The sequence below is a fragment of the Myxine glutinosa genome, chromosome 1 (assembly GCF_964187855.1).
Source record: "Myxine glutinosa chromosome 1, kmMyxGlut1.1, whole genome shotgun sequence".
In the NCBI taxonomy this organism is placed as follows: domain Eukaryota; kingdom Metazoa; phylum Chordata; class Myxini; order Myxiniformes; family Myxinidae; genus Myxine; species Myxine glutinosa.
The window spans coordinates 76,669,660-76,786,981 of record NC_136261.1 but is presented as its reverse complement, the minus strand read 5'-3'; the positions used below and the strand labels follow the sequence as shown (position 1 = coordinate 76,786,981).

Here is a 117,322-nt window from a genome sequence, read left to right as displayed (position 1 = left end):
ACTTGCGAGCATAGATGGCTATGCCCTTTACAAGCGTCCCCCAAATGGACCCACCATAACCGTTCATGGAACCGATGTTGATTGCCAATTTGTGGTCCCATTCAATGCTTATTTACTGAAGAAGTACAGAGCACACATCAACATTGAGGTTTGCGCAAGCATAAAGAGTATAAAGTACTTATTTAAATATGTGTACAAGGGACATGACTGTGCCGGCATCGAAATTCGAGAGTGCAGGAGAGTGGAGGTGGACGAAATAAAGACCTATTTGGACTGCAGATATGTCAGTGCCCCAGAGGCAGCATGGAGATTGATGGAATTTGAAATGCACAAACAGTCCCATTCCATCACCAGACTTGCGGTACACTTCCCTGAATTGCAGACTGTTGTGTTCAGGGATGGTAACGAGGAAGAAGCCATTGTACGACATAGGGGTACAACACTTACAGCTTGGTTTCAGTTAAACCAGAGAGACCCTGAGGCACGAAGTTATCTGTACCATGACATTCCAAAATATTACGTATTTGAAGATGGACGAAAGACATGGAAACTTCGACGCCAGGGCGGCAACAAGTTTATCGGACGCATGGTTTCGGCAAGCCCTATGGACATTGAGCGCTTTCATCTTCGTGTACTCCTGCTGCACTGCCCTGGTAAAACATCATTTGAAGATCTCAGAACCGTAGATGGAGCAGTTTGTGAAACATACAAGGATGCAGCCAGAAATTACATTTAACAGAAGATGATACAGAATGGGACAGGTCCTTAGCTGATGGAGTTATCTTTGCCATGCCACAACAATTGAGATCTCTTTTTGCAACCCTATGCATATTTTGCACACCAACAGACACGTCGGCACTGTGGGAAAAATATAAAAACGACCTTTGCGAAGATTTTGTGCACAGCGGCCATATCTTGGAACAGAGTATTTTCATGGCATTGCGAGAAATACAGTCCTTCCTCCTGAGACATGGACAGACCTTGGAAGCATTTCAGTTACCAGTACCTCCAGACACTGTTGAAGATCTTTCGAGCGATGATTATCAGTATGTACCGGGAGATGAACATGAAAAAGGTGAAAACAACAGACAACTACTAAATGATGACCAAATCCAAATTGTAGATGAGGTCCTACAGGCCGTTCATTGTAGGGACCAGTACACAGGCAACCGGTTGTTTTTCGTTGATGGACCGAGCGGAAGTGGCAAGACCTTTCTCTATAATACGCTTCTGCACATCTTGCGAGGCCAGTGTCGTTTGGTTCTTCCAATGGCGTACTCGGGCATTGCAGCAACATTGCTAGCAGGGGGCCGTACATCGCACCATCGATTTAAATTGCCAGTGCCCATTTTGGAAAACTCCACATGCAACATATCACCTACGAGTAAAGATGCAGATGCTCGAAGGAAGGCCAACCTATTCATTTGGGATGAAGCACCTATGGCTCCAGCATATGCTAAAGCGGCTGTTGATCGATGTCTCCGGGATGTAACCAGCAACAACATTCCTTTTGGTGGAAAGGTCTTACTTCTTGGTGGGGACTTCAGGCAGGTTTTGCCCGTTGTACCTTGCGCTGCACCTGCAGCAATCATTGCCACATGCATCAAGCGTAGCAAGTTGTGGCCAAAGTTCAAACAGCTGAACTTAACATCAAACATGAGAGCTAATGATGATGAAGAATTCTCAAAATGGTTACTGTCGGTTGGAAATGGGACTGTGGAAACAATTCCTGACTCAGATTTAATACGACTGCCTGATCGTATCTGTGTAGAAGACAACATTTCTTTAGCAGAGGCTGTTTTCGGTAATTTGAACGAAATCCATTCAAACTATGATGCGCTGGCCCAACGAGCCGTGTTGTGTCCAAAGAATGAATCCACATTTGTGATCAACGATGAGATACTGGATGCATTTCCTGGGGAAGAAAAGACGTACTTCAGCGCTGATTCCATTGTCTGTGATGACCCTGAAGAGGCACTAAATTATCCTATGGAATTCCTAAATCAATTAACTCCTTCTGGAATGCCATTGCACAAACTTCGTCTCAAAGATGGTGCTGTCATCATGTTACTCCGTAACTTTGATCCGAAACAGGGACTGTGCAATGGTGCAAGATTGGTTGTTAAAAGAATGTTGTCAAACATAATAGACGGAGAAATAATTTCTGGCAGTCACAAAGGAACACACACATTTATACCCAGGATTAGTATTGCACCTTCCGATACAACACTACCATTCGTACTCACACGCCATCAATTTCCAGTTCGTGTGGCATTCTCTTTCTCAATAAACAAGAGTCAAGGTCAAACATTGCACAAAGTTGGGATTTACTTACCAGAACCCGTCTTCAGCCATGGCCAATTATATGTTGCATTGTCGCATGCTAAACGATTTGAGGATGTCAAGGTAAAGGTAGTCAGTAATGGCCAACAGGGAAAAATTGATGGCCACAGTGGAATCTTCACCTGTAATGTTGTTTACCCGGAGGTCCTGCAGTGACACCATTCAGGCAACAAAAGGAGGGCACGAAGGAAAATAGTTAATTACTCCGACACATTTAGTTGCGGTGATTGAAAAATCACCGGACCATTGTTGCTGTTTTGATGCTTTTTACTGCTGTTTTGATGCTTTTCCACTGCTGTTTTGATGCTTTTTCACTGCTAATTTTTCACTGCTGTTCTGATGCTTTTTCACTGCTGTTTTGATGCTTTTTCACTGCTGTTTTGATGCTTTTTCACTGCTGTTTTGATGCTTTTTCACTGCTGTTTTGATGCTTTTTCACTGCTGTTTTGATGCTTTTTCACTGCTGTTTTGACGCTTTCCACTGTTGTTTTGATAGTGTTTTGATGCTTTTTCACTGCTGTTTTGATGCTTTTTTGCCGTTTTTTTTAATATAAAAATCTCATTTCAAAAAAAAAAATTCCAAAAAAGTCTCACAATGATGACATATAATTCACCGAAAACGTTGAAGCAACCGCATAATATTACTGTGATGTTTAACTCTGAGTGAGAATAGTTCTAAATTTTAAAAACTTTCTTCTGATATTTGTGATTTATTTCAAACAAACTATTTCCCATCTACACGGGCATGTATTCCTATTAACGTTATGTAAAGTACATAAATTGTGTGGATTACATCATTTGTGGATGTGATCAATTGGCAGTAACCATTTTATATAACTGAATGTGCAGGTGCAGCATCTAACTCAATGTGTCGAAATGTCACACACATCCATGCCCGTGGGATTCCCACGGGTGACCCCGCTAGTTATTTAATATTTTCCTTAAATCCAATATGGCTGCCATACCATGTGACCAATGATATTTTCGTGATCATCTTTTAATCACCATGCCTAGTCAATAACACATGTAAAGTTTCGAGTCAATTGATTTGGTGGTTTGGGAGAAGATGTTTTTTTGAGGTTTTAGGTTAAATCCAATATGGCTGCCAAACCATGTGACCTATGATGCCATAAATTTAATATTTCATACAAATGGGTCATAGATCATGTACATGCAATTTCAGATTTTTAGGATAAGGAATTCGATTAAAACATTTTTGGCTGGTATACCGATTCACCTATGATGTCATCTTTATCATGCTTTTGTTCCCCATTGGGAGTACTTGACAATGTGCCAAGTTTCAAATTTTTCCATTCAGCGGTTTCCGAGAAATAATTTTTTAATTATTTGCGTTTAATCCGAGATGGCTGCGATACCACATGACCTATAACATCACAAGTATCATAAAAACATTCTGCATAGGAGCCACTCCTACCCTGAAAGTTTCATCTCAATCATCCATGTGATTGCTGAGAAAAACGAGGTTGCGCCCGTACGGACGGACAGACAACCCGAAAACATAATGCCTCCGGCCACCTTTGGGGGCGGAGGCATAAACATAACAGTTGTTACACACGTACATGCAATAAACAAGTTGTGAAAAATATTTTAAGGTTGCTTATTGACTGCACCTCATATAACTTGACTTGACTTGACTTGACTTGACTGCACCATATATAACATAAGTCAAAACCATCACCCTGCCATATAACATAACATAACAGGATATCTCAAAAAGTTGTGGACGGATTTGGACGAGATTTGGTGGTGAGGTTGGGCATGCGAGAAGGACGAATTATTTAGATTTTGGTGAAGATCCGGATTCGGCTCTGGATGTTAGAATTTTAAAAGTGGTTCTTCACCATTGATATGGCAAAAAACAACATATAGCACGACATCTCAAAAAGTTGTGGATGCATTCAGCCAAAACTTGGTGTAAAGGTTGTGTGTGCGACAAGGGCGAATCGATTCGATTTTGGTGAAGATCCAGATACAAACTTTTAAATATTTACAAGTGATTCTTCACCATTGAAAGACGGGGCCAAAAGCGATATATAGCATGACATTTCAAAAAGTTGTGGATGAGTTATGACAAAACGAGGTGGATGAGTTGCTTCGGCGACAATAACAAGCCGATTCGATTTTGGTTCAGGTCCGAATCCAGATCCGGTCTATCAGTGGGATACAAAACATAAACTGTTCAGCCTGGCAGAGGTTTGCCCTCCACCGAGTGCCGTTCTAGTTTTTGTCTGTCTCCATCTAACTTCTCCCTCCGCCCTATTTCCTTCCCCGGTCTCCTGCTGTTCCCTTTGTAATGTTGTGCCCAGATCTGTTCTGTGTCCACGAGCCTCGACCTTGTATTTATAAAATGTAAAAAGAAGCTCAGCCATTATGACCAAGAATGTCTTGCAGTGGAAGCATTCTCTAACTGAGAGGTCTGTCTCTTCTAACGACTCAATGTAGTCATATTGTTTTGCTTGCTTCTCAAAGCCCTCAATGCGCTCACGTTACGATACCAGAAATGCTTTCAGAGAAGACATGTGATAGTTTTCAGATCTACATCCGAAGTTCGCAGTGCCTTACTCATATTGTCGACACGGACTGGAATTGTATTCCACAGATGGCAAAGGAATGCTGTATCGAGATGATCCATTGTGGGAGCCAAGTCGTAGCTTCAAGTCTGGCACCGGGCCTCTGCTCTGCTCCTCTTGCATTATCTCTCAAAGTTGCTTGCATTATCTTGTAGCATCAGCTTGTGCAGCAGCTAGCCACCACCATGTTCTTTCAGGCATGAACGCAACACCTGCCATCAATGAGTTGAATCTGAGAAATACGTATAGAACTTTTCGTTGGTTCAAAAAAAAAAACAAAAACTTACAGCCTTGTTCTGGAAGAAGCAGCAGCAACGTCAACAACATTCAGCCAGGGGTGGTCTCCGTGATTCTGGGGCCGTGGGCAAAAATCAAGGATGGGGCCACCCACACTCCCCTTATTCCCACCAAAACCCACTCTGAACTAGAACGGCACTTGAGAGAGAGAGCATACCTCCGCCTGGTTGAACTGTGTACATTTTGTATCCCACGGGATTCGGACCTGAACCAAAATCGAATCGGCTTGTTTTTGTCACCAAACCAATTCGTCCAGTAAGTTTAGTCATAATTCGTCCATAACTTTTTTAAATACCATGTTATATATCGCGTTTTGCCCTATCTCTCAATGGTGAAGAATCACTTATTAATTAAATAGTTCTGGTTTCCAAGTCAATCTTCAGATCTTCACCAAAATCTAATCGATTCTTCCTTGTCACACACCCAACGTGTACAACAAGTTTCGTCCAAATCCATCCATAACTTTTTGAGATATCCTGCTATGTATCGGTTTTAGCCCCATCACTCAATGGTGAAGAATTACTTAAAAAGTAAATAATTCTGGTATCCGAATTCATATTCAGATCTTCACCAAAATCGAATCGATTAGTCCTTGTCACACACAGAACCCTTCCACCAAGTTTTGTCCAAATCCGTCCATAACCTTTTGAGATATCCTGCTATATGTCATTTTTGGCCCAATCACTCAAAGGTGAAGAATCATTTTAAAAATTCTACTAGCCGGATCCGGATCCGGATAATCACCAAAATCGAATCATTTCGTCCTTGTCACATACACTGTCTCTCTGCCAAATTTCGTCCGAATCCGTCCACAATTTTCTGAGATATCTTGTTCGCAGACAGACAAACAGACAGAAAGGGATGAAAACATAACCTCCGTCCACCTTCGGTGGCGGAGATAAAGATATGCAGGTAACAATGAGGGGAAGGGGAGAACGCAAGGGGTGGACTACGTCGATACATGAGCAAAATTTTGAGATAGGTGGGGGTGGTTTAACTGGTGTACAAAAGATCATGGCTTTGGATGGAGGATGACCTGAGATGGTGGTGAACAGCTGTCTTGAAGACCCAGAGGGAAGAATTGGATCGAAGAGTGTGGATGGCAGTTCCACAGATTGGAAAAGAGGAATAAATTAGTGGAGGTGAGCAGTGGTTCTGGATTGAGGCAGTTTCACTAGGTGGATCATGTGCCTCCAGCAGATACTTTTGGGGGACAGAGCATGGGGAGGCAGCCAGAGGACGCAAGACCAGAAATGAGGTGGAAGAAAACAGAGAGACCACCGACCTGTCGGCAATGGCGAGGTGATAACCCCATACACTCAGCTCCATAGCGAGAGATTCCACGGCGTCAAGCTGAGTAAGATTTGAGGCAGGGGATCCAGACCAGAGGAGAGAGCAGGATTCCATTAAGCTGTGGATGAAAGCCTTGTAGGTGGATCGAAGCTCAGGTGTGCCAAGGAAGGACTTTGAACGACAGAGGATTCTCATTGTCTGACATCACAGATCACAGGATCACAGAGGATGACAGAGATATCTGACAGATTTGGCAGCCAGATGTTATGCATATGAAACGGTCTGCAACAACTTCAAGACTATTGCAGATTCCTGTAACCTTAACCAGGAGGAGCTCAGACATGATGCTCGAACACTGGCACAAGAATACTTAGCAGATCTAAGGGTGGAAGTTTTCCCAGATGAGGTGGTGCACTTTGGGAGTTTTTCCAAGCAGAGAGACGGCACCTCTCCAACAAGCCAAGCTCAGCTGCTTCACAAGGAAGAACTTGCGGACATTTTCCAAAATGTATCGGTGGCCCTTCATATACATACCTATGAATGATGGTTACAAACTTCACTTCTCACTTCCACCCATCCATTCCTAATTTTTTTTCTGACCCGTGCAACCAACTTCCATAAAATCTCTTAAATCTCATTATTCCCTCCAAGTCTTCAAGACAGATGTGCACATCCGTCTCAGATCATACCCCAACCAAGGCCATGGCATTTCCTACCCCCATTAACCGTTCCCAAGCCCAAATCTTTCCAAATTTCCAATTTTTCCTTCCCAAGAATTTGCTTCTATATCCATCTTGTCCACTTTCTGTCCTCCTCTCCATCCATTATTTCTCCAAGTCCCTCGGCTTTGTTGTTGCTGTGTCCGCCTCCCTTCTATTTCTACTGTCCCTTTTGTACCGTTACGTCCTGATCCGTTCTCCGTTCTGTAGCTCCTCCACGAGCCTCGACTTTGTGAACAAAAACAACACGCTTCAATGCAACACGACCGGCTGACTGCATTGTGTCTCATTTAAAGCGAAATACTGCGACAGCTGCACTTTGAAGATGTAATGCATGAATTTGCAGCTACAAACTCTCGCAAATGCCTCTTGTGAAAAAGTCCTCCTTCGCAAGCGGCATCGTGTTTCCCATGTAGGTAAAACACATTTTAACGTTCATTTAATGGACTTGATTCTTGGAGAGAGTACATACATCAATACATCATGCACCATCTAAACTGCTTATTCAAAGCTTGATCCGGGAACACCATATATATATATACGTATAATTATATAGACATATGTGGCAAAAATTACACGCCCAAACCAGGAATCGAACCCAGGTCCTCTCGTGAACATATGTAGATTAATTATTTATAATGCTGTTCATATATATATAAATATATTTGCATATGTATATATATATAGATATATAAAGACACACACACACACAACACACAGACACACACACACACAGACAAACACACAGACACACACACACACACACACACACACACACACACACACACGACACGCACACAGACAGACACACACACACACACACACACACACACACACACACAGAGACAGACACACACAGAGACAGACACACACAGAGACAGACACACACAGAGACAGACACACACAGAGACAGACACACACAGACAGACACACAGAGATAGACACACACAGAGATAGACACACACAGAGATAGAGACACACACACACACACACAAACACACAAACAGACAGACAGACACACACACACAGACAGACACAGACACAGACAGACCGACACAGACAGACCGACACAGACAGACACGCACACAGACACACACACACACAGACAGACACACACAGAGACAGACACACACAGAGACAGACACACACAGAGACAGACACACACAGAGATAGACACACACACATACACACACACACACAGACACAGACACAGACACAGACACAGACACAGACACACCTGCCTTTCCAATAAAAAACTTCCGATGTAATCGTATGTATGAAGAGAGCAATGGTGGATCGGAAGGTCGCATTTGACATCACAATGTTACGCGTGGCGTGTTTGAAGGTACCAGGCAGCAGAAAAGCGAGTCCGGTGCAAAGACCAAGCCAATCCGCCCCATGTCTGTCCCACCAGCTGCTGCTCCGAATGCGCGCGCGGACAAGGCTGGACAGCTCAGACATCGCCTCCTCCGGCCCGCCCGGAGGACCTTTTCCCGCAGTGCGTTCTTTCTCCATCACCGATACCTGGATGCCGCCGCCGGCGTGTCCGCGTCACTTGGTCTTAAAGCGGCGATCGTGCACCTCCCGCCCCACTCCGATCATCTCCGCCCGGTGCGGTGATGCCAATGTCAGCTTACCCTGTGGGGTTGGGGGGCGTGTTTGTGCACCATTTTCACGTCATTTCCACTCCTCTTGTCCTATGGAGCAGCCATTGGACACAATCGTCTCGAGGTGCGTGCAGGTGTCGAACATCCTGAGAGTTTTGCACGAAAAGCTCGATTTGTGTTTATTCCGAGAGGGCAGTGATTTTGCTTCCTTTATCCGTCCGTCTACGTCATCGTGATCAGCAGGAAATCCTGTGTTTTTGTATCGAACCGATTGTTTAATAATATTATGGTGATCAGAATCATGGAATTCCTCAATGTTTTCACGGAACCGAGTAGTTGAGCTGCGTGTTTGTCTGTCGAGAGTTACATGAATATTCGCATCTGAAGACACAGGGTTTGCGAGGGATCGCCGAGCGGTCACAATGATCCGCACTAAACAAATTACGTAACTGGCCCAAGAGGATCACGTGGCCCGTCACGCGAGTGTCTTTCCTTCTTCTTCTCCCTCCAAGAGGGGTCACGTGCGCAGTTCGTCAGCCTGACCTTTGTTTTCCTCGAGATGAACAAGTGGCCCGTTCTGTGTGTTTGGGCAAACTTTTCAAATTTCAAATCTTCCCTTTTCTGAAACCCGTTTCTCAATTGCATTTCTCGGGTCCGAGATGGTGACGAATCATTAATTCATGAATAAATTCATCCTCCGTGACATATAAATAACAACTGTTGAGGCAGCACAAGTGCGGGTATTAACAACAGCTGGGAAGAGTTCAAACGGAATAAATTGTCCAAAACAAATGACGTACTTCCAGAAGAGCACCTGTCAGACAGGATGCTGCAGACGTGGCGAACCAAACGCGTGGTGTCAAAGGTCATTCGCCTTCACGTGGTGTCAAAGGTCACACCTTCACGTGGTGTCAAAGTTCACTCACCTTCATGTGGTGTCAAAGGTCAATCACCTTCACGTGATCAAAGGTCAATCACTATCATGTGGTGTCAAAGGTCACTCACCTTCACGTGGTCAAAGGTCGATCACCTTCACGTGGTCAAAGGTCATTCACCTTCACGTGGTGTCAAAGGTCATTCGCCTTCACGTGGTGTCAAAGGTCATTCACCTTCACGTGGTGTCAAAGGGCATTCACCTTCACGTGGTGTCAAAGGTCATTCGCCTTCACGTGGTGTCAAAGGGCATTCACCTTCACGTGGTGTCAAAGGTCTTTCGCCTTCACGTGGTGTCAAAGGTCATTCGCCTTCACGTGGTGTCAAAGGTCATTCACCTTCACGTGGTGTCAAAGGTCATTCACCTTGACATGGTGTCAAAGGTCATTCACCTTGACATGGTGTCAAAGGTCACACCTTCATGTGGTGTCAAAGGTCATTTGCCTTCACATGGTGTCAAAGGTCATTCACCTTCACGTGGTGTCAAAGGTCATTCACCTTCACCTGGTGTCAAAGGTCATTCTTTTTCTCCAACGTCGGGTATAAAAACCGAAACGTCCTTGTAATCGTTCAAACGGCCGAGAACTATAAACTGTAACGATTTTATTATCATGTTTTTTTCCTCGTGTAAGTTGTACCACCGACGCAGCCCGCTGGTTAACCTGGCAGACCGCTGGTTACCCTGGCAGACCACTGATTACCTTGGCAGACCGCCGGTCACCCTGGCAGACCGCCGGTCACCCTGGCAGGCCGCTGACTACTCTGAGAGCTGGTTACTCTGGCAGACTGATGGTTACCCTGGCAGACCGCTGGCTACTCAGAGCTGGTTACCTTGGCAGACCGCTGGTTACTCTGGCACACCGCTGGTTACCCTGGCAGGCCACTGACTACTCTGAGAGCTGGTTACTCTGGCAGACCGCCGGTCACCCTGGCAGGCCACTGACTACTCTGAGAGCTGGTTACTCTGGCAGACCGCTGGTTACCCTGGCAGACCGCTGGTTATCCTGGCACATCGCTGGTTACCCTGGCAGACCGCTGGTTACCCTGGCCACACTGGCAGACCGCTGGTTATCCTGGCACACCGCTAGTTACCCTGGCAGACCGCTGGTTACCCTGGCAGACCACTGGTTACTCTGGCAGACTGCTGGTCACCCTGGCACACCGCTGGTTACCCTGGCAGGCCGCTGACTATTCCAAGAGCTGGTTACTCTGGCAGACCGCTGGTTACCCTAGCAGACCGCTGGTTACCCTGGCAGACCACTGGCTACTCAGAGCTGGTTACTCTGGCAGACCGCTGGTCACCCTGGCAGACCGCTGGTTACTCTGGCAGACCGCTGGTTACCCTGGCAGACCGCTGGTTACCCTGGCACACCGCTGGTCACCATGGCAGACCGCTGGTCACCATGGCAGACCGCTGGTTACCCTGGCAGACCGCTGGTTACCCTGGCAGACTGCTAGTTACCCTGGCAGACCGCTGGCTACCCTGGGGGAGGAGGTTTTGGGGAGGGTTTTTTGTTATTTTTTTTAAACTCTGAAAGTTTGATGAAGATACGTTCAGGCATCTCTGAATAAAACGCGGACACACACAGACAACTCGCGTTTATATATATAGATATGATGTACAGTACTCTTAGAAAGCGAGTACGTCTATGAAGTATTTACTATTAGAAAGGGATATGTCTATAAAGTATTTACTATTAGAAAGGGATATGTCTATAAAGTATGTACTATTAGAAAGGGATATGTCTATAAAGTATGTACTATTAGAAAGGGATATGTCTATAAAGTATTTACTATTAGAAAGGGATATGTCTATAAAGTATGTACTATTAGAAAGGGATACGTCTATAAAGTATATACTATTAGAAAGGGATACGTCTACAAAGTATATACTATTAGAAAGGGATACGTTTATAAAGTATGTACTATCAGAAAGGGATACGTCTACAAAGTATATACTATTAGAAGGATACGTCTATAAAGTATGTACTATCAGAAAGGGATACGTTTATAAAGTATGTACTCTTAGAAAGGGATACTTCTATAAAGTATGTACTATTAGAAAGGGATACGTCTATAAAGTATGTACTATTAGAAAGGGATACATCGATAAAGTATGTACTATTAGAAAGGGATACGTCTATAGAGTTTTTTGTTTTTTTTGTATACAGAGTCGAGGCTCGTGAAAGAGCTAACATTTATCGAACAAACAAATCAAAAACAAGCAAACAAAGTATATAAAAAGGGGAGCGGTCGACAAGATGGGGAGAGAAGGAGAGGAAGCACACAAACACAACATTTGAGAGCAGGGACATCGGGAGATGTGTGGGAGGGAGAGGGCCTAGGGGGAGGCAGGATAGGTGTAAAACGCAAGGACACCAAGGACTTCCAGGAAAGAAGACAAAGGTCACCTCAAAAAAGTGGATTTGGGGTGAAATTAGCGGGGGTAGAAAAGATCAAGGTTTTGGATTGGGGAAGATAAGAGATGGTGGTGAACAGCCGTTTTGAAGACCTGGAGGGAGGAGTGGGATTGAAGAGAGTGAGGGAAAGGGATACGTCTATAAAGTATGTACTATTAGAAAGGGATATGTCTATAAAGTATGTACTATTAGAAAGGGATACGTCTATAAAGTATGTACTATTAGAAAGGGATACGTCTTTAAAGTATGTACTATTAGAAAGGGATACGTCTATAAAGTATGTCCTATTAGAAAGGGATACGTCTATAAAGTATGTACTATTAGAAAGGGATGCGTCGATAAAGTATGTACTATTAGAAAGGGATACGTCTATAAAGTATGTACTATCAGAAAGGGATACGTCTATAAAGTATGTACTATTAGAAAGGGATACGTCGATAAAGTATGTACTGTAAACCCACACAAGTACTGGTGAGGGTCTGCGTGGGTGCACCATCTCTTTAATGGATGTTAAGCAGGATAACCCACGTGCTAGCACTATTTGGTACATGCTATAGATACCACTGTCAGGACTCTAACCAAAGTAAAAAAATATATATATAACTACGACACTCCTCAACGTCAGGACGTCGGCGATATGCCTACGCCCACATTATTACATCACGATACATACTTGTACCAAGTTTGATTTAATCCCTTCAACTGTTCTCAAGTATCACATTTTCACCTGCCATGACCTCTGAACTTTGACGCCAAAATCTCATCAGTTCATCTTTGCATCAAAATGTATACTTGTAACAAGTTGTCAAAATACCATCACTTGTTGTTTACAAGTTAACGCAGTGACAGTTTTGACCTAACAGAATCTTTGACCTCTTGACCCCATAATCGAATCACTTCATATTTGCATTATACATACTTGGACCAAGTTTGACTTGTATCCCTTCAGCCATTCTTAAGTTGTCGCGGAAAGGAAAACCTATCACAGACGGACGGACAGCCAGACAACCCAAAACGTAATGCTTCGTGCAAATTCGTCAGCGACGGCCTTAAAAAAAACCCTGCCCAAATCGGCTCCAGTCAAATGCCAAGCCTAACTCGCCTGTTCATGAGGTTTGTGGACGTTAAAGCAGTTGTAATCGATTTTGAACTAGTAGAGTAGAACATGTGCTATGACCATGTATTCAGTATCCTTTTAAGCTTGTTCTCTGCAGCCTCAGGAAATGACTTCTCAAAATTATTTTTGCAACTTTCAAATCTACCTTGCAGGAAGGTCAAAATAGATTGGATTTTTATGGCGTAGCCAGTTGTACGTAGCCAGCCTGGTGTTGGCTTAGCGGTTATGGTGCCGGCTTGGGATCATAGGATCCGGGGTTCGAATCCCGGTCGATCGCTGAATTAACACCAGGGGGGTTGACTCAGCCTGCATCCTTCTGAGGTCGAGAAAATAGAGTACCAGCTTGCTGGGATGAATGATCCCGGTTTAGAATAAGTGCATCGTAAGAGGCGACTAAGGGTTGGCGTCAGGAAGGGCATCCGGCCATAAAAACATTGCCTCAAACAGGGAACCATGATTGTCATGGGGCCCGCAAGGCTAACCCCTGCTCTAGCGGGGGAAATGTCCTTAAAACGATCATTCATTCATTCATTCAGCCAGTTGAGCAATGCCGCCTGGAACAGTGTTTGTCTGTCCGTATGTACAGTCACATGAAAAAGTAAGTACACCCCATGTAAAGTTTTGACTTTTTCAACATATAGCTATTTGATCTTCATTTCAACAATATTGATAGATAAAGGTGATATAATATAACAAATATCATGAAACATTTACATTTTGTAGTCCATTGTATAATTTAAAGAAACAAAAATGCAAATTTCGCATGTGGAAAAAGTAAGTACACCCCTACATTTATCACTACTTCAAATACCTAAAATTAGAATCAGGTGCACCAGCTCAGGTGCAAATGATTACAATATCGTTAGAGAGGATCTTGGAGGAACCTGTCTTATTTAAACCTCAGACATTTAGTTTGGTTTGCTCTTTGTTGTTGAAGTGTGCGGCATCACCATGCCAAGATCAAAAGAGCTATCTGAGGCCTTCAGAAAGAAGATTATAGATGCCTACGAGTCTGGGAAGGGATTTAAAAAGATCACCAAACAATTTGAAATCAATCATTCGACTGTCCGGAAGATCATCTACAAGTGGAGAAGATTCCAAACAACTGCCAACTTGTTCAGGCCAGGCCGCCCCAGCAAGTTCACCCCGAGAGCAGACCACAAGATGCTGAAAGAAGTCTCTAAGAATCCCAGAATGTCATCACGGGACCTACAGGTAGCTCTTGCCACTGTTGATGTCGAGGTGCACGAGTCTACCATTAGAAAGAGGCTGCACAAATTTGATCTACATGGGAGGTGTGCCAGGAGGAAACCTTTGCTGTCCAGAAAGAACATCAGGGCAAGACTAAAGTTTGCCAATGAACACCTAGGCAAAGACCAGCATGTTACAGCATTTGACCACAAGAACCTGATACCAACTGTAAAGCATGGTGGTGGGAATATTATGGTTTGGGGCAGCTTTGCTGCATCAGGGCCTGGGCAGCTCACCATCATAGAATCCACTATGAATTCTTGATTGTACCAGAGGGTGCTTGAGGATAATGTGAGGCCATCTGTCGGGAAGTTGAAGCTCAACTGAAGGTGGACCTTGCAACATGACAATGACCCTAAACATACCAGTAAATCCACCAAGGAATGGCTGAAAAGAAAGAAAGGGAGGGTTCTGGAATGGCCATGTCAAAGCCCGGATCTAAATCCCATTGAGATGTTGTGGGGGGATTTGAAACGAGCTGTGCATGCAAGAAACCCCTCAAACATCGCACAGCTGAAAGAATTCTGCATGGAGGAGTGGGCAACCATTTCTCCCAGTCGATGTCAGAGACTGGTAGACAGTTATAAGAAACGCCTACTTGAGGTTGTTTCTGCCAAAGGGGGCAATACCACCTATTAGAGTAAAGGGTGTACTTACTTTTTCCACATGCGAAATTTGCATTTATGTTTATTTAAATTATACAATGGACTACAAAATGTAAATGTTTCATGATATTTGTTATATTATATCACCTTTATCTATCAATATTGTTGAAATGAAGATCAAATAGCTGTATGTTGAAATATGTTGAAAAAGTCAAAACTTTACATGGGGTGTACTTACTTTTTCACGTGACTGTATGTATCTCACATAAATCCACCAATCAGAGCTGAGGATCTGATCACATGAAAGGGGAACAGCGTTTAGTAACCATTGCAGTTGCATATTTTACTAAAAGGAAATACAATAACCTTCTGTGGAATGTTTGTGGTCCCAGCGGGTGTCATAAGGTAGGTAGGAGGTTTCAGAAATTGCTCAATACAATTATGATTTTGAAATACGATCTCCATGGACCTTGCTCCGGAATCCGGAATTCAACAGATGATGATGGTTCGCTGGTTTGACAATATCTCAATACAATCGTGATTAAACATTATAGTTTGATATATGAATACTCCAGTATTAATTTGTGATTGGAATGTTGAATGATGCTGTTGGGAATGAAAATATAGATATCGAGATTAAAGCAGAATGAGGAAATGACGTGAGGGTTTCCATCCGTGACATTCACCGATTCACCTTTGCAGTTTTGCCATTGATTGAATTTAGCGACATTCAGACTGGGTACGTTTTTTGTCCAAATCCTTCTCAAACCTGCTGTCAATGCCTGACGTTCAACTGAAGGTGGCACAGGAATGTGGAATTTATTGGTTCATAGTTTGCGATTCGCGTTTTTTTTTTTTTTACCCAAGTCATTCATGAAACTGAAGTCCATGCCTGAAGTCAAAAAAATTTCATACTCACATTATTTGCTAACTAGTACCACCACCCAGGTCATATTATCCTCTTCAACTAAAGTATCAAACAAGTAAGGCTATGCCGCTGTTAGACTTTCGGTCTTGTTTTTGTATACATCATTGAGGCTTGTAGAAGAGCTTGATTAATCATGAGCTTGTATTGTGGCAAACAGTTGTGTTGAAGAATGAGATTGAAGATAATGTGGAAGTTGGTTCTGCAAACAAGGAACGAATGAGTGTAGGCGAGCAGTGATCTCATCAGAAGGGGATTGATGTTAGACCGTGTGTGCTGTGCAGAAACATGGGGGAAGCGGACAAAGCACGGAAAGAGCAGAGGATAGAAGAACAGAAAGGAGGAGGTTGAAGACAGAGACCACCGACCTGTCTGCGATGGTGAAGTGATAGACTCAGACTCTGCTTCATCACGGGAGATTCCAATAATCTTGAAGGCCTTGGTTTCCATGGCGTCAAGCTGAGCAAGATGTGAGGCAGGGGAGCCAGCCCGGAGGGGAGAGCAGTATTCCATCAAGTTGCGGATGAAAGCCTTGTATGTGCTGAAGAGCTCAGGTGTGCCAAGGAAGGACTTCGCACGACGGAGGATGCTCAGACGGCGACTGGCTTTGGAGGCCAGATTGGAAATGTGGTTTTCCCAGGAAAGATAATGGCAGATTGTGAGACCCAAAAGCTTGAGTGACAGAACTTCTTGGAGAGGATTATTCAGAAAGTAGTTGGGAGGGTTTTCCAGACGGTCTTTTCGGAGAGCCATCGTGAGAGTGTGAGATTTGTCAGGATTGAAAGACATGTTCCACTTGTTTGACCAGTCTGTGATTTTGTCCAGGTCTGCAGAGAGTGAGGAGGCTGCAGACTGCCGATCTGAGGGATGAGGAATGGAGCGGCAGAGAGTGGTGTCATCAGCAAAGAGATAGAGAGGATTTTCCAGAGAGTCGGAGAGATCATTGATGAAGCCCAAAAATAGCACAGGGCCCAGAATACTGCCTTGAGGAACTTCAGCCTGAACAGGAAGAGGAGATGAGAGAATTCCATTCAGGGTCACACTTTGACTGTGATCGGAGAGAAAGTCCACAAGACATGCGTGGAGAGTTCCATGGATACCATAAGAGGACAGTTTGGAGAGCAGGGTGGGGTGCCTGACCGTATCGAAGGCACGAGATATGTCAAGGTAGACGGCTCCGATTTCCTGTTTCGCATTGAGGACCTCCATCCATTGTTGAGACCGTAGAAGCAGCATGTCCAGAGTAGAGTGACCTGGTCTGAATCCAAATTGATGATCAGAGATCAAGATTGCATTCTTCCATTTTTGGCCAGTGCAATCAATTATCACAGCTAATCAATTATCCACAGCTGTGACTTGGATTGTATAATCGTAAAGAAAAATTGACCATTTAGTCTTTAAGCAATGCAGACAAACAAAAGTTGTTACTCAGCATACACAAAGCGAAAAGTGGGGTTAAGCAATTGGTTTGCTTTATCTATCTGTCCATCCACAAACGTCAGTTTATGATCGAGGAACAACTTCATTTCAATTGCTATTATATTTTGAACACTAATCGGAAAACAGATCTGTCGTGTAGCAGTACTTTGGCTCTGAATTTGGCCAGACCACACCTGCATAGAAGGGAGGGAGCTATTGGTTTAGTCTGTCTGCCTATCTAGTATCAAACAAAATTGAAAAATCTTTCAAACGGGAAACTTATTGTTTTTAGCGACGTCATAAAGGACACAAACAACAGGCGCAAATAACTAATGTAACGCATTAAATAAGGTGGTGTTAAAGACGCTGCAACAACGGTGGTAAAATTCCCCCAAGGAAAAAACAAACAAAAAACAAAAAAACTTACAACCTTTCTTTTATTTTAATTATATTCTTGAACATTGCAGAACACAAATCACCTTTTTGGGAATGTCAAAACCCTTTCGTTTCGCAGTACTTGGACAAAAATTATGGCATTTTACATCATCTTGACGAATCAATATTTCCGCTTGCAAATTTGCAAAAATTTCCGCTTTGACCACGTGAATTTCCGCTTGGACCGCTTGTAGTCCAAGTCCTTTTTTTTCTCAAGATTGCACGAAGTAAAGTATTCAATGAACTATAGCTTTAAAAAAAAAAGTAATTGGTTAACACCAATTGCTGACAATTTGTCATGTATCATTGAAATGGGTACGGCGGTTAACAGTTGCATAGCTTTACCGTTTCTTGTATTTGCGCCAGGTGCGAATACTTTGCCTTTGAGCCAATTAGGCCGAGTGAGAAAAGGTGTACACGTTTAATTATTTTTGGCTCACCTGGAACGAAGTTCAGGGGAGCTTATGTGATGGCACGGCATCCGTCCGTGCGTCCGTCCATAAACACTTGCAACTTCTTCTCCGAAACCGCTGAAGGGATTGTGTGACCAAACTTGGTACAAATGATATTTGTTGTGTTCTGACTAAAGTTTGTCTGCATAAAAAAAAAAAATCGGGGTCGAAGGGGGTTTACTGGGGTCAAAGTGGATCCAGGTTTGACTCCTTCCCCCCCCCCCCCACACCCACCCCACTCCCCCCAAAAAATAGGAATTCGCTTTTTCCTCTGAAACTACACACACACACAATTTCGATGAAACTTCACCACAACCTCCATGCCCCATGATGTACTGAAGTTTGTTCACAGCACTAAGAAAATCTAAGTCTGAGGAGCTCGAAGGGGGTGTCAAAGTGGGTCCAGGTTTGACCCCCCAAAATAGATACTTGCTTTCTTCTCAGAAACTACACACGCAATTTCAATTTTGCTTCACAATGAACAATATAAAATATGGTCTCATTTCGCACGACATATAGATTTGTAAGTTTCATAGTTTTTCTTTCCAATTTCACACAGCACAAATACAAACAACCCACTTGCAGATAAAAAAAATAAAAGCAATCAACATTTTGCATTTGATATGTTTAATCAAATGTGTGACAGGAAGAGGAAGCGCTGTACAATCAGTGCTAAATGGAAAGAAAGATCACTAAACACTGAAGGGGTGAGATGACCAGCAAACCACACCCCTACACCCTGATGTTCTGTATTAATTACATAAATAAACGAAAAGTGGAAAACATTTTAGCATAGAGTAAACCTTTAATGTGTGCTAAATATCCCTTTGGTCGTTAATCGACTGCTAGGTCACCGTCCACCCTGTTCCTTTACTATCCCACTCAACCCCAACCTTTCCCCTTAACCAAAAACCTAACGACAGCAGAAGAATGCCACGTGTCGAGGTTGTAGAGGAGCAGCAAACGTGCCCACGTATTTTACAGCAGCTCTCTTGATTGACATTGCAAGCAACAGTAAATACATTTGTACCTTGGCTCATCTGCTGTGCCCAGTAAACAGAAGCTCGAGTGACTTCATCGATCCAAAGTGCAGATGCCACTGTGGCAAGGCAGGGAACCTAACGGAGAAAGGTGACCCAGTGGGCGATGGAAATACGATTGAATAATTAATGAGCAATTCCTTGCATCTATGCCAATCCCTTTTCCCTTTTTTATTTTGCTTCTCCAACCCCCTAATGGTTAAAAAAAAAAAAAAAATTCCATGGACCGTTGCATGCAGAGCCCGATAGCAACTTGGTATCAAGCCTTATTAAATCCCTGGCATTGTAAGGTCTTTCATAGGGACAGATATTCACTGATCCTTGGAGATAAAGCCAGCTTGACCTTTAGAACCCTCATAGCTCCCGTCTATGAACTGTTTACTACATACATCAAGCAAAATAGCTGCATTGTCCTTGATGCCCTCATTAAAAATAAAATACAGCATCTAAAAGTGAAAGCATCATGCATTTATACATATATATATATACATATATAATATATATAAAATAATGTACAAATGATTGGAAATATAAAACAAAACAGAGCCTGCCTGACGATTGGTTATCAATACATTTTACACGTCCAAACCCACAATAATCGTCAGGAATCCAGGTATATTGCCTGCCTCTTTGCAATACAGATTTGCAGGACAAACCGTGCTCTTAACCTCCTCAAGTATTAAAGCTTATTTATTTATCTCCTTTACCTCGCTCCGCACGTTCAGTTTTGTGAGTGCTCGTATGGAGAAATCTCCTCTAACGTGCCTCCAGTACATCCTGCGAGTCAGGATCTATGCTCGATACAACATATGTGGAACCTCCTCGAGAACATTGGTGTTTTCAATGGGATTGGAATTCAGCAGCCTGATTTGCCAAGCATTGAGCTAGTGGGAAAATAAAATGCAATTTTGTGCCAACAATGGGAGAATGTGGAGGGGGGGAGGAGGAGGAGACACAAATATGTCATTTCAATTGTGCCAATACCAAACGTGTATTACGATTACAAATAGCAAAAGATATGATGAAATAAAGAGGCATCATTGTTGATAAACGTGCAGCTGTAGAATGTTTGCCAGTAGCCACATCTTGCAAGGAATGTCATCAGAGGGGTGCGCCAAGACAAAGGCGAGTGGCAACCAAGAGGCCAACGAGGGCGAAGAGAAGAGCGAGGAGAAAGAGGATGTATGAAGGCCCAACCTGCAGGCTCGTTGGCAGGCGGTAGGCCGCTCCACCAACTTGATCTGTGGAGAAGCCGGCAGGAAAGACGAGGGCTGCCAGGCAGAGCAGAGTGACTGCAACCAGGTGAATGATGCACGACATGGGTTACCCCTTCTCAAAGTATTACTGCAAATCCATCACTGCCTCTCACCAGCGTACCATTAGGTATATTCATCGACTGTTTGCCATGTATGAAAAAAAGTATCTCGAGTTACACAAAGTTACAATAAGGAATGAACAATAAATAAAATTTTAAAAAGAATATTTACCAGTAGGCTGTAAAACTGAAAGGAAACTAGATGGTATTCATAGAATACTTACCCTGCACAGTCAACTTGCTGAGAGCCTATTCTTTTGTTTTTGAAGGGTTTCTTTTCTTTTGACGTTTTGATTGTTTTTGAAGGGTTTTGCTCATATAAACGGACAAGAAAGGCACCGATGACATCATCATTAACATATCTTATTCCCCATGGGGAGTACTTGACAATGAGCCATGTTTCATTTTTTTTTTTTTTTCCATGGAGTGGGGTCGGAGATCTAGAGGGGCAAAGTTTTTCGTTTTTTGCAAGATGGCGCCTTCACCACTGAAAACAACAACAACATGCATTTTAAAGGCCATTTTCCCTACTAGAGCGGGGGTTAGCCTTGCGGTCCCCATGACAATCTTCTCCATTTTGCCCTATTTTCTGCATCTCTCCTTGTTAACCCCCTTGCCCACATTTCTTCTTCCACCATCTTTAGCCAAGTCTTTCTCGGTATTCCCCGTCCTCTACTTCCTTCTACATTCATTTCCATCACTCTTCTCAACCAGTCACTTTCATCCTTCCTCAACACATGACCAAACCATCTCAACCTGTTCCTCTTCACAGCATCAATCACAGGCTCTATTCCCATCATCTTTCGCAATTCATCATTTGTCTTCCTCTCTCTCAACGATACTCCGCACATCCGTCGAACCATTCGCATTTCCACCCTTTCCAACCTTCGTTGCTGCTCTACGTTCATTACCCATGTCTCACTCCCATAAATCATAACACTTCTCACACATGCAGCATACACCTTTCCCTTCAGCTTCAACGACACTCCCCTCATCATCAGCACGCCACTCAATTCCCGAAACTTCTTCCATGCACATCTCACTCGAGCAACCGTTGCCGAGTCTGATCCACCTTCTTCATTCAGTGCATGTCTCTGAGGTAGCAAAATGTTTTCACACCTTCCAGCTTCACGCCGTCTCCAAGATCCAACTCAACATTTCCTCCATCTGCAGCTCCCTCTTAGCACACCTTACATTTGAATGTAGCTGCCACACTGGTTAATGGCCCTCTCAGACCACTACATTTTTGATGAACCCACTCAGCGCATATTGTACATTGAATGGAGTTCACTCCGACACCCTTCCGACAAACAGCACAGGGCCACTTCCCAGTTCTTTCCACCTCACCACATGCTTTACCACTTGCCATCACCTTCGTCTTTCCGATATTCACCTTCAGACCTTTTGTCTCCATACATTCCTTCCACTTGTTCATATTTTCCTTCAGTCCATCCATACTTTCCGTAATCAACACCAGATCATCTGCATACAACAACTCCCACGGTAAACCCTCCTTTACGTTCTGAGCCAGCACCTCCATCACAGCTACAAATAGTAGTGGACTTAGTACCGACCCCTGATGCACTCCCACCTTCACCTCAAACTCACCACTGTTCCCGTCCTTCATCCTTACAGCTGTGCACGCTCTTTTGTACATTGCCATCACTACTCTGATCAACCATTCCTCCACTCCTAACTTCCTCAATGCCCATGTCAATACTTTGTGTGGAACCCTATCGAATGCTTTCTCCAGATCAACAAACCCAAGAAACAACTTCTTCCTCTTCTCCATGTACTTCTCCTGCTACTGCCTCACAATGAAAAGCGCGTCAGTCGTTCCTCTTCCTGGCATAAATCCAAACTGCATTTCGTCGATCTTCACTTTCTTCCTTATCCTCCTCTCCAACACCCTTTCCAATACCTTCATTCCATGCTCCAATAACTTTATCGCTCGTTACGAGCCACACTCCAGAGGGTCACCTTTCCCCTTGTATAGAGGGACGAGGGTACTCAGTTCCCAATCCACTGGAATGCGGCCTTCTTTCACCACCAGATTACAGATCTCTGTCATTCTATTCACACCCCAACTTCCTGCTGCCTTCAACATATCTCCCACAACTCCCGTCGGCCCTCCCGCTTTTCTACCCTTCATTGCTTTTATCGCTTCCTCAACTTCCTTCTCAGTTATTTTCTCTGCCGGTCCTAAAACTGGGTTACTCTCGATGTTGCCATCCCATTCATTCTCTGTATTCAACAGCATTTCCATATATCTTTTCCATCTTCCTTTAATTCCATCTGGGTCGACAACGATTTGTCCCACTTCATCCTTCAAGCAACTCACCCCCATCACATCACACCTCTCTTTCGCTATCTGCTTTGCAATCCTGAATACTGCTTTCTGACCCTCTTCCGAATCCAAGCGTTCTCCGAACATTTTCCTACATGCCTCCTGCGCCTTTGCTACCTCTTTCTTTGCAGCCTTCCTGGCTGCCTTATAACTTTCATGCTCTGCTGTTTCTGCTCCCGTACCCTTCTCCTTCTGCCACTCCTTGAACTTCTTCCTCTTCTCGTCAAGCCTCTTTCCAACTTCATCATCCCACCACCATGTTTCCGAGTGCCTCGGTGGTCCTTTTGTCCATCCACATATCTCACCAACGGCTCCCAACAGACTAGCTTTCATTGACATCAAACCACTTTCAAGCTCAACCACATCATCCTCGACCCTACTCAGCCTCTCTTTTAATGCCTCCCTTACTGTCACCTCTTTCAACCTCCACACCTTCATTCTCGGTTGGTACTTCACTCGCCGAGCTCTCCTCGTACCTTTCACCCTTACGTCGCAGACAACCAAGTGGTGCTGTGAAACAGCCTCCTCCCCCGGGATCACCTTTGTGTCCCGGAGGTGCCCCCTATCTCGCCTACGCACCATCAGGTAGTCAACGGTTGTCGTCGACCCACCTGACGTGTATGTAACAAGCTTATTATCCTCTTTCTGGAACTGAGTATTACAAATCAACAAATCAGCTCCATCAGCAAACTCCAAAATCCTTTCACCTTCTCCATTTCTCACACCATATCCATAACCCCCATGAACTCCCTCAAAACCATCCATACTCCTTCCCACATGTCCATTTAGGTCTCCTCCTACCACAACAACTTCCTCATCTTTCACGTTTTCCATCAGCTTCTCTATCGCACACCAGAACTTGTCATTCTCTTCATCGCTTCGACCAACCTGCGGAGCATATCCCGAGATGACGTTCACCAAGAGCTTTCCAATCATCATTTTCACCATCATCAACCTATCACTCACTCTAGTCACACTCACCACACTGTCTACAATCTCCTCAGAAAACAGGACACCAACACCATTCACGCCCTCCAGGCACCCTTGCCACATAAACTTGTATTTCTGTCCCTGCTTACCCTTCACCATTCTCACACCACTTCCCTTCCATCTCGTCTCTTGCACACAACATATGTCCACTCTTCTTCTGACCAATACTTCCACCACTTCTCCTGATCTCCCTGTCATTGTCCCTACATTCCATGTCCCAAACCTCAGAAACCGATCTCCACTTTGGGCTGTACCCTGCCCATTTGTAGTTGTAATTGTCATGGTTCTCTTTTTGAGGCAATGTTTTTATGGCCTGATGCCCTTCCTGACGCCAACCCTCTTAGCCGTCTCTTACGGTGTACCTATTCTAATCCAGGGTATACACTAGGAAACGTTTAAAACATGGAAATTCTGGGGGGGGGGGGGGGGAGGGCGGCGTCAGCATCACGGCTGCGGTTTAAACATATTTAAATAATATTTAAACAAAACCATGAAAAACAATCTGGGAAAAGTCTCTAAGTGAGAACGTGGATTTGAGAAAGCAGAGCAGAGGACAGAGGTGGAAGAAAAACGAGATATAGGGGGCGGGGCACAAGTCGAGACGAGGAGGAGAGCGAACAAGCACGTGTCCGGGAGGAGAGAAAGAATGAATATAGAATTATTATTATTTTTTTTTTTTTTGTTCTGTTTTCAAAACGCTGGACAAAGGGTAAGATGTTCGTGAGAGGTAGGGGGGAGAAAAGAAAATCAAAGAAACAAGCAAATACTATGAAATACTACTATGATTGAAGAACAATACAAATCCTATGCCTTCACCACTGAACTATGACGTCATAATTATCATTAAAATATTCTGCAGGAGGAGGTGCTCTTAGATGAAAATTTCGTGTCAATCGGTCCAAGAATTGCAGAGAAAAAAAATTCATACTGATCGAATCAAGCATTGTACTTGCCGAATTATGATGTCATTATTACGGTACTGATGACAATCATTAACATATCTTATTCCCCAAGGGGAATGCTTGACATTGAGCCATATTTCAATTTTTTTCCATGGAGTGGTTTCGGAGATATAGAGGTGCAACTTTTTTCAATTTTTCCAAGATGGCGCCTGTACCACGTGACCAATGACGTCATAATTATCATGAGAACAATTCTACAGGAGGAGCCACTCATATTCTGAAAAATGTGTTCATCGGACTAACAGTTGCTGAATAATATTTCTTTTTTCATACTGATCAGATCAAGCGTTGTTCTTGTCGAATTATGACAAATGTCGAGCTTTTTGAGTATCTTTTTGCTTTTCTTTATTTTCCACTGACGGAAAGCATAATTGTTTCCTCTTTGCACACGTATCTGAAAGAGGATAGTAGCATTGTTTATACAAAGCTGCATAATATACAAAAGGAGAGGCCATGTTCATCTATCTATAATTCCAGCAATCTCTGTGTGTCTGTCTGTGTGTCTGTGTGTCTGTGTGTCTGTGTGTCTGTGACCGCTGTTTCTCGACAACCACGGGTCCGATATACTTGAAACTTGCCAGGTATATTGCTGGGGACCCGAGGATGTGCCTTTTCAAGGTTTCATATTAATCGGACAATTACTTACCGAGCTATGTCCAAAAAACGCTTCAACCAATCAGAGAGCAGCGAGCTATCACGTGTGCCGAACGTGGCGATCAGACTCTGCCTCGGACGGCACATTTGACAGCGTATTCATTTATTTCACGTTGGAAAACTATGTTGCCGTTAAACTATGTTTTAAAACGAATTCAAACTGCGATTAAATTAAAACGATTCATCCTAACTGCGATTTGCGAACTTCCGGACAGTGACGACTGTCCGGCAGCACGCTTTCCGGCATCCAATCACAGAACGCTTTGTTGCGTAGGCGTGGCCGATGTGAGACGAGCGGAGCTGAGCGCGTTACGAGCTGACCGCCATTACGGTACGTAATTCGATTTCTTATGCGCATTATTTCTCCCAATTCATTCATCTCCCAATTTCTCCCAATTCAATTCGTATCACTAATAAAAACGAATTTGCGATTCATTCGCTTTCCTGCGCGTTTGTGCACGCGATGGCGATTGCTTTACCAAACTCCGGAAGCCGTTCGCTTTGGACCAAACCATTGCATGAGGGGGGGGTTCTGTGGTCGTTGCGAATGGACCAAACCATTCATGTAAATAGAGGGGGGGGATTGTCACTGTACTCGCAAGCCGTTCGCCGTTCGCTTTGGCGTTGCGAATGAACCAAACCATTTCATGTAAATAGAGGGGGGGGGGGATATAATTTTAGATAGATATATAGTACGGGCATATATATAGTACGGGCATGCCCTAGTCTATCTATAATTCCAGTAATCTCTGTCTGTACGTTTGTACGTTTGTACGTTTGTCTGTTTGTCTGTGACCGCTGTTTCTCGACAACTACCGGTCCGATATACTTGAAACTTGCCAGGTATATTGCTGGGGACCCGAGGATGTGCCTTTTCAAGGTTTGAAATTAATCGGACAAGTACTTACCGAGCTATGGCGATTTAGCCGTTCGCCGTTCGCTTTGCCGTTGCGAATGGACCAAACCATTCATGTAAATAGAGGGGGGGGGGGGTTCTGTGGTCGTTCGCTTTGGCTTTGCGAATGGACCAAACCATTCATGTAAATAGAGGGGGGGGGGGGGTTCTGTGGTCGTTCGCTTTGGCTTTGCGAATGGACCAAACCATTCATGTAAATAGAGGGGGGGGTTCTGTGGTCGTTGCGAATGGACCAAACCATTCACATCGAATCATCGAATCACATCGAATGGACCAAACCGTTCGCTTTGGACCAAACCATTGCATGTAAATAGAGGGGGGGGTTCTGTGGTCGTTGCGAATGGACCAAACCATTCATGTTTTTTTTTTTTTGTTTTTTTGGCAAGGAACGGGCACCCACGTACGGGCACGTCCTAGCTTATATATAGTACGGGCATGCCCTAGTCTATCTATAATTCCAGTAATCTCTGTACGTTTGTACGTTTGTACGTCTGTTTGTCTGTGACCGCTGTTTCTCGACAACCACGGGTCCGATATACTTTTAACTTGCCAGGTATATTGCTGGGGACCCGAGGATGTGCCTTTTCAAGGTTTCATATTAATCGGACAATTACTTACCGAGCTATGTCCAAAAAACGATTCAACCAATCAGAGAGCAGCGAACGATCGCGTGTGCCAAACGTGGAGGACACACTCTGCCTCGGATGGCACATTTGAGAGCGTATTCATTTATTTCACGTTTGCAAACTATGTTGGCGTTAAACTATGTTTTAAAACTAATAAAACCGAATTTGCGATTCATTCGCTTTCCTGCGCGTTTGTGCACGCGATGGCGATTTCTTTACCAAACTCCGGAAGCCGTTCGCTTTGGACCAAACCATTGCATGTAAATAGAGGGGGGGGATTGTCACCGTACTCGCAAGCCGTTCGCTTTGGACCAAACCATTTCATGTAAATAGAGGGGGGGGATATAATTTTAGATATAGATATAGTACGGGCAATGCCCTAGTTATTATCTAATGTCGAATGGAGGCACCTATGACATCATCATTAACATATCTTATTCCCCATGGGGTGTACTTGACAATGAGCCATGTTTCAATTTTTTCCATTGAGCGGTTTGGGAGATATAGAGGTGTAATGTTTTTCCAATATGGCGTCCGTACCACATGACCTATGACATCATAATTATCAGCAAAAACATCTACAGGCAGAGGCGCTCCTACGGTAAAATTTCATGTCAATCGGACCAACGGTTGCCGAGAAAATGAATTTTTTCAATGCAGACACGGCACACACACGGCACACGTACGCACCCGATTGCTCAAACCCGCTTTTCGCTTCGCGAGCACAGGGTAATAAAGGAAGACGCACAAGGCATCAGCATACACAAAGTGACCCTACATCAACTGCCATACCCGTTCAGCTTTGTTGGAGTATTGTCAGGGCGAGCGCAGTCGAAATCCAGACCTATCAACACCCATTTAAGTGGAGTAAAAGCTGGTTTTACGTTTGTTTGGTTTACGTGGTTTTGGCTTCACATATACAACTTTGTGTACACCGTTCTGTTTTTATGCAGGTCCAGTCTCGCTTTGATGGTCTTTTCCCTTGTTGCGGGTAAGTATTCTTCTTCCTCCGCTGTGGTGTCATGTGCACTCAGCGGCAGTACGGGTGGTAACTGAGACATGCATTGCATGCATACAGCACTGTACTGTACCAATCTCTCTCCGCATCAAAACTGCAATCTGTGGAATCGTAATCATCACGTGAAAAAGTAAGTATACCCCATGTAAAGTTTTGACTTTTTCAACATATTTCAACATGCAGCTATTTGATCTTCATTTCAACAATATTGATAGATAAAGGTGCGATAACAAATATCATGAAACATTTACATTTTGTAGTCCATTGTATAATTTAAATAAACATAAATGCAAATTTCGCATGTGGAAAAAGTAAGTACATCCTTGGCTCTAATAGGTGGTATTACCCCCTTTGGCAGAAACAACCGCAAGTAGGCGTTTCTTATAACTGTCTACCAGTCTCTGACATCGACTGGGAGAAATTTTTGCCCACTCCTCCATGCAGAATTATTTCAGCTGTGCGATGTTTGAGAGGTTTCTTGTATGCACAGCTCGTTTCAAATCCCCCCACAACATCTCGATGGGATTTAGATAGATCCGGGCTTTGACTTGGCCATTCCAGAACCCTCCATTTCTTTCTTTTCAGCCATTCCTTGGTGGATTTACTGGTATGTTTAGGGTCACTGTCATGTTGCAAGACCCGCCTTCGGTTGAGCTTCAACTTTCCGACAGATGGCCTCACATTATCCTCAAGCCCCCTCTGGTACAATGAAGAATTCATAGTGGATTCTATGATGGTGAGCTGCCCAGGCTCTGATGCAGCAAAGCTGCCCCAAACCATAATATTTCCACCACCATGCTTTACAGTTGGTATCAGGTTCTTGTGGTCAAATGCTGTCTTTGGTTTTTGCCAAACATGTCTTCTGGTACTGTGGCCAAATAGCTCTACCTTTGACTCATCTGTCCAAAGCACATCGTTCCAGAAGTGCTGGTCTTTGCAAACTTTAGTCTTGCCCTGATGTTCTTTCTGGACAGCAAAGGTTTTCTCCTGGCACACCTCCCATGTAGATCAAACTTGTGCAGCCTCTTTCTAATGGTAGACTCGTGCACTTTGACATCAACCGTGGCAAGAGCTACCTGTAGGTCCCGTGTTGACATTCTGGGGTTCTTGGAGACTTCTTTCAGCATCTTGCGGTCTGCTCTCGGGCTGAACTTGCTGGGGCGGCCTGGCCTGAACAAGTTGGCAGTTGTTTGGAATATTCTCCACTTGTAGATGATCTTCCGGACAGTCGAATGATTGATTTCAAATTGTTTGGATATCTTTTTTAATCCCTTCCCAGACTCGTAGGTATCTATAACCTTCTTTCTGAAGGCCTCAGAGAGCTCTTTTGATCTAGGCATGGTGACGCCGACAACAAAGAGCAAACCAAACTAAATGTCTGAGGTTTAAATAAGACAGGTTCCTCCAAGATCCTCTCTAACGATGTTCTAATCATTTGCACCTGAGCTGGTGCACCTGATTCTAATTTTAGGTATTTGAAGTAGTGATAAATGTAGGGGTGTACTTACTTTTTCCACATGCGAAATTTGCATTTATGTTTATTTAAATTATACAATGGACGACAAAATGTAAATGATTCATGATATTTGTTATATTATATCACCTTTATCTATCAATATTGTTGAAATGAAGATCAAATAGCTGTATGTTGAAATATGTTGAAAAAGTCAAAACTTTACATGGGGTGTACTTACTTTTTCACGTGACTGTACGTAGTGTGTTCAAAAAGTATCCGACCTTTATTTTTCGTGCGTAAAAAAAAAGAAGCTAGGGAGGCGTTGATTGGTGCACGTATGTAGGCAATCCTAATGCACACGCGTGAATTTTTTCACACCTGCAGAAGCTGTCATTAGACGGCAGACCGCCGATGAGTGAGGAAATGTAAGTGAGCGCCGTCGGATTTTCGTTTTTGACAAAATGACGGAAAAACTTGAACAACGCTACTGCATCAAATTTTGTGTTTCATCAAACTTGCATCAAAACTGCAACTTGGTTTCTGGGTCGTACCCATAAACCCAGGACTCATCGCCAGTGATCACTGTGTTGAGGAAGCTGGGATCGCTGTTCACAGTCTCCAGCATGCCCTGTGCGATCTCCAAACGGAGTTGCTTCAGCTCAATCGTTAGCAGCTTTGGTACGAACTTCGCTGAGATTCTCCTGAAGCCCAAATCCTCCTTCATAATGGAATGAACGGTGTTGAATCTTGCGGATCGTTTCCACTTGGGAATCGCCAAGCTTTACACAAAATTTGATGCAGTAGCGTTGTTCAAGTTTTTCCGTCATTTTGTCAAAAACGAAAATCCGACAGCGCTCACTTACATTTCCTCACTCATCGGCGGTCTGCCGTCTAATGACAGCTTCTGCAGGTGTGAAAAAATTCACGCGTGTGCATTAGGATCGCCTACATACGTGCACCAATCAACGCCTCCCTCGCTTCTTTTTTTTTTAACGCACAAAAAATAAAGGTCGGATACTTTTTGAACACAGTAGTATATAGTGTTGAAAGTTCCCAAAAGCACAGGGAGCTCCATAAATAGGATATAGAAAGAATATGGAACTACTGGGACTGTTCCTAGAGCTGGCCAGCTGACCAAACTGAGCAACCGGCAAGAAGGACCTTTGTCAGGGAGGTGACCAGGAATCCAATGACCACTCTGACAGAACTATAGAGTTTGTGTCTCTGCACCACTTCACCAATCTAGGCTTTATTGGAGAGTGATCAGACGGAATCCACTCCTGAGAAAAAGGCACATGACAGCACGCCTGGAGTTTGCAAAAAGGCATGTGAAAGACTGAGAGCAAGAGTCAAAATATTATGTTGTTTGACGAGATGAAAATTGAACTCTTTGGCCTGAATGCAAAGCGCTATGTCTGGCGGAAACCGAGCAAATCTCATCACCCATCTAACACTATCCCTACCGTGATGCATAGTGACGGCAGTATCATGATATGGGGATGCTTTTTAGTGGCAGGGATTGGGAGACTTGTATGGCGAGAGGGAGCAATGAATGGATCCAAATATAGGCAAATCCTTGAGGAGAACCTGCTTCACAGTGCAAAAGACCTTAGACTGCAGTGAAGATTTACTTTCCATCAGAACAATGACCCCAAGCATACAGCCAAAGCAACACTGGAATGGCTTCAGAACAAGAACGTGAAAGTTGAGTGGCCCGGCCAAAGCCCAGACTTGAATCCCATTGAGAATCTGTGGAAAGACTTAAAGATTGCTGTTCACCGATGCTCCCCATCCAACTTGACAAAGCTTGCGCAAATCTGCACAGAAGAATGGGAGAAACTCCCCAAATCTAGATATGCAAAGGTCATACAGACACACCCAAGAAGAATCAAAGCTGTAATCACTGCCAACGGCGCTTTGACGAAGTTTTGACTGAGGGGGTTGAATACTTACATAAATTGTATATTTCTGCATTTCAGTTTAATTATTTTGTCAAAATTTCTTCAAACAAAATTCCACTTTGACATTATGGGTTATTATGTGTAGATCAGTGACAAAAACATCTCATCTTCGAGCGGACTTCCTCGATATTGGTCGCGAATGAATTGAGGCTTCCCGTGAAAGGGATTGCACGCGACATCATCCCATATTGCGATTGCAATTAAACCTGCGTCTCAGGTTTTGGTACCGAGCGTGAACTATTGTTGGCGGGAAAGCAAGCGCCTCCATTACAGGCCGATCCGCCATTTTTCCTCGAGGAGGCCATCCGCCTGGTGCTTCATGTTTTGTCGTTGGGATTCCCAAATATCGACCTCTTCGTGTTGATCGCCGTTGGTTTCCATATCGGCTTAATCGTTGGTGGACGTAGGGCGTGGATTGCACTCACGTTTTGGGGGAATGTTATCTCACGCCGCCATCTGCCCGACCTCTCACCTCGTGACTCTTAGTCTGCAGCCGCGCAGATTCCTGCCTGTTGTTCTTGCCATTCTGCATGACTTCGACCTTCGCCCAGCGTGGGGATTCATGCACGGACTTTGGGATTGTTACATTCCACTCACGTTTGGCTTATCATGAGTTTATTGCTTTGAGAGCATTGGGGAATGATGGTACCATCATCTGTATTGTTCATGAGATGCAAGTGATATTTTCATGGTACTTTCTTTAAGAGTGTTATTATTGTGTACGTGAGAGTTATTAATACAATTACTTATTTTGTTCTACACAATTGCATTGGTGTGGTTTTACCATGGTTTATTAGAAGACTCAAAATAACAAATCTTTCTGCCGCGTTCCCTCTTGAGACTGAGGGGCACCGTAACCAGAATTTTGGGAGGTAACACGTAAAAATAGCACGTTTGTTCCAAGTTTTCATCGGAGCGTATGTCCGAAGCGAGCGAGCGGACTGGGAGGTAGAGTCATAATGCATAACAAGTGTAGAAATTAAACAAGCGTGTTGAGGTATTACTGTAGTATGTCACTGAGCTTCCTAAAATTAAAAAATAAAAAAATCCCCACATCTGAAACATGACCTACAGTGAGACAGTCTTGAAGGATTTAAAGTATGAATATGGAATTTATTTAACCCTCAACATGCCCTCTGAAGAACAGCATACTCCACAGTGAAGCACTCTGTTGGAAATTCTTAAGTAGAGTTGGGGGAGAGAGCATCTAGTTATTATGTACGTAAATAAATATTGCATTTAGGAAAGCATTAAATCAAGAAAAGGAAAATAAAGCAGGATGATAGGAGAGAAAAGGACACGTGAGGGGAGTATGTGACGTGTAAAGAGGAGATCGGGAAGGCAGTGGAGGGAGGTGATAAGAACAAATGGACACATATGGAACATTTGAGGAAATTCCATATTTGCTTCTTAACCTTTTAAACCCTGAACTATTTGGACTTTAGCCTCCACCATCCTGGGATCCCTGGAGAAAAATCACTGAAACGTTGAAATTTTATTTCGATTTTCCACCTGTATAAATGTTTTACTAGCCCTGTATATACAAATAAATGATATTTTGAATCATAGACTGTCTTCCTTTCTTCCATTTTGGTTTTATCAGCAATACTCTATATTGTGGTGCCAATCAAACCAGCAGTTATCGCCCGGATTTCCGATACACAATAACTCTCCACAGTACGTGCACCAGCGCATCGTCTTGCAATGCTTTGGCCTCCAATGAGACTCGCACGGCACACACGCCAGGACAGGAAGCAGCAGGAGAACCGCTAAATTGTGTGCACAGCAAAAAACCTCCCTCACACTTCCTGAGCAATTAGCGGCGAGGCAGACCGATTAGGTCCAATTAGATTAGTTGCAATATAACGCAGCCACTAATTGCTCAGGAAGTTGCTCGTGATATGTTTGTAAACAAGAGCATGTGGCAGTCGCTCATGGTATAAGGAGGTTTGAATGGTGGCGGGTAAAACGGCCGCTCGCGTTCAAAGGGTTAAAATAAAGAATAAATCAGATAATGAATAGATGGCTCAAAGTATAACCAACCACGACCTAAACTCGCCGAACAAACTTCATGAAATCAAGCGTTACGCCGAGGTCCCCCATCGGTGAAGTGATGTGAGTTGACAAAGTGGAAGACGCAAGGGCGCCATCTTGGATTTTGACGTGGCGACCCAATTTTCAATAGCGTTCTTCCTTATGCGTAGATACACCCACACACCAGATTAGAAGTTAGTAGTTCGTTAATTTTTCCAAGATATTTCGCTCACAACGTTCAGGCATATATATGGTGGCGGCCATCTTGGATTTTGACGTGGCGACCCAATTTTCAATAGCGTTCTTCCTTATGCCGAGATACACCCACACACCAGATTAGATGTGAGTAGTTACCTTCGCAAAAGCGGAAGGTTATGTTTTGATCGCTGTGTATTTATTTGTATGTCTGTGTGTGTGTATGTTAATCGCATAACTCAAAAAGTATTCAACCGAATTGCATGAAATTTGGTGGGATGATTGGTTATTATACGGGACACATTTGATTAGATTTTGGGAAACAGATTTGCTCAAATTCTGACTATTTTTAACTCGATCGTATTTCACTCAAAGTTATGAGCGACTGAAGAAGAGGATGTCCATCCAAGACGTCATCACTATAACGCGATCTCCCGCAATCATTTCAACCTCAAATGAAATTCAAATTCCAGATTTGTCAATCGGGGAGGCATATTAACAGACGAATGAAACAGATTTGCTCAAATTCTGATTTTTAAAAATCGATCGCATTTCACATAAAGTTTCACATCGCATACACTCCCATGCCAAGTACAGAACAGTAGCTGCGGCGAAGGTATGCGCTCTACCGAGTGCCCGGATTCTAGTTCGTTTATATTTCACGATATTTCGCTCACAAGGTTCAGACATACATGGTGGCGGCCATCTTGGATTTTGACGTGGCGACCCAATTTTCAAAAGAGTTCTTCCTTATGCCTAGATACACCCACACACCAGATTAGAAGTTGGTACTTCGCTTATTTTTCAAAATATTCCGCTCACAAGGTTCAGACAAACATGGCGTCAGACATACATGGCGGCGGCCATCTTGGATTTTGACGTGGGTTGCACCCACACATCAAATTCGAATGTGGTCCTTCGCTTACGCATGCACGCATGCCCGCACGCACGCACGGACAGACACACGGACAGAGGGGAAAACCATAGTCCCCCTTTCGCTCCGCGGTGCGACGGGGACAAATATTTTGGGACCGCAATCATCTCAGGCCAAGTAAGCAATGCCATTAGTGCGTTTCACATACCAGCACCAAAAGCGACCCAACGGGCATAGAGCGCAGCTCGCTGCCGCCAAAACGCGAACGCAGTCAGGCCACATGCGGCTGTCAGCCCCGCAACAGCGGCACCGATCATGCCGAGTGATATAGCCCAGGTAGCTGGGAGATCTGGGGTACCGCAGATGGGCAGCCGACCACGAATTGCTACACAGCGCTGAAGGAGGCCCAAGGAGATTCCACCTGGGGGAGGGAATGTCAGAGTTGCAAGATATAAAAACCACAACAAATTATTACAAACAAGAATAATAAGGCATCGATTTTAAACTATCAATGAACTAGAACGACACTCTTCGACGTCGACTGATATGCCTCCGCACACATTATTACATCACTAGCAGAAGTACCCGGCATTGCCGGGCGGGGGAGGGGAGGGGGAGGGGGAAGGGGAGGGGGAAGGAACGTGGGGGAGGGGAGGGGAACGGGGGGGAGGGGAGGGGAACGGGGGGGAGGGGAGGGGAGGAGAGGGGGGAGGGGAGAAGAGGGGGGAGGGGAGGGGAGTAGAGGGGGGAGGGTGAGGGGGAGGTGCGAGGGGGAAGGGGAGGGGGAGGAGGAGTGGTAGGGGGAGGGGGAGGGGGAGAGGGAGGGAGAGAGGGAGGGAGAAGGGGAAGAGGGAGGGGGGAAACAGAGGGGGAGGGGAGGGGGAGGGGTAAGGGGAGAGGGTAGGGTAGAGGGGGAAGGGAGGGGGAAGGGAGGGGGAAGGGAGGGGGAAGAGAGGGGGAAGAGAGGGGGAAGAGAGGGGGAAGAGAGGGGGAAGAGAGGGGGAAGGGAGGGGGAAGGGAGGGGGAAGGGAGGGGGAAGAGAGGGGGAAGAGAGGGGGAAGGGAGGGGGAAGGGAGGGGGAAGGGTAGGGGGAGGGGGAGGGGAGGGGGGAGCGGGACGGGGGGAGCGGGAGGGGGAGGGGGTAGGGGAGAGGGTAGGGTGGAGGGGGAAGGGAGGGGGAATGGAGGGGGAAGGGAGGGGGAAGGGAGGGGGAAGGGAGGGGGAAGGAGAGGGGCGAGGGTAGGGGGAGGGGGATGGTAGGGGGAGCGGGAGGGGGGAGGGGGTTCCCTTCAGGAAGTGTCTGGATTGAGTCGTAGTTGATTTTTTTTTTCTTGACTTGGGTTTACTTTCTAAACTCAGTATATCAATCTGGTGAGTTTCTTTTATGCTTCTGTGATGTCTTTGTTGAAAGAACCATGTCACTGATTGTCTTTCGCAGCAAGAAGTCAATAACAGGATTATATCACAGGTGGCGTGACAAAATGTAAGGACAGGTACATTTGACGATTGGCTTCACGATCGGGTATATAAGGGTTGTTGCGTTCTGTATTAGTGGAAAACAACTGCTGCACGTCTACAAAAGTTATTGCCGCTTCCTCTGGAGATGATCCGTCAACTTGACAATGCTGTTTGTCATGGAGTGGTGGCTTTACGAAAATCTGGCATGAAACAGCGTGCTATTGCTTGGCAGTATGGCATCACTCAAGGTCAGGTGTCAAAGATCCTGAAACGAAATGCTCAGAGGGGTGACCCTACTCCAATACCGAGGCCAGGACGTCCACGCAGAACCACAAGGAGAGATGATCGCCAGCTGCACCGGTTAGTCTGCAATGGCCGTACCAAGTCAGCTAATCGGCTTAGGGCTGAGTGGCAGCAACTGACAAATGTGCCTGTATCCAGAAGGCTAGTCAACCAACGACTGGTTCAAGCAGGCTATCGTGCCAGGCGTCCCCTGAGAAAGCCATGCCTGACCAGACAACACAGCCAGCGCCGATTGCAGTGGGCCAGAGAGCACCGTCAATGGCAGCCAGGAAACTGGAATCACGTGACCTTCAGTGACTAGTCTAGATTTCTGGTCTATCGTCAAGATGGCCGCGTCCGAGTGCGCAGACAAGTGCATGAAGCCCACAACGAAGATTGTATAGTGCCAAGAGTCCAAGCTGGAGGTGGTGGGGTGACCGTTTGGGCTGCTTTTCATGCAGGGGGCAAAACTCACATGGTTGTTCTGAATGGAAACCTGAACCAGTTCAAGTACAGGGTCATTCTGGAAGAAACATTGCTTCCATTTGCTCGTGCAGCCTTTCGAGGAAACTTTGTCTTCCAAGATGACAATGCACGGTTGCATCGTGCTCGCATGATCCAACACTTTCTTGCTGACCGTGGTGTAGAGCATATGGAGTGGCCTGCCATGTCCCCGGATATGAATCCGATAGAGAACTTGTGGGCAGAATTAACGCGTCAAATCGACAACTTGGACCAGCAGCCTACCTCTGTGCGTGAATTGCAGCAGATTATTGTCACTGCATGGCAAGCGATTCCTGTGCAAACCTTGGCAAATCTCGTGAATAGCATGCCTCGACGTGTACGTGCTCTCCTGAATGCTTGTGGGGGTTACACGAAGTACTGAACTGTAATTTTACTGTCCGTAATCCCAGTCATAATTTAGCTTTTGTTTTTGTTGAAAATTTTTTTGGCTAATGTGCAAACTAAAGAGATACTTCTGGAAAACATACAGAAGTTTAACACAGTACTGTCTGTGAATTGAGTTCGATATCAGTTTACATCACTTTCAAGGATCAATTTATTTGCTTCGAAATGTCAAATGTGCTTTTGTTTCTTTTAAAGGTCAAATTAACAAAATCTAGAATAATTTCAACATAATTCCAATGAACTTTTGGTTCTAAGTCATCTTGAAAAGTAAGTTCACCCCCACAAAAAAAATATTCCATATTAAATGCCAAGTCTGTATATAGATTATAATACTGGTACCAAGTTTGATTTAAATCCATTCAGCTGTTCTCAAGTTGTCACATTTTTACCTGACATGACCTAAGACCTTTGACCTCTTGACCCCCAAATTTAAACAGTTCATGTTTACATCGTTATACATACCTGTACCAAGTTTTAATTAGATCACTTCAGCTGTTCTCAAGTTATCGCGGTAACGAAAACCTATCACGGACAGACGGATGGATGAGGACAGACAACCTGAAAACACAATGCCTCCGTCGACTTCGTTGACAGATGCATAAAAACGATTGTTATCGATGACAAAAACTATAACAGCACTTGGTACAGCGCGTAGCTTCATCAGGCTGAACGGTTTATGTTTGAACGGCCGGGTCTGCATCCAGACCTTAACCAAAATCTAATCGGCTTTTTATTGTCATGTCCATAACCTTTCATCTGAATCCAGGCCAACTCGAGGATCAATAAATGTAAACACCAGACCCGGACTAACTCGAGGCTCGATAAATGTAAACACCAGACCCGGGCTAACTTGAGGCTCGATAAATGCAAACACCAGACCCGGGCTAACTCGAGGCTCAACAATCGTAAACACCAGACCCGGGCCAACTCGAGGCTCGATAAACGTAAACACCAGACCCGGGCTAACTAGAGGCTCAACAAATGTAAACACCAGACCCGGGCTAACTCGAGGCTCAACAAATGGAAACACCAGACCCGGGCCAACTAGAGGCTCAACAAACGTAAACTCCAGACCCGGGCTAACTCGAGGCTCGATAAACGTAACCACCCGACCCGGGCCAACTCGAGGATCAATAAATGTAAACACGAGACCAGGACCAACTCGATGATCAATAAATGTCCACCAGACCCCGGCCAACTCGAGGCTCGATAAATGTAAACACCAGACCCGGGCCAACTCGAGGCTCGATAAATGTAAACACCAGACCCCGGCCAACTCATCAACAACAACAGGCATTTTAAGGCCATTTTCCCTGCAAGAGCGGGGGTTAACCTTGCGGGCACCATGACAATCTTCTCCATTTTGCACTATTTTCTGCATCTCTCCTTGCCCGCATTTCTTCTTCCACCACCTTTAGCCAAGTCTTTCTCGGTCTTCCCCGTCCTCTACTTCCTTCTACATTCATTTCCATCACTCTTCTCAACCAGTCACTTTCATCCTTCCTCAACACATGACCAAACCATCTCAACCTGTTTCTCTTCACAGCATCCATCACAGGCTCTATTCCCATCATCTTTCGCAATTCATCATTTCTCTTCCTCTCTCTCAACGATACTCCGCACATCCATCGAACCATTCGCATTTCCACCCTTTCCAACCTTCGTTGCTGCTCTACGTTCATTACCCATGTCTCGCTCCCATAAATCATAACACTTCTCACACATGCAGCATACACCTTTCCCTTCAGCTTCAACGACACTCCCCTCCTCGTCAGCACGCCACTCAGTTCCCGAAACTTCTTCCATGCACATCTCACTCTAGCAACTGTTGCCGAGTCTGATCCACCTTCTCCATTCAGCATGTCTCCGAGGTAGCAAAATGTTTTCACACCTTCCAGCTTCACGCCGTCTCCAAGATCCAACTAAACATTTCCTCCATCTGCAGCTCCCTCTGTGCACACCTTACACTTGAATGTACTGTAGCTGCCACACTGGTTAATGACCCTCTCAGACCACTACATTTTTGATGATTGGTGCTGACCCCTGATGCACTCCCACCTTCACCTCAAACTCACCACTGTTCCCGTCCTTCATCCTTACAGATGTGCACGCTCTCTCGTACATTGCCATCACTACTCTGATCAACCATTCCTCCACTCCTAACTTCCTCAATGCACATGTCACTACTTCGCGTGGAACCCTATCGAATGCTTTCTCCAGATCAACAAACCCAAGAAACAACTTCTTCCTCTTCTCAATGTACTTCTCCTGCAACTGCCTCACAATAAAAAGCGCGTCTGTCAATCCTCTTCCTGGCATAAATCCAAACTGCATTTCGTCGATCTTCACTTTCTTCCTTATCCTCCTCTCCAACACCATTTCCAATAGGTGGGGGCGGAGTGACATCACTTCCGCTTAGTAACGGCGTCACTGACCCTAGAGCGATGAAAACAATCACGCCGCGCGCTTGCAGTGTGTGTGCTTTGTGTTTGCAGACTTGCGCAGGAAAGTGCTAGATTTTGTGTTGTTGCAACGGTTTAACTTACGACTTTCGTCACATACTACTGGCCACTTATATCAGCATGTCTTACAACTATTTTGACAATCTTCCAAGCGAAGCTATGAGAGATACGAGACCAAATTATCGGCAATTGGCCTTGCAATTTGTCCGTACCGGTTACCGGCAAGTGCGTGGATCAACGACCCGACGGCCTGGCCGGATGGTTCAGTTCACGGATGTGTACATGTACCTCACGAGCACACCAGGTATGGAATGAGTTATATGCTAATAATATTTCAATTTATTGCAACAAAGACCTTTACATTCTTTGCAAAGAGTTTAAATAGTTCAGCTCATACTTGGCAAAAGAAAATCATGATCTAAAAATGAAATTAATTTGTTAATTTTGTGTAACTTTCTGTCATGTTATGTGTGCAGTTTGTTCCTGTGACATGTATCGGCCGTGGGCAGTCCCTATGAAAAGGCCCTAAAAACACTTTTTGTTCCGAGGAAGGGGTGCGAGGTGAACTTTGGGCTGCTGGTAGACACGTATATGGTGGACATTAGGACAAAAGCTCTCCACGAGATCTTGGCCCAATTAGGCACAGCGAGCTGTCGAAGTTGGTCGCCAGGGTGCGAAGAGTGGCATTTTCGCATTTTTCCCATTTTGGTAATCGTATATCTCCGCAAATATACATCTCCCAAGCCTCAACTCTAGGGCCGTCAGATACTAGAACATATATCACGAATCAGAAGTATCGACCATGTAAACATTTTATTGTCAAGATAATGAAAACTCCAACAAGGTGCATCAATCAGAAAAATAGCGATTTTTAAGGATTTCCTTCATTTTTACGAGTCTGTATCTACCTCCAAATACCGACTGAGATGTCTGAAATGACCGAAGACAACAGGACGTACTACTATCTTCCACTTTTGGAAACATCGTGGTCCTGGGGTGGCCAATGTGGAAATTATGAAGGAGGCAAATCGGTACTTTAGCCCAAGCGCGATCAAATCTTTTTGATTAGCACTAATTATCTCGACATTGACAAGGCTTCATCTTCCACATCGACTGACCTAGAGATTTGAAACTGCGCATACGGATACCACCACCTGCTTACTTAACATTAATGGAATACCGCCATCGTACTCCGACAGTAATTAGGCACTTCGTCATTAAAAATCGGATAACATTCTCATCTTATACATGTGACACTTTCTGTGCAGACAGAAATGGAAATTAGAACAGTGAAGCTCTTAACTAACCTACACCAGATTCCACTAAGGGAAGACTACACAGAATCATCTTCACAAAATTACTAATTAAGCCTTAATTATCTTCCTGTGACTGATTAAGCCATGTATCACATGGGGCAGGGTCTTGTATCGTCCACAAAATTGACAATTCGTCCCCTGTCAGTCGCCAGCCGTGGCCAACTGGAGTAGGAGCATTGATCACGGGTGATAGCGCCCGTCTGTGTATGGCGGCTTGATAGTTAGCATGCAGAATATGTTGGTGTAGGGCGTCGTTTGTCGGTGGCACAGACTGTTCTCCTGGTGACGAAGCCAAACAAAATACTCGGTATCTTGCGTCATTCACATCCGCTGCCGACTCTTGACCGTAAATAGCACAAACGAACCTCTCCATTGAAGTAACGGTTTCTGCTGCTATATCGAAATCGGACCCCAGCCTCACGCAGCCTCGCACGAAATTGTCATGGTTCCCTTTTTACTCCCGCCAGGGAGTAATGCATTCGATCGTGTCCATCCGTGTGTGTGTGTGTGTGTGTGTGTTCATGTGTTTGTGAACAAGATATCTGGAAAAGTTCTGAACGGATTTGGATGAAAGTTGGTGGGATGATTGCCCTTGGGATAAGGAAGAATTGATTAGTTTTTGTTGAAGCTCAGGATATTATTCCGGATCCAGGAATTTTTTGAAGGATTTTTTACCATTGGAAGATAGGGCTCAGCAGCGGCCACCCACGGCGGGAGCATGCGCTCTACTGAGTGGCGTTCTCGTTGAGGCAATGCTTTTATGACCGGATGCCCTTCCTGACGCCAACCTGTTTAGTTGCCTCTTATGACACGCAGGGATACGGTGTACCTATTACGCGGGCCAACTCCAGGCTCGATAAATGTAAACACGACCCGGGCCAACTAGAGGCTCGATAAATGTAAACACTAGACCCGGGCCAACTAGAGGCTCGATAAATGTAAACACCAGACCCGGGCCAACTCGACGCTCGATAAATGTAAACACCAGATCAGGGCCAACTAGAGGCTTGATAAATGTAAACTCCAGACCCGGGCTAAATAGAGGCTCGATAAATGTAAACACTAGACCCGGGCCAACTAGAGGCTCGATAAATGTAAACACCAGACCCAGGCTAACTCGAGGCTCGATAAATGTAAACACCAGACCCAGGCCAACTCGACGCTCGATAAATGTAAACACCAGACCCGGGCTAACTCTAGGCTCGATAAATGTAAACACCAGACCCGGGCCAACTCGAGGCTCAACAAATGAAAACACCAGACCCGGGCTAACTCGAGGCTCGATAAATGTAAACACCAGACCCAGGCTAACTCGAGGCTCGATAAATGCAAACACCAGACCCAGGCCAACTCGAGGCTCAATAAATGTAAACACCAGACCCGGGACAACTCGAGGCTCAACAAATGTAAACACCAGACCCGGGCTAACTTGAGGCTCGATAAATGTAATACACCAGACCCGGGACAACTCGAGGCTCAACAAATGTAAACACCAGACCCGGGCTAACTCGAGGCTCGATAAATGTAAACACCAGACCCGGGCTAACTCTAGGCTCGATAAATGTAAACACCAGACCCGGGCCAACTCGAGGCTCAACAAATGTAAACACCAGACCCGGGAAAACTCGAGGCTCAACAAATGTAAACACCAGACCCGGGCTAAGTTGAGGCTCGATAAATGTAATACACCAGACCCGGGACAACTCGAGGCTCAACAAATGTAAACACCAGACCCGGGCTAACTCGAGGCTCGATAAATGTAAACACCAGACCCGGGCTAACTCTAGGCTCGATAAATGTAAACACCAGACCCGGGCCAACTCGAGGCTCAACAAATGTAAACACCAGACCCGGGCTAACTTGAGGCTCGATAAATGTAAACACCAGACCCAGGCTAAGTCGAGGCTCGATCAATGTAAACACCAGACCCGGGCTAACTCGAGGCTCGATAAATGTAAACACCAGACCCGGGCTAACTAGAGGCTCGATAAATGTAAACACAAGACCCAGGCTAACTCGGGGCTCGATAAATGTAAACACCAGACCCGGGCTAACTCGAGGCTCGATAAATGTAAACACCAGACCCAGGCTAACTCGAGGCTCGATAAATGCAAACACCAGACCCAGGCCAACTCGACGCTCGATAAATGTAAACACCAGACCCGGGCCAACTCGAGGCTCAACAAATGTAAACACCAGACCCGGGCTAACTTGAGGCTCGATAAATGTAAACACCAGACCCAGGCTAAGTCGAGGCTCGATCAATGTAAACACCAGACCCGGGCTAACTCGAGGCTCGATAAATGTAAACACCAGACCCGGGCTAACTCTAGGCTCGATCAATGTAAACACCAGACCCGGGCCAACTCGAGGCTCAACAAATGTAAACACCAGACCCGGGCTGACTTGAGGATCGATAAATGTAAACACCAGACCCGGGCTAAGTCGAGGCTTGATAAATGTAAACACCAGCCCCGGGCCGAATCGAGGCTCGATAAATGTAAACACCAGACCCGGGCCAACTCGAGGCTCAATACATGTAAAACACCAGACCCGGGCTAACTTGAGACTCGGTAAATGTAAACACCAGACCCGGGCTAAGTCGAGGCTCGATAAATGTAAACACCAGACCCGGGCTAATTCGAGGCTCGATAAATGTAAACACCAGAGCCGGGCCAACTCGAGGCTCAATAAATGTAAACACCAGACCCGGGCTAACTTGAGGCTCAACAAACGTAAACACCAGACCCGGGCCAACTCGAGGCTCGATAAATGTAAACACCAGACCCGGGCCAACTAGAGGCTCGATAAATGTAAACACAAGACCCGGGCTAACTCGGGGCTCGATAAATGTAAACACCAGACCTGGGCTAACTCGAGGCTCGATAAATGTAAACACCAGACCCAGGCTAACTCAAGGCTCGATAAATGCAAACACCAGACCCAGGCCAACTCGAGGCTCAATAAATGTAAACACCAGACCCGGGACAACTCGAGGCTCAACAAATGTAAACACCAGACCCGGGCTAACTCGAGGCTCGATAAATGTAAACACCAGACCCAGGCTAACTCGAGGCTCGATAAATGCAAACACCAGACCCAGGCCAACTCGAGGCTCAATAAATGTAAACACCAGACCCGGGACAACTCGAGGCTCAACAAATGTAAACACCAGACCCGGGCTAACTTGAGGCTCGATAAATGTAATACACCAGACCCGGGACAACTCGAGGCTCAACAAATGTAAACACCAGACCCGGGCTAACTCGAGGCTCGATAAATGTAAACACCAGACCCGGGCTAACTCTAGGCTCGATAAATGTAAACACCAGACCCGGGCCAACTCGAGGCTCAACAAATGTAAACACCAGACCCGGGCTAACTTGAGGCTCGATAAATGTAATACACCAGACCCGGGACAACTCGAGGCTCAACAAATGTAAACACCAGACCCGGGCTAACTCGAGGCTCGATAAATGTAAACACCAGACCCGGGCTAACTCTAGGCTCGATAAATGTAAACACCAGACCCGGGCCAACTCGAGGCTCAACAAATGTAAACACCAGACCCGGGCTAACTTGAGGCTCGATAAATGTAAACACCAGACCCAGGCTAAGTCGAGGCTCGATCAATGTAAACACCAGACCCGGGCTAACTCGAGGCTCGATAAATGTAAACACCAGACCCGGGCTAACTCTAGGCTCGATCAATGTAAACACCAGACCCGGGCCAACTCGAGGCTCAACAAATGTAAACACCAGACCCGGGCGAACTTGAGGCTCGATAAATATAAACACCAGACCCGGGCTAAGTCGAGGCTTGATAAATGTAAACACCAGCCCCGGGCCGAATCGAGGCTCGATAAATGTAAACACCAGACCCGGGCCAACTCGAGGCTCAATACATGTAAAACACCAGACCCGGGCTAACTTGACTCGGTAAATGTAAACACCAGACCCGGGCTAAGTCGAGGCTCGATAAATGTAAACACCAGACCCGGGCCAACTCGACGCTCGATAAATGTAAACACCAGATCCGGGCCAACTGGAGGCTTGATAAATGCAAACTCCAGACCCGGGCTAAATAGAGGCTTGATAAATGTAAACACCAGACCCGGGCCAACTAGAGGCTCGATAAATGTAAACACCAGACCCGGGCTAACTCGAGGCTCGATAAATGTAAACACCAGACCCGGGCTAACTAGAGGCTCGATAAATGTAAACACAAGACCCGGGCTAACTCGGGGCTCGATAAATGTAAACACCAGACCCGGGCTAACTAGAGGCTCGATAAATGTAAACACAAGACCCGGGCTAACTCGGGGCTCGATAAATGTAAACACCAGACCTGGGCTAACTCGAGGCTCGATAAATGTAAACACCAGACCCAGGCTAACTCGAGGCTCGATAAATGCAAACACCAGACCCAGGCCAACTCGAGGCTCAATAAATGTAAACACCAGACCCGGGACAACTCGAGGCTCAACAAATGTAAACACCAGACCCGGGCTAACTCGAGGCTCGATAAATGTAAACACCAGACCCAGGCTAACTCGAGGCTCGATAAATGCAAACACCAGACCCAGGCCAACTCGAGGCTTAATAAATGTAAACACCAGACCCGGGACAACTCGAGGCTCAACAAATGTAAACACCAGACCCGGGCTAACTCGAGGCTCGATAAATGTAAACACCAAACCCAGGCTAACTCAAGGTTCGATAAATGTAAACACCAGACCCAGGCCAACTCGACGCTCGATAAATGTAAACACCAGACCCGGGCTAACTCCAGGCTCGATAAATGTAAACACCAGACCCAGGCCAACTCGACGCTCGATAAATGTAAACACCAGACCCGGGCTAACTCCAGGCTCGATAAATGAAAACACCAGACCCGGGCTAAGTCGAGGCTCGATAAATGTAAACACCAGACCCGGGCTAACTTGAGGCTCGATAAATGTAAACACCAGACCCGGGCTAAGTCGAGGCTCGATAAATGTAAACACCAGACCCGGGCTAATTCGAGGCTCGATAAATTTAAACACCAGAGCCGGGCCAACTCGAGGCTCAATAAATGTAAACACCAGACCCGGGCTAACTTGAGGCTCAACAAACGTAAACACCAGACCCGGGCACGCATTTGACCGGCTGACCACATTTAAAACATCCCCCGTGCAGTTTGTATTAGTATTACTGTATTATTAGTTTGTAAAATATCATCATCGCCTCGGTCATAAAGATGAACAATCCTGTCCAACACCCGGGAAAAAGCTCACTCGGTACGTCGATAGAACGAAGCCATTCTGGATGGGCCAGACTCGCCAAGGCAAGGGCGTCCGCCACAAGGAAAAGAAGCCCAGAGACCGCAGTCAGCTTGTCCATGGCACAGGGCCGAACGCCTATGGCCCGCACAGCACTCCAGCCGAGACCGTAGGTCGCCGCAGTTGCCATGACACACCGACGGCCGCCATGCCGACCACAATGCAGCTCATGTGCGTTTTGCGTTTATGTTAAACTTTCTCCTTTTGCTTTACTAATTATAAACGATGCCATACTCTGCGAGGCGAGGACTTATCCGGATGGGAATGAATTAATTTTCAATGCTAAAGAAGGAATAACGAACTACCAATTCCTTCTTTATCAAGCCACGCTTCATTCTTACCTTCCTTCGGTCAATTCCCTTAAATAAAATTCCCTTTCGTGAGGATGTCTGGGTGGAGGATATCGCAAGTTACAAAACCCCTTCGGGAAGGAGATGTTTTTAACATTAATATGATGCTATTATCGTAAGTGTTAATAATTACTTTTGCTATTACAAACGGCGTTGGAAAAACACCACGAAAAACTCACAGTTAGCGGCAAGAAGGGTCATGTTATTAATCCTTGTATTGTGGGGTACGTAAAATACAATAGATCTTCGATAATTTCCGAAAGTGAAATTTGCCTCACTGATGTCGGGATTCCTCCAAATTTGTATCAGTTTAGTGTCAAACAGCAGCCTCGATACCCCTGGTGCTCACCTGGTCGAATGAACATTATACTGCACTGACTAAAGGTATTTTAAACCCATTTCAATGGTTGCTAGAAGACAGGGCAGCATATAGAATCATAGCCTACTAACATAATCATAAGACTTTAAAGTTTAAACAAACAAAAAAAATACCTATTTTGCCCCCCCACCCCGGATGGTGTATCCCATCCTGTATACCTCCTCAGACCCCAATTTTTCTAATTCCATGAACAAACATTGTTACATCACAGATGATGAAGGTTGTGCTGAAGTTTCAATGAAATTGGGTATGTAGTTTCAGAGAAAAGAGCAAATACCTATTTTGGGGGGGCAACCCCCAGTAGACCGCTTACGGCCCAATTTTTTTTTTATCCTGTGAAAAAACTTTGGTACAACAAGTGTGATGAATGTTGTGGTCAAGTTTCATTGAAATCGTGTGTGTAGTTTCAGACAAGAAAGCAAATATCTATTTTGAGGGGTCAAACCTGGACCCACATTGACCCCCCTCATAGACCCTTTTAAACTGCTGTTTTCTTCGTGCCGTGAACAATCTTCGATACATCACGGGTGATGAAGGTTGTGGTCAAGTTTCATCGAAATATTGTGTGTGGTTTCAGAGAAAAAGCAAATTCCTATTTTGGGGGGTCAGACCTGGATCCACGTTGACCCCGGTAAATCCCCTTAGACCCTGACTTTTTTTTTAATGCTGTGAACAAACTTTAGTCGCAACACAAGAAATATTAGTTGTGCCAAATTTGGTCGCAATCCCATCAGCGGTTTCGGAGAAAAGATGTTTCAAGTGTTTACGGATGGACGGACGGACTGATGGACGGACGGCCTGACGACGCGCCATCGCATAAGCTCCCCTGCACTTCGTTCCAGGTGAGCTAAAAAGGATTTTGGAATTCAGACCCAGCTACCCATTATGAATATTAAACACCTGCCCCCCTAAATGGAGAAGTCAAATTATGCCGATGAGTGTGCAATACAGATACATCACAAGAAAAAGAGAAATCAGAGATTGCAAACCCTCACCAGGATGTATTTTCAGTGGTTTTTAAGGCTTTTGTGTTAAAACAAATATGGCGGCCGAACCACGTGACCGATGACGTCATCATCATTTTTTTCTAAACTAATTTATTCCTAGATTATGCTCAAGAAATTTCATCTTGATCGGATGAAGTTATGTACTTGTCGAATTAATCGAATTATGACGTCATTATGGAGGGCCGAGAGAGTTCAAAATTGGGCACAGTATTCCAGGGCAAGACAAATACGTGTGTAAAGTTTGGCGATTCTATGTACAACGGTGTAGACGGAGTACTGCGTACAAACAGACAGACAGACAAACAGACAGACAGACAAAACAGACAGACAAAGCAAGCAACCGACATACTTGCCGGAATCTTTTCCGGCAAGTAACAAACAGACAAACGGATTCAAATGCAATACCTTCTCCTCTGGCGAGGGTAACTAGAACGGCACTCGGTAGAGAGCATACCCCTGCCAGGCTGAACAGTTTACCTTGTGTAACCCACGGATACGCTGGATCTGGTGCCAGTCCTGAACCAAAATCGAATTGGCTTGTTCTTGTCGCATAACCAACTCATCCACGTCGTTTTTGTCTTTTTAAGATGCTATGTATCGGTTTCAGCCCCATCACTCAATGGTGAAAAATCACTTTAAAATCCTCGGATCCAGATTCGGATCTGGATCTTCACCAAAATCTAATCATTTCGTCCTTGTCACAAACACAACCAAAACTCTTCACCAAATTTCGTCCGAATCCAACGACCGGAAACACGACCCGTAAACATTTATCCCTGTATTCAGCATCGAGAAGGCTTAAATTCAATCACCTGACCTGATTCTGCGCATGAACAAAATTTCGATCTTTTATGACGACATTGACTTCAGGACCCGTGGTCGTATTTTTATTCGAAAACTGGTGATGTCTTCGAGCCTGCCACACTTTTCTCATCTCCATTCCTCCTTCCGCCCACCCCCACCCTCACCCCACCCCCACCCTCACCCCACTCCACACCCCCACCCCACCCCCGCCTCATCCCCACCCCCATCCCCCCCCCATCCCCACCCCAACCCTCACCCCACCCCCACCCTCACCCCACCCCCCACCTCCACCCCCACTCCACACCCCCACCCCACCCACACCCCCGCCTCATCCCCACCCCCATCCCCCCTCATCCCCACCCCAACCCCACCCCCACCCCCACCCCACCCCCACCCTCCCCTCATCCCCACCCCCATTCCCGAACCACCCCTCATCCCCACCCCAATCCCCCCCTCACCCCCACCACAACCCCACCCCCCTCAGTGAAGTTACAAATGGTTAGCTTTGATTGACGGATTTAACTTGGTGTTGGTGCATGCGCAGGTATTTCAGTATCTGGGTGCTTATATTGTCTGAGCAGTAAATCTGGAGGAGTGAAGGTCGAGAGGCTGGAGAGACATCTCTACCGTGGTTGGAAGGAAGTTCACATGATGTTAGATTTTTCAGTAAGAAGTTGTAGGATGCAGTGGTGTAGTGTAGTTTTTTGTAGTGAGTATACTGTGATTTTTCCCTTCCAGCCTCATAGTCATCCGTCCCAGAGCGACGCGCCCCGGAGCGACACCCGTCCTGAAGCGACACTCATACAGTGCATTTTATGAATGAAAGTTATTTATATAGTGCATTTTATGAATGAAAGTGTGAAAGGTCTGTCACGAAACTATGTTGTTACGTATCCTCGCGCATTTTTAAGTGGGTATACGGAAAACCTGGACCTTTCCTGGTGGGTATACGGCGTATACCTGCGTATCACGTAGACTACACCACTGGTAGGATGGGTACAAAATTCGGTAACTTCGTCTGTTAGCTCTGCAGACGTTCCTACGTCCTGAGCGGTGTAAAAGATTTGCAATTTAAAATAGCCTCCCCGATGTCTGTTTTGATCTTTGTAGTCTTGTGACGTTTTTTTGAAACCCTCAAAAAAGTTGGAAGTAAGGAAAATAAATAAAGTCTATTAATATGAACTGGCGTCACTCGTGATACTACGTCACCCAATCCGATCGGATTACGTCACGCTCCTTCATGAACAGTCAACAATCAAACCACGGAATATCCGTGAATCAAACTGCAATGTAATAATGCCAGTACCTAAAATGCGTTTGATCTTGTCTAAATTATTTTATTACTAGTTTATTATATCTCCCTCAGTTTGAGACTTATATATACAAGCACCATAAATTATTGTGGATTAAAGATGTCAAGATTTATTTTGGGGGTGGGCTACCAGCCTTGCTGAATTGATACAGTGACTATACACCACAAGCTGCAAAACTGCTCGCTACACTTCATGCAAGGTGAGCTTTTATTTATCTTTTTCAATCTCTTCGGGTTAATGTAGAAGAACACTGAAAATTCCTTGAAAATTAGATTATCAACAGCAAATGTTTCACTTCCAAATCGGCACTGCATATTATTAAATTTTAATTTAAAAGAGGTATAAACGATGAATAAAAATAGTTAATATTGCACTGGTGGTATAAATAAAATGAAAAAAAATATTTCAGCTCCTAATCAACATTATATTTGTGCCGCTCGCGTGTTGGCAAGGGAACTGTTGCTCTGGTAACAAACAGATCGCCGCGCCAACGACTTATTCAAAGCTGCCTTTTTGAAATACTAAATAACAGCCTAAAATCGAAAATCTATATGGCGGGAGAAGGAGGAGAAGGCGAAACGAAGCAATTGAAGCTTGAAGGCGCCATTGGGTTCAACGGTAAACATGACTTGTCCATCAACGATATTTTTATAGCGCATCCATTTATTACGTACGAAAATATGGTGAAATTTTGTCCTCCCTCTACCTGAATCACTCTATGTCGAATACTATTTCACTTCTCCCTCCACTACTCCTAACCTTAGTATTTAGTAATATCATGCTTCCTTTTTCTTAATTGTTCATTTCTCATTTCATGAAAAATTAATTTCCCACCCCAACCACAACCTACATACAGGACGGAATAAACTAGAACGGCACTCAGTAGAGAGCCATGGGCGGACTGGCCATAGGGCATTTGGGCAATGCCCGGTGGGCTGGGAGTGGGACCGCTGAGTAAAAAATGGGCCGCTGGGCTGGATAAAAAAACTGCTGAAAAAAAATTTGTCACGGAAAACTTCCGCCTCCATCCCCGGGGATTCCCCGCTAAATATCAAAAGTTCAAAAGGTCGCCCCAGACGCCTCATTATAATTAGTAGCAACGGTACTCGCCCAGTAACACGTACCAGAGAAAACAAATCCTTTGCGCAATGGGCTCTCCAATATTCGATGTGTTCACGGTTTGAATTACGTAACGTAACGTTTGTGACGATGTTTGTGACTTTTGTGTTCACGTAGTGTTTGATGAGACGGTGTGAACGTAATTTCGAAATGTTTTTCGTTTTTATTTTCTTAATCGTTTAATGAACGTTTAATGAACGTTTAATGAGCGGAGGAATAATGTTTAATGATCATTAGATGAATGAATGAATGAATGAATGTTATGAATAATGCCATGGCGTCGCGTTGGCAGCAGTGACAATATAAAAATGTTTGCCAAGAACTTCAAAGAGAGAAAAGGAACTTTAATCAGCAATGTCGTGTATCCTGAAGTTCTAAGCTGAAGAAGAGGTACCGTACAAAATAATTCATTTTTTTCCTAAAGAAAAGCGTACAGTTGATATCACTAATTATACAAGTAAAAATTTGAGAATTTGTGCTTATATAAAATGTTGGAAGCATTTCGTGTTAAAAGTGGTTAAACAAGTTTTTTTGGATAATTCGAGGGTGCTGAATTCAAAAATGCTGTTTAACCGGTTCAATTTTGGAGTCTTAACCTTCAAATTGTAAAAAACAAAATGGCCGCCATTTTCAGCATATTTTTTGCCATAACTTGAATTTTAAGCAACATAGAAGGCTCAAAATAGTGGCAATACCCATGTTTGTGATACTGAGGATTCCAAATTTACTGTTACCTACGTTGTAACTAGTTTGGTTCCGCCGCCATGTTGAATTCCAAGATGGCCGCCATATTGATCATCAAGATGGCCACAATGTTGGATTTAAATACAAAGAAACAAATTGAAATATAGTACACCTGGAGTCTTTTGCAAAGTGTGCTTTGGACTATTTTTAAAAGCGAGTAAAATGAGACAATGAAGGAATTGTGGTCTTGTGGTTGAGTTACATACACCTTCGCCTTCATGTGACCCCAGAGGAAAAGGTCACATGGGGTCAGGTCCGGTAACCGTGGAGGCCATTCGATCGCGTGATTCATAGCCACCCTTTCATGGAAGAGCTCTCCGCCAGTATGTTATCTGGGTTATTGACATGTATATTGATTATACATGTATTGTATACCTGTGATTGTAAACACTATTAACGCCCTCTTGCGGGCATTACTGATATGTGACTCGGTCACGGGAATAAACTACATGTTAACACCGCATTAACGAAGCGAAGCACCACTGAGGCACCTTTGCGTAGGTGCCCAGTCTTGCAAAAATCCTTTGACGCCCATACTTCACCCCCTTACTTTGATGCCACCCATGGATGTCAAATTGTGAAGTTTGAGGTGAGAAGTGGTTCAGAAATGAACATGATAAGTGAGTCGATGGCTGAGGTGTTGGTTTTGGATATCGTGGTAGACGAATATGGATATGATGATTATTTTTTGAAAATAAGAAATGAGTAATTTAAAACGTTAATTGTAATTTGTTTTCTTTTTCATTACAGGTAGTGCGATAACTCCCTCACCATGGATGCATTACTTAGCCTTAAAAGACCAGTCCCAGTTTCGCTCAACCTGTGCATAATATGCCAAGATATAAAGACAAACGATAAACTGTTTGCTGCCACAGAAAAAGGCCTCAACACATTATCAAATGTTACCCACGAGCAACAAAAGTTACGACATGTCAAGTACAAGGATGCAGTTGACAGACTCTCAGAAGCCCTGAAACACGACTCTAAAAAACAACTAGTTTGGCATAAATCATGCTATGCTATGTATACAAACAAAACGAAACTAGATAAACTCAAGGCGGACTCATTGGCAGAGAGTAGCCCGTCCTCTAGTTCATCAGCATCAAGAACAGAAACCCAACCTTCCTCATATCGTCGTAGTAGCTCACCGCCCATTAATTGGGAATTCTGCATGTTCTGCCAAGAGGACAAGGCCAAGCAGAAGTTGACTTCAGTCACCACCTTCAAGAAGAGCACTGAAATATTGGAAGCTTCTGAGTGTGAAAAAAAAATGCGAGTGCGTGTTGCTGGTGTTAGTGACCTAATTGCCGCAGAATGAAAGTACCATCTCTCCTGCTATGTGCAGTTCACCAGAAAGACAACCCAAACTAAACAGGATTCTCAACATGCTGATATTGCAATGCTGTGGCTTTGCGATGAGCTCAAGTATTCTGCTGAGCACGGTCATGTATTAGAGCTAAAAGAAGTGTGGAACCGGTATTGTACAATTGCTGAAGAATCCAACGTAGATATTCCAGTGTCATTTACCAACAGAATGAGCACCTTCACGGATAAATTGGCAGATAAGATTGGTGAATTCTATGAGATACTTGTACTTCGTGATAACGAAGCAAGTGAGCGACGCAGTGTCTTTGTTCCACTGAAGTTTGCCCACATACCCATTTCAAAGATAACACGCGAAGAGGATGACGACACCATAGTCACAATCCCCACCTATAAACCACAGGAAGAAGATGAATTGCTCTCTATGGTACATGTTGCTCTGAAACTAAGAGGTGATATTCTTTCACAACCAGCACATGAAGGAGTGGACGTCAGTGAGCAGGCAGCAATAGAATGCGTACCCGATAGCTTGTATATGTTCCTTAACATGATGCTGGGCGGCCAGCGTCTACTAGAGCAAGATATTGATGAGGATTATGATGAAAGCAAAGAGGAGTCAGTAAGACGATGCCGCATCCTCAGTATTGCACAAGATTTGATTTACACAGCTAGTGGTGACAAGCACTTGACTCCAAAACGCATCGGATTAGGCAGTGCCCTGCACCAAGCAACTCGCTCAAAGGAACTAGTGCAGATGTTTCACAATGCTGGACATGTTATAAGCTACACAGACGTACGTCGATTAGACACAGCCTTAGCAGAGAGTACGCTGCAAGGAATGGATGAAAGTGGGGCTGTCTTACCACCCAATTTAGTGAAAGAACGTTTCGTTTTTTTCTCTGTTGACAATATTGATATTAACGAAAACACGCTTGATGGGAAAAACTCCTTCCATGCCACACAATTTGCTGCTTGGCAGAGAGGACCACCTGCTGGCAGTCTCCTAGATGGTATCAAACTCTCAAAAAATACTACATTGAGTATTCCTGATGCCATGAATGATATCTTACCTGTACATGCCAACTCTAAGAGTATTACTCAACCTCCTTTCAGAGCTGCTAAAAGCGCATTTGACCAGTGAAAGTGATGTACATAAAAAAATACACCCCAGAAATTACCAAAAATATGGCGGCCATCTTGGAATTCAACATGGCGGCGAAACCAAACTAGTTACAACTTAGGTAACAGTAAATTTGGAATCCTCAGTATCACAAACATGGGTATTGCCACTATTTAGAGCCTTCTATGTTGCTTAAAATTCAAGTTATGGCAAAAAATATGCTGAAAATGGCGGCCATTTTGTTTTTTTACAATTTGAAGGTTAAGACTCCAAAATTGAACCGGTTAAACAGCATTTTTGAATTCAGCACCCTCGAATTATCCTAAAAAACTTGTTTAATCACTTTTAACACAAAATGCCCACACTATTCGAAAATTCTCAAATTTTTACTTGTATAAATCACGATTTGAAACACGATGGAATAATATTTACCGATATGAACAGTGATGTGGTTTTGTTATTGAAATTCTAAAAATACTGTTTAGATTTTGATGATTTGCGTGTGATATTTAACGGATGTTAAAATTAATCGCGCCTCCTAATTGAAGCCCCGCCCTCAGGGCGGGTACCGTTGCTCGTCATATATAATGGCGACACAACAATTTTTACCGCTTTGCTTTGAAGAACGGGAATGAAGGGGGAGGAGCGTGTTAATATGTCTGGTTGAAGGCTGTGGGCTGTGAGGTGAGGGGGTTTTAAGCCAGATTTTAGTCTTACAGCCGCCATGTTGGTGCTCATTGTCACTGCGATGCGAAGTGAAAGACGCCTCAGAGCTGTTACATTCACAATCGCTATGTCGTATGTACTCCCGATACGTGTTTCCTTCATTGTAAAAACTACCAAATCAACAGTAAAAAGGATTTTGAGCTGACAGGCCAAGTTAGTTTCGATAGGTCTACTGACTACTGATCTAGTATTGATAACAATGTCGCAAACTGACTTACGATGCTAATTATTTTTATTTTTTTTCAGCATCTGCATCTGTAACCAACAATGGATAAAGCAAACCAGAAGAGAAGAAACGGAGGTGCTGAGAAAGAACGTGATCGAAAGAAAAAGAAACTGTCAGATAGTGTTTCAAAGTGCAGAAACCTTTTGGATCTGTTCAAGAGTACTAATACTGGGCCTGGTGAAGTCAGTGAACACGGGGATAAGGATACTGAATCGGTAGCTGGACCATCAGCAGCTGAATTGGTAGGTGATCAAGTGGCAGCTGAATCAGTAGATGACCAATTGGCAGCTGAAGGGGCAGAATTGGTGCAAATTGGTGAACACGAACAGCTGCGGTCAGCTGAGGGAGATGTACCTGCTGCAGCTGCTACACTTGCAGAGGAGGAATACCCCTCGATTAACTACTTTAAGAAACCATGTAGAGATGAAGCTTGTTTGCTGTTTTGGAATTACCACCCTAATCAAAAAACTGACAACCGAGTGGTCAAGAGGTGTTTCATGCGAAAAGATGGTACAAACAGATGGTGGTTGTCATACAACAAGGACAATCATTCTCTTCACTGTTCAGTGTACTTGGCGTTTTCCAGCACCTCAGACTGGTCCACGTTCATCGAGGGAATGACTGACTGCCGACATGTACATACACGTGTTGAAGAACATGAACGCTCTTCTTTTCATTTGAGATGCTCTACAGCATACCTGGTAGATCGACAACAGTCCAGCGTTTCTCACCTGCTCGCACGTAGCCATCATGATGAGGTTAGAAAGAGACGACAAGTGATGGAAAGAGTTGTGGATGTGGTCAAACTCATTGGTAAGAGGGGACTGAGCTACAGAGGAAGTAATGAAGAAGCAGCATACACACTTGACAATGAGGAGATCGACCATGGTACCTTTCTGGAAGTTGTAAAACTACTTCGGAAGTATGATTCCTGCAGATTCCTGCAGAATGTCCAGAACAGCAAGAAGCAACATGAGAAGGCAAAGAGTTCACGAGGTCGAGGCTCCTTGGTAACTTTGCTGTCTAAAACTACAGTAAGTTATGTTATCATAGTTATCCAGGATAAGATATGTCAGTGGATTTCTGAAGAAGTAACAGACATATTTGCTGTGGAAATTGATACCACTCAAGACATCTCAACTCAAGCAAGACCAGTGCTCTGTTGTTCTTAGATATGTTGATAGCACTGGCACTATCCAAGAAAGATTAGTGAGTGTGGTGAAATGTGAGGAATGTACTGGCGAAGCTTTTGTGCAACTTGTTTCTGAAGTCTTGTTAGGACTGAATCTTGACCTCAAGAACTGTGTTGGAAACTCAACTGATGGTGCAGCAAACATGCAGGGGTGCTACAAAAGCTTCAGTACTCTGCTATCAAAGGAAGCTCCAATGCAGATCCATGTTTGGTGCCACGCACATGTGTTAAATGTCGTTGTGACCGAAGCTACAAGTGTTGTGGTGACTAGCGCATCACTGTTCTCACTACTGAATAACATTGCAGTATTCTTTCGGGAATCTTATTAGCGAATGAACATCTGGAGTCGACACTCCACTACTGTGAAACGAATGGGAACTATCGGAGAAACGAGATGGTGGTCAAAGGATGCCGCCTTGAAGAAGGTTTTTGGTTCATTCAACAACCCAACTGTAGCGCTTTTCATGGAAGTTATCACCACTCTTAATGCCATACTAGTTGCTGATCAGATCCAAGCAGCTGTTAAGGCCAAGGTGAAGGGATACATTGCAAGTCTCCTGCAGTTTGAAACAATTCTGACTGCACAAGTATATCTGCAAGTATTCTCCTGCACTACAGCGCTCTCCAAGTATCTACAAACTGTGCAATTGGATCTGCTGACTGTGCACCGGATGGTGGATGAATTGCTAGAGAATATGCAGATGCTACGGGATGACTTCCAAGCTTGTCATGATGCAGCTGCAAAGTTTGTTTTGTTCAATGGGCTAATGACCAGCTGGATGAAATGGATTTAAATCTTGTTATGGAAGAGTCCCTTCCTATAAAACGGAAAAGACAGCACAAACGTATTGATGGCGAACTGTCCATAGATGGGGCTACATCAGCTTCTGACCCAGTAAAGAAGTATCGCATTGAAGTGTCCAACCGAATAGTGGACACTATTGTGAGCAGCATTGAGCAGCGGTTTGACAGATCAGCAAGATCAACATTGTATGCTGATCTCTCACTTCTTCACCCAAGGAACTTTGATCAAGTGCCATCGGGAGCTATGGAAGAGCTGCATAAACATTTGCTGAGATTTGATGATGGTGTCACTGCGGAACAACTACGAAAAGAACTGCGAAGCCTTGGAGAACAATGGTCAACACTGAAACAATCAGCAGCAGATGCTTATACAGTGCAGGAGGACAGCGAGTCTGAACAGGACAGGAAGACTCTGCCAAGTACATGTAAGTCATGTAAAGCCTGTCCTCTCTGCTGCTACAAGGTGCTCCTCAAGTTGAACCTCTTCACTGATGTCTACAAGAGCATTGGGCTTGCCTACAAGCTGCTGCTAACGCTGCCTGTGTCACAAGTGGCATGTGAGAACGGTCTTTCTCTGTTTGAAGAGAATCAAAAGCCGTCTGCGAAGTACAATGACACAAGAACATTTTGAGGCGTTCATGTTGATGTCTGTGGAAAAAGGGATCCTGGCCAAACTTGACACTAAGGATATCATTGATGGTGTGGCTGCCAGAAGCAGCGAACTGCGCAGGCACCTACTCTCTTAGACATGACATGTGCTTGTGTTACTGAAAATAAATTTAATTTTTAGTGGATTTTATTTAGTTTTTTTTTTTCTCAAGCATTTCGTCTATTTTCTCAGATAAGCAACATATAAATGAATAATGGGCCGACCTAGGTGAAGGATGCCCGGGCCGGTTTTAAGACCCAGTCCGCTACTGTAAGAGAGCATAATACCTCCGCCAGGTGAACAACTTACCTTTTGTATCCTCGAGTAGACCAGAAAATCACAATACAGAATCACATTTAATCAAAATCATCCATCCACAACTTTTTGAGATATCCTGCTATGTATCGTTTTTGGCCCTATCTTCCAATGGTGAAGACAACAACAACAACAACAACAACAACAACATGCATTTTAAGGCCATTTTCCCTGCGAGAGCGGGGGTTAGCCTTGCGGTCCCCATGACAATCTTCTCCATTTTGCCCTATTTTCTGCATCTCTCCTTGTTAACCCCCTTGCCCGCATTTCTTCTTCCACCAACTTTAGCCAAGTCTTTCTCGGTCTTCCCCATCCTCTACTTCCTTCAACATTAATTTCCATCACTCTTCTCAACCAGTCACTTTCATCCTTCCTCAACACATGACCAAACCATCTCAACCTGTTCCTCTTCACAGCATCAATCACAGGCTCTATTCCCATCATCTTTCGCAATTCATCATTTGTCTACCTCTCTCTCAAGGATACTCCACACATCCGTCGAACCATTCGCATTTCCACCCTTTCCAACCTTCGTTGCTGCTCTACGTTCATTACCCATGTCTCGCTCCCATAAATCATAACACTTCTCACACATGCAGCATACACCTTTCCCTTCAGCTTCAACGACACTCCCCTCATCATCAGCACGCCACTCAGTTCCCGAAATTTCTTCCATGCACATCTCACTCCAGCAACCGTTGCCGAGTCGGATCCACCTTCTCCATTCAGCATGTCTCCGAGGTAGCAAAATGTTTTCACACCTTCCAGCTTCACGCCGTCTCCAAGATCCAACTCAACATTTCCTCCATCTGCAACTCCCTCTGTGCACACCTTACATTTGAATGTAGCTGCCACACTGGTTAATGACCCTCTCAGACCACGACATTTTTGATGAACCCACTCAGCGCACATTGTACATTGAATGGAGTTCACTCCGACACCTTTCCAACACACAGCACAGGGCCACTTCCCAGTTATTTCCACCTCACCACATGCTTTACCACTTGCCATCACCTTCGTCTTTCCAATATTCACCTTCAGACCTTTTGTCTCCATACATTCCTTCCACTTGTTCATCTTTTCCTTCAGTCCATCCATACTTTCCGCAATCAACACCAGATCATCTGCAGACAACAACTCCCACGGTAAACCCTCCTTTACGTTCTGAGCCAGCACCTCCATCACAGCTACAAATAGTAGTGGACTTAGTACCGACCCCTGATGCACTCCCACCTTCACCTCAAACTCACCACTGTTCCCGTCCTTCGTCCTTACAGCTGTGCGCGCTCTTTTGTACATTGCCATCACTACTCTGATCAACCATTCCTCCACTCCTAACTTCCTCAATGCCCATGTCAATACTTCGCGTGAAACCCTATCGAATGCTTCCTCCAGATCAACAAACCCAAGAAACAACTTCTTCCTCTTCTCCATGTACTTCTCCGGCAACTGCCTCACAATAAAGAGCGTGTCTGTCGTTCCTCTTCCTGGCATAAATCCAAACTGCATTTCGTCGATCTTCACCTTCTTCCTTATCCTCCTCTCCAACACCCTTTCCAATACCTTCATTCCATGCTCCAATAACTTTATCGCTCGGTACGAGCCACAATCCAGAGGGTCACCTTTCCCCTTGTATAGAGGGACGAGGGTACTCAGTTCCCAATTCACTGGAATGTGGCCTTCTTTCACCACCAGATTACAGATCTCTGCCATTCTCTTCACACCCCAACTTCCTGCTGCCTTCAACATATTTCCCACAACTCCCGTCTGCCCTCCCGCTTTTCTACTCTTCATTGCTTTTATCGCTTCCTCAACTTCCTTCTCAGTTATCTTCTCTGCCGGTCCTAAAACTGGGTTACTCTCTATGTTGCCATCCCATTCATTCTCTGTATTCAACAGCATTTCCATATATCTTTTCCATCTTCCTTTAATTCCACCTGGGTCCACAACGATTTGTCCCACTTCATCCTTCAAGCAACTCACCCCCATCACATCACACCTCTCTTTCGCTATCTGCTTTGCAATCCTGAATACCGCTCTCTGGCCCTCTTCCGAATCCAAGCGTTCTCCGAACATTTTCCTACATGCCTCCTGCGCCTTTGCTACCTCTTTCTTTGCAGCCTTCCTGGCTGCCTTATAACTTTCATGCTCTGCTTTTTCTGCTCCCGTACCCTTCACCTTCTGCCACCCCTTGAACTTCTTTCTCTTCTCGTCAATCCTCTTTCCAACTTCATCATCCCACCACCATGCTTCCGAGTGCCTCGGTGGTCTTTTTGTCCATCCACATGATGGATCCGTTGATTTAGGACTCAAGACTCATGATTGAGAGAAAGAACAACTGAAATATTTATTTGATTCGTCAACACACAAGCTTGGTGGAAAGCAAAATGCTTAAAACGGAGGCCCACAAGGACCAGGATTTCAACAAGATGCTCTTAAACAAACGGCTTTAACAACACCTGTTACAGTGAATATATTTCCCTGCTCCCTTCCCTTACTCAGGAGCCATCATTTTGATAAAATCATTTGAGAACACGTCCCAATGGCAATCCATCCTGCTCAGCCTTGCGTGCTCCTAACATAACACTGGATTCCAACCTCCTTCTGTGAAACTGCAACCCCCAACCACACGGGGTGCCAGCCACCCAGATCCCCAGCAACGCGTCCCAACCCCAACACAAGACCTCCACCACGAACAACACCGTCAGGTTGTGATCGACATCCCACATTACTGCAATCGACATCCCACTCATGTCCCCGACAACCTCGGTCTTGGGGGGAGACGGTCGCAGTGCGTGGCATTCCCCTCACATCACCTACGCCGCCCTCGTTCCCCAGTCCACACGACAGCAGCCCTGTCACGCGACAACATCTACACAGAAAGACCCATCAAAAGTGCCCGCTCCATCAAAATCCATCAAACCCATCCATCCAAAAATCCATCAGACCCATCAAAATTTTCTCAGGGCACACACCTGTCTCTTTGAAATCCATGTTTCAGAAATATAACTCCATGGTCTGCTAGACAACCAGACAGACACAGGGACACACATCGGTGAGTTATCGCCGGCATTCTCAACCAACTCCCTATTCCTGCCCTAATTTTGGTGGTATGTGTTGACAATCTGTGCATCCTATCCTTTTGACAATCTGTGCATCCTATCCTTGGGTTGGCGGCCCTTCCTGTCCGCCCTTGCGTTGCCCCGAGCAACGTCAGTGTCCGCCCTTTGGTGGCCTCCAAATTCTTTATCTCTTTATCTATTTATCTCTCCAAATTCTTCCAAATTCTTTATCACCGAACCTGCGAATGTGAGGACACCTCGCATTTTCCAAATTCCCTACAAGAATTCCCTACACACATACCTCACCAACGGCTCCCAACAGACTATCTTTCATTGACATCCAACCACGTTCAAGCTCAACCACATCATCCTCTACCCAACTCAGCCTCTCTTTTAATGCCTCCCTTACTGTCACCTCTTTCAACCTCCACACCTTCATTCTCGGTTGGTACTTTACCCGCCGAGCTCTCCTCGCACCTTTCACCCTTATGTCGCAGACAACCAAGTGGTGCTGTGAAACTGCCTCCTCCCCCGGGATCACCTTTGTGTCCCGGAGGTGCCCCCTATCTCGCCTACGCACCATCAGGTAGTCAACGGTTGTCGTCGACCCACCTGACGTGTATGTAACAAGCTTATTATCCTCTTTCTGGAACTGAGTATTACAAATCAACAAATCAGCTCCATCAGCAAACTCCAAAATCCTTTCACCTTCTGCATTTCTCACACCATATCCGTAACCCCCATGAACTCCCTCAAAACCGTCCATACTCCTTCCCACATGTCCATTTAGGTCTCCTCCTACCACAACGACTTCCTCATCTTTCACGTTTTCCATCAGCTTCTCTATCGCGCACCAGAACTTGTCCTTCTCTTCATCGCTCCGACCAACCTGCGGGGCATATCCCGAGATGACGTTCACCAAGAGCTTTCCAATCATCATTTTCACCATCATCAACCTATCACTCACTCTAGTCACACTCACCACACTGTCTACAAACTCCTCAGAAAACAGGACACCAACACCATTCACGCCCTCCGGGCACACTTGCCACACAAACTTGTATTTCTGTCCCTGCCTACCCTTCACCATTCTCACACCACTTCCCTTCCATCTCGTCTCTTGCACACAACATATGTCCACTCTTCTTCTGATCAATACTTCCACCACTTCTCCTGATCTCCCTGTCATTGTCCCTACATTCCATGTCCCAAACCTCAGAAACCGATCTCCACTTCGGGCTCTACCCTGCCCATATGTAGTTGTAATTGTCATGGTTCTCTTTTTGAGGCAATGTTTTTATGGCCGGATGCCCTTCCTGACGCCAATATCTCCCAATGGTGAAGAATCACTTAAAAATTCTACAATCCGGATCCGAATCCGGATCTTCACCAAAATTGAATCGATTCTTCCTTGTCACACACACAACCTGTCCACCAAGTTTCGTCGAAATCCATCCATAACGTTTTGAGATATCCTGCTATATATCGGTTTTAGCCCTATCTCTCGATGGTGAAGAATCGCTTCGAAAATTAAATAATTCTCATATCCGAATCCATATTCAGATCTTCACCAAAATCTAATCATTTCGTCCTTGTCACATACACTATCTCTCTGCCAAATTTCGTCTGAATCCGTCCACAACATTTTGAGATATCCTTTTCAGAAGCAGACAAACAGACAGACAGACAGACAGGGGTGAAACCATAACCTCCATTCACCTTTGGTGGTGGAGGTAATAAATAGCCTCGAACACTGGCTTATGCACTATGTCACTTTAATAAACTAGCAATTTAAATTAAACAAGTCAGGAGACGACGATTGTTCACGAGCGAGCGGTATTCAATGACAAAGGACGGACTATAACCGAAACAGGCCCAGACAGGCCAGGCCTGGAAATGTCAAAACGAAGGTTACTGACCTTGGAATGAGATAGAAAATAATGTATAATCAGTTATGAGGTTAGTTAGCTACACAATACCGAAAATTCGGTGAAAAATGAAATGAAAAAATAAAAATAAAAATAAATAAATGAAAAAAAATCGAGCTCCTTGGGGCTAGACACATGACATTGGCCTAACCAAATAGCGAAACCCCTGTCAGATGCCACCAAACCTCTCGGAGAAGATGTAGCTTGAACTCGATTACCCTGTAGAGTGGTGCTGGGCACACACGTTAAATAAATGTAGGCCACAACGCTTTGGGTTAGGTCGAGCTCTTTATTGCTTGCTCACTCGTCAGCACTGCCGTGCTCCGGGCTGCGAGCCCGCGTGTATATCCGGAGGCCACGCCTCACCTGGGGCATGGCCGAGACCCACTGGTGCGCGGAATTACGTCACTGCGCCAGCGAGCCATCGTGTCCGCCACACGCGCCCCCCCCAGAATTCCCGCGCACCTGAAGGGTCAGTTTGCGGGGCAACCGGATGACTCGGCCGAAGCGCCCTCTGGCGGCTGGCGGCGCCGGGGATGGGTGCATGGCAGGGGGGTGGCGTGACGGCGGGGTTGGGCGGTGCCGGGGGTCCGCCCGCCGGGGGGCGGCCCCGATGCGGGGGCAGAGCCACTGGCGGGGGGTGGTCCAAGTCGAGGTGGGCCGGCTTGAGGCGGGCCATGGAGACGCGGTCAGGAGTACCGCCGATGTCCAGGGTGAAATGCTTCGCCCCGGTCTCCAGCACGCGGAAGGGCCCGTCGTACGGGGGCCGCAGCAGTGTCCGGTGGGCGTCGTGGTGGACGAACACGTACTCCGCCGTGCGAAGCTCCGGGGCGACGTGCGTTGGCGGGCAACCATGGTGCGCCGTCGGCACCGGGGCGAACCTCCGGGCGGTCTCCTGCAGGGCGGAGCGCTGCTGCGCCACGGACCATGGTGCCGTGGAGTCGGGGAGGAACATGCCCGGCATCTGCAGCGGTTGTCCAAAGACCAACTCCGCCGCGGATGCGCGCAGGTCGTCCTTGGGTGCCGTCCTGAGGCCCAGCAGGACCCATGGGAGCCTGTCGACCCAGCCGCCGTCGCGGAGGCTGGCCCGGAGCGCGGCCTTCATGGCGCGATGGAAGCGCTCGCACAGGCCGTTGGCCTGGGGGTGGTAGGCCGTGGTGCAGTGCAGCTGGACGCCGAGCCCCCGCGCTACCGCCCCCCAGAGCTCTGAGGTGAACTGGGGGCCGCGGTCGGACGAGATGTCCGAGGGGGTGCCGAACCGGGCAACCCAAGTGGCGATGAACGCCTGCGCGACGTCCGCTGCCGTCGTTGCTGCCAAAGGCACGGCCTCCGGCCACCGGGTGGTGCGGTCCACCATGGTGAGGACGTGGGTGAAACCCCGCGAGGGCGGCAGAGGTCCCACCAAGTCCACGTGAACGTGGTCGAACCGACGTTCAGGCACAGGAAACGGGGCCAGCGGGGCCTGGGTGTGGCGGTGAACCTTCGCGCGCTGGCACACGAGGCACGTCCTGGCCCAATAGCGGACGGCCTTCCGGAGGCCATGCCAGACGAACTTGTCGGCGACCAGCTTCTGGGAGGTCTTCGTGCCCGGGTGGGACAGGCCGTGGATGGCGTCAAAAACCCAGCGCTGCCAGCCAGCGGGCACGATGGGGCGAGGCCGGCCGAGGGAGACGTCGCACAAGAGGGCCATGCCCGCGCCGTCGAACGGTACCTCGGTGACGCGGAGGCCCGTGACGGTGGTCCAAAAAGCCTGGACGGCGGGGTCGGCAGACTGGTCCGCCGCCATCCGGGCATAGTCGATCCCAAGGTGGACCGCGTGGGCGACGGACCGGGAAAGGCAATCTGCCACTGGGTTGTCCTTCCCCGCGACGTGCCGGATGTCCGCCGTGTACTCGGACATGGCCGAGAGGTGACGCTGCTGCCGGGCCGACCACGGCTCGGCGACCTTGGCCATCGCGAAGACCAGGGGCTTGTGGTCGACGAAGGCTGCGAACGGGCGGCCCTCGAGCAGATGGCGGAAGTGCCGGACCGCCAGGTGGAGCCCGAGCAGCTCGCGGTCGAAGGTACTGTACCGCCGTTCGTGCGGGCGGAGCTGCCGGCTAAAAAACGCCAGCGGCTGCCAAGCTCCCTTCACCCATTGCTCGTGCACCGCGCCCACCGCGTAGTCTGACGCGTCGGTGGTGAGGGCGATCGGTGCATCGGGCGCCGGGTGCGTGAGCATGGTGGCGTTTGCCAAGGCGAGCTTCGCGCCCGTGAACGCCGCGTCCATCTGCTCGGTCCAGGCAACGTCGCCTTTGCCCGGCTTCCCCCGGAGGGCCTCGTGCAGGGGGCGCAGGAGCTGGGCGATGCGGGGCAGGAAACGGTGATAAAAGTTCACCATGGCCAGGAACTCCTGGAGCCCCTTGATCGTGCGGGGGCGCGGAAAACCCCTGACCGCCTCCACCTTGGCCAGTAAGGGGATGGCCCCGTGCCTGGTGATGCGGTGCCCCAAAAGGTCGATTTCGGTGATGCCGAACCGGTACTTGGCGGGGTTGATGATCAGGCCATGCCGGCCCAGGCGTTCGAAGAGCGTGCGGAGATGGCGGAGGTGCTCCTCACGGGACGCGCTTGCGACGAGGATGTCGTCCAGGTAGACGTACACGAAGTCCAAGTCGCGCAAGAGGCTGTCCATCAGCCGCTGGAACGCCTGGGCCGCATTCTTCAACCCGAAGGGCATCCGCAGAAACTCAAAGAGGCCGAATGGTGTGATGACGGCCGTCTTCGGTATGTCCTCCGGCCTGACGGGGACCTGGTGGTATCCGCGGACGAGGTCCACCTTGGAGAAGAGGGACATTTTCGCCAACCGGGCGGAAAAGTCCTGGATGTGAGGGACCGGGTAGCGGTCGGGGGTGGTAGCATCGTTGAGGCGGCGGTAGTCTCCGCATGGCTGCCACCCGCCGCCAGGCTTGGGCACAATGTGCAGCGGCGATGCCCATGCGCTGTTGGAGCGCCGGACGATGCCCAGCCGCTCCAGCGTGGCGAACTCCTCCTGCGCCATGGCGAGCTTCGCCGGGTCGAGGCGGCGCGCCCGGGCATAGACCGGTGGCCCGACGGTGGGGATGTGATGATCCACCCCGTGCTTGATGGCCACCGCCGAGAAGGTGGGCCGCGTGAGGGCCGGGAAACTGGCGAGGAGGCGGGTGAACTCGTCCGCTGCCGGAAGCGTGCAGACCAACCTTGCCGGGACCGAACCGCTCAGCAAGCCGCTTGGTGAGCCGCTCGGTGAGCCGCCCAGGGAGCTGCTCAACGAACTGCTCAGCGCGCAAGCGAGCGAGCTGAAGGTTTCGGCTTGAACAAGGCGTCTGTGCCTCACGTCCACCAGCAGCCCATGCGCACAGAGGAAGTCCGCTCCGAGTAGGCCCATGGGGACACTAGCGGTAACGAACATCCACTGAAAGCGCTGCCTCCCGAACCGCAGCGAGAGACGACGCTTCCGGAACGTGCGGATGGGCGTGCCGTTGGCGGCAAGCAAAGCGGGGCCCCGGCCCGCAGCTTGCCTGTCGGACGCAGAGGCGGGGAGGACGCTCAACCTGCGCTCCCGTGTCGCACAGGAAGCGACCACCCGAGGAGGTGTCTGTTATGAACAGAAGGCTGCCAGTTTGGCCGACGCTCATGGCAGCAAGCGAGTGCCGGCCTGGCCGTTTCCCGACCTGCCAAAAGTACAAGGCGGGCGGCAGGACCTGGCCTTGTGGCCGAACCTGGTATGGAACTGGCACCAGGTCTGGCCCGGTGGTGGTTGACGCGCCGGTCGTGACGACGGTGGTGGGCGGGGCGTGGTGGCGGCCACGCGCGGATCCGCCAAACCTACGCCGTGTTCGGGAGGATCCGAACGCCATGCCACGTGGCGATCCGCCAAACCTACGCCGTATTCGGGAGGATCCGAACGCCATGCGATGTGGCGATCCGAACCACTCGCGCCGTGCGTGGCGCCGGGATCCACGACGGCCGTGCTGTATGCCGGCCGTGCGTCGTGGGCCGCGAAAAACTTGTCCGCCTCCCTGGCCAGGGCGCGCGGTTCCGTAATGGTCGAACCGGCGAGCGCGAGTCGCACCTGTACAGGTAGCTGGCGGAGGAAGAGAGCACGGAAGAGGAAATCCGCGTGGCCGTCGCCGAGCAGGGACAGCATGTAATCCATGCGGGCGGACGGTCGTGTGTCGCCGAGTACGGGAAGGTCCACCAGTGTAGTGTGGAGCTGGGCACACACGTTAAATAAAGGTAGGCCACAACGCTTTGGGTTAGGTCGAGCTCTTTATTGCTTGCTCACTCGTCAGCACTGCCGTGCTCCGGGCTGCGAGCCTGTGTGTATATCCGGAGGCCACGCCTCACCTGGGGCGTGGCCGAGACCCACTGGTGCGCGGAATTACGTCACTGCGCCAGCGAGCCATCGTGTCCGCCACAACCCCCTGAAAAGACATCTTTTTCGGGCGTGGCTCCGCCCACAATAGGCGCAATAGGCGCACTCTAGGCAGGACACACCTAGATCATGATAGCATGATTATATCACACTTATGCTATTAAATGCAATATGGGAGACAACTACCCGAAACTATGCAAAGTTACCCCCTATAAAGTATTCCCACAAAACTACCCCACCTTCCTTCTTCAGATTATCCCGAGTCTGCGTCCAGAAGGGGGATCAGCATGAGCTCTGTCTCTACTTAACGTACATTAAGTACAACTCCCCACCCTAGTCTAAACCCACATGCAATAATTAAACAAAAAGTTAATCCTTCATCTAATGTATTGTTCCACCAACCCTATTCATTCTCTCATTAATACATAAACCAGGATGTATTTTTAAAATAAAAACCTGTGGTTGGGCTGGGGGTGGTTGTACTGGGGGGGGGGGGGGGGTTCTCTTTATTCTTGCTCAAATTGAGTCTTCAAAGTTCATTATTTGGTTCCCCTACATAGTAGCGCCTCCCTACCTGTCTATGAGGGTCCTAGGTCCCGGCACTACGAGTGTCCCCGGTGACTGCAGGGCCTGTCATCACCCGGTGAAAAGCAATGGCCCATTTGGCCTTTCAATAATGGCCCATGTGGCGTCTCCAGACCGTGAGTCTTGCGACCAGTAGGACCCACATAGATTGCCCAAAAACGTCTTCATGGCCTTTATGGCCCAACAAAAATTGCACCGCAAGTAGCAAAACATTGTTGGCGGCATGACTGGACATGACTTTCCAATAATATATTAAAGAGGTGTAAAGTGTGTGTTTGTGTGTGTGTGTTTGTGTGTGTGTGTGTGTGTGTGTGCATGTGTGTGTGTATATATATATATATAAATTTTTAAAGCAAAAACTATGGCACTTACGTGGAATTTGGTTTGAAAGTCATTAATTAGACGTATTGGCAGTTGTATATTCCAAATTTCAGCTAGTTTAAATGTATAGCCTTTGAGATAATATGGGTGGACCTGCCGACACATTTTGGACGGACGGACAGACAGACACCAATGTGGATTTGAGGGTTTTCTCAATAAAACTCAAGAATTCAGAAATGTAAATGGAAATTGCTGAAAATTTGAACGTATTACGTCGACGTACAAAGCATTTACTTCTGAAACTTGCAGCCGATTTCATTTGTGCGCCGCTTCTTATGTTGAAGTTGCATACAGAGAAACGATTTCATACAAAGGGAGGGGCACTTTGCTCCTTCCTTGATTTCCAGCCTGAAATTAAAGTGCTTTCAAAAACCGAGGATTACTATATCTGATCAACATGAAAATATCTACGTTACATCTTTTAATGCAAAAATTGACCATTAAGTCCATGCAACCATGCAACATTGTGAATTTCCCACCAATTATTGTGGAGACAATCATGTATTGCCTTTGTGATCCATATACCGGTATGTCTTGTGCATTTGTGTTTGTTTGTTTTTTAAGCCGAATAATTTATCTTCATGTATTCATTGCAAAAACAGCAGTGCTTCATCTTCATGAGAAAAATCCTCCATTCCTTCACCTGACAACTCCCCAGCTCCCAGTGAAATGAAGCAGATGGACTGAGATTGAATTTGTGTGATGTTGATACAGTGCAGGCATAATGTGCACAAAAGTTCCTTCAACATCCTTGTATATCTTGACACTCTCCCAATCTCCAGGTAATGTTCCCAGTGGGTTGATTGCACACCCTGGTGGTGAACACATAGTGTTCCCATTAGGTTGCAGCATCGTCATACAAGAGTTGGGCAGTGGGAAGCAGAATTTCCTACATGGCCATTCCAACTCTGTTTCGTGCCTTTGTTGTTCTCGGTCGGGGCATCTTTTGGCATCTGGACAACTCACACGCATGGGTTTCAAGGTGATGGACGAGTTCATCGGTTTCATTAATGTTATGTTTTTCGATCTTTGCTCCACCTACATGCCTTACTTCGTGCCTGGTTATCATCTTTCAGGCAGACATTATCTTGTGGAAATTTGCAGAACGGAAGCTGCATTTTCGAGTGTCTCTCCATACGGTGAAGGTTCAATGCATTGCCATCTCACCCAATGACCTCTATTTGGCATCCATTGGTGGACAAGATGACGACAGGTTTGTCAGAACAAGGATTTTGCACAGGACTATAATCACATTTTGTGTAGTTATCAAAAATTTAAGGCAAAATAATTTTTTATGCTTCATGCACATACATACATATATATCATACATAGAGGGGGGGGGACATACATATATATCTATCTATAATTCCACTAATCTCTGTGTGTGTGTATGTTTGTTTGTGACCGCTGTTTCTCGACAACCACGGGTCCGATATACTTTAAACTTGCCAGGTATATTGCTGGGGACCCGAGGATGTGCCTTTTCAAGGTTTCATATTAATCGGACAAGTAGTTACCGAGCTATGGCGATTTAGCCGTTCGCCGTTCGCTTTGGCGTTGCGAATGGACCAAACCATTTCATGTAAATAGAGGGGGGGGTTCTGTGGTCGTTGCGAATGGACCAAACCATTTCATGTAAATAGAGGGGGGGGGGATTGTCACTGTACTCGCAAGCCGTTCGCCGTTCGCTTTGGCGTTGCGAATGGACCAAACCATTTCATGTAAATAGAGGGGGGGGGGATATAATTTTAGATATATATATAGTACGGGCATATATATAGTACGGGCATGCCCTAGTATATATATATATACACACATACAGATTGAACCCCCTCACTTGACTAAGAGGCAAGGCACAGATTGAGTCTCACCCCAGCAATTTCTGCACAACCTGTTAACAACAAGTGTCACCTGCCACGCTGACACATTGTCTCTGCCCTGCTCATCAACAATAAGGTTTGCGGTCAGGATTGTGACGATAGAACCTGCTGGAAGGACAACGGTCTCTGCAGCCCTTTGCTAATCTATGTTTTAAGGGAGAGTGGCTTGAAGGAAACCACTCCTGAAAAAAGGCACATGACAGCACACCTGGAGTTTGCAAAAATGCACGTGAAAGACTGTGAGAGCATGAGGCAAAATATTCTGTTGTCTGATGGGATTAAAATTGAACTCTTTGGCCTGAATGCAAAGTGATATGTCTGGCGGAAACTGCATCTCCTATCTAACTCCATCCTTACCGTGAAGCATGGTGGTGGCAGCATCATGATATGGGGATGCTTTTCAGCGCAAGGGACTGGAAGACTTTTAAGGACAGAGGGAACATCGAGGAAGGGAACAAAATAATATGAAATAAACAAAATAATATATGCAATATGGTGGACGATATATCATGTTATCACCTCCAAAGTGACATCATAACCAACATCTATTTGTTCACCGTGTTAATGTGTTACTCATCTGTCCCTTCAGGGTGGTGGTGTGGGACGTGGAGCAAGGCGAGGCACTTTGTGGGAGTGAGGCTTCGACTGGTATTGCTGGTTATGCCCTCACGCTTTGCTACAGCAACCATAATGACAACAGCTTCATTGTGGGTGGCATGAGGTACAATATTTTGTGTGCCATAAATAGAGGCAGCATGCAGAAACAATAAAAGTATAATGGAAATAAAATGCAATAGGTTTTTGTACACTGCTCCTTTCCTATGCATCTCCAGGCGCTGCATGACGTCATTGCCGGGCACCGAAGGGGGTCCGGCAATGACGCGCGCTGAAAGGGAGTACTCGGTTTTCACTCCGGTTCCTTGTTTGTTTGTCTGTCCGGGCGATATCTCAGCCATCCTTTGAGCTAAGAAGCTGAAATTTAGCACAATGGTGTGCACGTGCTTTGGCAAAAACTGGATTTTTTGTTTTTTGATTCATCAATTAATTTTAAATGACAATGATCAAGTGATTTGGCTGTAAATTGTATTTTTGAGTTATTGATTAATCAATTAATTATTTGATTAATGACTTCATCAATTCTTTTTTTCGAGTTACAGATTGGGATGAAACGGTGGTGCTTTAGGTATTATATTAGCCAATTGATTAATAATTTAATTATCTTACAATTATTATTTATTTATTTTCGTTATTAATCACTTATTTATTTTCTTTCTCATCTGGGCAATATCTCAGGCACCCTTTGAGCTAGGAAGCTAATATTCGGACACAATAGTGACCAAGTGATGTGGCTATAAAGGATATGTTGGATTTATGGATTAATCAATTAATCGATTAATTATTTAATTTTTGATTAATTAATTATTTAATTAGTTTTCAAAAAGTTACAGATTCGGATGAAACACTGGTTGTTTAGGTATGCTATTAGCCAATTGATTAAGAAATTATTTATTTTACGATTATTATATATTTATTTTAATTTCACAATTAATCAATCAATTCATTATACACCTCTCCCTCCCAATACCGTCTCTATGCGCTGCATGGCGTTATTGCCGGGCGCCCAAGGTGCCCCAACAATGCCGCACTAGAGAATGTTATTTATTTATTTGGCAATGGGGGCGGTGTACTTTGAATGTATCTGTACTTGTTCTTATTTGTTTTGAGGAATTTGTTTGCATTACCGCATTTTAGTGTCTCCGTATTCTGTTCTGTCCGAGTACTGGCCCCCTTTCTTGGCAAGGGTTATGCTGGGTGGTTTGCTGTTGCTTTCCCAGCATTGCAGGAATTTGTATTTTATTGAGGGTGCAGGCGATAGTTTGCCTAATCTTTGCGAAGGACACCGTGGGATATTTAACGTCCATCAGCTAATGTCGGCAGACCGGATGCCAGTTTAGCATCCATCCAAGAGATGGCACACACATTGATGAATCATTCACCCTGCCTGTGAAACACCGGGATGACAGTGTATAGCTAGGTCGGCATTTAAACCCAGGCTAGAGAGCTTAGAGGTGAGGGTGCGTACCTCATCATGTCAGCCCCATTTTATTGCCAACCCCATATTATCCTGAGAGCATGAAGAGTAAACTAAAGTGAGTGGAATGGCTGGTACCACACATAGACCAAATATGGGCACTTTGGGCGGATTATTTTCTCCCCTAAGGTCTCATTGATGAACTATCTGGTTTTTGATGGACAATGTCATCGTGACATGGTCATTCTCCTGAGACCAGTTGGATTTTCCAGATGCGTAAAATCAAATGGTTAGTACCGCTGTTTTTCACTAGATTTGACTGTGTATCCTCAAGGATGCCAGGCCATTATCCACTACATGACCACCAGGCCCATAATTGAGGAAATACCGTATTTTTCTATGATACAGTCAATGAGAAGAAGCTCCAAAATAGTGGCCCTTTATTCAGTGAAAATTTTATTTCAATTTTACCCTCCCTCTTGTAATTTCCCTCATTTTTCGAACAAGTGGAAACCTTTGTGTATGGGAGTTGGACCGCAACAATCGAAAGATCCATCCAACAAACTGCCAAGTGGGACAACTCAAGAGAAGCGTCTGTTGTCTGGAGGTACGTTTGCACAGCTGCAGAGGATTTAATTGCATGTATAATATAAAGACATAGCTGAAAAGACGAAGATACAGAGACAGGAATCCAGAGATGCCACTGGACTCAAATGCAATGCACAATCATTTTTCAGTTTCGATCTTGTGTCCTTCCTCGATGGTCAGGTGGAGAAGTCGGACGAGTTTTTCTTTTGTGGAACAAGCAGTGGAGATGTGCTTTGTGTGAACCTGAAAACGCATCGCCTCATCAGTTGCAACCCATCAACCAACAAATTCAGCCAGGTCTGATGCACACCATGCTCATACTCTTAACGCCCACCATCCATTTCTTTGGCAGACATTCTCACTCTCCGGTCTCAAATCGCACTTGATTCTGCAGTGGTCCCTCTTGATCTGTTTGGCTTTGATGGCAAAGCCTCACAACCCAGACACGTGGGGTAATGGTTAATCTCGGTCTAGGAGGTCTGAGTCGTGGAGGTTGGTGGTTCAAACCCAATCCCCGGCCGAGTCATACCAAAGGTCTTTAAAATGCCGCTTCTTGCTCTACGCTCAACGTTTGAAAAGGATAGAGTACCGATAAACTAACCATAGGTTGGCAACAATTGGGCAGGTTTGATAAGCCTAATAACTTCCTGCATTAAAGTTTTTTGGAAGGGAACTCAGTATTATTCCGTACTCAGTACTCAGTACCCAGTATTACTCAGTATCACCCTCTTTTAAACTTATCCATCATCTCAATATGGGTTTTGCTCAAACTATGCGGTCAACTTACTGTTTATTCTCTGCAGCTGTTCATGAACTCCATTACTCATCCTCAATAACATTTTCTCCAACTACTTTTTTTTTTTTTTTTTTTTTTTTTTTTTGTATACAAGATCGAGGCTCGTGAAAGAGCGAACATTAATCACACAGAAAGACAAACAGACACACAAAACAAATAACATCGGGAGCGGTAGACAAGATGGGGAGAGAGGGGGAAGGACACAAACACAACATTTGAGAGCAGGGACCGAGAGACATGGAGACATCGAGAGAACTGTGGGAGGGAGAGGGCTTTGGGGGGGAGGCATGGGAAGGGGGGGGGGGGGGGGTGGGAGAGGTATAAAACATATGGACACTGCCAAGACTTCCAGGAAAGAAGTTGGAATTTCAAACAAGGTGGATCTGGGGTGAATTAGTGGGGGTAGAAAAGATCAAGGTTTTGGATGGGGGAAGATAAGAGATGGTGGTGAACAGCTGTTTTGAAGACCTGGAGGGAGGAGTGTGATTGAAGTGAGTGTGGGAGTTTGTTCCACAGGCGGGAGAAAAGAGGAATGAAAGAGTGAAGGTGAGCAGAGAGCCGAGATTTCGGCAGTTTAACCATCAGAGGGTGGCTGGCAGATCTTGTGCGACCTGTAGGAATATTTGGGGGACAGAGCACAGAGAGAGCTGGGGGAGCAAGGCCGGAGAGGAGTCGGTAGAAGACAGAAAGACCACCTACCTGCCTGCGGTGAGTGAGTGAAAGGCCCTCAGAGATAGCTTCATCGCGGGAGATTCCAATGATTCTGAAAGCTTTGGATTCAACAGCGTGAAGCCGAGCCAGGTGTGAGGCAGGAGCACCAGCCCATAGGGGAGAACAGTATTCCATTGAGCTGCGGATGAAAGCCTTGTATGTGGTGAGGAGCTCAGGTGTGCCTAGGAAGGACTTCGCACGACGGAGGATGCCCAGTCGGCGACTGGCTTTGGAGGCCAGCTTGGAAATGTGGTTTTCCCAAGAAAGATCATGGCAGATGGTGAGACCCAAAAGCTTGAGCGACAGAACTTCTTGGAGAGGATTGTTGAGAAAGTAGATGGGAGGGTTGTCCAGTCGATCTTTTCGGAGAGACATAGTAAGAGTGTGAGATTTGTCAGGATTGAAAGACATGTTCCACATGTTTGACCAGTCTGTGATTTTGTCCAGGTCTTCAGAGAGTGAGGAGGCTGCAGACTGCCGATCTGAGGGAAGAGGAATGGAGCGGCAGAGAGTGGAGTCATCAGCAAAGAGATACAGAGGATTTTCCCGAGAGTCGGAGAGATCATTGATAAAGACCAGAAAAAGCACAGGGCCCAGCACACTGCCTTGGGGAACTCCAGCCTGAACGGGAAGGGGAGATGAGAGAAATCCATTCAGGGCCACACGTTGACTACGACCAGAGAGGAAGTCCGCAAGCCATGCATGGAGATTTCCATGGATACCATAGGAGGAGAGTTTGGTGAGCAGAGCTGGGTGCCAGACCGTATCGAAGGCACGTGATATGTCAAGGGAGACAGCTCTGATTTCCTGTTTGGCATTGAGGACCTCCATCCATTGTTGAGACAGCAGAAGCAGCATGTCCAGAGTAGAGTGACCTGGTCTGAAACCAAATTGATGATCAGAGATCAAGCCATTGGAGAAGAGGAAAGATTTCATATCCGAAGCAATGATGGATTCCATGACTTTGCTGATAATTGGGAGCAGGCTGATTGGTCTGTAGTTGCAAGGATCTGTTTTTGCACCTTTTTTGTGTAAAGCGGTAATGTTTGCTGATTTCCAGGATGCTGGCAGATGACCTTGAGCAAAAGATAGGGTGAAAAGAACAGAGAGAGGGTGAGGTAGAGCGGCAGAGCAGGATTTTAGGACCCGTGGGCTGATGCCATCTGGTCCAGTTGCAGAATCAGAGTCGAGGTTTGACAAAAACTCCTCCACCTTGTCAGGAGAGAAGGTCACAGAGTCCAGGAGCAGTTTGGTTCGACTGGGAAAGGTGGGAACAGAGAGAGATGGGTTTGGGACTAAGGATTTTGAGGCAAACACAGAGTTGAGGCATTCGGCTTTGTCACGTGCGATGTCAACTGTGTGGCCATTTGAGGTAAGGGAGGGGATGGAGGGGGAACAAACACCAGAAACGGATTTGACCAGACGCCACCATGATTTGGAGGAAGGAGACAGGTTTGAGAGTTCATTCTTGAGTGAGGAGAGATAGTGCTTCCTGGCACTCCTGAGGGTAGACACACACTTGTTCCAAGCTTGGTGAAAGGAACTGAGATTTCCTTCAGTTGGATTAGCCTTCCAAGAGGCAAAGGCAAGTTGTTTCAGGGCAACTGCCTCACCACAAGATTCAGTGTACCATGGACGGGAGGAAGGGTAAGACAACTGAAGGCGAGATGGGATAAATCTGTGCATGAGAGAGATCAGTTTGCTTTGGAAGAATTCCCAGGAAGAATTGATGTCAGAGGCAGTGGAGATGGGAGACCAATCCAGACGATTGATGGCTGCTTGAAGACCGTCCCAGTCGGCCTGAGTGAAATGCCTGACTCGTCGACGCTGAGGAGGCTCTCTGAGAATGGCCAGAGAGATGTCCACTTTGACAAGCACATGATCAGAAGAACCGATTGGAGCAGAAGAAGAGCAGCAGACATTAGCAGGGAAGTTAGTCATAACCAAGTCTAGAAGAGAAGATACTCCATTGGCTGAGATCCGGGTCGGGAAATTGACAGATTGTGTCAATCCCAGTGAGTCACAGAAGTCCTTTGCTGAGGTGCCATGACTGGTGAGAGAGGAACCCACACCCAACCAGGTGGCATGATGACAATTGAAGTCACCACATATGAGGAAGAGAGAGTTTGGATGAGTGGATAGAAGTTGGTCCATGTTGTCAGACAGTGAAATGTAGATGGAGTCATCACTGTTTGGGGGACGGTACAGAACACATATGAACAAAAGGTGGGAGCGGAGAGGAAGCCGTAGCCAGAGGTACTCCTGGGGGTGAGGAGGAGAGAGGGCAGTGCAAGGAGAGTGAGGAAGAGAGTTTTTGATAAAGATAGCCACCCCACCACCAGGCCGAGGCTCAGGTCTATCATACCATGAGGAGGGAGTAACCAGGAAGAGATATTAAGGAATCAGAGACATCTTGAAGGAGGAAAGTCTCTGTTAAGCAGATCAAGTCTGGATTGTCAGAAGCAACCTGTATGGAGAGATCAGTCAGGTTTGAGCGAAGGCCCCGGATGTTTGAGGTCCATACCGTTAATGAAGAGAGAGGGGGAGCATCGGGTACAGGACAGGGGAGGGGAGGAGTAGGGTAAGATGAAGGATGAGAGGGGGAGGTAGGGAGAGCAGTTGTTAGTGTGTCAGCGATTGCAGAAGAGTTCCAAGAAAGGGAAGGATGAGGAGGATGAAAGGTTTGAAGGTGAAGGGATGAGGCACAGAGAGGGGTTGTTTGAGGGGGGGCAGAGGAAAGAAGAAGGTTGGTGGGGGTGGAGGTATGAGATAGAAGGGAGACGAAGTGGGGAGGAGGCAGCTTTGAGGAGGAGGGGGGAGGAGGGAGAATTGGAGGGGAATGGTATGGGGGGAGATTTGAATGGGAGGGGTTGGGGGGGAGTTTTGAAGGGGAGGAGTGAGGGGGGAGTTTAGGAGGGGAAGGGCAAGGGGGGAGTTCAGGAGTGGAAGGGCAAGGGGGGAGTTCAGGAGTGGAGGAGTAGGGGGGGAGTTTAAGAGTGGTGGGGCAAGGGGGGAGTTTAGGAGTGTAGGTGCAAGGGGAGGGATTTGGATGGGAGGGGCAAGAGGGGAGTTTAGAAAGTGGATGATTAATGAAAGACGAACATTGAAAACAAATTGGGTTTGTTGTGATTTTCAAGTTAGCAATCCGGTTCAGAATGATGGAGGAGGGATGGAATGAATGTGAATTTAGACCATGTAGTGAGGGAGACGTATAAGATATTGAATTTCTTTTTTTTGAGGTGGAATGAGTTGGAGAGGAAATTGAGAAAAGCCTTTTAAATAGGAAGAAAAACAGCGTGTTGTAAAATACCACTGAGTAAAACACTGAAGGGGAAAGGTTATACATATTTAAATAATATTTAAACAGAACCGTGAACAATCTTATGTGCACAAAAATACCAACGGGGGGAGAGCCGAGAGGGACCACCACGAGTCACGTGAAGGGCAAACGGTGGATGGCAAGGAGTTAATGGGGGCGGGGCGAACAGCACACCTGGACAGAAAATACAGGATGAGTCAACAGTACACGTGGAGAAAGGAAAATAAATGTTTTTTTTTTGTTTGTTTGTTTTTTTTGGGGGGGGTGGGGGGGGGGAGGTGGGGATTTAGAACGTTAGACAGAGTATTATGTTCGGGGTAGAAGGGAAAAAAACTAAGAGCCAAGCAAAACACGATTAAGATAACAAACACCGACGGGGGTACAACTACAAGGCCGCACACGAGGAGCAGAACACGATTAAATAATTACAAGTTACAGGAAATTCAAACCAAAAGTAACTATAATCAAAACAATAACGCATGGACGATAAAATAACGAGTTGAAATTTGACAATCTATCTGGGGAAATGGGGGAGAAACACGTGGTCGAAGAACGAACGACCGAACGAATAAGAATGAATAAACGAATGAGAACAGAGAAGGAAATGTTTTTTTTTTGGATTTTTTTGAGTTGTGATTTACACAAGGAAGAGGGCTATGGGGTGAAAAGATTGGGAAAACAGAGAACGAAAGTTATTGGATCACAAAAACACGGACCGCTGAGAGAAAAACAAAGCCTCAAGGTTGTACAGTGTTCACTGTACAACTACAAGGACTCAAAACACGACCCGAATTAACACGATTTTCAATACAGGTATGAAAGATTTGCACCGAAAATCTTCGTCGGGAGACAATATATACACCATAAAATAAATAGTTATAACGAAAATACAAATGGGAACAATTACTTAACTTCGATTTCGATGGAGAGCATGGAGAGCTGAGAATAAACGAACCCTCGCCAAACGATACTTATTTTGGTTTTGCACAAAGCCTTCTGTTTCCTGCTGTTATAATTCTTTACAACAGTCCCTTGACCACCTTGGCCTCTCTGGAAACCCCCTTACTAATGTGCCTTTCCACTATCACTCTGGTTGTCATACATGGCAGGGTGTGACGGCTTTGCATTTGCTTCCTGATGGACAGCTCTGCATTGGAGCTGGTGATGGAACGTTGGCAGTGTGCCACCCAGTCAAGATGAAACATCAGCAGTGAGTGAGACCATGATCATTCTGACTGTCTATGTTCGTGAACCTATTTTGACATCATCACACTTGTGTATTTTTATTATAACTATTAAGTATTGCGATGAGATTTGTAAATCTTTTTACCTCTTGCATATTGGGTTTTAACACATTGCTTTTGGAATTTTATTGAGTCTTCTGAATTAATGTCTGCAGGAGAATAATGATGGAAGGTTCTGTGCAGTCAGTGGTCATGTGTAACGAAGGTAAGAGGTTGATGGTGGGGACAGCAGCTGGTTATGTGTACCAGGTTGAGCTGCCAAATCTGGAGTTCAAGCTGTTTTCCAGCTGCCATGGACAACCAGTCAATGACATCGCCTTCCCACGGTAAGGCTTGTCATTTTGCACATGTGATATATAGATTATTTTTAGTGTATGCTGATGGAGATGCCATGCATAGTTGTGGGCTAAATATGAGACTTTAAAAATGACGTAATCCACCAACCAGAATGCTCAGGGTGCATGCACAAAAGTTCGTAGAAATAGCGATCTTCAGGGTATGTGAACTTCTATCATATGTGTGTGATAAGGACTGTTACCTAAAATGTCTCACAAAGCTTATAAAAGAAGCCGAAACTACTTGGAAAAGTAGCTGAGAGAAAGTTAGGGTGTGCCTCTGCAAAACAAAAGAGTTGGAGGGAGACAACGTATCTGGTTTGGGTGCTTCTGAATATCGATGGGCAGGTCATATCTGGGGCATGTAAATACACAGGGTAAGTTTTGAAATAAACTTTTAAAATCATATTTACTATTAATCATGTTAGGGAGGGGGGGTGGAGGGGAAGGGAGGGAGTGTGAGCTGTGAGAACTGTTATAAATATATTGTTTGTTTGGTTTGAGGCCACAAGGGAGATTATATTATGTGTTTGCATCTATTGCTAAAAGGAGAAGTGTTTGTGATAGAGATAATGGCGGATATTAGGTGGCACATGCACTTCAGAAACGAGTAAACCCATTCCCTACGGGAGCGGCAGGAAGGGTTATTCCTTTCTGGGGTATATAGATTACAGTAGATCTATGATCGGCCCTCAAGAACATCGGGGGTCTGTTCATTTACCAAGTTTCGTGGGGAGCGCTCCCCAAGTGGCTTAAGTATTCGAGTAAGCACTCCATTCAAAACCGTTGATAAGGAACGGCAGGATTGGCAAGCGCTAGCTAGCTACTTGGCAACGAAACACACCCCGGGTTTCCTCCCTTTCAGTTTAGTGTTACTGTTAAACAACAGTAGCTGCTGTTTCAAAAGGTAATCAAATGTGTTTGTGGTTTATAATCTCTATCTTTTCAATGGATCTAAGCAACTTTTAGCTGAGCCTAAGTAAACCTTGGTAACGTTTATTAGGTCAAGACCCAGGACAAAATCAGTCGATGTGAAATCAAGTCAATTCCCAAATTCAGTCGTTTTACCTTTTAATATCTCCTGCTCTACCTTGGGCAGGTTTTTTTTTTTTTATGCATTCGCCGACGAAGTCGCCGGAGATTCGCGGCACTGTATATCATACACCGCCCAAATAACACAGCCGGGAAATTGCCGAGAGATGTTTATTCGTTCTTATTACCCTCGCCTGAGGAGTAATTAGTTGAAACCTCCTCTAGTTTGCTGCCCTTAATGCTGACGTCATTTATCAATTTAAAGTGCGAGCCACAGTTCCCATGATCATTGTGTCGCACACATGTACACAGTGCCTCTGGAGAGCTGTTTGGGACGTGTTCGCTTGGAAGTGTGCGTGTGTGGTACTTACCGAGTGGCCGAGAGCTTCTGCGCATCACCATACCCAACCTGACGTGCCATGCACTCGTCTTCTCACCAGACGGTCACTTCATTGCAACAGGTTCGTACCCTTGTCATTGACAAATAATCGTCATTCCATAAAACATGAAGACGAAAGAAGCCAGGACTGATAATTTGGGGGGAATTTTGGCTTTGAGAAGAAAACAATGTCAAGGTAATACAGGGCGTTTCAAAAGTCTAAAATCAAAGGGGATATCTTTTTTGAGACGACGTCTTTGAGGTCGATAGGACATTGTGGACCGAAGGAATGACCCCCACATTGTCTAGATTTAACAACACGACTTTTTTCTTTGGGGACATTTGAAATCAGTGGTTTATATCACGAGACCACGTACTATTGACCATCTAAAGAATGAATTCAGAAACGAATGTGCTAAAATTGATGTATCGATGTTAAAAAATGTTCAAACAAACCTACATACAATAATTGATATGTGTATGTATAGTCAGGTTCACCATGTTTTTTCATTCAAAATTTTGGTAGATTAGCAAAACTATACATTTTTGGAATATTCAGAGCATGAGGAATCCAAAAATTAATGTTGCCATTTGCGTAGAAACCTTTGCGAAAATGACACTCAGGACAGTGATGAAGATCTGTAAAAGCATATTCCTGAACGGGATAGACCTCGTAGATCCTGTGTATAGGACTTATAGTTCAATCTGATACTAACAGGGCTGCTTTCTTGCTTTATAAACCCATACCTATAACTTCAAAGGACTTGCAATATCATGTATTATGTAATACAGTTATATCACAAATATAAAGACAATGGTTTTCAATTACCTTTGTTGCTTTTCTATAATCCTGAGCACTATTTTGAGGCCTTTATTGGATTCATTGACCCAGAAAACATAGGATTAGCATATTTAATTAAGTTTCTAGGTTGTCTAGAAGCCGAGATCGCGCAAAATATGTATTTTATGGCGGCCATTTTGAAAATCCAAAATGGCGGCCATGCAGGTGTCTGTGGAAATGCCAACATTGATTTTCGGATTCTCCATGCTCTGATGATTCCAAAAATGTACAGGTTTGCTAATCTCCCAAAATTTTGAACGAAATTATATTTGTTAACATAGTGAACCTGACTAGTATGTCAGTGGCTCGGAATTCGAGAGGCTGAAGCCATTTATTCCTGCTACGTGAAACACCCTGCATTCCATGCCCACAGAAAACAGACTTTTTGGAACACCAGCCACATTTTCCATTCAATCATCATGTAACTTTGTTAAAAAAAATTTAAAAACTCCATAGGAAGGTGCTGCTATGTTGAAAGTTTTGTGTCAATCTCTCAAGCGGTTGTGGAGAAAGCCAATTAAAAAAGCGAATAAAGGCGAAAAGTGAGGGCGATTACAAAATAATGACTCAAAGAGGAACTGAATCGATTATGGGGTAAAGAGGTCAAATGTCAGAGGTCCTGGTTGATAAAAAAAATTATGTTACCGAGCTAACTTGTGAACCAGTGTTGGGATTTTGACCAAACTTCGTATTAGTACGGTATATATTATGATGTAAATATGAACTGATGAGATTTCTGCATCAAAGGTCAGAGATCATGTCAGGTAAAAAATGTGATACTTGAGGACAGATGAAGGAATTTAAACCAAACTTGGTACAAGTATGCATAATGATGTAATAATGTGGGCGGAGGCATGTGGGTCGACGTCACGTCGAAGAGTGACGTTCTAGTCCTGTCATCAACTGCAAAAAAAATTTTCCTTGGCCGACCTGGCCGTTGTCTATTGCTAAGTACACTAGAGGTGTCTTTCTTTTTCATGATATTCCAAATTGTTGTATTTGCTGTGCCCAGTTGTTGTGCTTTGGTTTGAATTAAATTATTTCGTTCTTTCAGCTTCCAAATTGCCTGCTTTTCTTTCATCGACAGTTATCTGGTCTTCATATTGGTTTATGCCTACTGACTCCAACGGCAGACTCCCAAGGCAAAAGCCAAGATTTAAACCCATCAGTCATTTGTTCCAATACTTATGCTTACCTAAAAAAAGGGCGGGGACTGAATATACGAAGTGCTATTGTTCTGCAATGGTAAACCATACAGTGCCTTCAGAAAGTATTCACACTCCTTGACTTTTTTCACATTTTGTTGTGTACAGCCTGAATTTAAAATGGATTAAATATAAATATTTGTGACTGGCTCTGGCAGAAGCAGACACTTGGGGGCATTTCTCTTAGCACGAAAAAGCCGAAGAGTCGAAATATGACCACAGGGACCAAATTGAGATTTTTATATGGATAGAAAGAGTAACTTCTCTAGATTATTATGCACCAAAACATTTTTCAAAGAAACAACAGAAAAGTTGTGAAATTCGACGAAGAATCTAAAATGTCGTTCTCAAAATGTGCTCAAAAAGACACGGAGATCGCGAAATTTCGAAGTTTTACTACGAGCCATACATCGTAATTCGAAGGAGATCCCTAACATACATGTTTGGCATACCTGATATACATGTTTGGTATGAATGAAAAGCTCTACGTGTGCACATTATTTGTGCATGTAAACTGCATTGTGAACTTTTAACCTAATTATCTCTATTTTTAAGCGAAAATATAATTGTCATTAAAATACCATAACTTAGTTAATTTTCAATCAATTAACACAATGTATATATCAAATGAAAGAGAAAAGCATGGGGAATCAGACGATATCAAAATCTCAAATTTGATTTTTACCCCAAAGTGTCTGCTTTTGCCAGAGCCAGTCACATTTTGCCTCTGATCGACACAAAATACCCCATAATGACAAAGTGAATACATGTTTTTTAAAATTTGTACAAATTTATTGAAAATGAAATACAGAAATGTCTAATTTACATAAATATTGTTTCGTTTGTGGGGGTAAACAATGAAATACCTTAGTCGAGATAGAATTGTATCGATTATCATGCTCCGAGTGGCGCGAAGAAGCCATCTTGATGTACGTAAGTAGGCCGTCGGTCTGGGTAAGAGCGTTCGCATGTCACCATAAGGGGCGTGGCTTTGTGCTAGTTAATTATAGGGCTCAAAGATTAATTCCCCAGTGTGTAATTTGCCTCCTTTGGTCTTCCCTTCGGTTTTATTACATTCGGCTAGGCAGGAAATCGAGGGTTCAGTAAAACAACAATAGCGCTGTCATGGAACTCATGAGCTCACACGCCGCCAGGTCCGACAGAAACAGCATTTTCCAATCGGCAAGGGAACGACGCCATCAAAACATTCCCGAACAGAGATTAGACTCCACCCGCCGACAACTCGTAACGAGGAGGCCACACCCCGGCCTTCGTGATTGGTGGGGCACGGAGATTGGTTAGAGCATGACGTCAGCGAGAAGAGGGGAGGGTGCATTTCCCCCTCTCTCGCCCACTTGTGGTCCTGGTTTCGTGGTGGATGGTCGCTCCTCTCGTGCGCGCTCGTGCAGAGAACTTTTGGAGGATTGTGGAGTTTTTGCAACGTCGGAGGAGGGGTTGTTGTTGACTGTGGTGCTTTTCGGGGGAGGAGAGAGCCGTGTCTCGCTTGGCGGTGGAAGCGAGGAAGGGCCGGTTGGCTGCTTGTTCATGCCTGAGCGTTTTCGGCACCATTTGTTAGTGCGCTTCCCAGGCAGTGGTTTGGAGGCGACGAACGCCAACCTCCCTCGTTGAGACCAGAGTTAAGCGCCGGCCGGCAGGAACATCATTTATATTTATTTAATCTTTCCCCCTTGTTTGTATACGAGTTTGAGTGGAGACGTCTCAAATTAGGAAATAGTTTTTTTTAATCTCACATTCATTTCAATTGCTTCACGATTATTTTCATTAAATCCTCTATTTTTGCATTTCATTCTTGTATTGTGGATTTTGCTAGTCCTGTATTTGTATTTGTGGGTCGAGTAATAAGAGCCCCATGTCGCCGTCCGATCAGGTAAAGCGAAAAGATAATCCCACATAGGTTCGAAATATGCCTCGGAGTTAAAGCTCGTTTCAGTCATTCGTCACCTAGGGGTCTTAACCCTGGGGACATGACAATATTCAATCCCCAGAGTCAATACTTTGTAGAAGCGCCTTTGGAAGCGATTGCAGCTTTGAGTCTTCTTGGGTTTGTCTGTATCAGCTTTACACATCTGGATTTGGGGAGTTTCTCCTATTATTCCTTGCAGATTTGCTCAAGCTCTCAATTATATGGGGAACGTCAGCGAAGAGCAATCTTCAAGTCTTTGCACAGATTCTCAATGGGATTCAAGTCTGGGATTTGGCTGGGCTAAACTCAACAACTTTCACATTCTTGGCTTGAAGCCATTCCAGTATTGCTTTGGCTGTATGGTTGGGGCATTGTCCTGTTACACCGTAAATCTTCACTTGCACTCTGAAGCAGGTTCTCCTCAAGGATTCACCTGTATTTGGCTCCATTCATTGTTCCCTCTATCATTACAAGTCTCCCAATCTCTGCCGCTGAAAAACATCTCCAGAGCATTATGCTGCCACCACCTTCCATCCATTCCTCCCTTACTCCCCCTTCCTGTATTTGGCTTCTCAGACCAGGATAGCAAGGCCAACCTTTATTTTCACCTATGTAATCCATACTTGACCCCACCCCTTATCCCTTACATGCATATGGATCAAATTCGAAATTTCACTTGTCCAGGGTTGACCACATTTCCTTTACTGTTATATTCAAATGATTGCTGACCCATCCTATGGAGGAGGCGTTCAGACTGTAATGTTTCCACAGCTGGTGAAACAAAAATTGAAAAGTAATCTTGTGGATAAAGTGCAAAAATGCAAATATAGATAATGAAAAGGGACCAAATAATGGGCAGGTAGAATAGAAGGGCAAAGCATGTTGGGTTCCCAATAATCGCAGCTTCTTTATCCCAATCCTAACAGCTTGGGATGATGGGAAGATTCGGCTTTTCCTGCCAGAGTCTGGACGACTGTCATTGGTTGTGCACGATGCTCACAGCATGGGTGTCACAGCAATTGCTATAACTGCTGATTGTCGACGCATCGTGAGTGGTGGCGGGGAAGGCCAGGTACTTCTTTGGACAGTATGTGCATCTAACCATCACCATGGTTCACCATGACTAGACAGTAGGTGCATCTAATCACTTTGCATTTTGCGGAGCACAAGCAACACCACACTCTTATGTGGTAAGGCTTCATAACATCACACAGCGATTGATCTAGTGGCAATACCACACAACTCATAAACAGACATGCACCACACAACATACGACTATCAAACAAGGCTTCCTGTGGCGTGCAGGTGCGCGTGTGGACATTACTGCACAATCAAGCGAATCTGGCTCATGCTATGAAGCAACACAAATCGACCGTGTCGAGTATCCGCCTAGCAGCTTGCAAGAACGAGTGTGTCAGTGCCAGTACGGATGGCTCATGCATCATCTGGGACCTAGAGTGAGTCGATAATTGCTTCCACCAGCAGGCACAATCGTTGATGCCCATCTGTATTGCTTGTGCCATTTAAAGATTCGATTGTTTTGTCACAGGCTTCCCTGTTGCAACTCTCTCTGCATGCAAATAATTCCAAACTATAGGACAAATCGTCGCATCTTTGTAGGATCTTGAGTATCTGTGAAATTGTCTTGCAGCAGTTTTCTTGTAGTATTTCCTTCCACCACCCACCATCTGGGATCTGGAGTGAGTCGATAATGGCTTCCACCCTTCTCGGCCCACCTATGATGGGCAATGTGCTGCAACATTAATGAAAATGCACTTTATAATTTTTTTATAATTTGATTGATTACCACATATGATTTGTAATACCTACCAGCTACCACCAAAGGTGCCCCTATTTCCCTAAAAACACAAATCTACCATATAAAACAGTCTTTTGTGTGTTTGTACTGATGTCTGTTCCCCTTCATGAGGACGATTTTAAAGGCCAATCTTTTAACACGAATGTGTGTTCACTACGGTGTATTTTTGAGGATAAAACAAACTCGAAAAACATTTTCATAAACGAGAATGGCACTCGGTAGAGAGTATACCTCCGCCAGCTGTTTACGTTTTGTATCCCAGAGTAGACCAGAAAATCACAATCCAGAATCACATTTAATCAAAATCATCTGCCAAATCGCAGCAAGGAAGAGTCGCAGCGTCGCAGCAAGGAAGCTTTTGACAAAATAATCAAATCGAAGTTTACAGCAAATGCCTGAAGGGTAAATCTGGGGCTGTGATGTGATGGGAAAAGTTGTTCATTTGGACTCAGCAAATGAACAATGACAGTTGAAAATTGTCCTCGTTGAATTTTAAATTTTGCACAGTTATAGAGATGGTTACGAACCAGGGAACAAAATGTCTTTTTTGTGCGACCGAGAAATATAATAATCATAAATAATTGCCTCCAAGCTATCTAATCTGTGTTTGAATCTTGGCCCAGCTATTAACTATCACCCCAGTGTTTCCCAGGCAGGGTGATTCAATGTGTGTGCCATCCGTTGGATGGAGGTTAAACTGGGTTAAACTGGGCGTCTGTCAACACTAGTTGGAGGTTAAACACATTAATTACCAGTTCCTGCCCTAACTACTGCTGGGAAGGCAATGACAAACCACCTAGTATAACCATTGCTAAGGAACTGCTTTGGCAGCGCCGATACTCTGTACTAGAGAATGGTACATCAGAATCAGAGGAATATGAACTTGAGACTTGCCTTTCTTTTGAAATCATATACAACTTTGGGGGCGACTTCCTTCTGATTAATCTTGCATTGCAAGTGTAACCTGACCTATTTCTATTAGATACCTTAAATAAGGCTGAAGTATTTTTCCTTGAAAATGCAAACAACTTAGTTATAATATTCATTTCTGTGTTTACTCTTGATAATTTGATGCTACTGAAAAAAGATAACCATCCAAAGCTTTGTTTGTTTCAGACGTTACGTACGCAAGCAGATCGTAATGAGCAATACCATGTTCAAATGCGTCTGCTACAACCACGAGGAATTTCACATAGTCACCAGTGGTGCTGACCGCAAGGTTCGTTGGTACGAACATACCTATGGGATTAATGAAAGGTGCACCCTACCTGCCCACGCAAGATCTTTCATTCGTTATTTCCAACATAATCTCTCTCCCGTCATCACAAACATCCATGATAATCCCCCATTCGCATAGCAACTTCAATTTTAAACTGTCGTGTTGACCTCTGTGTTCACCAATTCCTCAAATATTTTGTTGTTGTTGATCATTTATCCTCACGACCCAGATTGGCTTCTGGCAGGTGCACGATGGTTCACTCATCCGGGAACTCAAGGCATCAGATGATGGAATAATCAATGGAATGGACATAAATCCCAGCGGCAGCCATTTTGTGACAGGTTTTAATTGCCATCTCGGTCATACACTCATAAGTAGGGGGGGGGGGGGGGGGGGATGGGAACACAACAAATGCTGTAATCAGATAACACCCTCAATTTTCCAAAGTTGGTGGTAGTCAAGTTTCTCATCACATTATGTCTGCCGTTTTTTTATAGATCAGCCATCTGCACCATCAGGTGTTGATAAATGACGACAAACTGCTCAAATTTAAAAAAAATTTTTTACAGTAATATTACCATACTAGCCGAAACCCGTGGAACATCCACGGAAGGGAGGATGTGGTGTATGGATAGATGATAGAGTGTACCATTATGGATGGCATAGGGGATTTGCTTGTCCGAGTAAGAGTTAGGAAGAAAGATGAGAATGAAGTGCGTATATGAACAACGATCGCCGACACCGGCACAAATGCATACTCTGGATTGTCCACTCAGTGGACGGCTTGCTTTCGCCTTCGCCTGTCCAATCAGCGGACGGCTTGCTTCGCCTTCGCCCAGCAGACGCCAATACGATGGCGTCGTAAGATGGCGTCGTATCGGCAGTTAATCGAATGCTTTTGGGCCCCAACGTCGGCTAATTCAGATTTTTCGAGTATGGCTGTACGTGATAAACAAAGAGCGCGGTTTGTAGATCGTAAATCCATTAGTGCCGTGGGCATCGGGTCACTGGGTGCGGTGTAAAAGGGATAACAAAGTCGAGTCCTTACGCTATTATTATATAGATAGTTCAAGATTGCAAATGAGATCTGCCTCTTCCCTTTTTTGCTCCAATCAAGAGTTAATGCCCAAATTTCAGCTTTTCCTTGCTTTCCACAGTGGTTAGCATACCTCAATTACACATCCTGTCAATTTCATCTATCTACTTTTCTGCCACCGTAGATAGACAATCACAATCACCAGCAAGACGAGTTCTTCATTCTTACTCCACTAGTATGTTGTCAGTATGTCTACCAGCTGTCTTTTGTTATCCAGTTTTACCATGATCCTCAATGTCTGCATTTAGGAAGTTAATTAATTAATTAACGATGAGGAGGCGAGTGATGGAGGACAATGAGGGAGATACATGCTCATACAACTGTAATTATTATGATCAAAACTTAAATGAGCTGCAGTCGGGTATAGAATGCCGCCTCTCTCCCCCTTACTCACTCTGATCTGGGGCATGGGGTCACTTGCAGGTGGAGAGGACCATATTGTTCGTGTCTGGGCTTACGACGAGGGAAAAATGACGCACATCGGCGAGGGTCATGGTGGTGCTGTGGCGCAGGTTTGCATCTCCCCGGATGGCAAGCACCTCATCAGTGTTAGCGCAGATGGTGCCATCTTCCACTGGCGCTTTCCATTTCCAGGCACGGGCTGAACTCGTTATTTTATTCGCTCCACACCGCCTTGACCTGGCTTTATCATCGCCATACCATCCCTTCAATTTGCCTTTATTTGAACAATTATAAATTTACACAGTAACTATTACAAATAAAAGTGTTTCACAACAGACTTTGCCTGCACATTTTAATAGTTGAAAAAACGTTTCACGTAGTTAAATTCAAACGCCGTGGGGTCCTTGCCATAATGTCACAAATATACAAAACCATCAACAGCATAGTCCTTAGAGCTGTAAATGTTGGACTGGAAGAATGGCAGAGAACTGCTGCCAATTTTGAAGACTTGCAAGTTTGCATTTGTGATGGGGCTCAAGATTGCATGCAAAGAGCAAAAAAGGAGCGGCACGATGGAGATGCTCTCGGCACTTGGGGAGGGGGAGGGGGGGGGGGGGAAGACTGCACCCATTGGACCTTCCCCAAATTGCCCTTCTCCATCCTGTTTCACTTTCGCAGAGTGCTGGAACTTCGCATGAAAAGGAAGTGAAATGCATCAATCACACAACCTTACAATGTCGAGCAACAAGACCTTCATCCCCATGCCAGTGACTTGCAATAGTGTAGCACGAGCTTTCCATCGCTGCCAAAGCACTGCAGGGAAAAAAAAATTACAATGAATTACACTGTTGATGGTTCACAACTTGTACTCACCAGCAAACAAAGTAAAACAAATCAGATGCCAGTAATCATCTTCTGGTGGAAACTCCCAAAATCTAGAATCGCTGTTCATCTCCACCTTTTTCGTTTACCCACCTCTCCCCCCACCTGTGGAACCAACTTCCTCAGTCTCTTCAACCTCGTTCCTCCCTCCATGGCTTCAAGACAGCGGTTCACCACCATCTCAGGTCATCCCACATTCACAAGCATAACCTTTTATGTGCCCATTAACCCTCAAAAAGTCCCCCTATTTCCAAAATTTATTTTCAGTGTTTATGTCTGCATCCATCTTGTTCACCCTGTGTCCTCCCCCCCCAGTCCTCATTCTTTCCCACATCCCTCATTTCTCCAAGTCTCCCTCTATTTTGTGGCTCAACCCTGTTATTGTGTTGCCCTCCTCCTCTCTTCCTGATCCATCCTGTGTTCTAGCTCCTCTATGAACCTAGACATTGTATAAAAAAAGAAGAAGCTACCTCAAATCACAAATTGGTTGGAGAACCTAAAATCCCCAATATTGACGGAATCACAGAACGGAGAACGTAAAAATAAAACCAACTCGAGATTTTGTCAAAGAGACAAGATTCATAGCCAAAGTTCAGCCACAGCAGAATGACCTTCCATAGGAACCAACACGGGCCATACATGCTCGGATGTGGAAAGCCCTTCTAGACGGGTAGAGGGTTAAAGTGTCCGCTCTGAGTATGGGAGGTCGGCGGTTCGAACCCTGGCCGAGTCGTACCAGACAAAAATGGTATGTGCAGCTTCCTTGCTTGAATTTAAGAGCACCGCCAAACCATAGGCAGGAAATCATTTCCCAGGCTTGATGGGCCTTATGGCCTCCTCCTACGTTAACGTTTCTTGTAAGGTAACTCGTTATAAGATCTTAAAACAGACCATGAGAACCAGGCAACATTCAAACACCATCCAGTCTAAACTACTTGAACAAAGGCAATGTCAAGAATGGTTGGCCGAGTCATGTGGTCTATATATTGCACACACGTGTTGCTCAGCACCTTCAGAAGGACATTTAAGATTGTGAGCGCACACAGCCATTTTTTTTTTTTATCTCTGATGAAGGCCAGTCTACTTTAGAGGTTGACATGTTTGACGATATAGGCCTCCATTTATTAATTTTTTTAACTGGGTTGGTTGTGCTTTTGAATAATCTACTCTGTTTTCAAAATTTTGATGATTTCAATAACATGCTACCTCCAATTCTTCATCCCAAACATACATTCAAAAAAAAAGTTTTGTGTTATTTGTATTTAAGGTCACGCACCTCGTAGAGGCTACCGATGACTTGGTCTGGAGATGGTGCGAAGGACTGGTTAACATAAAGGAACTTTGGGATGAGGAAAGCAGGGGTAAGGGAACAGTGGAGAGATTTTACTCGCTCGCAGATGACAAGATAAAATAAAAACAATAGCGAGTTAAAAATGACAATGATGAGCAACCTCTCAAACTTGCCATTCACAATTGAAACAGAGTAAAATCCGTACACGAAGTAACACGATGTCACGTACACCATTGCACAAAGGGTGTTCATCAAAACTCACGAGCGAACACATTCAATTTCACCGAAACCTTAGAATGTTAACGTTTAAACAACGGGCTTTGTTGGTTTCACTTTGTGCCATATATTAGATCGTGCCCATATTTAATCTCAGCGAATGAAGATTCTTGCATCTGCTCACAATGATATAGGAACTAAAGAGCAGGTGACATTTTGATACACCTTCACTAATTGCATTCATAAGGTGCTCAAATGTTTTAACATTATATTTAATTTCAAGATGAAGTTGCATATGGAGTTCAATACTAATGAAATGCTCACATTAGTCTAAGCCATGCAAAAAAGAAAAGCAAAAACTAATTGAGGTACTGCATATAGAAAATAAATATTCATTTTGTTACCAATTAAAAATGCTTGGATATTGAAAAACGTGGAAGATAATACCACAGATTGCAGAAAAGAGCAATGGAAAGTAGGTGAGCCGTTAACCTGGATTTACACAAAGTGGGTTCAACGGATGTGTTCGACCAAGTGGGCCAGGGGTATGATAGACGAGTGAAAGTGGTGATGGTGTGAAAGCAGAATAGCTGGGGTCAATGTCAAGTAGTAGATTTGTTATTGCCTAAAGTTCAGTTATAGACGTTGGTTGCTAATGTGTTATGATTTAAATCTGGTTTAAAAATGCTATTTTCATGAAGTTAATAAAGGGTTTTTGCTTCGTTTTAGTTTTGGATGAGGAGAGGCTCGCTGAGGTCATGCTGAACAAATTGTATACGTGTGCTTTTTCAAGGCTAGATAACATAAACCTGTTGTTTTTACCATATGTATTTTGTTTTAATCTCAGCAACGCATGACTCTGTATAAACATGCTTTGGATTACTCATGTACACAAACCCATAAAATATATGGGTTTGTTTGGCTAAGCATACACTCTCCTCTTTGTGAGTCACATTTCTGTTTTCTCGGAGCCCAGAGAAACATTTGGTCCAAACGATAAGGAAGGGCTGACTCCCCCGAATGATAACGGTGGGAGGGACTCTCGCCAGTCGCTTCGTTCTCTCGGAGATTTTCTGATAATCGTATTCGTATATAAGTGAATGAGAATCAATGTGTTTTCAGGAAGGCTTGACGTGGCATGAGACTGGCTCTTGCTATAGATGTCTTGGCCTCCTCCGGATCTGTATAAGTTGGCTTTAATAAACTGCGTCATTTTTCAGGCTATTTGTGGACTTCTTTTGCAAACGAAGAGCTGATTCTTCACAGATGGTACCAGGAGTGGGGTGTCAACAGACGCGGAGGACGGGAAACGGAGCCCGAGGGACAGGAGGAAGGCTGACCTGAGGCCGGCGCCGGCACGTTGATTTGATTAAAGGTGGGAGTTGTTTTATATCAGAGGGCTATTATTTCAAATTCGTACCTTCCTCCTTCGAGCGGGTTCAGTCTCCTTGTCTTCCGCGCTGTCTGCACTCGAACAGAAATTGTAAGTAGAGGCTCATTTAGGCCTCAGAATGACGTAGCTTTGTTAAAGCCAGGATAAACAAGTAAGGATACAAGTAAGGACTTAACAGTAAGCTTAAAGTTACAGTTAGCACCAGGAGGGGAAAATGAGGTCGGACAGCCATATAGGTTGAAACCGGGTGGCCAAGATTTTTCCAGGAAGGAACAGCCCAGAGACAAGATGGGGTATGCCATTGCATGCCAGGGAAGGAGGGCTGTGGTTAACTTAGACGGCCAAAGGGACATGGCCAGGAAGGGTGAAATGCGTAGGTACCAGGTAGGTTTGACAAGAAGGTAGTGACAACTCCTAGGTCAAGCCAGGAAGCTCTAGACTAAGTTCTAGACAAGAGGTCCAGATAAAGCAGGCCAGGATCTGGTGGACAAGAGAAAATAAATAAGCTCACAGGAAATGGGCCAGGTGGCCACAGGGTGAGAAGGACAGGTTAGGTTTTGAAATATTGAAATTGAAGCAGGAGCTGCATTGTAGGAATTTGAAGCTTCAGAGCCAAAGGAAGCAAGTTCAGGAAGCAAAGTTCAGGACAAAACAATTAAGGAGGTAGTTAAACAAGTAAATCAGCGAGTGATGCCGCTGGACCAGATACCAGACCAAGACCCCCCACCCCCCCAAGACCTGAGCTCAGTCCCAGGGCTCTAGGCAACACCCCAACACCCCGCCCTGCCTTCCCTTTTTTTTCACCTCAACCCACCCCCCGTCCAACCAGTCCCAAAAATCCTTTTCCTTGAATGAGAGACGTAACATGAATGAGCAAAGATTGTTTGGGAGTGGCTGGAGAAAGGCATGATTTGAGTCGATCTGAGTTTCGCGCGAAGAATGGGAGACTCACTCGTATATGAATGAGGAATGAATGTATATTGGGATGTTAATTGACGTGTGTGTCTGGCCAATGTGTTTGTCTGTGTGTCATGTGCAAAGCAGAGGGTTTCGGTGTGAAACTTTGTAAGCGATCTGCTCGACTTGGGGGAAATTCAGGCCGGGAATGTCCATTTTAACGTCTATCCGAGAGAACAGGCGAGGTCCTGAACTGAGTCCGGATTTTCATCTGTTTGGGAGTTGTTTGGGAAGCGAATTGATATAAATCGGGTCAGGAAAGCACCCGGAGTGCCCTTGTCGATCTACTGTTGGTATGAAGCGGTTTCTTGGAGATGGTTGCAGAATTCGAATCAATATGTGTGTTTTACTTGAATTGAAGAGTTCATTCAATGGCAGATATTGTGTATTGTATGTGTGGGATGTATCGCTGAGGCAGCTCACCTTTGGAATTGGTGTCATATAGTGCATTTTGGATCAGAGAGGTCAAGCGTCGGAGATCCTGTTTTTTTGCGATGTAAACCCCGCCGCGAACGCGAATAGAGCGGCGTGCAGGGAGTGTTGGGATTCGTGTGGAGGCACGAGGGTGCGCGCCAAGACGGGGGACGGCGTGGCGTCGTCGCGTTGAGATGGTTGTGCCAGGTCGATCGGCGATCTCTGAATTTAAATCGGATTTTTGTCATGTGTGTTGTGAAATTAAACGTCTATCCGAGAATCCTGGCAATGTTCGTTTAATTATCTGCTCAGAGTGCCGGCGATAACTCGCCCACTCTCAGAGGAGGATGTGTGCCCAAATGCATTGTGGGTCATTTCGACTTTGCTGGATGTCGGACGTTCATGTCAGACGAGCCATGTCGGAATAGTGGCCGGCTGCGACATATATGCCAGGCAATGTCACAGGACGAATACGGTATTTATAAGATGGATAGATGGATGGATTTATTTAAGATGGCTAAAATAAACGATTTCAAGACAGAGTAATTAATTTCCGGAGCCAAGTTCCAACAGGAAGTCTTGTTCATACAGTAAGGTACAGTGCGGAGTGGCGGCTGGAAGATGCATCGATGCATTTGTGTTGACCAATTCGAAGTTTGACCTTTTAAAGTTTAGTTGACCTTTGTTCGAGATATGCAAGGGAAAGGTCAGAGGTAATTCACTAACCTTGGAAGAACGACAGGCGGAGTCAGTCTACAGGGTGTTGCTTTAACGACAGGATATATAGGACTTAAATCTGGAGAATATCGGGACATTATATTGTGGGTAAAACCAAAATCATGTACATAATTAGTGGACAGAGAATATCGAGTTTTTTGTTGTTGTGGAAGCGTCAGTCAGGTACAGTACGCTTGGAATTTAATTTAACCGGGTCGAATACAGTGACGTGTTCGATCGAGCTGTGGGGATTTGAGATGGATTTGAGTCACGTTAAATGGAGGACATTTGTGAGGATGAAGAGATGCAAGTAACGTGGATTAAATTGTGGTATCACGAGTTGGGTGCCAGAGATATTGTGGTTATTATAACTCACTGATTATAGGGGGCGCCGGGCGCACCGAGTACAGATCGGGTTGCATGATGGAGCACGCATGCATGGATTTTGGCTTTGCGAGGCTCCGGATAGAAATTGGCATTTCGATGCTGTGGATTATATTGTACCTGCCCGGAAAGGTGATGTCCTGTGCTGGGGCTGGCGACAGGCCTCTGTTATTTGTTTGTCTGTCGGTCTGATTGTAAGTCTTTGGTACTGGGAGGGCTAATTGAGTGCTTAGGCGTCATTGTTCCATGGAGGCAGGTCCGGGGGTTTTGGTCCAGCCTGCAAGGAGTCCAGGGGCTTGTTTTAGGGCTGGGTCGCCAAAAATGGGATGCTGTGCCCATCTGAATGTAAAATTATCCATCAAGGACGGGGAATAATGTGCAGTGTGATTGGGTAAGAGGTAAAGGCCATAAAACACCAACCCCATGAGGAACGAAATAAATGGAGAGATGTTGGGATCACATGATGGTTGGGATTGAAGAACAACCTACTGGGATTTCAAACCTGTGTTTGGGTCTGGGGCAACTGGGTGATGGGCAACAGTGTATGAGTGAGTAATTATGATCTGTTTAAGTGTAAGAGGCGGTGGAGAAGAAAGGGGTGATGAAAAGTTATTTGTTTTAGTGTGAAGTAGGTTGGTTGCTTATTTGTCACAGTAAGATGAGAGTTGTGTTTTTAAGCTTGGTCTTTGAATGAATTGTTGCTTGGAATGTGTTGATTGGAAAAGTGATTTCTGATCGCTGATCCGATCTGGTTTTGAATTGTTTGATTTAATTTTGAATTGATTGGAGGTAATAAGGATTTGTGTTGATTTCCTGATTTGAGTTCATCTGGAAACAAAGACAGATGGGATTAATGTGTATATCAGGAACAATTTGGAAAAGAAATATGGATATATGACATTACTAAAATATAACCAAGCAATTGAGAGTTCTTGGGTTAATGGGATATAAATAAATGCATCTACAAGTTGATGGTTTATAAAACTTTAGTTCTGGATGATACTTAAACGATGAACAATGTTGGCAATATACAAAGAATGTGACTTGTTTTTTGGGGGGCAAAGTTATGAGTGGGTTTGGGGCAAACGAAGATTAATTTAGATTTATCATAGTTAAGTTCGAGGAAGTTGATTTGAAGCCAGAATTTTATTTGGATGCCAGAAAGGAGAAAGGAGATGCTGAAAGCCAGAAAGGAGATGCTGTTGTCTACTCTGAATGACAGGTGGCGGTATCCAGGGCGCTGAGGAGTTTTGTTCACGTTGTAAAGTTTGTTTATTTAGTTTGTTTATTGTAGAGAAGAGTGCTTTTGGGATTCCGGAGCCAGAGTGGATAATTTGAGAGTAGTAGGTGGTCCATGTGAAGCTTGGGAGTGAACTGATTTGGGTTTAATAGGCACAAGCTGGTCTAAATAGGGTGAGGAGGATGGCGTGATTGATGATGTCAAAGGAGGCGTTGAGGTGAGGAGGATGAAAATGTTGAGGTTGCCGGCATCAGAGGAGAGAAAAGGTCGCTGGTGATTTTGAGGAGAGCAGTTTCAGTACTGTGGCTGGAGCAGAATCCGGATTGGGATGTTTCATACAGGTTATTGGCAGAGTGGTGATGTTTGAGTTGAGTGGCCACAGCACGTTCCAAAACTTTTGACAGAAAGGGTAGATTGGAGATGGGTCTGAAGTTATTTAGGGTGTCAGGGTTTAGTCCAGGGTTTTTCCAAAATGGGGGTGAAGTTTCACGAGTTTTTGGGGAAATCGGTATGTGAAGCTGGATTAAGTTGGAACTGCTTGATGAGCCATGGAGATGGATTGGGTTTTGTTGTTGGTTGTCTGGGAGTTCGGTTGTTGCATTGCCAAAGGTTTCTGTGTGGTGGACACACTCGTTGGCTGTTGTCTTGTGTGACGTGGATGGAGATGTATGTGGCTGTGTGTGGCTGCCTGGAGGGGAAGGCGGCTACAGTGGTTGATATTGGTTGTGGGTTGTCCGGGGTGCTTCGATTTGCATAAGGGGTGAAGATTGGGATATTACATTATTTTGAGTAAGTATTGGCATGAGTAATTACAGAAGTAATTATGAGTTATTATGAGTAATTAGTGGTATGAGTATTAGTTATGAGTTCCAGGTGTTGAGCTAGTTATGCTAGTTATCCAGCTAGTTATGAGTAAGTGATTATTTTAGTAAAATTACATGTTTCGCTGTGTTGTGGATCTGGGGACAAGCTAGTTTGATGGGTACCCTGGGGTCTTCAGCGTGTCTATGTGTTTGGCTATCTGTTACACCGGACTCTTGAATGGGTTTTCATGAGACGAATTTCAGACATAACAGTGAGAATCTATTTGAGCGAATCACAGTGGGTGAGGAAAACATTGTGTGTGACCAGACACCAGAACTGACCAGAATTGAAATTGGAAGTAGACCAGGTTATTTCTATTATTTGTTTATTCATGAAAATAAATAAATAATAGGGGGAGGTTCATGGAGGTTAATGGTGGTTTGTTTGTATTAATCGAGGTTAATGGTGGTTTGTTTGTATTAATCGAGGTTAATGGTGGTTTGTTTGTGTTAATGGAGGTTAATGGTGGTTTGTTTGTGTTAATTCTAGTTGAAACTCTCGCTGAAGTAATTTTCGTTTATTTTTATTTTTTGATTCGATTTGAGAGTTGAGATGATTGATTTTTTATTAATTTTATAATTTTATTTTTATTGATGTTGGAAACAGGTAATGGGATGCTGAGAGAAGGATTGAATTTAATTTGAATTGGACTGGATTAAATGGGATTGAATTAAAAAAAATTGAATATTGGATAAAATTGGATCCACTTGAAAAAAGTGGATTAGGAAATTGGAGACCTGTAGACCAGGCGCTCCCAGGAGACTTGTGGACCAGGTGTTCCACCAGAGGAAAAAGACCAGGTGTTCGTGGAGCACTTCACCCGCAAGAACGCCTTGGAACCAAGGTGGAAGGGACCAGTCCAGGTGTTGCTGACTACACCAACGGCAGTCTTTTGCGAGGGCAAGACTTCGTGGATCCACGCCACGCACTGTAAGTTGGCCATACAAGCACCAGACACTACACCACAGAAACCACAGTAAGGATGGGCCTAATCATAGGTACAATACTATTGATGGCGACAGCAGCTAGGGGAAACTCCGATTCCAATAGATGCGAAAACGAAACCCGACACCTCACCGTAACATGGGGACAAAGAGTATCACTACCATGTTTCGAACAGAAAGCCCTGCACACAAATTGGGTGAACATAAATTGGCTAGCACTGTCGGCAGGGCCTGGACGCGTTGGCATGGTACTACAAAAGCAACGAGAGTTCCGGGAAGACGGGCAAGCTAGCATTAAGACCTTGGCCCAACCAGGATACCAATGGGGAACCCCTGATTTTAAGCTACAAACACGCACGCGCCTAGAGAAAGGCATGACTATGCAGGTCCGGTGCAGCGTCTGGACCCCTGGCGCGGCCGGTGGCGAAAAGAACTACATACCATGCATCGAATACATACTCACGCCGCAACCCCAGGATAAGGCCCCAAAGAAGGGTGAAAACACATATTGGAAAGTGGCCAGGGAAGTGGCAACAATTCAAAATAGGACACACTGCTGGTCGTGCATGCACTTTCCCCAAGCAGGCACCACAGGAATACACATGATAGTGCTACCTCTGTCCCTCAATGACCTCTGCTCACAACCTATCGATTCCCCATGTTTAGTCACCACGCTGGAAAGAGAAGGGGTTGACAACGGCAAGAGTTGCAATCGACAATTTAATTATCGCCCGTCAATGATTGCCCATGTGGCCGAGAGGCCTGCCCCCGTCTGGGTCAAACCACAGAAAGGGAAGGTCTGCCTCCAGGGTTCCGGCCACTTGCGTATGGGAGAATCAGAATGCGCCTACACTCTCCCCGGGAAGCTGGGACAAGGGAGCTCGGGGATTACATTACGAATAGTACTGCAAGATAAACACAACCACAACATAACGGCTATAACATTCTCTAGGGGGGTTAGTAGGATTAATGGGGTGGTAAAGGGACTCCAGTGCTTATCCACCCACCTGGTCCCACCCCATGGGACAATGTTTATATGCGGCGACAAGGCTTACCCCTATTTACCAAATAATTGGGGGGGCACATGTTATCTGGGTTCAGTCCTTCCTGACGTTGAGATACTGGATGAGCTAGACCCAAAGTCCTTGGACAGGCGTTATAAGAGGTCAGTCATGAACGAAGATGGAACCACTAAACTACACGGGAGTCTATGGGAAAAGGTGTTTGGTTTCTTCTTCCCAGGAGCGGGCACAGTCATGGATAGTTTCCGGATAGATAAATTGGCTTTGGCCCTAGAAAAGGTGGCAAACGACACCGCTACGGCTCATGACATACTATTGGATACGGTGATTCACATGCGTACAATGGTGATGCAGAATCGGGTGGCTTTGGACATGCTCTTGGCAGAGAAAGGAGGGGTATGCGGAATAATAGAGGGAAAATGTTGCACTTACATACCCGATCCATCTGAAGGAGTGTCAGCCGCAATAGTGAGACTAAGGGAAACTAGCCACGCCCTGACGATCGATCGGATCGCGCGCGAAAATTCTTATACATTTAGCTGGCTCACTGACTGGTTCCAGGGATGGACGGGCACCATAGTGAAGTGGTTATTGACCGCACTGGCTGTGATAATCGGGGTAGTAATTTGGGGGGCACTAATGAAATCTCTAGTCCTCCTCTGTATGAGAAAGTATTTTACAGGATGGAAAGTGAAGAAGCCGCCGACAACAACTATGGCTCTGACCACAGAGGCCGTCGACCTGAACGGGTCCTTCAACAAGGCAGTTGCGACCAGCGCTCCAGAAAATTGTATTGAATTTTGTGACGACTGTGATACTTGTGTGGATCCCATGTGGGAACTGGCTGCTGCCTGTAACGGTGTATGTGATGACTGTGATACTTGTGCTATAAACCCCTTGCGTGTACTGGCTAACGCTGCTTATGTATTACAAGCTGACAGCTGCACGCCCCCTTTAAACCCAACTATGGATCTGATTGCGACGCTGGGTCTGGCGGTCGAGGGACCCGACGTGGATATCCTAGACCCGCAAGCCGACCAGGCGCCCAAGGGAGACTTTGACATAAAGGAAGTTCCTCTCTTTGCTTCATATGTATTAAGTTCAAATGCTTCAAGTGAATCGGATTTTTACGCTCTGTACCCTGACCAGGAAATTGAGACACAAGATACTGACAATATTATGTATTCCCCAGAACAGCAGCACGTGAGGGACCTCATGGGCATGATCGTTGATTAACCTCGAAGATCTGCAAGGACTGGGTCTGCAAAGGGTGGGGGGAGCAAGTTCCGCAGGGGAGGTGATGGGCCCTCTGGCGGAGCAGAACCTCATCTGGACCAGACACCTTCGTTGTGGATCCGAAACGTTAATGGACTTTCATGTTCTGAGCCCTCAGGCTCCGAGCACGCACCACACGACACGTTCGCCAAATGCACGGGCGAGGCGCTTTGGGCGCACGATATGCCCTTGGGAGATACCCGCATTACACAATTATTTTTTCAATACCCGCATTACACAATTATTTTTCAATAAAGCCCGATGTGGCACGTTGTCTCTTAAGATACTTTGTCTCGACGAGACAAGAGGAAGGAATGTCAAGTAGTAGATTTGTTATTGCCTAAAGTTCAGTTATAGACGTTGGTTGCTAATGTGTTATGATTTAAATCTGGTTTAAAAATGCTATTTTCATGAAGTTAATAAAGGGTTTTTGCTTCGTTTTAGTTTTGGATGAGGAGAGGCTCGCTGAGGTCATGCTGAACAAATTGTATACGTGTGCTTTTTCAAGGCTAGATAACATAAACCTGTTGTTTTTACCATATGTATTTTGTTTTAATCTCAGCAACGCATGACTCTGTATAAACATGCTTTGGATTACTCATGTACACAAACCCATAAAATATATGGGTTTGTTTGGCTAAGCATACACTCTCCTCTTTGTGAGTCACATTTCTGTTTTCTCGGAGCCCAGAGAAACATTTGGTCCAAACGATAAGGAAGGGCTGACTCCCCCGAATGATAACGGTGGGAGGGACTCTCGCCAGTCGCTTCGTTCTCTCGGAGATTTTCTGATAATCGTATTCGTATATAAGTGAATGAGAATCAATGTGTTTTCAGGAAGGCTTGACGTGGCATGAGACTGGCTCTTGCTATAGATGTCTTGGCCTCCTCCGGATCTGTATAAGTTGGCTTTAATAAACTGCGTCATTTTTCAGGCTATTTGTGGACTTCTTTTGCAAACGAAGAGCTGATTCTTCACAGGCCAGGGGTATGATAGACGAGTGAAAGTGGTGATGGTGTGAAAGCAGAATAGCTGGGGTCTTGGTTCTGGACCACATTGCTCTTTAAAGTCCTCAATTCCTTCAGAGGGAGGGAGAGGGCATGAAGGATACACAACGTGCTGGCAGTGAAAGAGGAGAAAATGCCAAATCTTGGAATCTTCTTTGGACCTCTTTGGATCCAAAGTGAATTAACGCAAATTTGTTGAAAATTTACAAGTGGCAGCATGATATGCATATGTTTTCATTGCTATTTCAAGGGGGTACTCAACCAGTTTCAAAAGCTAATTCATCTGAAGCTAACAAAAAAAAAGTCAATATTAATTCACTCGACAAACTCCTCGCTCTTACTCATTGGTCATATTTAAGGTATTTATTTCTGCTAGTCCCTCCCCCCCCATCCAACCCCCCCTCCCCCCCACCCACCATGTAAATGTATAAAATGAAAATCAACATCCACACATCCCTTGTAACTTACCAAATTCCACCCACCCCTACCCAACAACTCACCCACTCTTTCTTCTGACTTCTTGTCAACCACCATGCACTCTTTCAAGTGGTTAACATATTCGACTGTGCTTGTGACTTGTTCACAAAAACATTTCATCTAGCATGTGCCAGCTCAGGGGCATAAGCAACTCATTAGGGAATGACATTAAATGATCTATTTTGAGTGATGCTTTCAGACATTTTGCAAAAAATAAACTAAGAGGCGATTGGTGGTTTATTTATTTTGCTTTAAACATGCATCAAAAACGTACAAAAAGGACATGGGCGGGGTCTACGAGCAGCGAATTTGATTGGTCATGATGACTTAAAATGCCATAATATTTTGTCCCATGTATTGCTAGACGGAAGGGTTTTGAAAGTCCCAAAAAGGTGACTTATGTTCAACGGTGTTCTAGTATATAGCAATTCAACTGAAACAAAATAAATATTTCAAAAGCTGTACAAAAAATCCTGGAAACTTAAGGCCGTTGATGTCTTTTACACCGTGCTATTTAACACATTACATTACTTTGTCATGTCAGTTCTTTGTGTTCTTTGCGACATCCTTAAAAACAGAAAGTTTCCTGTTTGGAGTGATTTTTTATTTTGTTTGACTGCCAGACAGAGTATTAAAAAAAAAAATAATAATAATAATAATAATATAATCTTACTCCTCTCTACGCATGCACAATTTGGACAAATTCAGAGCCAAATTATTGCTAAACTACAGGTTTGTTTCATGTTCCAATTCATGTTCAAAACACAACATTCAATTGAAGTTAAGTTATTCTTCGATCATGAACTGAAGTTTGTAGACAGAGAGCCAGACGTGACCAATCGCTTAACTACGCCTTTCGCTTAACATGCGCAGGGTAATTAGCAGACTTTTCAGGAAACCACAAGTCAAGGTCAAACTGATCCAAGTGAAAGTTTGAAGAAAAACTAGAACGACACTCTTTGATGTCACGACGTCGACCGACATGCCCCCGCCCACATTATTACATCATTATTACATCACTATTACATCACTTGTACCAAGTTTGATTTAATCCATTCTCAATGGATTCTCAAATGCATAAGTTGTTCTCAAGTTATCACATTTTTACCTGATGTGACCTCTGACCTTTGACCTCTTGACCCTAAAATTAAATCAGTTCATCATTATACATACCTGTACCAAGTTTTCATTTCAATCCCTTCAGCTGTTCACAAGTTATCACATTTTTATCTGACATGACCCCCGACCTCGGTACCCCAAAATCTAATCAGTTAATCTTTACACCATTATACATATCTGTACCAAGTTTGAATTCGATCATTTCAGCAGTTCTCGAGTTATAGACATATTACAGACTTTGACTTTTGACCTCTTGACCCCAAAATCTAATCAGTTCATCTTTACATCATTCTACATAATTGTACCAAATTTGGTCAGAATCCCATCACTGGTTCACAAGTTATCACGGTAACAGGAGTTTTACCTAACATGACCTCTGACCTTTGACCCCAAAATCTAATCAGTTCATCTTTACCTCAATTATATCATGAAACAAACTGATTAAATCATGGACGGACAGACGGACAACCGGACGGGCAACCTGAAAACATGAAAAGTGAAATGTTCATGGTTTGCAGGACCAGACAGAGAATAACCAGAAATGAGCAAGAGTGCTTCTGAGAGTATCTAGGATCCCAGAGCTTCTATGGACCTGGGCAGCCCCTGACCCCAGCCTGACATGGGTAATGAACGGAGAGCAGCAACGACGGCTGGAAAGGGTGGAAATGCGAATGGTTCGATGAATGTGCGGAGTGTCGTTGAGAGAGAGGAAGACAAATGATGAATTGTGAAAGATGATGGGAATAGAGCCTGTGATGGATGCTGTGAAGAGAAACAGGTTGAGATGGTTTGGTCATGTGTTGAGGAAGGATGAAAGTGACTAGTTGAGAAGAGTGATGGAAATGAATGTAGAAGGAAGTAGAGGACGGGTAAGACCGAGAAAGACTTGGCTAAGGATGGTGGAAGAAGAAATGCGGGCAAGGGGGTTAACAAGGAGAGATGCAGAAAATAGGGCAAAATGGAGAAGATTGTCATGGGGACCGCAAGGCTAAACCCCGCTCTAGCAGGGAAAATGGCCTTAAAATGCATGTTGTTGTTGTTGTTGTTGTTGTTGTTGTTGTTTACCTCATTATACACACCTGCACCAGGTTTGACTAAGACCCCTTCAGCCGTTCTCAAGTTATCGTGGAAACCAAAACCTATCATGGACGGACAGACGGACAACCGGACGGGCAACCTGAAAAGTGAAATGTTCATGGTTTGCAGGTTTGCAGGACCAGACAGAGAATAACCAGAAATGAGCTAGAGTGCTTCTGAGAATATCTAGGATCCCAGAGCTTCTATGGACCTAGGTAGCCCCTGACCCCAGCCTATTGGCGAACACCATACTATGCTGGGGAAATCGATTCTTACAAATGAAGATTACACAAAAATCCTGAATCTAACCCTAACCTACAATGTTTGTTGCTCGGAATCCTTCAAGCAACAAAACCGTTCCGTTTATTATCTCCGCCACCGAAGGTGGGCAGAGATTATGTTTTCACTCGTGTCTGTTCTCAAAAAGATGTGGATAGATTCAGACGGAATTTGGTGGAGAGTTTTGGTACGTGACACGGACGAAATGATTAGATTTTGGTGAAGATCGGGATCCGGCTACTAGATTTTTAAAGTGATTCTTCACCATTGAGAAATAGGGCCAAAAACAATACATAGCAGGATATCTCAAAAAAGTGTGCACCGATTCAGACGAACCTTGGTGGAAAGGTTCGGTGTGTAAAAAAAAAAAACACCTTTAGAGGCCATTTTTCCCCGCAAAGCGGGGGTTGGCCTTTTTCGGGAACCATGGTTGTTGTTGTTTTTTGGTCCCCTTTTTGAAGCAATGTTTTACGGCCGGATGCCCTTCCTGACGCCAACCCTTTTTGCCGCCTTTAACGACAAACAGGGAATTACCAGTGAACTGGTACTCAATTAGCCGACCTCGGAAGGATGACAGGCTGAGTCAACCCCCCTGGCGTTAATTCAGCGATCGACCGAGATTCGAACCAAGGATCCTAGGATCCTAAGCCGGCACCCTAGCCGCTAAGCCAACACCAGGCTTATGACTAATCAATGTGACAATGTGACAATCAATGTGTGACAAAGACTAATCAATTCAATTTTGGTTAAGATCCTAATACGCATGCGATAATTTTTTAATTAATCAAGTAATTCTTCACCATAAAGTGATATGGCCAAAACGATATATTGTATAGGATATTTTAAAAAGTTGTGGATGGATTCGGATGAAACTTGGTCGATGAGTTGTTTAGGCGACAATAACAAACTGATGACAAAATCAAACTTTTATGCCTTTTTAGGCCAGTGGTATTAGCCCGTCCAGTGGGAGACGGGGTTTTGCAATCACTTTGCGTGTCCATGATGCATTTGTCTTTTTTGACTGTAACTTTACCATTTGAGCTTTTGTCATAAAATTTTCAACAAAGCTTTATGAAGAGAATATGGAGAAGAAAGATTAATAGTTTGTTCAAAATGTCAAGTCACAACAAATCGTCAATTTTCATCCGATTGACCTGAAATTTTAAGAATTTGCATATTGGGTCACTGAATTGGTTCACCAATCAAAGGGTAGAAGCTGATTGTTGTTTTCGATCAAAAGGTCAAGGTTGCATAAAACATCAATATGCCAGTCGTATCAGCATGTCAGTGACCCAATTCGAGTGTAACCTGTTCTGTCAAGATAGTCAAAAGATCAAGGTAACAATATCAACAATTTCCACCTGATTGACTTGAAATTTGGAGCAGGGTTTGCCTATTAGGTTACTGAAGCCTATTATTGTTTTTGAGGTCAAAAGGTCATGGTCACAAAATTGTTAAACTTTTTGTATATATATTTACCTCTGCCACCAAAAGTGGATGGAGGTTATGTTTTCACCCCTGTCTGTCCGTTTGTGAACAAAATATCTCAAAAGGTTGTCGACGGATTTGGAGGAAACTTGGTGGACCGGTTGGGTGTCTGACAAGAACGATTCGATTAGATTTTGGTGAAGATCTGAATATGGATTCAGATATGAGAATTATTTAATTTTTGCAAGTGATTCTTCACCATTGGGAGATAGGGACAAAAACGATACATAGCAGGATATCTGAAAAAGTTATGGATGAATTTGGACGAAACTTGGTGGAGAGGTTGTGTGTGTGACAAGGAAGAATGGATTCAATTTTGGTGAAGATCCGGTTCCGGGTGCAGCTCGTAGAAATTTTTAAACAATTCTTCACCATTGAGTGATACTAGGGCATTGCCCGTACGTGGGTGCCCGTTCCTTGCCAAAAAAAAAAAAAAACGCTACCCGTACGCTCTACCCCGCCCGTACGCCCGTAAACAAAAAAAACAACGCTCTTCGCTTCCGCCCTTCGCTCTGACTGAATTGGGAGAAATAATGCGCATAAGAAATCGAATTACGTACCGTAATGGCGGTCAGCTCGTAACGCGCTCAGCTCCGCTCGTCTCACATCGGCCACGCCTACGCAACAAAGCGTTCTGTGATTGGCTGCCGGAAGTGAAGTCGTCACTGTCCGGAAGTTCGCAAATCGCAGTTACGATGAATCGTTTTAATTTAATCGCAGTTTGAATTCGTTTTAAAACATAGTTTAACGGCAACATAGTTTTCCAACGTGAAATAAATGAATACGCTGTCAAATGTGCCGTCCGAGGCAGAGTCCGATCGCCACGTTCGGCACACGTGATAGCTCGCTGCCCTCTGATTGGTTGAAGCGTTTTTTGGACATAGCTCGGTAAGTACTTGTCCGATTAATTTCAAACCTTGAAAAGGCACATCCTCGGGTCCCCAGCAATATACCTGGCAAGTTTAAAGTATATCGGACCCGTGGTTGTCGAGAAACAGCGGTCACAGACAAACGTACAAACAGAGATTACTGGAATTATAGATAGATGGCCAACCAGGCGGAGGTATGCTCTCTACTGAGTGTCGTTCTAGTTTTAGCTGTTTTCGTCATATTTAACGGAAGTATGAATACAAAGTGGACTCTGCATTTTCAGATACTTTCTATACACAAAGAATTAAGTTAAGCACCCCTACACAACGAATTAAGGTAAGCACCCCCTAATATATATTCTTTGTGTATATGTATACATTGGCATATATTCTAAGGTATGTGAGATCAAATAATGATTGGTATGACATTAGCAATTATCCATTGATGAAATGCAGATGAGTGCACTCGTAGGGTTGAGTTGGGTTGAGTAGTGATCCGATCACGTGGGTCCTACACACGTTATTGACGCAAAGATCGCTAGAGGTCTTCTCAGAACAATGACTGTACGTTAGAAAACATAAACGTCATCCACACTGTCCGTGATGGACCTATAGCTCCATACTTAAATTGAGGTGAAAATATGCCTAAAATTCCCAAAAAATTTCACCTTAAATTATTCAGAATAAAATATTGAAAACGGCATGCTTGTTATGTTTTTATGTGACCATAATATCACTTCTCCAGAAAATATAGCAATATCATGGGTATATTACACTGTTTTGACGACAACAAACTTGTAATGTGCGAGGTTGTAAAAAAACGGGGGGGGTGCTTAACTTAATTCTTTGTGTATAGTTAGAATTTGGTTAAGGCCCAGATGCAGATCTGACGTATCAGTGGGATACAAAATGTAAACTGTAAAGCCTGGCGGAGGTACGCTCTCTACCAAGTGCTGCTCTAGTTGACTGAATGAATGAATGAATGATCGTTTTAAGGCCATTTTCCCTGCTAGAGCAGGGGTTAGCCTTGCGGGCCCCATGACAATCATGGTTCTCTGTTTGAGGCAATGTTTTTATGGCCGGATGCCCTTCCTGGCGCCAACCCTTAGTCGCCTCTTACGATGTGCAGGGATACAGTGTACCTATTCTAAACCGGGGTACACACCTGGTACACTACCCGGTAGGTAGTTGACTAATGTGATGAAATGTTTATTCCAACGCTGCATGTGTGATTTCCTCCAGACACGTATGGTACACGTGCTTTGGAGTCATTTCAGTGCGATGATAATACCTGTGCATGCACTAGTCCCTGTCCTTCACGGACCCTCACACTGACGGACACCTGCATGAGTCGGCAGGACATCTGAACGTTTGGCCAACGAATCTTCTTCCTCAACCAGTGGACACCAGTTGTACAGTGCGATCAAAGGTTGCCTTAATGCTCGCATGTTTTACCTACTCTATATTGTTGACCCTATACATCCTCCTCTACCCCTCATTGTTCCCTTATTTCTCGGTCTCTATTTCGTCCCTCATCCCTGTTGTTTGTGCATTTCCCCATCTCTTCGTACTGTTCCACTACGTCCGATCCATTCTGTTATAGCTCCTCCACCAACATAGACTTTGTATATGAAAATAAATAAAAGTTAAGTGGGTATATGCAAGTATGGGAGGTGGTAAGAATTTTATATTATTAATAAATATACAGTTTTGTTAAATGATTAGAAATAATACTTATAATCCCACTCCTCCCTCCAGGTCTTTAAAACAGCTGTTTACCGCCCTCCCTTGTCTTCCCCCAACCAAAACCTTGATCTTTTCTACTCCCGTTAATTCACCGCAGATCCACTTTTTATAAATTCCGACTTCTTTCCTGGAAGTCCTTGCATTGTCCATGTGTTTTATCCCTCTCCCACCCCCTTTCCCCCCCCCTTCCCATGCCTCCTCACCCCAAGCCCTCTCCCTCCCACAGATCTCCCGATGTCCCTGCTCTCAAATGTTGTACTTGTGTGCTTCCCTCTCTCTCCCCATCTTGTCTCCCGCTCGCTTTATCTTATGTTTTATGTGTCCGTTTGTCTTTTTGCGATTAATGTTAGCTCTTACACGAGCCTCGATCTTCAAAAATAAAAAAATAAAAAATTGAAATGAAATGATAACAATGAAAATGTTTAAATGATGCCCTCGGATGATTTCGGTCGACCAACTCACCAAGGCATCTTCTGGCTCACACTTGATGTACTTGCGCACAAACTGGATAATCCCCTGTACGGTCTTGTGCGGCTCCACAGACCACTTCTTCTGCTTCATAATGGGTGCGTCACCCACAGCCTTCAGCAAAATATCCACTGCAAAGAGAGGGGAACGTTGGATCATCCTGCACCGTGCACCTCCAGGGCTCCTAGCCCCCACTGGATAACAACTTCAGATGGGAAAGGTCTCAACCGACAACGAATACCCGGCGACGTCAATGCAAGCATTGGCCGCTCACTCACCCTTCTTGCGTGGAACAATCGCCGCACCACGCTTTCTGTCGTCTGCAGCCACAACTGGAAGGGAAATTTGAGAATCTTCTTCTACTTTCCCGCAATCTTCTCGCATTCCTCTTCCGTTTCCCTTCACCTCGTCTCCCACGGCGCCTCCTCCTTCTCCTGTTGCTTCTTCTTCCTGTTCACGCATCCCCTCTACCTCAGCTTCGCTTACTTCACCTCGAGCAGCTTCTTCTTCTTCTTTGACATCTCCCTCTCTGACCTCTTTTTCTTTCTTGTCTTCTCCTGCATTGCCTTCTCGTACTGATGAACCTCCATTCTCGACATCCTCTCTACTCTTTGGACCCTCCTCACAGTTGTTTTCCCCAACACAAGCTTCCTCGTTAGGAATGGCCTCTTTTTCACATTTTTCAGGCAACACTTCCCCAACAACACCCTGATCAACTTCTGATCCCGAACTCTCTGCCATCGTGCCGGACAACATGCGCTTCCGCTTCCGGTTGTAGGTTTTTGTGATTTTTCGCTACACATGGATTCAAACATTTTTGTGGGAGTTTTCGTCATTACCAGAAAAATGTTTAACATAATTATAAAACGGTAAGACAGAAAAAAAAAATAGAGACGTTAATGTGTTACGTGGTATATTTTTCAATGACAATCATTGCGGGTGCGTTTAGTTATCGAGCAGTTCGCTGGCATTGCCAAACCAGCCGTTCCTCATCAACGGATTTGAATGGAGTGCTTGCTTGAAATATTGAATGCTTAAGCCGCTTTGCAAGCGCTCTACAGATAAATGGAACAAAGGCGTTACTCAATTAAAATTGAATATAAAGCATGTACTGTATTATATAATACAACCAGTGATCTCTATACTAACTGGATATGGTGGTTAATTGGTCCGGCGGTACTGAAGCCACCGGAAGCGCTCTATCCGCCATATTACTTCTCCCACAGCACAAAATCCCGTTTGTGTCAATATAAATACTTGCTTCAAGGTGCATATTTCCTACGAAAAGTCCACCTTCCTTCTTGATTTTTCTCCTTTCCAACTTAATTTTAATCTATTCACGGGTTGAAAAAAAACATCGTTATAGTATTTATGAAATGGGATAGCAAAGATGGCGGACAAATGGCTTCAAAAAATGAGCTTCTTATCCAGTTGGAATAGACGTCAGTCAATACAACTCATGACCTGATGTAGAACTAAATTTAAATCCTTTTTTTTCTTTTCTTTTGACGATCTTAATGTCATTTTAATTGAATACGTAATGAAGCAGCAGCGAAAGTCGTCATGAGAACGAGTTGAGAAGAAGAAGAAAACCAGAAGAAGAAGAAAAGGAAGGACAGCCCAAGGACTCCTCCGAAGAATAATGATTACTCATCCAATGGCATGCAAAAAGTTTAGCTGGCCATGAGTCTGAATTTATTAAGTTTATCAGTGATCTTACAACCAAATCGTATATAATCTGCATTTAACCTCAGTTGAATGTCTCAACCAATTGAATATCCTGTGGCGGACACAAGGGACACGAATTCAGCGCACCAGCAGGTGGCGCAAACGTCCAGGCGGGGAACTGGAATGCATGCCCCGCCTATCGACCGATCGGCCACGCCCGGGGACTAGGCGTGGCCTCGGGATATATATGCGGGCTCTAAGCTCGAGCTCGCTCAGTGCTGAAGTGCGAGCTTTGAATAAAGACTCTTTGTATTACCAACGCGTTGTGGCCTACCTCTCTGGCAATCGAGTCGTGTGTGCGCAGCACCACACTGGTGACCCCGATTGGTTCAGCCGTTGCTGACCACCGAACGCGCCATGGCTACCAACGCCGTCGCCGTCAAACTCCCCGAGTTTTGGGAAGCGCAAGCCGACGTTTGGTTTTTGCAGGCCGAAGCTCAATTCCAACTCCGAGGCAAAACGGCGGACGAGACCCGGTACTACCACGTGGTCGCCGCCCTCGGGCCCGGCACTGCCGCCCAAGTCGTGTCCATCCTTCGGCGCCCGCCGGGCGACAACAGGTACGAGGCGCTCAAACGTCTCCTCATCGCCACGTTCGGGCTCACGGAGATCGAACGGGCCGACCGCCTCCTGGACCTTCCCGCCCTCGGCGACACACGACCATCCGTCCGGATGGATTCCATGCTGTCCCTGCACGGAGACCAGCCCCCGGATTTCTTATTCCGGGCGCTTTTCCTACGCCAGCTACCCGCACAGGTACGCCTCGTGCTGGCTGGTTCCAAAATAAAGGAACTCCGCGCCCTGGCTAGAGAGGCCGACAAGTATTTTGCGGCCTGCGACACGCGGTCGGTGTACGGTGCTGCCGTAGTGGATCCTGGCGCGGAGGCTCCAGCGCTCCCGACTTCCCTCGTGGCCGCTGCTACGCCCTATCCACTACCGCCGCCGCCACCACCACCGCCGCCGGCACGGCCGCCGCGGCCGTTACCGCCGCAAACCTGGTGCTATTACCATGCCAGGTTCGGCCGCCAGGCTAAAACGTGTCGCCCGCCGTGCTCTTTTGTCGGGTCGGGAAACGACCGGCGCTCACTTGCGGCCATGAGCGTCGGCCATTCCGGCAGCCTCCTTTTCATCACGGACACCTTATCCGGGCGCCGTTTTCTTTGTGACACAGGAGCGCAGGTAAGCGTCCTCCCAGCCTCCATGTCCGACAAGCAAACCGCGGGCCGGGGCCCCGCTTTGCTTGCCGCCAACGGTACACACATCCGCACATTCGGGAAGCGTTGCCTCTCCCTGCGGTTCGGAGGGCAGCGCTTTCAATGGTCGTTCGTGACCGCCAGCGTGCCAATGGCACTGCTCGGTGCGGACTTCCTATGTGCGAATGGGCTGTTGGTCGACGTGAAGCGCAGATGGCTCGTTCAGGCCGAAACCTTCAGCTCGCTCGCTTGTTCGCTGAGCGGCTCACCGAGCGGCTTGCCAAGCGGCTTGCTGGAGGGTTCCGTCCCGGCGAGTTTTGTTTGCACGCTTCCGGCAGCGGATGACTTTACCCGCCTCCTCACCAGTTTCCCGGCCCTCACACGGCCCACCTTCTCAGCGGTGGCCGTTAAACACGGGGTGGAGCACCATATCCCCACGGTCGGGCCGCCGGTCTATGCCCAGGCATGCCGACTCGAGCCCACGAAGCTCGCGGTGGCGAAAGCGGAGTTCGCCACGCTGGAGCAGCTGGGGATCGTACGGCGCTCCAACAGCGCTTGGGCTTCTCCTCTGCACATTGTGCCGAAGCCCGACGGAGGATGGCGGCCGTGCGGGGACTACCGCCGGCTCAATGATGCCACCACCCCCGACCGCTACCCGGTCCCGCATATCCAGGACTTTTCCGCCCGGTTGGCAAACACGACCGTGTTTTCCAAGGTGGACCTCATCCGGGGCTACCACCAGGTCCCCGTCCAACCGGACGACGTCCCGAAGACGGCCGTCATTACCCCTTTCGGCCCCTTCGAGTTCCTGAGGATGCCTTTCGGGTTGAAGAATGCGGCCCAGGCATTCCAACGGCTTATGGACAGCGTCTTGCGTGACTTTCCTTTCCTGTTTGTCTACCTGGATGACATCCTGGTCGCGAGCGCGTCCCGGGAGGAGCACCTGCTCCACCTCCGCACGCTTTTCGAATGCCTGGACCAGCATGGCCTAATCATCAACCCCGCCAAGTGCCATTTCGGCGTCGCCACCATCGACTTCTTGGGGCACCGCATCACCAGGCACGGGGCCGTCCCTTTACCGGCCAAGGTGGAGGCGGTCAGGGATTTCCCGCGGCCCCGCACGATCAAGGGGCTCCAGGAGATCCTGGGCATGGTAAATTTTTACCACCGCTTCGTGCCCCACGTCGCCCAGCTCCTCCACCCCTTGCACAAGGCCCTCCAGGGCAAGCCGGGCAAAGGTGACATCGCCTGGTCGGCGCCGATGACCGCGGCATTTGCGGGCGCAAAGCTGGCCCTGGCCGACGCCACCATGCTGGCGCACCCGGCGCCAGATGCACTGATCGCCCTCACTACCGACGCGTCGGACTACGCGGTGGGCGCGGTGCACGAGCAGTGGGTACGTGGTACCTGGCAACCGCTGGCGTTTTTTAGCCGGCAGCTTCGCCCGCACGAACGCCGCTATAGCACCTTCGACCGCGAGCTGCTCGGGCTCCACCTGGCGGTCCGACACTTCCGCCATCTGCTGGAGAGCCGCCCGTTCACGGCTTTCGTCGACCACAAGCCCCTTGTGTTCGCGATGGCCAAGGTCGCCGAGCCATGGTCGGCACGGCAGCAGCGTCACCTCTCTGCCGTGTCCGAGTACACGACGGACATCTGTCACGTGGCGGGTAAAGACAACCGGGTGGCGGATTGCCTTTCCCGGTCCGTCGTGCTCGCGGTCCACCTCGGGGTCAACTATGCCCGGATGGCGGAGGACCAGACCGCCGACCCCGGCGTCCAGGCCTTGCGGACCGCCATCACGGGCCTCCGCGTCACCGAAGTGCCGTTCGACGCCGCGGGCGCGGCCCTCCTATGTGACGTCTCCCGTGGCTGGCCTCGCCCCATCGTGCCCGCTGGCTGGCGGCGCCCAGTTTTCGACGCTATCCACGGCCTGTCCCACCCGGGCACGAAGGCGTCCCAGAAGCCCGTCGCTGCGAAGTTCGTCTGGCACGGCCTCCGGAAGGACGTCCGCGACTGGGCCAGGACGTGCCTCGCGTGCCAGCGCGCAAAGGTCCACCGCCACACCCAGGCCCCGTTGGCCCCGTTTGCGGTGCCCGAGCGTCGGTTCGACCATGTGCACGTCAACTTGGTGGGACCTCTGCCCCCCTCGCTCTGCCCCCTTCGGTTCACCCACCTCCTCATCATGGTGGACCGCACCACACGGTGGCCGGAGGCCGTCCCATTGGCGGCGACGTCTGCAGCTGATGTGGCGCAGGCCTTCATCGCCACTTGGGTTGCCCGCCGACCGCGGCCCCCGGCCCGCGGTGGCGCAAGGGCTCGGGGTGACACTACACCGCACCACGGCCTACCACCACCAGGCCAATGACCTGTGCGAGCGCTTTCATCGCTCAATGAAGGCCTGAAGGCCTCCGGGCCAGCCTCCGCGACGGCGGCTGGGTCGACAGACTCCCCTGGGTCCTGCTGGGCCTCAGGACGGCGCCCAAGGACGACCTGCGTGCGTCCTCGGCAGAGCTGGTCTTCGGGCAACCATTGCGGGTACCGGTGAATTTATCCCCGACTCCACGGCTCCTTGGTCCGCGGCGCAACAGCGCTCCGCCCTTCAGGAGACCGCCCGGAGGTTCGCCCCGGTGCCGACGGCACACCACGGTTGCCCGCCTTCCCACGTCACCCCGGAGCTTTGCACGGCGAAGTACGTCTTCGTCCGGCACGACGCCCACCGGGCACCGCTACGGCCCCCGTACGATGGGCCCTTCCGCGTGCTGGAGACCGGGAACAAATTTTTCACCATCGACATCGGCGGTGCCCCGGATCGCATCTCCGTGGACCGCCTCAAGCCGGACCGCCTCAAGCCGGCCCACCTCGATCCGGACCACCCCTCGCAAGCAGCTCTGCCTCCGTGTTGAGGCCGCCCCCCAGCGGTCGGACCCCCGTCACCCCCCAGACCGGCACCCATCACCAGGGGCGTTTCGGCCGGGTCAGCCGGCTTCCCCGCAAACTCACCCTTCAGGTGCGCGGGAATTTTGGGGGGGCGCGTGTGGCGGACACAAGGGACACGAATTCAGCACACCAGCATGTGGCGCAAACGTCCAGGCGGGGAACTGGAATGCATGCCCCACCTATCGACCGATCGGCCACGCCCGGGGACTAGGCGTGGCCTCGGGATATATATGCGGGCTCTAAGCTCGAGCCCGCTCAGTGCTGAAGTGCGAGCTTTGAATAAAGACTCTTTGTATTACCAACGCGTTGTGGCCTACCTCTCTGGCAATCGAGTCGTGTGTGCGCAGCACCACAATCCCTAGTTTATACCTACACATATGCATAGGTGCAGAGCAATTGGACATGGAAGTGGATGTGGGGTGTTTGTCAATCTTGGTGTTCCTTTGATCGGGAGATTGAAAGTAATGCTGAGGTGAAATGGAATATTATTAAAATCCCTGACGGTATGGTGATTTCAACAGCCACAATATATATATATATATATATATATATATATATATATATATATATATATATATATATATATATATATATATATATCTATATATATATATATCTATATATATGTTGTTGTGTACAAGATCGAGGCTCGTGTAAGAGCCAACATTAATCACATAAAACATAAGATAAAGGGAGTGAAGACAAGATGGGGAGAGAGAGGGAAGCACACAAGTACAACAGCAGAGAACAGGGATAACGGAAGATCTGTGGGAGGGAGAGAGCTTGGGGGGAGGAGGCATGGGAATGGGGGGGGGGGGGGGGTGGGAGAGGTATAAAACACATGGACACTGCTAGGACTCCCAGGAAAGAAGTTGGTATTTCAAAAACGTGGATCTGGGGTGAATTAGCGGGGGTAGAAAAGATCAAGGTTTTGGATGGGGGAAGATGAGAGATGGTGGTGGACAGCTGTTTTAAAGACCTGGAGGGAGGAGTGGGATTGAAGAGAGTGAGGGAGTTTGTTCCAGACGTGGGAGAAAAGAGGAATGAAAGAGTGAAGGTGAGCAGCGAGTGTTGATTTTGGCAGTTTCACCATAAGAGGGTTGCTGGCAGATCTTGTACGACCTGTAGGAATATTTGGGGGACAGAGCACAGATAGAGCTGGGGGAGCTAGGCCGGATAGGAGTCGGTAGAAGACAGAAAGTCCACCAACCTGCCTGCGATGAGTGAGTGCAATGCCCTCGGAGTTTGCTTCATCGCGGGAGATTCCAATGATTCTGAAAGCTTTGGTTTCAACAGCGTGAAGCCGAGCTCGGTGTGAGGCAGGAGCACCAGCCCAGAGGGGAGAGCAGTATTCCATTGAGCTGTGGATGAAAGCCTTGTATGTGGTGAGGAGCTCGGGTGTGCCAAAGGACTTCACACGACGGAGGATGCCCAGTCGGCGACTGGCTTTGGAGGCCAGCTTGGAAATGTGGTTTTCCCAGGAAAGATCATGGCAGATAGTGTGACCCAAAAGCTTGAGTGACAGAACTTCATGGAGAGGATTGTTGAG

At 45.9% G+C, this 117,322-nt stretch overlaps 4 protein-coding genes across 11 annotated transcripts in view; 1 reads left to right on the top strand and 3 right to left on the bottom strand.

Moving 5' to 3' along the window:
* The window catches only part of FADS6 (fatty acid desaturase 6), a 125,670-nt gene extending 116,386 nt beyond the window's left edge, over window positions 1-9,284 (bottom strand). For 2 of the 6 annotated variants that reach the window (XR_013622756.1, XM_068113622.2), the window contains exon 1: window positions 8,593-8,889. Coding sequence is in view for 5 of the 6 variants with exons in the window: in XM_068113622.2 (XP_067969723.1) it covers window positions 8,593-8,758 (166 nt within the window). In the remaining variant the exon portion in view is untranslated. Of the gene's footprint in view, window positions 1-4,926; window positions 5,147-5,221; window positions 5,287-8,592 lie in introns of those variants that run through there. The other 4 variants (XM_078773528.1, XM_078773526.1, XM_068113636.2 and 1 more) reach the window with 4 other exon arrangements.
* Window positions 9,285-19,017: 9,733 nt separating this feature from the next.
* MOSMO (modulator of smoothened) lies at window positions 19,018-46,827 on the bottom strand. 3 transcript variants are annotated; one of them, XM_078773513.1, is made up of 4 exons: window positions 46,499-46,824; window positions 35,004-35,216; window positions 20,680-20,739; window positions 19,018-19,525 (listed from the first exon to the last, which is right to left on the bottom strand). In XM_078773513.1, exons 1-4 carry the CDS (start codon window positions 46,671-46,673, stop codon window positions 19,482-19,484), a joined length of 492 nt encoding a protein of 163 aa, XP_078629639.1. In that variant the 5' UTR covers window positions 46,674-46,824; the 3' UTR covers window positions 19,018-19,481. The 3 variants fall into 3 exon arrangements, with proteins under 3 accessions (XP_078629639.1, XP_067969680.1, XP_067969686.1); XM_068113579.2 differs by having other exon boundaries at window positions 19,018-20,739; window positions 46,499-46,827; XM_068113585.2 differs by lacking the exons at window positions 19,018-19,525; window positions 20,680-20,739 and adding an exon at window positions 27,647-28,376.
* An 8,868-nt stretch (window positions 46,828-55,695) lies between these two features.
* Window positions 55,696-90,120, top strand: CFAP52 (cilia and flagella associated protein 52). Its single transcript, XM_078771772.1, has 14 exons — window positions 55,696-56,086; window positions 69,746-69,945; window positions 70,040-70,176; window positions 71,433-71,564; window positions 73,383-73,482; window positions 73,644-73,760; window positions 79,399-79,499; window positions 79,689-79,859; window positions 81,213-81,361; window positions 86,176-86,321; window positions 86,555-86,706; window positions 88,185-88,287; window positions 88,517-88,628; window positions 89,807-90,120. The coding sequence occupies exons 1-14, from the start codon at window positions 55,696-55,698 to the stop codon at window positions 89,986-89,988; spliced, it is 2,193 nt and encodes a 730-aa protein (XP_078627898.1). The 3' UTR covers window positions 89,989-90,120.
* A 3-nt stretch (window positions 90,121-90,123) lies between these two features.
* ATG12 (autophagy related 12) lies at window positions 90,124-110,686 on the bottom strand. The gene is made up of 4 exons (XM_068113559.2): window positions 110,194-110,686; window positions 109,910-110,046; window positions 91,944-92,006; window positions 90,124-90,598 (listed from the first exon to the last, which is right to left on the bottom strand). Exons 1-4 carry the CDS (start codon window positions 110,669-110,671, stop codon window positions 90,539-90,541), a joined length of 738 nt encoding a protein of 245 aa, XP_067969660.2. The 5' UTR covers window positions 110,672-110,686; the 3' UTR covers window positions 90,124-90,538.
* Window positions 110,687-117,322: the final 6,636 nt, after the last annotated feature.

Coding starts and splice junctions, on each gene's coding strand:
- MOSMO (XM_068113579.2), bottom strand. CDS start 46,673: ATGGCAACTGCGGCGACCTACGGTCTCGGCTGGAGTGCTGTGCGGGCC. Junction 35,217..46,498: donor TCGTTCTATCGACGTACCGA/GTGAGCTTTTTC, acceptor TCCCTCCCCCAG/GTGGAATCTCCTTGGGCCTC. Junction 20,740..35,003: donor TTGGGTCGCTTTTGGTGCTG/GTATGTGAAACG, acceptor ACCTGGTTGCAG/TCACTCTGCTCTGCCTGGCA.
- CFAP52 (XM_078771772.1), top strand. CDS start 55,696: ATGGATAAAGCAAACCAGAAGAGAAGAAACGGAGGTGCTGAGAAAGAA. Junction 70,177..71,432: donor GGTGGACAAGATGACGACAG/GTTTGTCAGAAC, acceptor CTGTCCCTTCAG/GGTGGTGGTGTGGGACGTGG. Junction 86,707..88,184: donor TGCATCATCTGGGACCTAGA/GTGAGTCGATAA, acceptor TGTTTGTTTCAG/ACGTTACGTACGCAAGCAGA.
- ATG12 (XM_068113559.2), bottom strand. CDS start 110,671: ATGTTGTCCGGCACGATGGCAGAGAGTTCGGGATCAGAAGTTGATCAG. Junction 110,047..110,193: donor GATTGTTCCACGCAAGAAGG/GTGAGTGAGCGG, acceptor CTCTCTTTGCAG/TGGATATTTTGCTGAAGGCT. Junction 90,599..91,943: donor TCATCGGTAGCCTCTACGAG/GTGCGTGACCTT, acceptor TTTTCCCTGCAG/TGCTTTGGCAGCGATGGAAA.